Source organism: Nyctereutes procyonoides, unplaced genomic scaffold, assembly GCF_905146905.1.
Source record: "Nyctereutes procyonoides isolate TBG_1078 unplaced genomic scaffold, NYPRO_anot_genome, whole genome shotgun sequence".
In the NCBI taxonomy this organism is placed as follows: Eukaryota; Metazoa; Chordata; class Mammalia; order Carnivora; family Canidae; genus Nyctereutes; species Nyctereutes procyonoides.
Window position 1 is genome coordinate 37,294,991 of NW_026575020.1, and position 104,055 is coordinate 37,399,045.

General features: G+C 53.5%; 5 protein-coding genes across 42 annotated transcripts; 2 read left to right on the forward strand and 3 right to left on the reverse strand.

The window, feature by feature from the left end:
* Positions 1-5,498: 5,498 nt before the first annotated feature.
* On the reverse strand, positions 5,499-10,710 carry SWI5 (SWI5 homologous recombination repair protein). Its single transcript, XM_055309312.1, has 6 exons — positions 10,689-10,710; positions 10,442-10,619; positions 10,103-10,151; positions 8,270-8,391; positions 7,455-7,549; positions 5,499-5,838 (listed from the first exon to the last, which is right to left on the reverse strand). Exons 1-6 carry the CDS (start codon positions 10,708-10,710, stop codon positions 5,774-5,776), a joined length of 531 nt encoding a protein of 176 aa, XP_055165287.1. The 3' UTR covers positions 5,499-5,773.
* Positions 10,711-10,856: 146 nt separating this feature from the next.
* Positions 10,857-27,674, forward strand: GOLGA2 (golgin A2). 4 transcript variants are annotated; one of them, XM_055326848.1, is made up of 27 exons: positions 10,857-10,957; positions 12,467-12,583; positions 13,702-13,782; positions 16,854-16,970; positions 17,250-17,293; positions 17,413-17,476; positions 17,892-17,951; positions 18,132-18,212; positions 19,011-19,049; positions 19,349-19,411; positions 19,496-19,589; positions 19,688-19,794; positions 20,726-20,784; positions 21,068-21,209; positions 22,347-22,436; positions 22,555-22,662; positions 22,848-22,935; positions 23,315-23,655; positions 23,923-24,036; positions 24,877-25,101; positions 25,181-25,256; positions 25,455-25,543; positions 25,815-26,024; positions 26,098-26,200; positions 26,284-26,390; positions 26,468-26,621; positions 26,710-27,674. In XM_055326848.1, the coding sequence occupies exons 1-27, from the start codon at positions 10,910-10,912 to the stop codon at positions 26,931-26,933; spliced, it is 3,045 nt and encodes a 1,014-aa protein (XP_055182823.1). In that variant the 5' UTR covers positions 10,857-10,909; the 3' UTR covers positions 26,934-27,674. The 4 variants fall into 4 exon arrangements, with proteins under 4 accessions (XP_055182823.1, XP_055182839.1, XP_055182831.1 ...); XM_055326864.1 differs by lacking the exon at positions 18,132-18,212; XM_055326856.1 differs by lacking the exon at positions 13,702-13,782 and having other exon boundaries at positions 10,858-10,957.
* DNM1 (dynamin 1) lies at positions 13,789-74,881 on the reverse strand. Of its 32 annotated transcripts, none has more exons than XR_008664655.1 (25): positions 74,616-74,881; positions 60,321-60,394; positions 59,868-60,017; positions 59,337-59,540; positions 58,845-58,943; positions 58,594-58,754; positions 57,204-57,346; positions 56,927-57,062; positions 56,687-56,754; positions 55,455-55,593; positions 46,727-46,813; positions 43,549-43,619; positions 43,315-43,366; positions 43,098-43,109; positions 40,453-40,566; positions 36,552-36,661; positions 35,803-35,914; positions 35,348-35,359; positions 34,603-34,773; positions 33,226-33,467; positions 32,643-32,858; positions 17,041-17,141; positions 16,198-16,285; positions 15,823-15,867; positions 13,789-15,350 (listed from the first exon to the last, which is right to left on the reverse strand). XR_008664655.1 is itself a non-coding variant. In XM_055326891.1 (24 exons), exons 1-23 carry the CDS (start codon positions 74,774-74,776, stop codon positions 16,208-16,210), a joined length of 2,766 nt encoding a protein of 921 aa, XP_055182866.1. In that variant the 5' UTR covers positions 74,777-74,881; the 3' UTR covers positions 13,789-15,350; positions 16,198-16,207. The 32 variants fall into 32 exon arrangements, 21 of the variants coding, with proteins under 21 accessions (XP_055182866.1, XP_055182880.1, XP_055182858.1 ...); XR_008664622.1 differs by having other exon boundaries at positions 16,198-16,338; XR_008664620.1 differs by having other exon boundaries at positions 15,823-16,338.
* A 5,594-nt stretch (positions 74,882-80,475) lies between these two features.
* On the forward strand, positions 80,476-96,875 carry CIZ1 (CDKN1A interacting zinc finger protein 1). 4 transcript variants are annotated; one of them, XM_055326772.1, is made up of 18 exons: positions 80,476-80,571; positions 81,045-81,168; positions 81,402-81,517; positions 83,021-83,092; positions 84,870-85,099; positions 87,292-87,385; positions 87,572-87,680; positions 88,195-88,495; positions 88,580-88,763; positions 88,976-89,094; positions 89,719-89,916; positions 90,605-90,729; positions 92,627-92,714; positions 93,161-93,274; positions 93,477-93,629; positions 94,596-94,665; positions 94,871-94,992; positions 95,347-96,875. In XM_055326772.1, the coding sequence occupies exons 2-18, from the start codon at positions 81,050-81,052 to the stop codon at positions 95,560-95,562; spliced, it is 2,430 nt and encodes an 809-aa protein (XP_055182747.1). In that variant the 5' UTR covers positions 80,476-80,571; positions 81,045-81,049; the 3' UTR covers positions 95,563-96,875. The 4 variants fall into 4 exon arrangements, with proteins under 4 accessions (XP_055182747.1, XP_055182733.1, XP_055182741.1 ...); XM_055326758.1 differs by having other exon boundaries at positions 88,195-88,763; XM_055326766.1 differs by lacking the exon at positions 83,021-83,092 and having other exon boundaries at positions 88,195-88,763.
* Positions 96,689-100,176, reverse strand: BBLN (bublin coiled coil protein). The gene is made up of 2 exons (XM_055326779.1): positions 99,946-100,176; positions 96,689-97,167 (listed from the first exon to the last, which is right to left on the reverse strand). Exons 1-2 carry the CDS (start codon positions 100,022-100,024, stop codon positions 96,995-96,997), a joined length of 252 nt encoding a protein of 83 aa, XP_055182754.1. The 5' UTR covers positions 100,025-100,176; the 3' UTR covers positions 96,689-96,994.
* Between the last annotated feature and the right edge of the window lie 3,879 nt (positions 100,177-104,055).

The window sequence follows — 104,055 nt, forward strand, 5'->3', positions numbered from 1 at the left end:
ACTTTAAAGAGCACGTTTTTGGAAACTTCTCCTCTGGGTCTACTGGTTACCTGTGTTACCTTGGGAAAGTGACTTAACCTCTCTGAGTTTCATTAGCCTCATCTGGAAAATGGAAATAAGTGAATACCTCTTAGGAATCTGTGCAAACACATGCAATAGTCATGCCAAGCACAAGGGTCACTGGGAATAGAGCAAAGCTTCCTGCTCAGAGGAATTAGGAGAGAGGGGCCGAGGCTAAGGCCAAGGCCAAGGTGGTTCATTTTTGGCCACTGGCCTGGCCTCAAGAGCAGGGCTTGGGCAGATACAACTTATAAGAAGCACAGCAGAGATGTGTGGTTAAGACCTTGAGCTTAAGGGGTCAGAGATTTCTGGGTTCAAGTTCTAACTCCTCCTTTTATGAATGCATGACTTTGGGTGAGAGATTCACGGGAGGCTGGGAATCTGCTGGGGAGGCAGAACAGTATCCTGTGGGCTGGGTTCTGGGGTCCCACAGCACAGCTGCTAATTGGACCTGTGACCTGGAGCAAGCTACTCCACCCTGTGAGCTGCAGTTTGGAAATGGGGAGACTCCACCTAACGTGCTCTGTGGTTGGGAGGTGCCAATGGGATAGTGCCTGTGACATGCTTGTCTCACTGCCTGACTGCCATGTTTCGTAAAGGGTAGCTGTTACCACCATCAACCCCTTGTCTGGGGAAACCTCCAGCTTGTGACTGGTTTGAGTGTGTGGTTGTCACCTTTCACCTCATTGTCACTCCCTGTCCACCTGACACAGAGCTTTCATCACAATGCCCCCAGGGCGTCAGGGTTGGGGGCCCGTGGGCACCCTTCTCCCACCATAGTGGGGCCCTGGGCCCCTGGCCTTCCTCACCTCTTTCCCTCCCCAAAGTGTCCACTTCTGAGAAGAGCTCAAGTGGGGTGCTATTTGGTGACACTGTCTCTGTGAGGGCAGGCTGTCCAGAAGTTAACCTTTCAATCCCCAGAGATGATGGGAATGCAGGCTGTGTTGTGTTAGTGCTGTAGGTGCTGCATGATAAATATTTCCGAGTAAGGTTTACACTAGATGTGCTCAAACAACCTAGGTCTATGTCAGAGGTACCCTTGGCCGCCAAGGAGGCACACCCTGAGCAGTGGCACCTGTCACTGTCCACATCTCACAACCGGTTGGCTCCTTACCATCTGTGGTGGGAGCTGGGGTCACTCCGGCCTCCTGGAAGGGGCGCTGCCAGAGAGAACCCCACTTCTGTGTGGGGTGTGTTGAGGATCTGGTCTCTAGCCAGTGGCTCAGCAGGCCCAGACCATCCCACCAAGGCCTTCCTAGGGATTGCTTCCCCCCAACCCCCCCACCCCCAGATTTGGGAGCATCTCTGGGCAGACACTGCCCCCTTGAGGCCTCCGCCTGCCATGATACTGGGCTGAGCTGACGCCACGTAAAAAGACATGGATCCAGATGATGCTTTCCTTTCCAGGGTCGTCCTCGGTCTCTGGAGTTCTGGACAGTGTATCCTTCTCAGCCTGAGAACCTGGAATCTGCCCTAATGCCATTTGTTGCCTTCCAGAAGAAACGCAACTTGGGGCAACTGCCAGGACACAAGTACATATAGACATAAGAGGTCTTGGGACTCTAGGCTTTCTGTAATTTGTAAAGAGGCGAGGGTCCAGGGAAAAATGATTTCTAGTAACATTTAGAATTAAGGTTAAGGATAAGTTTTTTAAATTTTTCTTTTAAAAAAAGATTTTATTTATTTATTTTTTTTTTGAGAGAGAGAGAAGGAGCAGGCAGAGGGAGAGGGAGAAGCAGGGAGCCTGTTGAGCAGGGAGCCTGATGACGTGGGACTCCTTCCCAGGACCCTGAGGTCATGACCTGAGCAGAAGGCAGACACTTAACAGCCTGAGCCAGCCAGATGCCCCTGAGGATAAGTTTAGAATCAAGCAAAAATAAGTAGTAGAGAGTTAAGGGTAAAGGGGAGGAATAAAACAAAGCAAAGACAGGATTAATTACAGGAAGGTCTGGATTACTTGGCTGGACTGAGAACACAGAGAGTCAGCAGGTGGAGGTGTGGGGATGTGGGTTCTTTGGTTGAATGACCCAGTGTGATAGCATGGCTGTTGCAGAGGAAAACATGAGAAAAGAAAAAACACCAAGAATCCTTCCACATTGAATAAGCATTATTATTATTGTGGTGCATTCCCTGTTGTTTTTTCCTATGTGTCTTCTTTTATTTTTATTTTAAATTTTTTTAGGGAAGGAGAGGGAGAGAATCTTAAGCAGGATCCTCACTGGAAAGCCCAACACAGGGCTCAATCTCAGGGCTCTGAGATCATGACCTGACCTGAAATCAAGAGTCAGATTCTTAAGTGACTGAGCCACTCAGGCGCCCCTTATTTTCATTTTCCTAAAGTTTTATTTATTTAAATCATCTTTATACTCCATGTGGGGCTCAAACTCGTGACCCTGAGATCAAGATCAAGAGTTGTGTGCTGAGCTAGCCAGGTTGCCCCCTATGTGTCTTCTTTTAATGTCTTCATTGGAGTTAATGTCCTTATTGGGTTTTTTCACTTCATAAGAATTAAATCATAAACCATGTGAATTACAGAAAATAAAAACTATATCCATCTCCCTGCAAAAAAAGATCAGCCCCAAACGCAGAGCTGGGGTCCGACTGTGTCTGGGGCAGAGTCCCATCTGTACCAAGAGTCCGACTAAATAGTCAGCAAATCATCTCTAATTGCTGTCCAAGCCGACTGAGTCCTCAGCGCCCGTCCTGGGCCCGCTAAGATCCCGGCCTGGGGCCTCTGTCAATGTCATTTCCCCTGCTGGAATCCTGGCCCACATTCTTGTCTGGCTGACTCCCAGTACAAGCATGAGTGTCTCTACCCTGGGACATTCCCCCAGTGTCCCAAAATGGTTAGGTGCTGCTCACACATGCTTCTGTAACCCATAACAGCCTTTGACCAAACTATTGTCATCATTTCTTAGATCCCTGACTTCTGCTGGCAGGCGAACACTGTGTGGCAGAGACCCAGAGGCCATGGCTCGACAGCTCCTGGCACTGAGAGACTCAGCATGGACCGAGCAAGGAGAGTCAGCTGTCTGTGTGGAGAAAACTCCTGGGGGATCCCCCAACCCTGAGCCTGGCTGCTTACCTCTCCTCCTCTTCCTCCTCCACTGGAAGATGATGTTGGTTGCCCAGGAAGCTGAAAGGGAAAAGTCAGGTGAGGTGACAGCTGTGTAGGAGCTCACATGTGAGAGGCTCAGAAAGCCTGTCCCAGTCCTGCATGCATTTCCAGTTAGATCCAGCAGCCCTCTCTCATGACCTAAGAGGATGGGATCAGGGTCCCATTCAATTAGGCAAATACTGAGTATGTGTGAGGTGCAGGTGGCAAAGGTATCACTAGAGATGAATCTGACAATCTTGTCCTCAGAGGGCACCCAGTCTGGGAAGAAATCCCAAGAAGGCCTCATGGTGTAGGGTTCAGGTTGGAAGGCCAGGGTCTAGATCCAGACAGACCTGACCTCTTGTTCCCACTTGGCCACTGTGTGACTTTGACAGATTGCTTCCCCTCACTGAGTCTGTTTCCTCTTCTACAGAATGAAGATTATGAGAGAACCTATGTGGTTAGGTGGTTGTGAAAACCTTGGACATGGGCACATGGGTGGCTTAGTGGTTGAGTGTCTGTATGCCTTTGGCTCAGGTCACGCTTCTCCCTCTGCCTATTTTTCTGCCTCTGTGTGTCTCTCATGAATAAATCTTTATTTTATTTTTTTAAAATTTTTATTTATTTATTTTAATTTATGATAGTCACACACACAGAGAGGGAGGCAGAGACACAGGCAGAGGGAGAAGCAGGCTCCATGCACCGGGAGCCCGACGTGGGATTCGATCCCGGGTCTCCAGGATCGCGCCCTGGGCCAAAGGCAGGCGCCAAACCGCTGTGCCACCCAGGGATCCCATGAATAAATCTTTAAAAAAAAAAAAAAAAAAGGAAAGAAAAAAGAAAACTCGTAGACATTAGGATGCAAAAGTATAGGAAATGGTAAGAAATGCCCCCAAATGAGAATGCACTCTGGCTCTCATAGTCAACAAAGGCATACAGATACAACCAAGTATGTGACATCTGGAATGGGCCGGAGTGTGGACATGGGTCAGGCTAGCCCCTGAGGAGCACGAATGGGGCACTGGGTCCTGTGCGGCTGTCCAAGTCCTGGAAGCATGCTTCGGAGCTAGGCCCTTGGGGCTCAGATGGCAGTGAGTCCCCACCAAATATTCATATGCTCACCCTCATTTTCCGGTCCCAGCCTCCCTTAGTGGGTTTGGGCATGTGGCTAGTTCTGGACAACTGTCTGTGAGCAGGAGCGAAGGCCAAGTCAATTCAGACTTGATATGTCTTCTCCTTTTCTCTTCTCCATGCCTTGGATTCCAGCGGTGAAGCCCTACGATGCAGAGGGGCTACCAGACCCTCGTCAGACTTGCAGATTCGAGGGTTGTTTGTTGAGGCAGCTAATGCTAACTGCCACACTGCATACAGTACTACTGTTATTTCTGCTTATAGAGGCCAAGTCAGTGGCCTATGGTCACACAGCTCATAAATGGACAGAGCTGGAACCCACACCCAGGCCTGACTCACACGGCTGGTTTTTAGAAACCATGCTTACTTCACCTCATGACGGCCTGTTGTGAAGCGCTGCTATCACACCTAAGATTTTAAGATGTCCAGCAGGGACAGCCGGATGAGCAGCTGGGACAGTGAGAACGTTTTTTGTTTTTTTTTTTTTTTAATTTATGATAGTCACAGAGAGAGAGAGAGGCAGAAACACAGGCAGAGGGAGAAGCAGGCTCCATGCACCGGGAGCCCGACGTGGAATTCGATCCCGGGTCTCCAGGATCGTGCCCTGGGCCAAAGGCAGGCGCCAAACCGCTGCGCCACCCAGGGACCCCCAGTCAGAACACTTGGCTGGCTCAGTGTGAAATCCTGCCCTCTGGGTTGCACCGAGCACTTGCAGCACCAGTTTCACTTCTGCCAGTGCTGGTGGTTCAGAAGCAACACACAAGCGAGTCCCCTGCTTGGCGGAAGATTGCAGCCAAGGACTGGGGCCCTCATTGTGCAGATGGACGCACAAGGGAAGAATTCCTTCTGTGCCACTGTTTCACACTAGGCTCCTACCCGCTTGTCCCTCAATCCAGAAAGGCAGCAATGCAAACCATAAGCTTCAGAATTAGACTTATGCTTGAATCCCTGCTCTGCCATTTACTGGCTGTGTGACCGTGGGTAAGTCACTTTGCTTCTCTGAGCCTCCACCTCCCCATCTGGGGATGGGGACAGCAATACTCATTCCTCACAGGATGGACTCGGGCATTAGAGAGAACAGATATAAGGTTCTCAGCACAGTGCTTGTACATGTTGGCTTGTTATGATCCAAGGGGGGCTCTCTTTCTCCCGGGGAAAATCAGGGGGCTATCGGAGATCGGAGGAGAGGGACTCCATGTACAGATTCACATCAAGATTGCTTGTATGTTTATTTACAAACGGCAGACATACACACATGTAGATATCACCAGAACATTTCAGGAAATGTGGAGCAGGTAATAGTACTTCCACACCATGTGCCTCTTCTCCAGGCTCCCTCCTGATTCAGATTGAGCTCTCTAGAAAACGGCTTCTGAAACTTTCTCACTGGGAAGCCTGTGGGTGTGCTGGCTGGGCTCTCACTGCCTCTCATGTTCAAATCCACCTGTCCCATCGGGCTGTGGACAAAGGACTGTGAGCCTTGGTTCAGTCGTTCATTTCCAGGCCAAATTCTGGATACAACTCTTTGGTGGTGACACCTCGGATCATGGCTGAAAGAAAAGAAGGAAGAAGGGATGCACATCCTGAGGAGGAAAGGGGGAGAAGGGCCAAAGGCCTGACACCTACCCAGGACCCACTCCTGAACCTTCTTTCTGCTCCCATAGTTGGTCGAGATACCCTCCTGCTATTCTCTCCAGACTTCACAACCATGGGCCCTGCTAGGCCACCCCAAACTAGACTCACTGAACCCTTACCCCACTTCACAGAGGAGTCAAACAAAGCTCCCCTGGACTCCACACAGAGCAGCTAGAGCCACCTGCTGAAAATGTAAATTTATATTTACACTGTACCTGAGGACTGCTGAAAACCCTCAGTCTTTAGCCTGGCCCATGGGCCATGCCCTGGCCATTTGGTGATGCCATTCCTCCTCCTCCCTCAAAGACTCTTTCTTCCTCCCAAGGGAAGGGATGGCCTCCCAAGAGAAGGGTTTCCTGAGAGGCCTTCCCTGACGACCTTAGCTCATTCCTAACTGCCACCCTGTTTACACCTCAATATTATTCTCCATCTTTGTTTCTATCATAGCACTTAGCACATTTTATAATTCCTCTGCTTATGTTCCTTTACTCATTGACCACCTCCCTCCCCCCGCAATACCAAAACGTAAGTCACATGAGAACAGGGTCCTTTAAGGGTCTGGTTCATTGGAGTGCCCCATGCCGTGCAGTAGCACAGGGCAGGTGCTCAGCAAATATCGCCTGAACAAATGAGAGAAGATAGGCTGCCCTATCCTCTCTCTCCAGGTCCTGTGACCAGAAAGACAGGTCTCAAGCTGGGTTATATCTCACAAGAGCTTATGCCTTTAATCACTAGGCTACAGTCCCCTGGTCTTCCTTTCTCCTTGGGGCCTGATCATCCTCCTTTCTCTGTCTGTATCTCCTTCCTTCTGTTGTCTCCTTTCCTTCCCTGGGATCCATTTCCCCACTGGAACAGAGAAGCCCTTCCTGCCACAGACTCCTGGATGCTGACAGGCAATTCCACAAGACATGCTAAACTCCTGCAGTGACCTGGTGGACATCCTGGCCCTGCACCCTGTCCCAAAGAGTCACCAGTTGCTGAACGCTGGAGTGCCCACTGACCTCAGCCAGGTAATGGACCGAGGCTACCCATGCATTTCCTTACTTCCCAAGTGGCCTGTCCTAACCAGCACAGACACCTTTGTGTGTGTGTGTCTTGTGTCTTGGCCAAGCCCTCTGAATAGTCAGACTGTGTTCAAGGAGGAAAAAAATACTCCTTTAAGTCACAGAGTCACCCTCCTGTGACTTTCTGCCTCTGTGGCAAGTCAGCCATTTGAGGTAAGGGTGGTATCTCCATCAGTCTGAGTAGGGACCTAGAAGACCAGAAACCGTAGCCCTCAATCTAGCAGGTAGAGGAGCTCATGCTCAAAACTGCCTGGGGCTCTGAAGCAGGCTCTACGCTTAGGGGAAAAAACCCTAGGGACTCCTGTAAGAGCTGTACAGCTGCTTCGGGGCATTTGAGCAGTGGGCCAGCTGAGAAGGATGGGAAGGCTGGCAAGTTAGAGGGCCCAGGAGCAAAATCCAAACACCTGGGGAAATGGAGCCTCCTTCCCTCTGAGCCCTCGCTGGTCCTCTGGGGTCCTGCTGCTCACCTAGTTTGCCTAGCAGCATCTGGCCTATATCCTTGATGTCGTTATATTCATGGAGCTGGGAGATGTGGTCCTCCAGTTCATCCACACTGTAGCCTCTGGGGTAAGAGATGGAGAGAAAGAGAGAGAGGGGATCTTTAAGAAAGCTGAGGAGGATCCAAGGTTCAGAGACTAACAAGGCATCTATTTTTTTTTTTTTTTTAACAAGGCATCTATTTAACAAATGTTCACTAAGGGCCTACTAGGGGCCAAGACAGACTCTGCCCTCAGGAAGCCTACAGTAGGGCAGGGAATGTGCCTAGCCCCTCACTCCTGGCAAATGTCCCTATGCCCTTGGGGGGCAGCTCCCAGCCACACTGGCACTATGCAACCAAGGGCGCAGCTGAGGGATTCACTGATGGGCACATGAGTGGCTAGTCAGATCCCTTCATGTGTGAAATGCACAAAGCTTGCTCAGTCTGTGCCATGTGACTGTAGCAAGGGGCATGAGAAAATCCAGAAGTTGGGGAAGAGCCAGCTTCCCCCAGGCACAGAAAAGCCCACCTGTAGAGAATGGAGTCCCACGTGAGCGTGAGTGGGGAGCAGAGGCAGAGAGGGACTGTGAGAGTGATAATCTCTGTTCTGACAGCTTTCCACTTCCTAGTTCCCACTCCTCCCAGGCCTGACCACACCCTATCCAAGATGGATTGCTGAGAGGGGCTGGATCTAACAGCAGGGCACCATCCTGGTTTCACACTAAGCTAGCATGGCTAGGTTTCAGTTACTGGGCTCTGGTCAAAAGCTATCTCGAGTATGTTGAGGAGCCCAGTGAGACTTACTCAGATATTAACTGGGTGATCTCCTTGTCCAGCAGATCCCTCTTCTCCTTCAGTTTCTGAATGTCAAGGCGCAGAGAATCCTTGCTGGCCCCATCAGCCTGGCCAGACTTGGGAGATGGCCGCTGGGTGGCACACAAAGTCATCAGCCAGACGGACCCATTATCCACAATTCAGAACCTACAAGTTTGCCCTCAACAGCCACTCAACCTGCGTCTGCTTGGTGACAGACAGCCCCCACCCACTAATGAGATTACATTTCCCAGCTTCCCTTGGAATTAGATGTAGCCCTCTAAGTTCTGGCAAGGGGAAGTTAATCTGAAATCATGTGTGCAATATCTGGGAGTCATTCTTCCAGGGAGAGGGTATGCTTTTCTCTGGCCTTCCTTCCTCCTTCCTGCTGGCTAGAATGTGGATGTAATGATAGAGCTGAACAGTATCTTGGGTGATAAGGTAGAATCGAAGCTGAAAGTGTGGTGAACCTAGATAGAGGCCTGGGTCCCTGAGGACTATTTAGGTCACCATTATTGGGGGCTTTCTTTTACTCCTGTCCAAACCCAATCCTAACTAAAGGGCTCACTCTGGGCCCTAATCTGACCCTAGATAATCTACTAGGGTCATGTCTACTTCTCGGATTCTCTTCTCAAGTCTATGATGTCGCTGGGCTTATGATTATATTGGATAACAAAACCATTCTCTGGGGCTGCAGTTCATCTGCCCTCTTTGCCTCTAGAAGCCACAAGGGCCAGGGCTTGGTACACTGGCTAATCTTTAGGAAATATGTGTTGGATCTGAAGAAGAGGCCAAGGAAGACATGGTTCCTATTCTTAGGGCACGGGTTGTTAATCAGTGAGTTGACAGTGAATAAGCCCTATCTGCTAGACACTGGCAAAAGCTCCAGGAATTCAACGATGGACAAGACATCAAGCCTGGCCCCTGCCTTCTGGGAACGCATATAAAACACCCAGTAATTATGGTTTTCCTCCAGATATCTTCATTTAAAATTCTACTCACACTTCATCAGGAAGGCCCTCGCTGACCACTCCGTCTAAAATGGTCACTCCTCACTGGCTTACTATTCTTTTGTCCTGATATTTTAAAACCTCTATCACCACCTGACATATACATTTCATTGATAATATGTTGTTGGCCTCATGCCACTGGAGTATGAACTCCATGAGGGCAGGGACTGTGTTTTGTTCACTGTGCCCCAACAGTGCCTGGCACATGGTAGGCACTCAATAAAAAGGTGTCCAGTGAATGAATGAGTGACAAATAATTAATCAACTAACAACAAGTCTGAAAAATGCTTTTTAGGTGAAGTACAGTGTGCTAAGGGAGTGTCTAATTGAGCAACTGGACCGAGTCAGAAGTGGGGGTGAGTGAGGCTCCTCTGGGGGATCTCAACCTGAAAGGATGAGCGGGCATCACCTTGCTAAAAAGCTGCAAGGAAAGTATGCCAGAAGCGCACAGTGTATTCAAATGGCAAAGGCAGGAGAGCGCTCCCGCCTCTGGGGGAAGGAGAGTGGTTTTTTGTGTGGGGTGGAATGGGTGAGGGAGGAGATTATGGTGCTCTCGAGCAAGGAGGAGAGACAGAGCCCACTGGGGGCCTGGGGTACCACAGGCAAAGGCCAGGACACTGCTTCTTCTTTGAATCTTGGTGGGCAGGAGGAAAAGAAGGCAGAAGGACTGAGAAATGACCCGGAGTTCCTCAGCAGAACAAGATGTGCTGGGGGAAGACTTGAAGGGGGCTGGGGATGGAGAGGAGGGCTGGGAGCAGCACTGACTTAACACTGCGGAGGGAGAGAAAGGGGTGGGGGTCACAGGCATACTCACAGGGGACTGGAAGGCCCCGCGGCAACTTTGGGAAAGTCCTGGTTGAGTCCTGGAGAGGAATCCGAAGATAAAAGGCTGATTGAACCTAGAGTCAGTCCGCTCTGAGAGGAAAGGGTTACGTGGGGGTGTGGGAGGTAAGGAGTTGGGAAGGGGCAGATATGGTCCGAGATGAGGGCAGGGATCCTCAATGATGGGGCGCCTCTGAGACAGGGAGTGTGGGGGGCTAGATGGGGGTCTCTGGAAGTGATCTCTGGGACCAGTCTGAGGCACGGCGATGGGGAGTCAGGAAAGGGACTGGGAAGGGATGCGCTTTCGCCCTGCTATCCGCTCCTCGCCCACCTCCGGAGCCCTGGGGTCCGGGGCCCCCGCCTCGGGGGAGTATGCAGTGCGGAAGAGTCCAGGGCGGGGCGGGAGAGCGGCCCCTCAGGCCCACCAGGTCCTCGGAATCTTCTGACGGAGACGCCGACTGTTGGGTGGCTAGATGCGCGCGCACCCGGCAAAACCAGGCCCCGCCCCCCTCCCCGAGGTGGGCGGGGACAGAGGCTGCGCGCGCAGCTTTCATTGTTACTCCACCTGCTCGCCTAACCACGCCACCTGACCACGCCCATTCCCCCGTTCATCTTTCTCACCAGCCAATAGAATTGGAGCATTGAGGCCACGCCCACCAGCTGCTACCTAGAAACTCCAGGGTCCCTCCTTTTCTGGCTCAGTCGCACGCCGGCGCGGTGACTACCGGAAGTGATTCCGCAGTGGTTGCCGGGATCGCGGTGATGTGGCCCCCCCCCCCTTACCCCTCCCCGTCCCGGGATGTCGGAAGAAACCCGACAGAGCAAATTGGCTGCGGCCAAGAAAAAGGTAAAACGTGCCGGGTCGCGGCTCCCTGACCCAGCCAAAGGCCCCTCGGACGGCCGGGCCGTGGCCAGAATCTTTGCTGCCCCTGAGGCACACGGGGCTAGCCCCGAGACGCCCCTTGGCGCCCCCCACCCCAAGTCGTCTCAGCCAGTCCCGCCCCCCGGCAGCCCAGCCCCCGCCCTCGCCCGCCGCCCCCGGGTGACTTTGGGCTGGTGACTCCCCGGGCTCCCTGCTCCAGGTTTGGCCCTAGCCTTCTGCCACCCAGAAGCGGAGGACCTGGGCTCTCCAGGCCGGTCCCGGTGTCCAGGGACCTCGGTCCCAGCCCTGCTTTCCCCTCCCCCACCGCGGAGCGGCGACTCGGGCGTTGGTAGGGAGGAGGGGAATGTAGTTAAGTCACAATCCCCCTCGGAACTGTCATTAGCGCCCGGAGCCCCGGTGTTTGGTCTTACTACCCAGTCTTCCAATGTTTTCATGCCCTTTCCGGTTTCTCCGGTCGCGGCGCAAATTTCCAGCTTGAAGGGGATTGGGGACTATGGGTCCTAGGTGGGAGAGGTTTCAGGAGCCCTTACTCTAGACTGTACCCCATCCTTAAACATTGACTACACCAGTGATCATGGAACATTGTTAACACCTTGGTGACAATGGGGAGAGTGTGTTTTCTTTGGTATGGTTTCCATTTAGGTTTCTACTGTCCAGAAAGACTTTCACATATTAAATCTGAATTCTCTACTTCACATTTTAATTCCTTATGATTCTGGACCAGAATCCCCCCCCACCCCGCCTCCTCCCCTCCCCCATCAATTAGTGCTCTTTGGAGTGAGATCTGCTTATCCTCTGTGGAACTGATCTCTGGAACCTGAACTTCATAGGTGGGAATCTTCCCCAAATCATCATCTCAGCATGGAGTGTTCTGAGGGCCACAGGATAATATGGAACTGAAGCATCAATTGTGCTTGATTCATTTGAGAAAGAAAAATCCTTTTATAGTAATGTACTAGGGATGACATTTGTGTAGATTTGTAAGATTATGATAGACTTCTCTCTGAAATGGTGCTTGGATTGTCCTCTTTCTGTTAGATTTCCACATTCACTAGGTGTGTGCCTTTACTGCCTTCTGCCATCAGGATACGTTGATATAAAAGTTTGATAAATACCAATGTGCAGCTTTAACAGATTTGGAGGAAAGGACTCTAAAGTCAGATTACTCAGATGTTATTTTTCCCACTTTTTCCACCTCCACCTCTGGTTTTGCCTCTTGGCACCTGCTGATTTCATGGCATAACCCCAGAACTCGGGGTCAGAAGACTAAGTTTAAATTCCATTATTGCCTTTTCTTTTCTTAGCCATGTTATCAGTCTATTTCTGCAGTCACTGAGAATTACAACACCTTGTAGGGCTGTTCGTGGCATTAAGTCAGATGGCAAGTATGGGAGTATATTGTAAACTACAAAGTTGGACATGAATACAGGGGTTTATAGTCCTCATGAGCCCCACTGATTTTCCTTTCTGTAGTTGAGGGAGTATCAGGAGAAGAACAGCCCTGGTGTAGGAGCAAAGAAGAAAAGGAAGATTAAAAATGGCAGTAGCCCTGAGACCACCACTTCCAATGATTGTCACTCTCCTGAGGATGTGAGTACTGGCTGGCCAGGGGCAGTAGAGGGTGGTGGGTTGAGACTGTGTAGGAGATGTCAGGTACGGATTTGAATCCTACCTCTCCCTCTGCTGGGAATATGCTCCATCAATAAAGTTGGGGTAATAATGTCTTATTTAACACTGGTGACACTGGAATGAGATGGTTGATTTTTTTTTGTTTCTTTTAAGGGTTTATTTATTTGAGAGATAGCAGGGGGAGGGCCAAAGGAAGAGGGAGAGAGAATCCTCAAGCAGACTCCCTGCTGAGCACGGAGCCTGATGTCTGGCTGGATCCCATGACTCTGAGATCATGACCTGAGCCGGAAGAACTCAGGAGTCGGACACTTAACCAACTGAGCTGTCCAGATGCCCCATTGATGTTGTTTTTATATTAATCCCTTAGGGCCTGGTGTGGGATAAGCATTCAGTCAAGGGTAGTCCTATTTGACCTATTGACCTGGTGACTTTCCTCATCCTGGCTTCAGGAGGAAGCCAGGCAGTGAGAATAGCCATATGCCATCACACTGTCCCTATAGGAAGCACCAAAAGAGGCCCAGGGTGTAGCAAGGAGACCAAGCATTTGGGTTAGGTGACAGTGAATTTTGAGTCCATCTTTGCCACCAGTTTGCTGGGCGACCTCAGAAAAATCACTTCCTCCCCTGGGCCCAGTTTCCTCTTCTGTAAGATGATATTGTTGGAGCAGATCAGTGTCTTTCAGACTTCTAGCTGGAGCTCCCTTTGTTCAAGCGAACCCTCCATGGTAGTCTGGTTTTTAAAATGGAGATGCAAGCCTGTCAGATTTGTCCCCAGCATCCCGGGTCTGAGGAGAGGGTCTGATGAATGTATTAAAATAACACCTGCATTGGGCTGGTGACCGCGTTCTCGGTCTCGTTCAGGGGACTTTTCCATCTGGGTACATTGATTTCTGCCTCCGGCACGGCAGCAGGTGGCTGTTTGGGAAGGCAGCACAGGCCATGGATTTGTTGCCCTCTCTCTTCTCCAGCATTTCATCTTCCTGAACCCACTTCTTCCTTCCCTGACTCTCTCACCTCTCTCTAAGCCACTCTTCTCTCTCTCTCCCCTTGCCCTTGTTTCTCCCTTCTCGCCTCCTGTAGATTCAGGATATTCTGAAGGTGCTGGTGTCCGACCTTAACCGCTCCAATGGGGTAGCGCTCCCCCCATTGGACAAGTGGAAGGTGAGGCAGTGCCGAACCCCCTCTCTGGCTTGCTCTCTCCCAGCTGTGCATGCCCCAAGGCTTCTCTGGTTTGGGGGAATACTTTGCCTCTGGCTTATTTTATGTTGCTGTCATTAACCCTCAGCCTGTTCATGTCTGCTTTTTTTTTCACCTGCTTGGTTGATTGGGTTTTTTTCCTTCCCCCACATCTTTTATCATTTTGAAGAAGATGTGAGACACATCTTGAAGTTTAAAGGTAACTTGGGAAAGCTTCCAGAGCAGGTGTGTGGGATTTGGCTTTTTCTAGACTTGGGTATGAATACCCAGTGGCGCGTCAGATTTGGATTAAATAAAAGCAAACCTTCATACTTGCCCTTTGGGCACCTGTCCCCCAAAAGATGAATAGACTGCATAGCAGTTTGTCCTTTTTTTGAATTGGATTAGTTCATTTTGGTTGGAGAGTAGGTAGTGTAGGGTTAAGACAAAGGGAGTGTGTGTTATAGTTACAAGGACTGAGGTTATTTTTTCAGAGGAATTAACTGGAAAGCATGTGAAGTTAACCAAACATGAGTGACCAGGACATCCCGCCCTGCCCCTATTCTCAAAAATCAGTTCAACACTGGGCTGTGTATTCAATGGGTCCTTGCTAGGAGAGGCAGTTGGCTAGGTGCTCAAGAAAAAGAGGTAAACCAGGTTGAATGCATACTTAGGGAGGCAGAGACCCTGCTGCAAGAAGCAAGGTAAGATGTGGCAACATTCCAGGTGCTTAACTGAGGGTAAGGTTGGTTCTAAAAGAACTTAAGACTGATGGGAAGATTAGAGGCGGGTAGCATTCATCCATATGGAGAGTGGGGGAAGGGGAATCCCAGGCAGCCGGAGGGTGGAATGCAGGTAACAGTCTGCATTATGAGCTCACAGAGTATCTCCCAGAAAGGCAGGGAGCCTGGGTGGGTTCTCTGGACATGACATTGGTACTTCCTCCTGGGACACTGGCCAGGCCAGGGGCGTAGGGCTGAAACGCAGCCACGTCCAGTAAGAGATGGGCATGGAGAGAGAGCAGGGGACAGAGCCCTGGGTGCTGGTGTTAGAGGCTTTCACTCCCAGGGACTGCTCACGCCTGGGTAGTCGGGTCTGTCTAGGTGCTGTGACTCATCGTGTGGGCTCAGAGGAGCTGCTGAGAGGCACAGGGAGGAGGGGAGCCTAGGCCTAGGGCAGTCCTGAAGCTCGTATTTGCACTGAGTTCTAGGATTCTGTGCCCGCTGCCCGCATCCCTCTATTGTCCTGGAAAGGAAAACCCAGATTACTCTTGTGGGGTTTTTTTTTAATTTATTTATTCATGATAGAGAGAGAGAGAGAGGCAGAGACATAGGCAGAGGGAGAAGCAGGCTCCATGCAGGGAGCCCGATGTGGGACTCGATCCGGGACTCCAGGTTCATGCCCTGGGTGGAAGGTGGCACTAAACTGCTGAGCCACCCAGGGATCCCAACTCTTGTGGTTTTTAGATCCAATCTTCTATCAGTGATTGTTTCCCACTTAAGTTTTCTGTCCCGGCAATGCTGGCTTGTGGTTGCAGGATCCTGGACACAGAGCTGATAGCATTTCCAGAAGTGGGGAATCATGAAAAAAATAATAAAATATTAACAGTACATTTGGAGGATTGGCGAGTGATTTTTTTAAATACCCCCATACTTTTGCTGTAAGACCTAAAATTGTGAAATAACTTGGTTGATCACAAAATTCGTTATATAGATATATATATTTAAATCCTCAGGTAATCACTTTTTTCTTTTCTGAACGTCATTGTATCTAGTGCTAGGGATCCAGGGGGATCCCAAGATGCCAGGAGGCACCCAGAGCTTGCAGGGCCCAGGGCTGGAAGTGCCCTACCTCCCCCAAAGTCTCATGCCTCAGCCAGCTGCTGAGCCTCTGCTCTTATCTAGGATTCTGTTGAACAGGTTGTCAAGACAACGCCAGGTTCCAGGGTCAAAGGTCACAGCATGGACAGTAAACATGCAAATTGCTCAGATTCATCCTCAGCTCCCTGGGCTCTGCCGCACTTACTCTGAGGAGGGCAGCAGATGCATCCAGAAAGCAGCCAGCCCTGGGCTGAGAGAGAGACAGACAGACAGACACACGTGTGGCCTCTTCCTCCCGCTCCTGGCCTCGTGCTCCCTAGTGCTCCCCTCTTCAAACTTGAGCTTATCAGCCATCTTCCCCATCTCTCCACTTATCTTTACTCATCATCAGACATTAGATCTGTAGAGCCAGGTGCTTGGACTGAGTGTGTCAGACCTGAGCCTGGATGGAGGCTGGGTAGGGCCCTCGTCAAGCAAGTGGGTTCAGGTGGGGAAGAGGGAGCAGTTTCTCTGTGGCTCCTTGTGTCCCGTTCCAGGATCGTTCTCCAGGATACCAAGAGTCAGAGGGCAGGCATCTTACCTCTGGTTTCTCAGTTTGGTTCCTGGTTGGTAGGTGTTTTGGAGCTAGGAGGTTGGGGTGGGTGTAGTAGCCATGTTTTTCTTTTCACCTGCAGGAGTAGGGTGAGGCTTCTAGTTGGGTAACTTCCTTCCCAGGAAAGGCCTGAATTGAACAAATACAGCCAGGAGTAGGAAGGAGGAGGGGGGAAGGGAAAAGAGAGCAGAGAGGAAGGAGGCAAAGAGTGGAACTGACCACATCTCCTTCAGTACCACCACCCTCTGCCTGGCAGGGGCCCAGGGGGGTGTCACCCTGGCATTCCAGAAGAACAGGGCCTGCCTTCTCCCTGACTGGGCACCCTGTCTTCCACCTGCTGTGGCTGCCACAGGTCAGAGCATGGTACTGTCTCTTGCTGAGCTCTACGGAGAACAAGGCCCTCATGTGTTCATGAGGGAGGTCTTGCAGACCTTGCTTTGAGCTTTGGCCATCCAGAAGGCTGCAGGCGGCCCTCGGCTTGGGTGAGTCATAGCCGCACTCCAGAGTGGCTCCCAGCATGTGTGACTGTCACTCTGACCACAGCAATGCCTGTCCTGCCTGCTCTGCATCCCTGCGTCCATGGCAGCAAGGCACCTTCTTACCTGCATGGCCCCTAACCCCCTGCCTGCTCTGTTCTGTGACAGGCGCCCAAAGACCGCGCCGCTCCTGCTGCACCAACTGTTGATGACACCGTGTCACCTGGCGGTGTCCCTTCCCCCTGTGCTAGTCTCCCTCGTGTCACCAGCATGACATCAAATCAGGTTTGTGCCTCCTCCCCCTTTGCCGCCCCCACTGTATGTTCACCCCCTCCTCTTCCTCAGAGGACTGTACCTGCTTTGGGTCCTCTTCCCCATTCTTCAGGTAGCTTGGTTCCTAGAGCAGAGTGCCCTTCTGGAGGACTGAGGTGGGGGAAGCCAAGACCAGGTCTTTCCCTGAAGTTTGGGAAGTTGGCAGGTTATCAGAATGAGCTTGCCTCCCCCTGCCCCTGGGTGGTCTTACCAGCAATTGAGTGACCACCTCATGTGTTTCTTCCTGAACAGAACCATGATGCAGAAAATGGTCCTATCCTCATAGATGAAAGCAAGTGAGTATCTCCTATGAGGGCAGTGGTCCCTGGGCCCAGGCGTTGGGGCAGGCCTCTGCCTGAGACCCCCTCTTTCCCACTGGGCCTCCTGAACCCCTGACTTTCATGTTCATCCCCAGATGTCTGTCCTCTACCGAGAGCCTGCGACAGCTTTCTCAGCAGCTCAATGGTCTTGTGTCCGAGGTACCCCAGAACTTGAAACCCAACGTGGGGGGGAAATGGGGAGGGAGAATATGACAGAAAGAAATTGAGGCAGAGATTTCCCAAGAGGGAGGGAAGAGCTCAGGAGCAGCCAGCTCACTGGGTAATGTTTGCCTGACTCCTCTCCCCTTTGAAGTCTTCCCTTTGAAGCTCCCCCAGGTAAAGGGGTCCGACCTTGAGGCTGCTTACATCATTTGACCTCTCTGCAGAAACTGCATAATGAGAGCTGCCCAGGAGGGGATGGATGAGGGGGCGCTAAGAACCAGGAGGAGTGGCACAAAGGAGGGGTTAGTTAGGCAGAAAAGTTTGCAGCTGATGGGCAGGATGAGGAGTCAGAGGGCTTAGGTACTGGGGCGGGCAGAGCGCGCCTCCATGTGAGCCCTTTCGTGTTTCCTAGTCTTCATCCTACATCAATGGGGAGGGCCTGGCATCTTCTGCTAACATAAAGGATCTAGAGGTAAGTGGCACTAGACCATGGTCCTGAGACCCTGCAGGCCAGCCCCCACCTCCTCCCACAGCGGGGGCTGGGTGCCCCGCTGCCAGCCCAGACAGCCCCCAACCCTAATGACTGCTCTCTCTACCTCTCCCCAACCCTCGTCCAACTCCTCCTCCTCCTCCTCCTCTGCATGCGCCTCAGAGCCGGTACCAAGAGCTATCACTAGCCCTGGACTCCAGCAATCTAACAAACAAACAACTCAGTAGCAAGATAGAGGAATTGGTAAGAGTCCAGTGGGGTCCCCTGATTCCACACTGCCAATCTGGGGCTCCAGTTTTTCCCTGGGGCTCTGAAGAAAGGGGCTGGGGGACCCTGGTGCTAAGGGAGAATGGGGTGTCGGGGGGTTTGAGTCTCAGGTGGAGGGACCCCAGAGCATGCGGCATGGCTCTCTGTGGCTGCCCTCTTTGCCTCCTTCTGTTCTCCAGACACCCCTGCTTGAGTCCTCTCCAAACTTGCCCCAGGGCTGTAGCCTCTGGAGGAAGCACTGGCTTGGCTGGTGTGCTCCTGCCCTTACCCAACCCCTAATTTGCTCCATCTTTGAACTTGGATGAGTCACCTTTCCTCTCTGGGCTTCAGTCTCCTGAGGAGGTAGAATTAGAGGTGTCCAAGGTCCCCTTTTAGCTCAGAGAATCTGGTCCTTCTCATTCCTATATCCCTGCTATTAAGAACAGAACCTGGCCTGTGGGTACTTAGGCCCAGGGTGTTCAGTAAATACTTGTTGAATGAAAGCATCCTTCCGAATCACAAGCTACCAGAAGGGTAGTCTCTTGCTTCTCAACTCCTGTTTCTGGAGGTTTATCCCTGTCCTTTCACAAGGACTCTCATCTGTGCAGCTGTGAGCAAAACTACCCAAGACCCAAAGTCTTTTCTTGGGAGCTTGAGGAGACTCCATCAGTTCATGTCCACATGAAGTTTCCCCTTTGAAACCCATTCCTGGCCCCTGCCCATCCCTCAGTCTTGGTGTGCAGAGGGCAGTGAAAGGGAATAGACCGAGTTACCTCTCTTTGGCTCTCCCCACAGAAACAACAGAACCAGGAAACTCTGGATCAACTGGAAAAAGTAACACGATATCTTTTGTCTGCTGATTATGTGGCAGAGGGGTTTGGGGAGGATTCAGATGTAGAGGCCCATTCTCGTCTTGGTCTGCTCCCAGCCTGGAGGAATAAAAGGCCCCCTTGTGTCCCCCACCCCTTCCCTACCCCTGCCCTCCTCCCACTACCTGCCACCACCCCCCCCCCCAGTCTGGCCACATTGTTGGGCCTATCCTGCTCCACTGATGGCATATTTTGGGATCACGTCCTTTGCTGTTTCATCTCTGCCCCCTCCCAGTCAGGGATGTTGTGTCCTCCTTCCTGCAGGAGAAGAAGGAGTTTGAACAGAAGCTTGCAAAGGAGCAGGGGTCTCTAAGGGAGCAGCTGCAGGTGTGTGGAGCTGGGATCTCCCTCCTCCCCCAGGAAATGCTTCCTTCCCCTCTCTTCAGCGCCCCTTTACCTTCTTTCCCAAAGGTTCACATTCAGACCATAGGGATTCTGGTGTCTGAGAAGACCGAATTACAGACAGCCCTGGTCCACACACAGCAGGCAGCCAGGCAGAAAGCAGGTGGGAGTCTAGACATCCTCCCACCCCATAGCCTGGCACATTGGCAGGCCTTTGGTGGGATTCCTTCCTGGGCTCCTCTTTGAACTCTGTCATTCCAGGAGAGTCTGAAGATCTTGCTAGTCGCCTGCAGTCTTCCCGCCAGCGTGTCAGTGAGCTGGAGCGCACATTGTCTGCTGTCTCCACACAGCAGAAGCAGGTGGACAGGGTGAGCCCAGCATCTGACCCACCTGGCTGGAGGTGCAGCTTCCCTGACAGGGGAAGGGGAAAGGTCCCTTCCACACAGTGGAGTGTTTCCTGCCCACAAGGCAGCACGGGCTGTTTCTTGCTGCTTTAAGGTTTTGAGGTGGTTAGAAGCAACCAGGGCTGAGCTGACTGTCTTGGGGGACTTAGCAGTGGTGGGGGCTGCTTTCTGGACTGAGCACTGAATGTAGAGTCCAGACCCTGAGAGACAGCCCTGCCCCCCTCAATGGCTGTGGGCCTTGGCTGAGTACAGAACAGTCTTTTTCGTATGTTACCATTTGTATAGGAAGGGAAGTATGTGTGTAATATAAGGTGTGTGAAAGGAATTATAAAAACCCAGGGAGAGGAACAGATCACCTCTGTACAGTCTGAGTGGTGGGCTGTATGAACAGATCATTCAAAAGGACAGAGGATCACAATGCAAATTTAATTCCACTCCTTATCCCTGCTTCCCCAACCCAGGGAGAAAATGTAGGCAAAGAATCAGACGGACTGGATGTTTAATTCTAGCTTTCTGATGGGGATTTTAGGCAAACGACTGAATCTGTGATATTCTGTGTTGTTCACCTGTAAAAACAGACACAATCGTGCCTACCCAATGTGGTGGTCGCAAGGCTTGAATGTGATTGTTAGCATGGCAGCTGCTGACATGCTCTGTGAAGGGTCAGGAGTGTTCTGACGCTACTAGTAGTTGATAGCAGTGCCACTGTCTGGGTCTCTGCTGGCCAGCTCTGAATCTCTCCCACCCTTACCGAGTTCTAGTCCACGGCACATGACAACTTGGGCTTGGACATGGCTTTGAACAAAGTGTCAAGTGTGGCTAGGGTGGGTGAAGAAGTGTGGCTGCATCTTCTGCTGCCCAGCCCATGCCTGACCCTGCCTTTCTGTGTCTGCAGCACAACAAGGACTTAACCAAAGAGCGAGACACCCTCAAGCTGGAGTTATATAAGAACAAGTAGGACGGCAGGGCTGGCAAGTGGGAGGGCTACAGGGGAATGGGGGCACCGCATACGGCTTAGAACATGCACAGAGCCGGACTCCAGGCCCAGCTGTGCCACCAGCACAGGCTGTGGCCTTGGGCCACACGGGTCTTCTCTCTGGCCTGCTTGTTGGGCTTCATGTTCCCCGGGGGCCCCTTCCGACTGTTCTGTGGCCCCGTGGCAAGTGTGGTGGGTTGATCACCAGAGTACTCCTTTCTGTTCTGTACTCATACCTACCTTTGCTCCCTCTGGCCATAGCAAAAACAATGAGGACCTGAAGCAGCAGAACTCAGAACTGGAGGAGAAGCTTCAGGTGATGGTGAGAGAGAAGGCAGCCATGCAGCTCGGGATGGAGGAGCTGCAAAAGAAGCTGGAGATGTCGGAGCTCCTGCTGCAGCAGGTGAGGCCAAAGCCCCAGGGAGTCTGGGTCCCATCTGTCTGGGGCCATGGTCTCCCGGGATTGTCATGGCCAGCCTCTAGCCAGAAGCTGGAAGATTTGGGTCCTTGTTTTGGCCCTGCTATAGAATCCTGCTGCAGATGTTGATCAAAATCTACAAATCGGGGCCCTGTGCAGATCTGTGGACTCAGAATCTCAGGGATGGGGCTTTTAAAATTTTTGTTTTTTAAAGCATCCTGGTTGCAAACCATTGTTCTATAGTTGACAGTCACAAGGCTAGCCCATGAGTCCCCATCTGCTTCCTCTTGGAGGTGGGGCCACCAGGTCATCAGGGTGCCTGGGCCAAAGAGCTCCCCTCCTCAGTGTTTATTCACACAGCGATAATCTGCCTTCAGGTCACTTCCTTCAGTGGGGTTCTTCCCTCCCAATCAACACAGGAAAAATTTCATCTCTTTCCTGAGACAGACCTTTAGATACTCGGAGGGGGTGTGTTTGTAGATTCCTTGGCCCTCCCTCAGGTTTTCCCAAGCTCCACAGCCCCAACTGTTTCTCACATGGTCTGTCACCCTCCTGACGGCTTTTTTCCTGCATGGGACCAATTGGTTAAGGCTCCTCTTATGGTCAGTCCCCCCAGAGTGAAACATGAGTCTCCAAATTTGGTCTGTCCTGGGCAGCAGATAGGGCTCTCTACCCATCTCCCTCATCATCTCCCCATCCATTCAGCAGGTGTTGACTGAACATGGCCTCCGCCCGTTCCTAGGCTGGGTCGTCTAACAAATGGCCTGGTAGAGAGAGGAAGTGAGGGCTTGAGGTTGCTCTGAAGTTAATGGACACCCGCACTCTGGGACCTGACCACCCCATTTCTGGGACCGGGGCCAGTTTGTAGCCACCCTCACTATAGCCAGTAAAGAACCTGGAAGAATACACACCAGGTTGGCGGGACTGGGAGCTAGAAGAGCACTTACAATGAGTATTTAGTTAACAGAAAGCCTGTGGACCCAATACTAACGTAACGTAAAGATAGAGATCTGTATCAATGCCAAATTGTACGTTATCCCAGCTCAGATCCTTTGGGGTGGGGTGCATTACTGCAACAACCTGGGCTCCCCACATCTAACCTTCTCCTTTTCCATTCTCCAGTTTTCTAGTCAATCCAAAAGCCCTGACAGCAGCCAGGAGTTACACCAGGCCCTGGAAGAGCGGACACAGCTGGAGGCCCACGTTGGGGAGGTGAGGCCTTGCAGAGCAACACCCTTGCACGTTGGGGTGTGGAAGGATGGCCCTAGGTGCTTAGAAGCTGGTTAGGCCCAGCAGCAGCCCCTGCTAACATCTGTGCCCCTTTTTGTAGCTGAGAGATTTACTAAAGCAACTGCAGCTGGAGAGAGACCAGTATGCAGAGACTCTGAAGGAGGAGAATGCCATTTGGCAGCAGAAGATGCAGCAGATGTCTGAACAGGTGAGATGTGACCTTCAGCGCCCCCACCTTAGGCTGCTTGATCTTTCTGGGCATCAGTAAAAGGGGAATCCTATCACTTGGTGTGCAGCCAGAGGTGGCTGTGCAATTTTTATAGGTGGGAATAGAGAGGGCAGTGGTCTTACTTCCCCCCACCCATGTACCCATCCCCCCTGTGCTTTGGGCAGATGCACAGATTGAGGGAAGAGAAGGAGCACAGCATGAGTCAGGTGCAGGAGTTGGAGGCCAACTTGGCTGAACTGAAGAACCAGATAGGTAAGCTGAGGCAGGAGGATCTGGGAGCAGGATTGGTGCCAGAGGGCTGGTGAGGATGCCTTCAAATGCCCTAAGGATGTGGGTGGATGGAAGGGACTGTGGCCCATGGAAAGAGGTCCGTACTAGGAGTTGGCCAGGTTGGGCAGTGTGCCCGCTGGCAACCACTCCGAATTGTCCTGGGCATAAAAATATTAAAAACTCTTTTTGAAAGTGTCTTGAAAGAGTGCATATCCCCTGAGGTTGAGGGATTGTGAGCCAGGAAGCCAAGGTTTGGGGCGAGGAGGCCCAGTTAGGAGCTGTGGATCAAGAAGAGAGCTTTTTTGAAGGCACAGAGGTGAGAGGCCCTTAGCGTGTGTCCCCCTCCCCCTGCTCCCCACAGTGGTGCCCCCAGCCCAGGAGCCCCCAGCCAGGCCCTTGGAGGAGGAGCAGCAGCGGCTGCACGCCGAGACTGAACAACTACAGAAGGAGCTGGAGAGCCTGGCCGAGCAGGTGCAGGCCCAGGTGAAAGACAACGAAGGTTTGAGTCGCCTGAACCGGGAGCAGGAGCAGCGGCTGCTGGAGCTGGAGCGGGCAGCCGAGTGCTGGGGGGAGCATGCAGAGGAACGCAAGCAGATTCTGGAGAGCATGCAGAGTGATCGCACCACCATCAGCCGTGCGCTCTCCCAGAACCGCGAGCTCAAGGAGCAGCTGGTTGAGCTGCAGAACGGCTTCGTCAAGCTGGTGTGTAGCCCTTCTCCTGGCCAAGTCTTTTGGTGCTGGGCAAGACAGTTAACCCCTCTGGGCCTTTGTCTCCCCACGTGTAAAATGGGGGAAGGGTGTATGCACCCCATGTGAAAATGGTGCCCTTGAAGGCACCCTGTGAGCCGGAGAGCCCTGCTGAGATGAGTGGGGCAGAGGTGGTGAGGACACCTGCCTCCACTCTTCCCTGCACTGTGGGAGGTAGACTCCATGTTGTGGGGTGGCCACTGACTCCTCTTCTCTCTCCAGTCCAACGAGAACATGGAGATTACTACCGCACTGCAGTCGGAGCAGCATGTCAAGAAGGAGCTGGCTAAGAAGCTGGGCCAGCTGCAAGAGAAGCTGGGAGAGCTAAAGGAAATGGTAACTTACCCCCTACACCAGCTGAGGAAGCCTGGAGGACAAACCTACCTGCTCGGAGGGTGGGAGGTTGCCCAGGATGGTGCAGCTCCAGCCTGTGGGGGACACCTGACTCCAGAGTCCTTCCAAGCCTGCCTGTGGTGCAGGCCCCTTGTCACTCCCAGCTGTCTGACTCTACAGAGTGGGTATCCCTGGGCTGAAGGTCCTCGTCCTGGCTAGAGAGCTCAGGCCCCTAACAAGAGGTCAAGAGATGGTGCACCTCGGGTGGCTTCTCAGATTCAGCCCCGGATGCTACCCCCCAGCTCCACCAGTCACTAGTCACTTCTCATCTCTCAGCCTCAGGTGTCCTCAGAGAGATTAGCATTTTGCTCACAGAGGTGTCGAGGATTATAATTTTTTTAAGATTTTACTTATTCATGAGAGACACACAGAGAGAGAGAGGCAGAGACACAGGCAGAGGGAGAAGCAGGCTCCATGCAGGAAGTTCGATGTGGGACTCGATCCTGAGTCTCCAGGATCAGGCCCCGGGCTGAAGGGGCCGCTAAACCACTGAGCCACCTGGGCTGCCCAGGTGTCGAGAATTAAATGAGAAGCATGCCTGTAGTGTGAGGCATTCAGGGCGCACTCAGATGTCCATGGGTGCACTTTGCTTTTTGACTAAAGTGAAAATAGAAGGGGGTCATGAGGCATGAGGCAGGGTAAGGGAAGTGTAGGTCCCTGGATATGGGGGCAGTCACTGAAGTCCTAGAGCGAAGAAGCCAGGGGCCTGGGCGGGCCGGCCGCAGAGCCTACCCCTTTCCTCTCAGCATGGGTGCCAGCCTTAGTCCTTGGGTCTTCCCACAGGTGGAGCTGAAGAGCCAGGAGGCTCAGAATCTCCAGCAGCAGCGGGACCAGTACATGAGCCACCTGCAGCAGTATATGGCCGCCTACCAGCAGGTGGCTTCCGACAAGGAGCTGCTGCACAAGCAGGTGCTGCTGCAGACTCAGCTCATGGACCGGCTGCAGCATGAGGAAGTTCAGGGCAAGGTGGCGGCCGAGAAAGCCCTCCAAGAGTTACAGGAGACCCAGGTGAAGGGAGTTCGAGTACTGGGCCCCGAGGGGAGGGCCTGCTACCCGCGTCCCTTCTCACTCTTTCCTGGCCCCTTAGGGACGCCTGGAATCTGCCACCCAGCAGAACCAGCAGCTCCAGGCCCAGCTGAGCCTCATGGCTATGCCTGGGGAAGGTGAGTAGGAGAGTGTCCAGGGGGAAGAGGACAGAGCCCGAGGAGGAGGGGTGACTTTGAGCAGCACAGAATCAAGTGTGACGGGACCTGTAGGACAGTGAATTCTTCTCTGGGGATGCACTGGCCCCAAGCTTTGTTCCCTGGCCCGCTTTACCTCCCCTGTTGGGTTGTCTGAGGACCCTCCATCTGCCCTGACAGGAGATGGATTGGACAGTGAGGAGAAGGAAGAGGAGGCTGCCCAGCCAAAGCTGAGCATGCCAGAGAACCTGGAGAGCCGAGAGGCCGTGGTGAGCAGACCCCCGCTGCCCCTTCCTTGTCCCACCTTCCCGCTTCCCTCTGTGGTAACCCCCTCCCAGGGGCACCCTCCTTTCTTCTTGGTTCCCTCCCTCAACCTCTCTCAACCCTCAAACCCATGGGACCCAGCGGTCAGCCTCAGCACCATCCTTGAAGCGCAGGTGTGCCCACCAAGGCCGGGAGAGGAGGAGCTTCTCTCTGCCTCCCTGCCACCTGGTCACCCTGAGTATCCACCACAAGAGCACACACATGTCTCACCTGCAGGTGGCATTTTTTAACTCGGCCTTAGCCAGTGCTGAGGAGGAGCAGGCACGGCTGCGCGGGCAGCTGAAGAAGCAGAAGCTGCGCTGCCAGCGTCTGGCTCACCTGGTGGCCCCAGGCCAGCAGGTGCAGGAGGAGGCCGCAGCCCCCAGTGGTGACAGTGTGCCTGGGGAGACCCACCAGGCCCTCCAGGTGGCCATGGACAAGCTGCAGGTGAGCCAATCGCTGGCCAGCCCTGGAAGGGTGGGGCCACCAGGGCGGGCTGACCCTGCTGCTCTGGCCACAGGGCCGCTTCCTGGAGCTCATGCAGGAGAAAGTGGAGCTGAAGGAGCGGGTGGAGGAGCTGGAGCATTGCTGCATCCAGCTTTCTGGAGAGACAGACACTATTGGTGAGTGGGAGGGCCAGCACCCGGGGGTGGGGGGAGCCCTGTGATGGGTCCAAGAGCCTGAGCGGCAGCCCGTGTACCCACAGGAGAATACATCGCCCTGTACCAGAATCAGAGGGCAGTGCTGAAGGAACGGCACCGGGAGAAGGAGGAGTACATTAGCCGTCTGGCTCAAGACAAAGAAAACATGAAGGTAGGGGCCCTGAGCGTCGCTGGGAGTGGTACAGGGCAGGGGTGGAACTCGGGGGTGCTCAGCACCTCTCCTTCCAGATGAAGCTGCTGGAGCTACAGAAACTGGTGCTATGCCTAGTGAGCGAGCGCAATGAACGGCAGGGCAAGCTCCTGGCAACTGCCCAGGACCCCGCAGCAGAGCCTGCTACAGCACCCCCAGCCCAAGAGCTTGGTGCTGCCAATGGCCAGGGTGGTGAGTAGAGCCCTCAGGGTGGGTGGGGCGGGGAGAGCTCGCACAGCACTCAGAACCCTGTTTCTCTCTCTCTCCCTGACCCACAAAGATCTTCGAGAGGTGAGCCTGGCTGACAATGATAATGTGGCACCTCCTCAGGGAGAGGCCCTACCAGGCCACAGTGCCCCTGAGAACCCCACTGCACAGCAGATCATGCAGCTTCTGCAGGAGATGCAGAATCCCCAGCCATACCCAGGTTTAAGCAAGAATCCCTGCGTCCCCTTCTTCTACCGGGCTGATGACAATGACGAGGTGAAGATCCTGGTGATCTAAGAGCCTGACACCAGCAAGCAAAACCTGGAGAAGTGGGGCCGGGGGCTCTGCTCCCACCCTGTCCCTGCCACCCTATCATTCCTTCCCAATTACTCTTTTATCCCTGAACTAGCAAGATAAGACCCCTGAGAGGGGTGTGAAAAGCCTCCTAATGGGGGGAAACAAACAGGTGCAGACCTCTTGCCACCTTGGCAAGGGCTGTGTCTTTTTCTGGACTACTCATCGTTCCAGAAAAACAAAGAGCCAGAGGCTCAATAAAAACATAATTTAGAGGGCTCCCTTTCTTGGGGGGCAGGGGCTCCCTGGTGGCCTCCTCACCCCCACCAAGCAGTCCTTCAGAGGGGCTCAGGCATCCTCTATTCAGAGGCACTTTGGGGAACAAGTGCTCCCCCTGTCCAGCTCAATGACTGGGCAGCACTCTCCCAGGCCTTAGGACAGTTGGGGCTAACCCAGGCCAGGCAAAGGCATAAGCTGGTGGGGGGAGGGGGCTCCCTCCCCAGTGTATATAATGTACCTGTGTAACATTTTGTATATTCTGGGGATAGGGCAGCCCCCTGTATCATAGCAGAGGTTGGAACTGGCAAATGGGGAGGAAGTTCTATTAAATATTTGGGGATGAGGAAACTTATTTATTGATAGCATAGGACAGAGGAAGGAGGCGGGGACGGGGTTCCGCCCAGGTGACTCACAACTTCTGTTTGCTTTTTATTTCGGAATAAATGGATTTAGCCATACTGTTTAGCCTTGTGTGTGCCTGTTTCCAGTCACTGGCCCCTAGGTCCTGGGGTCTGCACTGTGGGCATTGAACAGGGAGCAGATCCTGCCAGCAGAGGGCAGACTTCTGGATTGTGCAAAGCCCCAGTGTCTCTGAGCCTGCCTAGCAAACAGAGCTGTTGGAGATGGTCCAGGCCTGTCACCCCGATGCTGCTTGGGGAAGCCTGGGGGATCCCAGGGCCCCTGCCATGCATGGGACTCTAAGGAGCACTCCTGTCTTAATGGTCCAGAGGCTCAGCCTGATCTAATCCTGGGTTGGGGAAAGCAGGGTCCTCGCACCAAGAGTGCTGCCTTCCAGTTCAGGCACTTTGCCCTCTCATCACCCTGGCCCTCTGGTGGCCTGTTGTCCTTCCCCTGCACAGTGCATGCCAGGGGCCCCCAATCCTCCCTCTGGCCTGAGTTGGTGCCCCTGCCCCCTAGTGGGCAGAGCAGGCTTCCCAGAAAGATAACCCATGAACCCGTAGGTGCTTTCCCAGTAGGTCCTGGAAAGGACAGGACCTCTCTTCACCACTCATCCCAACACCCTAGCAATGGTGGGGCCCTTCCCCACCGGTTCATCCCAAGGTTGAAGCCTTCCCCTTCCCCTGAACTCCACAAAAACACAAGCCAGCAGAGGACAGTCTCCCATCGTCCAGAAATGGGTTTTATTCTCAGCCAAGAGACAGCAAGACTGGTGGCAGAGGACCACACAGCTGCCAGTACAGCGCCCCCCTGTGCTTGAGCGGGGGAGGGACGGAAGAGTGGCCATCCACAGGCCGGGCATGACAGGGAGGCTCATTGGAGGTGGCACACTTTGGAGAGGGGGATGTCAGGGCGACAGTGTTCCCCTGTAGTTGGACCACAAGACTCCTCAAGGACAGCGTGGTGATTGGTTCCCAACACTAGAGGCGAGGCTGTGGCAGCCATATATGTATGTGTGTGTGTGTGTGTGTATTTATAGTTATTTATAGAATGGGATAGGAGCAATACCACAGAGGGGCACAAGTTTTCACCAATATCACGCCTGGATGTGTCAGCTCACCACTACAACAGACTAAGTCACAGATGAAGGGGGAGGCTTTGGGGCTGGGGAGCCACTGTCAAGTCACAGAACAGCCGTCCAGGCAGGCTTGGAAAGGGAGGTCTCCGAGGAATAGAGGGATCTGGTTAGAGGTCGAAGGGGGGCCTGGGGCTCTCAGGACGGGACGGACTTGCCTGACCCGATCGGCTGGCAGTTGGAGAGAAAGCAAAAAGAGAACGGAGAGAAGGAGGAAGAGAACTGGTAAGGCAAGGGCAGCCAAGCCCGGTGGGGTAAGAGGGGAGGGCAGGGGGCGAAAACAAAGCTGAGGGTGTGGGCAAGGGTTCTGGAATGGAGGAGAGAGAAAGGGAAGGTAGGAGGAACTGGAGGTGGGTGGGGGCCACAGCTTCCCAGGGGTCTTGGATGGAGGCCGGGGCGGCCCTCCCTCTGCCACGCACGCCGGTCTCTCATACACCACCAGGCAGTGCACCCACAGCTCCAGGCACATGCTCGGCCCCTCTGCCTTCCCTCTTTTCTGGCCCCCATGTCTTCCAGTGTACTGGCCCAGGACCACCCCTAGTCTCAGAATGTGGGTCCTGATGCCCCATGCCACAGCCACCAGTCCTCGTGGAGAGAGACAGGAGAAAGAACAGAGTTTGAACCAGGAGGGCAAAGCTAAAAGGATGGCTGGAGGGGGCACCTGGAGGCCCCTCTGGGTGGGCAGAAAGCCCGGAGTCCTCAGAAGGGACCCTGGGGAGGCAGGGAGGTCAGGAAAGCCGGATGCCAGCGGCCACAGACTTATAAGTCTAAGAGGGGAGCCTCAGCTGGCCGGGGGACCACAGGTCGCGTAGGTGAGGCTGGGCCCTTCCTGCTGGGGAAAAGCAGAAGAGCGAGAGTCAGCGGCAGGGACAGAGTGGCAGGTGGGTTGCTGGGCACATGTGCGGCCCAACCAGGGTGGGACTCAGAAAAGCTGACTTGCCTAGATCGGTGGACACTGTCGTCCCCTTGGCTGAAAAGTGTAGGTCACCCCAGGAGCACCAGGCCTAGGCCCGGGAGCCTGAGGGTTGGCTTACGGTGCTTCATCTGGGACAGAGGACACTGTTGTTTGTAGTGCCGTCACAAGCATGACCATACCAAGGAGGGAGAGGAACAGGCTGCATGATCCTACCTCACCCCTACACTGTGGACAGGGCCCTCCAGCTTTCAGAAATCAGCAAACCAGAGCCTTTGCCCCAAATTGCTGCTCAACTGCTGGCACCATAGAGGAGGTGGGGCTGTGACCTCCTCTGCCCTATCATGGCCTCGGTTCCCAGAGCTCCTGAGCTGGGAGCTGGCTGCCCTGCCCCGACAGCTTGGCTCAGGTTGGACAATGAGTGTGGCACCCCCAGGACAAAGTTCCAAGCCTGGCTGGCTGAGTTCAGCCCCACGCACAACCCCCTCCAAGGTTCCTGCCTCTACACCATAAACCATGAGCCCTCTGTCCTCTCTGATGGCTCCAGAGAGCACCTGTGTCTGCCAGCTCGGGCGCGGAGCCTGTCCCAAGAGCTCCCCAGGCTCAGTCTTGAGCAGTGGCACTGAGTCCCGAGGCTCGCTGAGAGGGAGGTGAGAGAGCCAGCTGGCAGCGAGGACAGAAAGAGGAAAGAATAAGTCTGGAGCTGCAGAAGGGAGAGAGAGGGGAGCCTGGCTCTGAGGTCCCAGGTGTGCCCCCCAGTGTGGAGCTGGTGCAGCGGCGGGGGTGGGGGCAGACACACTGTTCATGCAGCAGGCAGAGAGGCATGTATGCACCTACCGTGGCTGACGCTCCTCAGGGGTCACTGATAGTGATTCTGAAAGACAGCACGAAATCAACATGGCAGTTCACACGCACAGACAGGGCAGGCCTGGGGGGTGGGGGTCACACACACGCACACGCCCGGGCGTGCACACACATGCTGGGAGGCCCCACGGCCCCGCATGCACACGCTGACACACATGCCCACAGACAACACGCATACACCTCCCCCACCTCCCACTGCCCAGCACCCTCACTGGCTGGCACGTGCAGCACGGATCCGGGGCATGCAGCCACTCGGCACATTGAAGCACACGCGTGGGCTGAGTCACGACACAGAAGCTCGCCCATACACAGGAGGCATTTGCACCAGCTCCCTGCACATTCGTGCCTGGAGTCCTCAGAGGGCCACCTGCAATGCTCCATAAGGGACAGGACTTGCTTTCTCAGGGTCCAGCTGTCATTTCTCTGCCCGAGAACCTTCCATGGCTCCCTAGTCCCCATAGCATTGAGTCCCAAGAATTTTTAAGGTTCTGCAGCCTGCCCCCACTGTATCCACGGCAACCTTTTCTTATTCTTCCTCATTCTATCTGCACTCTTCTCTGGCCAGCGGCTCTCCTCAATGCATCCCAAGCTAAACCTTTGCCCTCATTGCTGCTCCATACCGACGCCCCTGACTCCTCATCACCTGAGTCTTATCTCAATCAGCCCCCAGACCTCCCCTAGGTCAATCTGTCTTGAAGCATCCCAGACTGTTCTCTTCCCCGAGGCAAGGCGGTGACTTGCCAAGCATTTCCTGTATGTTAGTGAGACTGGAGTTAGAGCAGGTGCCAAATCTTCCTCTTCCCATATGTCACACCTGGGCATGTCAAATACCCTTAAGAATCTCGACTCACAAGAGAAGTTAGCAAAGTGCTCCTACAGCCACATCTGCAGTTTGTGGCTACAGTCTGAACTGTAGAACTGCAGACAGTTCTACAGTCACTGTCTCCCTTGATCCTCACACCAACCCTGGGAGAAAGGCAGAATGTTAAATATCATGTGGTAGAAGGGAAACTAAGGCCCTGGAAGAGAAAGTGACTTGCCGAAAGCCCAGGGTGAACCAGAACATCTGGACTCCTATCCAGCGCTCTCGACCAACTACCATGCTGCCTGCTTTACCCCATCTGCTTTGGTCATCAGATCACCATGGAAGCAAGTCCCATCTCTGCTTCATTTGGGGTCCATGGAGGCTAGACCCAAGAAGGCGAGGCCCTACCCTCCAGGCATGTGGAAACACAAGTGGTTGCTACTGATCTGATGTGCTTCTCCTCAAAGAATGTGGCCACTGGAAACAGGGATCAGAATGAGCTTCCTTGAAAAATGGTCATGAGTCAAGAAGGCAAATCCAAGGGACGATGTGGAATCCTTTAACTTGGAAATCTCCGGGAAAATGGGGCAGCCTTCACCCACTCCTGCCTCCATACCCACCATGTTGGTTCAGGCCAGGTTGGGCCAGAGGCAGGGCAAAAGAAGAAAGCCATTAGACTGCCCCATGGCTCCCAGTCCCCTTTCCCAGCTGTTCCATGTCCTAGCCCATGCCTGGATGCCATTCTTACACTCACACTTGTGTGCACGCCCACACACACATCACACACCTTGCTGGTCAGTCACAGCCTGGCCTCTGTTCCTGTGGGCCAGAGGCCAGACGCCCCCTGGGACAGCTCAGAGAGTCAGGACTCAGAGCAGCCCTGAGTGTAAGTGAAAAAATTCCACATCTGGAGAGGATCTGGGTTCAGATCTCCAGACCTGAGGTAGGTCACCAGGGACTGGGAGAGAGAAGTTGAGGGCAGAATGGAGAACGGAAGAGAGGGAGGAGTGCGAGGAGAAAGGAGGAATGCAACGGGTGGAGGAGAGAAGTGAAAAGGGAGGGAAGCGCCATGCAAGTGCTAGAAAGAAGGGGGCAGGAGGGATGAGTCCCATGGCCCCCTCCCCAGAAACGACCACCTCCGGGACTCAGCGCTCCCTGGGGGGCCAGGCTCCGCCAGCCCTCGGCCACACCTCCCGTGGCTCCAGCGTCCACGTCCACGTCCTAGCGCCCTGGATGGAGAGGGCCGGCTCTGGCCCTCCCTTCCTCCCGGCTACGCCCGCCCGGTGGTCTCTCCCGCCGCATTCAGCCCCTACTCACCTGGGGACCCCGGGCGGGGCGCGGTTGGGGCGCGAGGGCACCTGGGGGGGAGGACCGAAGGGGTCAGGGGAAGCCCCCGGCCTGGAGGGCACGGGGGGCGCCCCCCCCAGGGCGGACCCAGCAGGCGGAGGCCCAGGAGCAGGGCCCCGCGACCCGGGCCGGGCTGGGGGCACGGCGGGGGCTCGGCGCTGCGGCGTGGGGCTGGACGTGGGTGACCTGCGGACGAGAGGGCGCGGAAAGCAAGGAGGGAAGAGATGAGTAGCTCCGCCCTATCCTGAGGCCCCGCCCCAGCCCAGCGCCGGCCACGCCCATGCGCGGAAGCCCCGCCTCGCCGCGCCCTACTTGTTCCCGGAGGTTAAGCCCCGCCTCTGGCGGCTCCGAAGTTCCAGCTCCACCCAGCCCCGCAGCCAGCGCTTCACGGCAAGCCCCGCCCCGCGTCAAGCCCCGCCCATCTCTAAGCCCCGCCCCCTGCTCCAGGTGGGAGCCGTTCCGGTGACGCGGGCGCGCCACTGCCCGGTCCCGGCCCACCTCCCGCGGGCCCCGGGTTGGGGGGCTTTGGGGCCGTGGGGGCCGGCCCTGGTACCTGCGTCCGGCCGGTACGCTCTGCACCTGCAGCCAGGAGTCGTCCACGGGCGGGGGCATGGGCGTGCTGACAGTGGTCGTGTTGATATCGCCGATGATGCTGAGCGCCTCCTTCAGTGCGTGGTACATGCGCAGCATCTCGTCGCGCCGTTGCGCCTGCTCCGCCGACTCCTCCATCAGTGTGTTCTGGTCCCCGCACGAGTACAGGTTGGCGAGCAGCTCCGAGAAGATGAATTCCTTCGTCTGCGGGCGCGCCAAGAGAGGAGGGGCTAGGACCTGACGCCTGTACCAGTCTGGCCGCCTTGGGGGACTGTGCGCTGGACTGGGAGCTCGGTGGTCCTGGCTTTGCCACTCCTCTGAACTCAGAGATCTCCCCCGCTTTCCCGTCTCCATGCTTGCCCTTTCCTCAGATGGTCCAGAGGGGGAAAGTGACCTGTCCAAGGTCATAGATATGGACGAGATCGGGCACGTTCAGGGTGGTATGGCCGTAGACTCCAAGGTCATAGATATGGGAGGGCACTCAGGGCCCACCATGCAACCAGCACACCTAGTTATTCAGCTTTGTTTCAGCCTCAGTTTCCTCATCTGTAAAATGGGATAGTTATAACCCTTTCCAAGGACTTACACAATCCACGGGGCCAAAATAAGGTAGATGACATTTTAAAAATCCCCAAGCCCTTGAGTAGCAGATGTAAATACATGCCTGGACTGGGTGAAATCTGAGTCTCTATGTGTAGGTGGTGGGCTCCTTTATGCTCTACAGGTGCTACCTGGCGCAGGCCCTGGGATATTCATGGGGAGGCACTGAGGTTTTTACACCATAGGTCTGTGTCTCACTTATTCGTTATTTAAATATATGTTGAGCACCTACTCCTACTATGTGCCAGGCACTGTGCTGCTCTGCACTTTATATTCCCTTAATTCTCAACTCTATTATTATCCATATTTTTACATAGAGGGAAACAGAGGATCAGGAAGGGTAGTTTACTGAAAGTCAAACAGAATTTGTGGCAAAGCCAGGATTGAAATACAGTTCTAATTCTCTAGGGGCCATGCTTTTTCACTAAGCCATGGGTGGTAGTGGTTCTGCAGGACGCACATTTCAAAACATGGTCAGGGAGTTCTCAAAAGGTGTGATTCCTAGTCCCTTTTGGGAAACATTTAAGCATGTTTGGAACAACTTGGGTATGTGAATCAAAATACAAAATAGTATATAAAGCTCACATTATATTTCTTTTTGGACAGCTCTAGTGTGGACCTATACCTACCTCTCTAGACCTGATCCCAAGGGACTGGTCTGTGCCTCCCCCAGGCCAACCTGGCCACTCCCTCCCTGGTCCCAAAAGAGCACCCACTGGCCGCGAAGTGTTGCACCCACATTGTTGATCATGAGATGCATGATGGTCTTCGGCATGAGGTCACGCACGGTCTTGTTCACGATGGCCATGTATGAGTCTACCAGGTTCCGGATGGTCTCCACCTGCCGCTCTAGCTGTGGGTCCATGGAGTGCATGAAGCTGTCTGAGCCATTCTCCTCTGTTTCGCTGGCCTGCCGTTGAGAATAGAGGGCATCAGAGTGGCTGGGCCCTCGTAGCCAGGTTCCAGCCACTCCCAGGGTCTCAGCCCCTTGAAGGGTGCCTGGAGAACTGAGTACAGAGAGCAAAGGGCCTGAACACACAGACACTGGCTCCTCCAAACGTTCTGTGTCTGCACTCTGCCCACCCCAGTGTCTCTAAGGCACCCAAACCCTTTTTCAGCCTTATCTCCGCTCTCAACTTGGTGCCTAGAATTTGCCTCAGTCTCCCAGTCTCTCAATTAGCAAAGACCTTTCCAAGGCCCCTTCCTGATTCTAAAATTCTTTTTTTTTTCTTGTTAAAAAGATTTTATTTATTCATGAGAAAGACAGAGAGAGGTAGAGACCTAGGCAGTGGGAGAAGCAGGTTCCCTGGGGGTAGTCTGATGTGGGACTCGATCCCGGGACTCTGGGATCACACCCTGAGCCTAAGGCCGATGCTCAACCACTGGGCCACCCAGGTCCACCCCCTTCCTGATTCTAAAGACCTGGCCAGAGCTGCTGCCAGGCTGGAGACACCTGGCAGAAGGTGAGAGAGGGGCACACTCACTTTCTCCTTGTCCTGGGAGGCCCACACCAAAGCCATAGAGGCCGCGACACCAGCATTGCCACCACCGCCGCCGCCGCCACCAGCAAGCACAGCCAAAGCAGACACACACACAGAAAGGAAAAGATGAGTGAACCCAGGGCACTTGACCCCAACCCTAAGGCAACTGTAGACATCACCACAGTGAAGGAGAGAAGGAAAATGAAGGTAGCCACAAAACCCCCTGAACTATTCTACGAAGAGAATGAAGGAATTGCCATCTGTGGTCGAGGAGGCTCACAAAAAACTGGCTTTGGAGGACAGGAGGAAGGCTTAACTCTGATCCCACCCTAGTACAGGTAAGGGGGAGGATCTGTGCTATTTCTGAGCCCTGATGACATGACTTGGCATCGCTGAGGATAGTGATTCAGGGCCCCCTATTAGAAGTAACTTGCCCCCCTCCCTGCCCTTCCACTCACCCCAACGCGTTCAGGATATACGCCAGCCCGCAGGAAAGAGGCCTTCCAGCTATCCACCTCCTCTTGCGTCTCACAGGCCAGTTCCAGCTGCCGATAATCCTTGTAGACATTCCTGCAAGGTGGGGAAGGCGGCGAGGGGAGAAGGCTCGGAGACCCACTCACCCAGGTGATTAAGGTCATGCACAGATTGGGGACATCACACCTGAGGCCCAGTCCTGGCTTCCTCATTTCCCAGCTGTGTGACCCTGGGCATGTCCCCTCACCTCCCAAGCTTGTTTCCTTGCCTGGAAGATGGATTAATAAAAACAATTCCTGCCTCCCTGGGTCATTGTAAGGATTCAGTGAAATAAATGGTAAAATGCTCTATTAAAAAGATACTAAAAAGGAGAAGGGGGACTGAGATCTCATACGAGGGGCATCCCTGACTGTGCAGCCTCCATTGGCTCCCTCCTTGGCTCTCTGGGGACCTCCCTGATGGCAGCTGTACTGAACCCTCGGTCAGCCCTGGCTTGAGAGGTGAGAGGCCTGGTACTGTCACCAACCCTGCTGGACACTGAGCAACAAGGGGATCCGGCCTGATGGGCCCTTTGTCCCCCATGCTTAGCAGGGTGTCTTAGGCAGAGCAGGCGCTTACCAAGTGATTGACTGAATATTTGTCAAAGGAATGACTCTCGCTGTGGGGCTTGGAGCAGGTCCCTCTCCTTTCTGCTCAGGAAAGGTGGTTTGGGGCTTGCAGTCTGGGGACCCACCTCTGCTCAGTGTTAAAGAGGGCAAAGATGTGCTTGCTTGACATGAAACCTTTCTCCACGTCCCGTAGCTTCAGATTGTCCACGGAGAGCATGTATTTCTTCTCTTTCTCCTGTGGATAGAGGTGGGAGCGATGGGTGAGGTCGGTGCCATGCTTCATATCCTAAGACTGTTCCATGCGGAGGTTTGGGGCAGTGGGGGAGCAGGGCTCTGGAGCCCCAGGGCGGCCCTGGGCTTCTGGGCACCCGTGACCCCTGCACAGCATAGGTGCTGTCTGAAGAAAGCCTGGCCACGGAGCCCTGGACCTGCTGAGCACCTCTGGTTCCCAGTGGCTTTCAAGCCATTCCCACCACCTCTGCATACATGCCAGAGCCCAAGAGGGCAGGGTGGCGAGACGGAAGGTGGATCCTACTCCCCCCCAAGCAAGCCCTGGATGCTGTCCAGGCCAGCCCTAGCCAGGGACCCCTCACTCAAGCTTCTCTCGCCCCCGGCCTGGCCAATGGGACCTGCTTTAGCTAAGTTGCTGATTTCATTTCCTGACTATAGAGACAAGAAGGGGGGCCACCAGCACCAGCAGCTTCAAAGGGCTGGCTCAGCCCACACCCTCTCCTCGCCCCACCCCCCAGGCGCCCATGTGTTAGCAATCAGGCGCACAGCACAAGCCTGGAGATGGTATGTCTCTGTGTGCAGCATGTGTGTAGTTGTGTGTGTAAACACATGCCAGCTGGAGCACGTACCATATCACCACTGTGATGTGAGCCCACGTGTCTGTGTTGCGTAGGTGCGTGTGTGGGCATGTGTGTGCCTGAGGAGGTGCCTAGCATGGCCATGTGTTTGTGTGAGCAGGCCTGTGTGTCAAGGCGGATGTGTGCACAGTTTCATAGATGTATGTGGCAGCTGTAAATATCTGTGTTTGTATGGAGTGTGCCTGTGGGGAACACTGTGGGCTTGCATGTTCATGTGCATATGGTTTGCTGAATAGGTTGAATGCGTTTGGTTTATTTGTAGTCATCTGGGAGGAGTAATATGTATCTGTGGATGGGCATGTGGGTGCCCGGCCTCCGTGCACACTAATGTGTGCCTGCTGTGGGCCGACATTTGTCTGTAGCTGTCCAAGGGAGGCTCGGGGGTTCTGCTGAGAAGGTACTCCAGGAGGGGGCTCTGGGAGGAGGAACCCCTGGTACCCCACATGCCCACACCACAGGACCCATGCCGTGGTCGGGGAATGTCTGTGTGGATCTCAGGGACTCAGGGCTTGGGCATGAGCCTCATCCAGGATCTCAGGTCGGGGATGGATTTAGGGGGACCCTGCTCCCCAGTCCTGGCACCATCCTGCCCACCTCCTTCTGCCCTCCACACCCGCCTGGCCCGTCCAGCCACATAAAGCCTTCTTTATGCCAGGCGGGTGGCCGGGAGCCCCAGAGGGCGGCTGGGGGAGGAGAGAAGGAAGTTGCACACGCGGCCAGGGAACATCTGGAAGCGTTCGAGGGAGGCCCCGCCACCACCCGCCCTGTGCTCTGGGGTTGGACTCTAGGTAGGAGCGGCCTCCTCCCCCCACCCCTCCCTTCCTGCCGGCCGGCCCCCTCCCCAGGCCCCTCCTTCCCAGCCACAGCTCCCGCTCACCCCTGCCACGTCAAAGGAGGCAGAAGGGGAGTCGGGAGCAGAGAGGGGACCACGGGCTGGCTGGGCTGGGGCTGGGGGCCTTGGGTCTCCAGGAGATGGGGCCGAAGCTCTCACCCGACGGACAGACACAGCTGCCTGGAAGGACCAGAGGACACCTCCACTCCGTCTACCCAGTGTTTAGACTATCTGTTCAGGACTCCCAAATTGTACAGTAGTCTGCACATTGGTTAGGCTGGGCTGGGTTAGACCCTCGGCGCCGCCGCTGGAGAGCTGGACTGACCCCCACCCGCCATCCCAGAACCGGAACCCGGAGATGGGGCAGGGGGCTGCTGGGGGGTGCAGGGGGTGCTGGGAGGAGGTGTAGAGGGAGGGGGGCACCGTGCTGTGAGACGGGATGGGGATGCTGATGGGTGGCAGAGGGAGACCCAGAAGATGGGGGGTTCAATGAGGACTACGGATATGGGGAGCCGCCTGTCTGCCCAGAGGGCCGCCCATGTCCCAAAGACTAGAGGGCTGGCAGCTGGGGAGAGAAGGGGACAGATCATCCTCCCTGCAGCCCAGACCACCTCCATGTCCGCAAGCTGTTCTAGTGCAAAAATCCACTCACATGCAACACACACACACATACGCACTCAATTCGACATGCACACCTCCACCACTCAGGCACATACATTCCCACACCCAAACTAATATCACACATTCATGCCGCAAGCACACTTGCACATCTCAAGGCCACAAGCTTGGGCACACATACATACCCTCACAACGGAACACGAGCTCTCTCCCATCCTTACATCCCAAGCACACGCATGTTCTCAGATGCTCCACATGCACACTCTCCCTCCTCCAGCCCATTTGCTACATAAAGCTTCACTTACACACCGAGAAAGGGCACACATGGTCTTCCCCCAACCACACCTAGATGCTTATAGCCCAAACACTCTCCTGCACCACCACCCCTCCCGCCACACATAACATCCATCAGCCTCACACACCCCACCCCCCAGCACTTACTACCCACCCCTACTGCACCCCACACATGCTCAGCACAGTTCCCACACACAACCCAACTCAAATGTACATACAAAGCTCAGAAAGACCCCACCACTCAAGGACAGGGTCCCTCTTGGATACTTTCTCCCACAGGGCAGCCCTCAGCCCCAGGTCACACTGTCCCCTGGCCCAACATATAAGGAGCCCCAACTTAAGAGCATCAGGAGTCCTAGGGCCAGTAATCAGTGCCCCCAGCCCATGAGGGGGTCTAGGCAGCCTGCCTGAGCGACAGAGCAGGAAGCGACACCCCCCGCCACGTCACGCCACCTCACACTCCAACCCTTCCAGGGGCCCCATGCTCAGGGAGAGGCCAGGGTTGGGGTAATGAGGTCCAGATGGCTTGGCGCCCCCGCCAGTGACGACGGAAGGCCCAGCCCAAGATGAGGAGGAGGGGGCCTTGCCCAGGGCGACTTGGAGGAGGCAGGGATCAAGGAGGGAGCTCAGAGACCAAAATCACAGCTCCCACCCCAGCCCCACTTCCCCACTGAGAGCTCCCTCTCCTCCGAAAGCTTCCTCAGGAAGAAGGTCCCCTCCCCCACTGGGTGGCCAGCTGGAGTTCATTACCACAAGTCTCCCCCCCAAAGCCCCAAGCCCTCCCTGTTCTCTCTGGTCACCTCTGGAATCCAGATGTGGAAGCCAAATAGACTCATTTTTAAAGGAGACCAGCAGCAAGGGAGGGAGGTGGCAGGCATTCTGTGAGCCCATGTGGGCAGGGAGGGGTTTTGTGTGGAGCCTCTGCAGGGCCCCATCACTCCTGGCCCCTTGGCCTGGAGGCCCTCAGGGCATCTCTCTTGTGCCCGTGGGGTCTGGGGGACTGGGGTGCAGGGGTTAATAGGGTGTCTGGCAGCTGGACATATGTGTGTGTCATAGGTCTGTGGGGGCCACAAGGGAGGCGGCACACCCCAGAGCAGGAAAACAGGAAGGCCACAGGGCTGGCGGGGTCAGGGAGGGGCACCCAGCACCCCTGCCTACCCTCCCCAGGGCACTTGGCCCCAAACTCCCTGATCCTGCCAAGGCACCTTCTCTTTCCCGCCTAGATGAGCTCTCAGGATTGTCTGCCTCTGATCCTTGCGGGCCACCTCTATTCAAGGGGCTTTAATGGGATTTAAAAAAAAAAAAAAACTTTGTTTGTTGGGTGGCCCAATCTACTCCAAGCCCTTGGAGTAGTGTCTGAGCCTGAATCTGGCCCCAGCCAAACCCTTTGATGAGCAGTGGCCCTTTACTCACCTCGTCATCCTTGTACCAGGACAGATTCTCAGCGGTCAGGACAAACCAGTACTCCTTGGAGCCCCCCTTCATGATGCCAATATTGTTGATGGTCAGCCAGCCCTTCCGGATGACCTGGAGGGTGAGAGGGCAGGAGGTCAGTGGGGAGAGGCCAGGACTCCCCCTGGAGGATGGGGTAGGCAAAGAGAAACACTCAAAAGCCCACCCCTCCTCCAGCTCTTGGAAGCCTGGCTGGGCAGGGAGGGTGTGGGCCAGACCTGCCCTGTTTTGAACCACAAGTAACAGACTGGAGACAGAGGAAGGCATAGGTCAGCTCAGGATAGAGAGCCTTCTGAGAGTCAGAGCCATCTGAGTAGGGGACTGGTAGCCTTGGTAGGGGATGAGCTCCCCACCGCTAAAAGTATGCAAGTAGAGTGTAGGGGGCCAACTGGGCAATGTCTTTTCAGCTTAAGATCCACTTAATTCTAAGACTTGTTTCTGATCTCAATGACTATATAAGTGCCGCTGCTGTCTCTGCCTAGAAAGCACTTCCCTCCTGTTGGCCTGCCGAATTCCTCCATACCCTCTGGGTATCAGCTCAAAAGTCACATTCTCAGGCAGGCACTCCCTCACCCCCAGTATAAGTCAGGACCCTCATTGTCATCTTACTGTCTTTTACAGCTCCCTTAAGTCTTTTCCTATGACAATGACTGAGGTTTCAAGATTGTGTGTCATGTGTATGTCTGTGTGTGTCTATGTGTGAGAGAGAAAGAGCGAGAGAGAGTGAGTGATTATCTGTTGATGTCAGACTGCCTTGCTAAATTATGAACTCTTTTGCCTGCTCACTGGTATATCCCAGTGCCTTGCAGTGTGCCTGGCAATCAGTAAGTGATCAATAAATGTTTGTGGCATGAAAACATGAATGGTTCTGAGGGTCTTTGGCCTCAGGCCCTGAATGGGAGCAGGGTGGTAGGGCTTGGGAACAGGGTGAAAGGCTGAGCATGAATTGAACAGGCCCTTCCTCCCTGGGGACCCCAGAGAAATAGGCAAAGATCTGTTTTCCAGCAGGAAGCAGCTGTCCCCAAGACCATCCTGAGCCATCACCACACACAAGGCCTGTAGATTCTACTCCAAGGGCAAGGCCACTAACTAGACCCTGGGGGTGGGCCAAACTGAGGAGGAGGGAACTCTCTCTTCTCCTTCCCCTAGCCCTGACCTCCCTGGCTTCTCTAAGCATCCAGAGAAGAGCCGAGGAGCCTGGGGATGGCAGGAAAGCCTGCTTCTGAGGCCTCCTGGAACCCTCCTCGACCCTCTGGCTTCCCCAGGAACCTTGCAGAGAACCCAAGTGACATAGTAGATCAGTAGCTGAGTAGCTACCTTAGCCATTAACAGAAACAAGGTAGCCAGGTGCTCTGTGGTGCCTCTCCTACCCTGTCCAGGTCCGATAAGGACCTTAGTGTCTTGTCACTATCTTTGGAACTGAGTCCAAATGCCATGCCCTGGCACTCCCTACCCCTCATGAGCAGACCTTGTCACTCTACTCCCTGCTCTGACCTGCAGGCTTTGTCCTCCCTTGGCCACCCCCAGCTCTGCTAAACCCCCTTGCAGAGCTCCTGCACCAGAAACCTCCTGCCCCTCCAACTCCCATCCTGCTGGGGCTTGATGGCAGGCTCAGGTGTCCAGGGGTCAGGGCCAGAATCTGACTCCTGTCTGGCAGCCTGTGCAGTGTAGGCACCACCGAGTGTTTGCTGAACTCAGATATTACACTCATTGATGCCTTAGTTCTACTGAGCACCTACTCTATGCCAGGCACTAGGCTGTAGGGCTGAAGACTTGCTGATGGACAAGAGAGACCCAACCCTTCCCCTCATGGGGTTTGAGAGGGAAATAGGTATGAACCCAATAATCACACAAACACCTAGATTGTCATAAAGAAACTATGGCCTCTGGAAGATTCCAGACCATGGCTTGTGTGTACAGGTGGGGGTAAAAAATGGTGTTTCAGCAGAAATCTGAAGGACAGAATGGGCAAGGAGGGACTTGTCTCTTGACATTCATTTATCTCTTTACTCAACTCTCCAGTAGAGATGGCTATCTTAAAAACATATTTCTCTTCCATCCATCCATCCATGCATGCATCCATCCATCCAACAGATATTTTTTTTAAAGCAAATCTGTTTTTTTTTTTTTATGGTAGTCACAGAGAGAGAGAGAGAGAGAGAGAGGCAGAGACACAGGCAGAGGGAGAAGCAGGCTCCATGCACCGGGAGCCCGACGTGGGACTCGATCCCGGGTCTCCAGGATCGCGCCCTGGGCCAAAGGCAGGCGCCAAACCGCAGCGCCACCCAGGGATCCCTATCCAACAGATATTTGAGGAGCACCCACTGAGTGCCAGGCCCGTCAGCCATTTGTGCCCACCCAGCCCAAATGGTCTACCTCTGACTGAAGTAGAAGCTTAGCTCATGCGCACTAATGGACAGGTTGATGGGACTCTGAATGGCCAGGCCTTGCCTCTGGACTGAGAGCATGTGTGGGCACCCATGTGCTGGTATGTACAAGCAGCTCAAGCCAAAGAGTGCCCTTTTGCCCCCTGGGCATGCCCACTACTAATGGGTCCCCTCCTCCCCTTCGCTATACAAGCCAAGAGCCCCAGTCCTGGTACTCACCAGAATCTCATCCTGCAAAGAGGTAACCATAGCAACCACGAGAAGCATCGGGAGAGAGGAGAGAGGGTTACTGAGGCAGAGTGGGAGGCTTGTGGCTGGCAGCTGATAGGATCCCTGGCCCCTGTGAGACCCTTCCCCTCGGGGGAGGGGGCTCCCAGAGCTTGGCGTCCATCCGGCACCCTCCATCCCTCCGGCTGGGGCACTGGGGTTCACTCACCTGGTTCCCTGAAGCCTTCTTCTTGTTCATCTGGTTGCTCCTCTGCTGAGCACTAAGAAGAGAAGGAAGAGTCTCAGAACTTCTCCTCTCAAGAGGCCTAGCTTCAATGCCACTGCTCAGTGGGCACCAGACCCAGAGGGTTAACCCAACAGGCCTGGGTCCTACACACACACACACACACACACACACACACACACACAAGAGGTGTCACTTCTTAGCCTAGGGAGCACTCACTTGGCAAAGCCTATGAAGTCCTCATGATTGGTATTCATGTACGCCAGCTCAATATCGATGAGGAGCATAACCTTTGAGGATACGCAGGTCAACAGGCAAGTGGAAAAAACATGACAGGGTTTTAAAAATGCATGAAAGGCTGGAAGAAACATACTTATAGCAAATATAGAACCCATAATATATCAATCAATGCATCAGTAATAGTACCCATAATAAATAAAGAATTCCTATGAGTAAATAAATGAAAGGCAGACACAAAAACACAAATCAAAATAGCCAAAGAACATGAATGGGTAATTCATAGAGGTAATACATGTAATCAGTAAGTCTATGTAAAAGAATGCTCACCCTCATAACTAAAGAATGAGACCTTTTTATAACCTATCAAATTAATAATAAATATTGGTAATGTGGGCATTGTGGAAGATGGATTCTCATATACTGTTGGTGGAAGTACAAGTTAGGATCACCTTCTTGGAAGGTAATTTGGCAATATTGAACAATATTAAAATGCACATATTCACATCTAGAGATAGGTACATAGACTCACAAAGTGAGCAAAGATATATGTATATCAGGGTGTTCAGTGTGGTGTAGTTTGTAAAGGAGAAAAATTTTCAAGAAGCCAATGACCATCAGAAGGTGAAATAAATTATTGGATCCTCTGAACAATAAAGCTCTCTATAGCTGTTCAAAAGAATGAGGACAATTTCTAGGTTCTGGCATTGGAAAATCCCAGGATGAGTGATGGGATTTGTAACTGAGTTCTGACCAGAGTGACGTGCCTGACGCACACTGCTGAGTTTCGACCCAAGCGCCACTGCTTTCTATAAGAAACCTGTGCTCACTAAGTCTCCAGTTCATCAGATGAAGTGGTCTGCCTCCTGGAGTGGTGAAGACACAATGAAATGAGGCAGATCACATGTCTGACATGTAATGGGCACTCAACAGATGTTAGCTACTACAATTATCTTTAGAGGAAAAAGAGAAGACACACAACAGGACTGCAGTTACTGAAGATTAAGATGGAATCTGGAATGTGTATATGCGTAGGGGGAAAATGCCTTGGGGCACCTGGGTGGTTCAGTGGGTTAAGCATCTGCCTTCGGCTCAGGTCATGATCCCAGGGTCCTGGGACTGAACCCTCTCATCAAACTCCCTGCTCAGTGGGGAGTCTGCTTGTCCCTCTCCCTCTGCCCTCCCCCCAACTTGTGCTCTCTCTCACTCTCTGTCTCAAATAAATAGATAAGATCTCTCTTTTTTTAAAAAAGATTTTACTTATTTTTGAGAGAGATTGTGAGCAAGGCTGAAGATTTTATTAAGTATTTATCACTTTTGTAATTAAAGAGATCAGTGAGGATTCAAAACTTACAACAAAGATGTGAATGACTGGGGCGGCAGCACCGTGGTGGAGAAAGGGCGTGTGAGGATGGAGGCTAGGAATTGGAAGCCAGAAGCAGGTATAGATAGAAAGGTGACAGAGAGTTGGACAAATAAGGAGGACTCGCCCATGAGCCTCATGAGGGCCAGGAAGGGGCCTGCTCATCTCTGCTCCTCCCAGCTCAGGGGTGGCATTGAGTGACTATGTTTGTGATTGAATGAATGAATATCTGATAAACTATTGAAATGAAATGAAAGCATATACAGGCAATAGAATAGTGTTCAGGTATTCCTTAGAAAGGAAGGGAATTCAGAAGGGGCACCTACGACCCAATGTTCATAGCAGCAATGTCCACAGTAGCCAAACCACGGAAAAAGCCCAGATGTCCACTGACAGACGAATGGATAAATAAGATGTGGCATAGGGCAGCCCCAGTGGCGCAGCAGTTTAGCGCCGCCTGTAGCCCAGGGCGTGATCCTGGAGACCCTGGATCGAGTCCCGCATCGGGCTTCCTGAATGGAGCCCACTTCTCCCTCTGCCTGTGTCTCTGCCTCTCTCTCTCTCTCTCTGAATGAATAAATAAATAAATCTTAAAAAAAAGTTTTAAAAAATAGTATGTGATATATATATATATATATGATGAATATTATGATGGAATATTACTCAGCCACCAAAAAACCGAAACCTTGACACTTGTAATGACATAGATGGAACTAGAGGGTATTATTCTAAGTGAAATAAGTCGATCAGAGAAAGACAATGATCACGTGATTTCACTTGTGTGGAATTTAAGAAACAAAACAGAGGAGCATAGGTCAAGGGAGGGAAATATAAAACAAGACAAAATCAGAGAGGGAGACAAACCATAAGAGACTCTTAATCATAGGAAACAAATTGAGGGTAGCTGGAGGAGGGTAGCGGGATGGTGTAACTGGGTGATGGGCATTAAGGAGGGCACATGACGTACTAAGCATTGGAACTGATGAATCACTGACCTCTACCTCTGAAACCAATAATACGCTATATGTTAATTAATTGAGGTTAAATTTTTTTTTTTTTAAAGAAGTGAATTGGGATCCCTGGGTGGCGCAGCGGTTTGGCGCCAGCCTTTGGCCCAGGGCGTGATCCTGGAGACCCGGGATAGAATCCCACGTCAGGCTCCCTGCATGGAGCCTGCTTCTCCCTCTGCCTATGTCTCTGCCTCTCTCTCTCTCTCTCTCTCTCTCTCTCTCTCTCTCTCTCTCTCTCTGTGACTATCATAAATAAATAAAAAAAATAAAAAATAAAGAAGTGAATTCTGACACCTGGCATAGATGGACCTTGAGAAAATTATGCTAAGTGTTTTTTTTTTATGCTAAGTGTTATAAGCCAGACGCAAAAAGACCATGGTTATAGGATTCCACTTAGACGAGGTTCCTAGAGTTGTTAAATTCGTAGGAACACAAAGTAGAATGGTGGTTGCCAGGGGCTGGGGGAAGGCAGGGGCTGGAGAGTCACTGTTTAATGGCACAGAGCTTCATCTGAGGAATATTAAAAGGTTCTGGAGACAACAGATGGGGGGGATGACGGATGGGGATGACGGTGGCACAACAGTGTGAATATGCTTTATACCACTGACCCGCTCATTGAGAGGTGGTCAAGGTGGTATGTTTTACATTGTACATATTTTCCCACAGTAAAAAAAGAGAGAGAAGCAGAGAGTGTGAGACCAGAAAGTGTGAGGGAGACAGAGACAGAAGAGGCAAAATGGGAAGGAGAGGGAGGAGGGCCCAGGGGCAGCAGGGGCTGTGGACTCACCTGCTCCTTGGTGCGACCCTCACGCTCCCGGATGTGGGTGGTCACGATGCGCTCCATCTCCTCCCGAAGCCGGGGGTACTGCTGCAGCTGGGGAGGGGCGGGAGGGGAGAGAGCCACGTACACAGGGGGCACTGGCGGGGAGCTCCTCCACCCCACCAGAATCCGGGGATCCAGGGGCGTGGGGTGGGAGGCACACACAGAAGGCCCGGGATGAGGGGAAGAGAGGCCTGGGGTCCCCAGGAAGCTGAAGGCACCAAGCCACGGCCACCCTCTCCCCCAAGTGTGGGTTCCAAATGACAACTCGAGGGTCTTTCCGGTTCTAGACCCTCGTCCCTGGCCTACTTGGGCAGCTTTGAGGGGAGGGCAGTGAGTTCCCATGGGCAGAAGTGCCACGGGGCTTGGCCTCCTATTTCACCTTGGTAGTGGCCTCTTGGAAACAGACTATTCGACTGAGGCCTCTGTTTGGGGGCCCGTCAGCCCCCAAAGCTTTCACTGACCCCAGAGCTATGCCTTGTCCTCCCAAAGGCTCGGAGGGACAGTCAGGTGGGGAATCAGGCAGAGAACAGCCTTGAGATTCCTATCCAGGAAGAATCCGGGGAGGGCAGGGCCCGAGGTGCCAGTTGGCCTCCTGAGTCAGGCTGGGGACAGGCAATGGTCCTTGTCAGAGCTGAGGGAGGGGGCAGGGGGAAGCCAGCGGGCACATACAGGACATGCAGGAGCCACAGGCAAGCATGCGAGGGCACAGGGCAGGAGGCATGCGGAGTGGGGTGCCAGCAGCATGAGCAGTACCCCGCGGGGGCCTGGCTGGACCCCGGGCCCTCTTGGTAGAATCCACGCGATTTTGCCTCCCTTTGCATGCCCCGGCCTGGCACCATCATCCCCAGCAACATCTGCCCAGCCAACCTGTCTCTACCCCGCTCCTTGGGAGTAGGAGCTCACCGGTACCCACGTCCCTCCAATTTTTATCAACTGAGGCCCAAGGGGAAGTTACTCTAAAACCTCCTCTCTCTGTGAACTCTGCCCTCAGCTCAATGGGATTCTGGACAAATCTCACAATGCTTCATTCTCCTGCAGGACTGTTGGATGCCACCTCCTCCAGAAAGTCTACCCTAACTACCCCAAGAACTGGGTTAGGGGCCTCTCTATGCCCCCCCCCACACCCAACAACTGGATTGTCATTGCCCTGAGGGCAGGAGCAGAGCCAGGCACATGCCTGGAGCTCAGAGAGGGCAGGTTGAAGGAATGAGAGAATGAATGAAGGATGGATGTCTTTGCCTTCCTCTTCAGGGTGAGTGGACATCAGCCTTTCTGGTTCATGAACAGGCTCCTCTTCAGGGAGGGGGCCTCATTGAGCTGATGATGGGGAGTCCACTCACAGGAGTCTTGCTGGGCTGCCCTCACCACTTGGTGGTGGTCACATGGGACCCAGGTCGGGCAAATCTTGAACCAGTCCCATCCCTCTTCCCATGCCTGGGTGGGGCCCCTCAGGTAACTCTCCCTATGCAGGAAGAGACCTGGAGGTTAGTGTGCCTGGGTCACAGGTGGTGATCCTGAGGGCAAGATGGAGGCCAAGGAGATGGGGCGGGGGCGGGGGGGGCGGGGGGAGAGGCAGCAGGATGGGGAGGAAAGTGGTGCCCTGGATGCCCAGGAGAGGTAGATGTGAGAGATGGCTCATCTTCCCCCTCCATCCCTGACCATCCCATGGCTATGCCAAGGTGTGGCTGACGTGGCCAAGCAAAGAGGATCTGGAGGAGAGATAACCCGAGACCAGGCCTTCAGAACAAACACTAGCCAGACGGTCTGGCGGACTCGCTGCCCCATGAGGCCTAAGGAGGGGCTCCCACTCCTTAGTTGCCAACTTGGGGCAGAGATTCAGGACTGAGTCACTTCCTCTGAGGTGGTCCCAAGTGCTTCCTCCCAGGGCAGGGCTGTGGCAGGGGGGTGGAGGGGTGGGGAGAGGTGGGCAAAGAGGGAACAGGGAGCAATTTGCCAATGAGCATGACCAATTCTCCCACTAACCGCCTGTATGTTACATGTGTCAAGTTTTCCACGTGTCACACATGACAGGGCAGCCTCAGCCTCTTTGAGAAGTTCTGTTCCCTTTGAGCATCTTTTTCCATTCTGGCTGTCTCTGAGCATTTCCAGGACTTTTAGCCAGTTTTTAAAATGGAACATTTCTCTCCCAGTCCTTGGCTGAGCGGGGCAGTCAGCTCGGAGCCTGTGAGTTAGTGGCCAAGGATGCGGGCCTGGGCTTGTTTCAAAGCCAGCCCCTGCCCTGCTGACTCTCCTTAGGAAAGTGACTGCCAGCTTCTGCGAGCCTCGGTTTCTCCGTGTGTGAAATGGGGCAGTAACAGCACCTTCCCTCTTAGGGTTGTCAGGAAGATTGAGCAGCACATCCCATGGGCGTCATTAAACTCCAGATTTCATCCAGAGAGGAAAGTTGTAATCCCAGCAGGCCTGGGAAAAGTTAGAATTGACTATTTAGAAGCTTCCGGCAGGGGTACCTTACTAAATTTAGACTTGGGAAAGAAAAAAATAAAGAAGATGGGTGGATTTTTGTCATGTAAAGAAAAAATAATAATTACTGTTCATTAAATAAATCAAAAGGCAACATTATTTAAAAAATAATTTATAAGCTTTCCTTTTTGTTAATTAAGATTCCTGCTGACAAAATCTACAGACTCACTGTAAGGCTAAAATTTGCAAAGCAGGGCAGCCCAGGTGGCTCAGCGGTTTAGCGCCCCCTTCATCCCAGAGCGTGATCCTGGAGACCCGGGATTGAGTCCCACGTCAGGCTCCCTGCATGGAAGCCTGCTTCTCCCTCTGCCTGTGTCTGTTCCTCTGTCTCTCTCTGTGTCTCTCATGAATAAATAAATAAAATCTTAAAATTAAAATAAAATAAAATTTGCAAAGTAGAAATGGAAAAATTCCTATTTTCATTGCCCTCTTTTAAAAGAATGGTTAGCAATTTGGTGGCTATGACTTTGGGATTTTGTTAAATATATATATTATTTCTTCCCCCCAAATACTATATTGTCTTCTGAAACCTGCTTTTTTCAACAGTACATTGTGGAGGGACATGTGAATGGAAATAAATATACCTTGCCCTTTTAATGGCTATAGTCTGCCATTGACTGCATGATATTTTACATAATCGATTCCCTCTTGATGGATATCTGGGGTTATTTCCAAAATTTCACCATTTACTATAATTACTGCTTTCCTTTGGAATGCAATTCAGTAGAGTGTTTCACAGGTTTTAAATGTTTTTATCTAGTAATCAGTTTTCTAGGAATCTATCCCAAGGGGAAAAAATCCTAAAGAAAGAAAAATAGACATTTATATAGGAAAAGAGGTTCAGGGGCACCTGGCTGGCTCAGTTGGTTAAGCGTGTGACTCTCAATCTCGGATTATGAGTTAAAGGCCCATGTTGTTCGTAGAGATTACTTAAAAAAAAAAAAGAGGGGGATCCCTGGGTGGCTCAGTGGTTTAGTGCCACCTTCGGCCCAGAGTGTGATCCTGGAGTCCTAGGATCGAGTCCCACACCGGGCTCCCTGCATGGAGCTGGCTTCTTCCTCTGCCGGAGTCTCAGCCTCTCTCTCTCTCTGTCTTTCATGAATAAATAAATAAAATCTTAAAAAAAAAAAAAGATGTTCATTGCCAAATTATTTATAATATTGAAAAAACTGGAGACAATTTAAATATTCACCAATCGGGGTGCCTGGGTGGCACAGTGGTTTAAGTGTTGGACTCTTGGATTTGGCTCAGGTCCTGATCTCAGGGTTGTGAGATTGAGCCCTGCATCAGGCTCCACGCTGAGCTTGGAGTCTGTGTGAGATCCTTTCTCTCTCTCTCTGCCCCTCCTGCTCATGCTCTCTCTTTCTAAAATAAATAAATAAATCATTTTAAAAAATAAAGGGGCGTCTGGGTGGCTCAGTTCGTTAAGCATCTACCTTCGGCTCAGGTCATGACCCCAGAGACCTGGGATGGACAGGCTTTGTGAGGAGCCTGCTTCTCCCTCTCCTTTTGCCTGCCACTCCCCCTGTTTGTGCTCTCTTTCTCTCTGTCAAATAAATACAATCTTTTAAAAAATAAATAAAATAAAAAGTAAATGTTCACCAATAGAAAAGCTGTTATGTAAACCATGATAAATCTGTTTAGTAGAATATTATGCAATCACTAAAATAGATTTATGTAGACTATGTAATATACCCCACCAAAACATGTGTTACTAAAAGAAAAAGCAGGATACTAGTATATTCACAGTGTGACTACCTAACAGAGTAAATAAATCTATGTGTAGAAAAAAAAATTGGAGGGGGTGTCTGGGTGGCTCAGTTAGTTAAACATCCAACTCGTGATTTCGGCTCAGGTCATGGTTTCTGGGTCACAGATCTAGCCCTGTGTCAGGCTCCACACTCAGCAGGGAGTCTGTTTGGGATTTTCTCTCTCCCTTTCCCTCTGCCCTCTACTCCCTCAAAATAAAGAAATAAATCTTTAAAAAAAAATTGGAGGACAAATTGGTAAAAACTTTTTGGAGGGCAATCTTGGGGAAGTAGGGAAGTTACCAAAATTGTGAATGCTCATTTCCACTGACTGGCCATTCTCTGTCTAGGAATTTGCCCTAAAGAAACCACAGGATACGTACTATAAATACATCTGTAAGGATGTTCACTGCAGCACTATTTGTAGAAGAAAAAAAGTTTGAAACAATCAAAATGTCAATAGGATCTTGAATATATAGATACCACCTTTATACAGTGGAATACGATTCAGCGGTTCAAGGGTGGATCTTCCTGTAGTTATGTACAAGGACTCCATGACACATTGCTTGGTAAAAAAGAGTTCTGGAATCAATGAGTATAGTATGATCCTATTTAGGTTAAAATTGCTGTATATTTGTAATTAGTTAGAAAGTTAGTAGTCCTTATCTTTAGGGTTGTACAATTATAGGGACTTGCTTTCTCTGTGCTATTTGAGTATTTTTATGACAATCATGTATGATCAGAACAAAATCAATACTGATAATTTCATTTTTTAAAAAGGAGTGTCGAGGTAGCCCTGGTGGTGCAGCGGTTTAGCGCCGCCTGCAGCCCGGGGTGTGATCCTGGAGACCCGGAATCGAGTCCCACATCAGGCTTCCTACATGGAGCCTGCTTCTCGCTCTGCCTGTGTCTCTGCCTCTCTCTCTCTCTCTGAATGAATAAATAAATCTTTAAAAAAATAAGAAAATAAATAAAAAGGAGTGTGCTTGCAAGACACATACCAAAATCTCGATAGTGGCTCCCTGGAAAGGGAGGGTTGTTGCCTTCTTTTTAAGCTTTGGCATTTACTAAATTTTAAAAATCGAGACTGTGAGGCAGTCCGGGTGGCTCAGCAGTTTGGTGCCGTATTCAGCCCAGGGTGTGATCCTGGAGTCCTGGGATGGAGTCCCACATCAGGCTCCCTGCATGGAGTCTGCTTCTCCCTCTGCCTGTGTCTCTGCCTCTCTCTCTGTATGTCTCTCATGAATAAATAAATAAAATCTTAAAATAAATAAATAAATAAAATGGAGACTATGTATATGTATATATATGTACACAGAGTTTTATAATGAAAAGCTAAAATTTAAATAAATTTAATTGTAGATTTGTAAAGAGATTTGAGGCAGCTTCAAATAAATTCAGTAGGGGTGTCTGAGTGGCTCAGTCGATATAGCACCTGCCTTCAGCTCAGGTCATGATCCCAGGAAAGTGGGATCGAGCCCTGCATCAGCCTCCCTGCTCAGGAGGGAGTCTGTTTCTTTCTCTCTCCGTGTCTCTCCAACCCTGCTCGTGCTCTCTCTCTCTCTCAAATAAATAAAATCTTAAAAAAATAAAAATAAACTCAGTAATTTTTAAAGTTTAACAAAAGTAAGATTGTGTTGCTTAGTATTCACAGTGCAGTAGGACCATGACTCAGATGTCACGATAAATACTATGCAGTGGGGAGTCCAGCCCAGATCTTATTCCACCTGGAAAAGGCATGGAGTGGATGCTAATTTACTTACTGTCCACATTAGGCATAAAAGTGGGCAAAATGAGACAGGATAACGAAAGGGGTGCACGTGACTCACGAAACCCGTGAAACTAATTAAACATGAAGTTGAGGCAGAAGTGCCCCCACCTCCCAGCATAGGGAGCTTTTTCAAGTATAAGCAAGGCTGGGCTCTTCCTGAGATTCTGATTCAGCTTGCTGGACAGGGGCATCTGAATCCTAGGAAGGCTCCCCAAGCCAACTGATTCTCCTGCACTCCCCTGGGAAGAACTGCCTTCAGAAGATCTGGCTAAAAATCCTCACAATGCCCAAAAGTAGACAAATAGGAAGAAGGCATTTAAAAGTTCACAGACCCAAAAGAGGCTGATCCTGTTAAATGCATATGGATTACTATAAAGTGAGTAATCCAATATGCTTTTAGGCAAATTGGTTTTGAGGAACTGGGATAGCTTCCCCCCCACCCCAGGAGGCCTGGATCTCAGATCTATTCCCTCGGCTTCCCTAAATCTGAATCCTGCTCCTCTCTTCTCTTCTGAGACTCAGTTTATTCATCTGTAAAATGGGATTAACACTACCCACTTTTTAGGATTGTTGGGGAGGCTTAAGTCAGATAACAAGGATGAGCACTGAGCTTAGTGCTTGGCACCTAATAGGTGTTCAATCAACATCAGCCATCCCCTTCTCATCACTGTCATTCTTGTCGGTGAAAAGGATTCTTGGGTTGGAGCAAAGTCTTGTAGCGGAGCTGGGAGCCTAAAAGGATGGTAAGTATAAGCAGACTGAGGGTTTTAAGCTATCATGAAAACTAAGGGCCCGGAATCACCCGGCCAGCACAGGCGTCTGGGTCCCCGTGGGCAGCCGAGAGGCTGCCTGGCCTGCTCAGCAGATGGTTCTGCCCACGGGAGTCCATGGCCAGAAGGAAGGGACGGCTAGGCCCAGCCCCGCCCTGGCGGCCCTCATACCTTTTCGCTACACTTTCTGATGGTGGCCGTGAGCTCACTGACTACCATATCCACACACTTGATACTGGGCTCTTTGAGCTTCTGCACCTGCTTTTTCACTGTGGCTTCAAAAGCGAGGTCAGGTGTGAAGAGGCCCGTCCTGCACCCAGGGAGAAGGAGGGGATGGGAGGAGGAGCAGCCATGGGCAGGTGGGGAGAAGGAGGGGAGTGAAAGCCAAGCAGAGCCAGGATTCAGGAGTGGAGGATGGCACGGGCATGGGGGAAGAGAGAGAGACACCGACACAGAGAAAGAGAGAGAACAGAAGACAATGTGAGTGTGGAACCGGCCCTCCCTACCACCACCCAGGGTCGGCACCTCCCAGGTGCTGCCAAATATCCCCCAGGGCTCTGTGGGTATGGGGCAGGGGGCTTCTGAGGGACAAAGCCTCTGCTCCATACAAGGCCACTTACTGAGTTCAGATTGTCTCCCCAGGGCTTGCCCCCCAGCCCCTCCTCAGCTACACTGAGCCGGCCCTCTCTGTCTTTTCCAATGCTGTCTTTGTCACAGCCTTGGGTCCTCCTAAGGGGCTGACCCAGGCCAGGACCCCACTCACCCATTCTCTTCAATTCAAGGTTTGCCAGCACCTTCTCCATCCACTTCATCCTGACTCCAAAGCCTAGCACAATTCCCTATCTCCGCCAGGATTACTGCACCCAGCTGCCCAGGCTATGCACTGCACAACTCCAGGGACTCCATTTGCATAGACCGTGGTGCAGATGATGCCTCCTGGAGTTGCTGTGTAGCTGCCTGACCTCCACTCTCCAGCTCCCTGTTCTACTCCTGCCCTCTTTCTCCTCAAGGGGCATCCTTTGCCTCTCCTCCAAATGGTCTGGAGGAACTCAGCTGGGAAAGACAGAAAAAGAGAAAAGGAAAGACAGAAAGAGTGGAGGTGGTGGTAGAGAGGGGCCAGGGCAGCAGTGGGGAGAGGAAAGGGAGGGAGGCTGAGGGCGGAATCAAACAAATACTAGATTTGGAGTCCAAAGCCTTGGCTTCAAGTAACAGCTCTGCCACCTGCTAGCTCATATGACCTTGGACAAGTCACTCAATTGCCTAAGCCTCAGTTTCCCTCTTGTGGCCTGGGTGCCATCCTCCCTGGCCTGCCCTCCTTGGGTGGTTCTTGTGAGGCTCAGATGACAGAACAGATGGAAGAGGACTCTGTCCCTGGAAGGTTGGATATGGATGGAAGGGAAGGGAAGGGTCTTGAGTGAGAGTCCTAAGTGAGGCTGAGGTGAGAATGGAGAGGATGAAAGACAGTGGGGAGTCAGGGTGCCTGCTAGACCTGGGTCCTCTGCACCCCTCTAGCCATCCAGACCCCCAGAGCAGCACCCAAGAAGGCCCTGTATCTCACCTCTCTGCAGGGCCAAAGTGTTCCCTCCCTGGAACCTCCAAAGAGGACTCCCAAAGCTGGAAGGGGGCTCAGGGCCCCTCAAGGCCTATCCTCCCTGAGCTGGAGGAGCTCTTAGTGGGCTCTCAGGACATCCATCATCACACTTGTCTTATCAATGTCTAATCCCTTGTGCCTGGGGGCCAGGGGGTGGGTAAAGCCCCTTCAGAGAGGCCCCCTGTCTGGGTCTGGGGTGGCCTGCCTCCCCCACCCCGCTGAGGTCTGTACATGCTACCGAGGAGGCAGTGGGGGGTGTGGGGAAAGAGCGCCTGGCAGCAGTGCAGGATGGGGACAGAGGTGGGAGGGCTGGCCCGGGCCACCGGGTTACCTTCTTGGTGCACTGTCTAACCGTGCTGATTAGCTCCGAGATAACCATGTCCACACACTTGAGACACGGTTCTCGGATCTTCTTCACCTGCTTTTTCACAATGGTCTCAAAAGCCATGTCTGGGGTAAAGAGCCCCGTTCTGAACGCCCGGAGCGGGAGAAGGGCACAGTGTCACAGGCCAGCTCCTACCAGGAGTGCTAGGCCAGGGCCCACCCGACCCCCTGATTTCTCCTTGGGGTCCTCCCACTATTACCCCTCTCTGGGCTTCAAGTGTCCTCATCTGTAAAATGGGCAGGATGGATTCTAATGGAGGACATTGAATTGACGCTCTTTGGGGCAAGGCAAGGTCTGCTTATAAATGTCCTGCTTCCTCTGAAGATTCTGTTCACACAAAAGGTTCTCTGGCCAGAAATGGTACGAAAACTGCCAAACTGGGTTCTCTTTAAGAGACTCTCTGGGAATAAAACATTTTATTTTAAGACTAAGAGAGAAGTTTTTTTTCTGTGTCATGGCCAATACAGTTATCAGTTTGTAAATTCCATGCCAAACCTTGGAATTGAATCTGTATAAAAGCAGGGACATTTTGGTCTTGTTCACTCCCTGGCACATAGCAGGTGCTTTAAATGTTCTTGTTACATGAACAATGTAGATCTGGGTCCTTGAAGGGGGCTAAGCTTTTGTCTTTTTTCCAATCCCTCTTCCTGTTTCAAAGGCCATGGGGTTGGCTGGAAGGAGGGAGGTGGTGTGGAGTGAGGCCCACTTTGGCCTAATGAGACTATGGGAGGGTCTGGAAGGTTGAAAACCCTGTTTCATCATAAAAAGACACAGGCCAATGCCTACATGCTCCATCCCAGGCCCTCCCCAGTGGTTTTGGCAGCTTTGCGTAGCTACCTGGATAGGACTGGAGGAAACTGTCTCATCCTGAGGATGGGCAGGGGGCCCAAGCCCAGAGGCTTCCCCAGCCTCCTATGTCACCTATGTCCTGGGCTCTGCCCAGCTGGTCCAGCCTCCAGGCCCTGCTCCCAGGGACAGCAAAGGAGGACAGCAAGCCTCTCATCCACCTCCCCCAGCTCGGGCTTGTCTGAGCTGGGAGCCAGAAAGGGTGGAGAGGATGGGGGACCAGGGCTCTTGGTCCTTCCTGAGGGCGGCTCACTTTATCACTCCCTGTGCCTTGGCATGAGACCCCCTCTGCCTTCCAGGGCTCAGCCCCTTTCCCCGGTCCCAATACGTGCCTAATGCCATGGATATTCTTGATGGCGTAGCTGATCTCTCTCCGGAGCTCCTTCTCATCAAACTCCATCTGTGCAGGAGAGCAAGAGGCAGCTGGTCAGGCCTTCCTGCTCCCTAGAAGGCCAAGACAGAGGCCCCACTCCCTATCAGCACCAGGTCAGCAAAGGTTCACGTGGAAGTCCTGGAGGGCAGGGTGGGTAGTCCTAAGCTCCCCCACTCTGCCCCTGGGGAGACTGTCCTACCTTGACTAGCTCAAAGGGGAAGCGCTCATGGAAGATCCGGTTGATGCGGGCTCCCCCTGACAGTTCATAGGTGTCAATCTGGTCCCCGGAGCCCTCAATGCGCTTCTCAAAGTCCACAGCAAACTGCTGGACCATCCTGGGGGATGGAGAGAGTGGGATGGCGTGAGGGGGCTGCAGCAGCCTTTTGCAGGGAGCCCTGGGTGGAGGGAGCCCTGAGAGAGCCTGGTGCAGAGGGGCAGCTCAGTGCTGGGGTGTCAGGAGTTGGGGCGGGCCTCACTGCAGCAGGGCCTTGGTCTTGCGTGCTGGGTCATCAGGTCGGAAGTTCTTGTACTCCTCCACCTCCTTCTCAATGGACAGTAGCTGGCTCTGCAGCCTGTTCCGGAGCCCCGGCAGTGTGTCCCGGATGTGGTTGGTCAGTTGCTGAGGGGGAAGGGGAGGCGGATGAGACAGGGGTTAAAGCCATGGTCACAAATGGAGATGCCCACAGGGCCAAGCAGAGGCCGGAGTGCCATGGGACCTGCGGATGTGGTGAGATTGAGAGATGTAGAAGGCAGCCACGATCCAGCCCACCAGGATCGAGGAGGAGAGCTGCCAAGGCCAGGGCTTGGAATACAGTAGGTGTATTAACTGAATTTGTGAGTGAACAACACAATTTTCTTTTTCTTTCTTTCTTTCTTTCTTTCTTTCTTTCTTTCTTTCTTTCTTTCTTTTCTTTCTCTTTCTTTCTTTCTTTCTTTTTCTTTCTTCCTTTGTTTTTTAAAGATTTTATTTTTACATAACCTCTACCCCCAATGTGGTGCTCAAACTTATAACCCTGAGATCAAAAGTGTATGCTTTACTGACAGAGCCTGCCAGGTGCCCCACGCAATTTTCAATAGAAACCAGAAGTCTAGATTTTTATTTGAAATTACCGGATTTTTGACTAATGGACTATTTTTAGACACCATGAGGGCCAAATAAAATGTGTCTGGGGCAAGGATGGCCAAAGGGCAACCCTCTGAGTTTAGACCTCTGGTACGGTAATTCTCAAGTTCTGGGGCTCACTCTGGCTAGTTCCTCGTACACAGTATCTCCCTGAAGTTGCACAATGATCTTATGAAGCAGGGTCTTATCACCAACATCACCATTTTACAGATGCAAAAATAGAGGTTCAGAGAGCTGGTGTGTCAGGTCTGTGGCTTCCAGAGTCCCCGGTTCTGCCCCTACACCACACTGCCTTCCCCACTGCTTCTCTTCCATCATCACACACACATACACACATGGCTCAGTTCTGAAAGCCCCATTCCAGATGGAGAAACATCTTAGGGAAGCCCCTGGGATTGCCTGTTCCTGTCTCCAGATGAGCCTCTCCCCACTTCAGAAGGAAGCAAGGCCTTCAGCCAAGTACACTCTAATAATGGCTCCCAAACCCAAGTCCTTGTCAGTGCAAGGTCTGGATCCTCACTCCATTCTGAGGGGCTACTGGACTCCCTTCCTAGGCCCCTGTCAGGGAAAAGTCAGTGAAGCTCTGCTGCTACCTTGCTGTGGGGCTTGCGGGCAAGTTGCTTTGTGTTCTGGGTCTCTGTTCACCTGCATGATGAGGACACTAACCTCTGTTGGTCAACTTCACAAAACACATTTAAATATACCTGTCCCCGTGCTGCTTTTCCCAGGCCTGAGTTCCTTACCTGGTTGAGGACCTTCTGTAGGTAGGGTGTGCCCATGCGGTCCGCCAAGTGGCGGTAGGATGGGTGGGAGAGAAAGAACTTGCGTTCAGCGGCCAAGGCAGCTGAGATGTCCTTCTTGCCATCAATGTCCTTCTGGCTTCGGTTTACCACCCCTATGTAGCCTGTGGAAGGGGGTCGAAGTCAGGGGCAACCAGCCTTGCACAGGGTGGGGTGAAGAAGGGCAGGTGGAGTGGGTCGGAGAGCCTGCCTACCTCTGCGCAGGGGAAGGAGCTTATTCTCCAGCACATCTCGGGCATCTGTGCCCTCATCCATCAGATCTAGCTTGGTGATGACCCCGATGGTGCGCTGACCTAGGGGACAGCAGGAGAGGGTCACCTACATGCTCTCCTCACAATGGAGACCACATGCACTCCACCTGCTTCCCACATCTCCCTACCCACACCCTCCCTCACCCACTACCTGCCTCTGCTCTCCAGCCTCATTTAAAGAATTTTTTTAATTCCTGGGAGACACACAGAGAGGCAGAGGCATAGGCAGAGGGAGAAGCAAGCTCCCTGAGGGGAGCCTGATGTGGACTCAATTCAGGGGCCCTGGGATCACGACCTGAACCAAAGGCAGACACTCAACCACTGAGCCACTAGAGTGCCCCTCTCCCACCTCATTTATTCTTCCCAGAGGGGCTCCTCCTGGAGCTGAGAATAGAGTCCCAGGGCCTTGTACTTCTGCTGTCCTTAGGAACCTACCCTGGGGGTCCACCTCCTTGGCAACCTTGAGAGCATCAGAGTTGGCCAGGTCGGAGTTGGCGGGGGACACAGCCAGGATGAGGCAGTTCTCTTTGGTGACGAACTGCATAAGCATGTCCCGGATCTGGAACTCGATGTCAGGAGGTTGGTCCCCCACTGGGACCTTGGTCATTCCGGGTAGGTCCACCAGTGTCAGATTCAGGACTGGACAGGGTGGCGAGAGGGCGGGCTCAAGGCGAGGGGCGTGGCCGTGGGGCGGACGGATTAGGGTACGGGGCCGTTTAGAGAGGATCCGCTTGGGAGCGTGGCGGCAGGTGCACGGGATTAGGAAAACGCGGGACGAAAGCGGCGCGGGGGGGGGGGTGGTGCGGGGCCGGGTAGGGCATTAGAGGCGTAGCCAGAGGTGGGCGGAGTCGTGGCGGGGTGGAGCTTGGGGACGGAAGGGCCGGGGGATGGGGGGGCGGGGGTCGCCGTGGGGGCGGATCTAAGACAGGGAGCCCGAAGGCCTGGGGCGGGGACACGACTCCTCACCCTGAGGCGAGTAGACGCGGAGGTTGATGGGCACCGGCGAGATGCCCTTGTTGGTGCCAGTGACCCGGTCGGTCTCAGCCTCGATCTCCAGGCGTACCTCCTCGAAGTCAGTGAATTTCTTCCCCTTGCAGTGCAGGAATTCGGCATATTCTGTCCCAGAAGGGGACGTGGGGAAGAACGGGGGAGGGTAAGCATTGTAACCCCAACCCACCTAGGTCCCATCTTCCCCTGGAAATAGACCCACACACACCCCGAAACACTGCCTTCTCCCCACTCGCTCCCCACAACAACGCCGTGTCTTCCTTATGCATTTTATCCCCACTGTCCAGGTGGGGAATCAGTGCCAAAGTCATAGAAGCAAGCAAGTTCAGCAGCTAGGCCAGACCTCTCCTTGGGGATAGGGTGGGGACGCTGGAGAGGCCGGGTCGGAGTGCTGGTCCAGAGAGCGCATACCTGTGGTGGCATTGACCAGCTGCAGGACCAGGGGCCGTCGGGTGACAATGCCTGACCCTCGGGGCAGGAAGTCCCTGCAATGAGTTGGGAGTGAGAGTAGCAATGAGTCAAGGCCTGAATGGGCTCCCTCTGTCCTGGGGGGACACATCCTGCCACTGGGAGCTCCAACTCTCTCCCAAAGTGCCCACCACACCTTAGTTCAAGAGTTTCATGTCACTCAGGAGAGATGGCAGCTGAGAAAAATGGACAAGACCTCCCCCAGATACCCTGGGTCACAGATTTATGCATAGGAGCTGCCAGGAGACCAGACCAGTAACCCCCAGATCTCTCTCAGGTATGCCCTGTGTTGTCAACCAACAAGAAGTCCCTCTGCCAACCAAGTCACGCCATTCAACTGTGGCACGGAGTGCCCCACATGCCCAAGTGGCCAGTGGCCACAGAGTGGATCTTTTTTTTTTTTAATTTTTATTTCTTTATGATAGTCACAGAGAGAGAGAGAGAGAGAGAGGCAGAGGGAGAAGCAGGCTCCATGCACTGGGAGCCCGACGTGGGATTCGATCCCAGGTCTAAAGGCAGGCGCTAAACCGCTGCACCACCCAGGGATCCCCCACAGAGTGGATCTTAAGGAAACAGAGCAGCACCTTTTCCCCTTCCTTCCTCTGTGGGGGAAGGGCAGCATCTCACTTCCCCTTGGGGGAGGGCCCATCTGGCTGGGGTTGAGGATGAGGGGGGATGGGGGAAGGAGGAGGCAAGGAAAAGAATTCATGCTTAAGTGCCTATTGCACGCCAGGCTCTTTGTGGCCAATATCTCATGAACTCCACACAATAACCTAGTGAGGTAGGTGCTATTATTCCCATTTTGCAGAAGACATTGAGGCTCAGAGGTATTCAGACTCCGGATGCAGATCTGTTTGACTCTGCTGTGAGAGCTCCTTGTGCTTCAATGCCTTGCAGACCCATTCTTTGAAGGATGGGATCTGAGGGGTCTCCGAGTCACTGCCCCAGACCTGATGTCTATACCCCAGATATCTGCTGGTGCCAGTGTCAACCTCAGCCGTCCTTTCGGCTAGCTCTTGTGGGTGCTGATTCTCATCCTGTCAGCTCTTCTCATATCCACTCCCACCCTCGGCCCCACCCAGGCCAGTGCAAGCATGGGGGCAGAGGTCTCTTCAGGGACCAGACTGTCAGAACTGCAGTCATGGGATCCCCAGGACACAGGAAAAGGCGGAGCAGGTTACAGCCTGAGGGATCCAGTTGGCCACCGAATTCACGGAGAGGCACATGGAGGCCTAAGAAGGGGAAAGGACACATTCAAGCTCCTACAGGACTTGGACAGAGCTCGAGAAGAAACCAGGTCTCCTACCCCCAGCCTAGAGCCTGACCTGAGCCACATAGTTTCCTGCACCCCCACCCCCACCCCCACTCCCCACTCCCTGGCCCCGGAAGGTCCCAGGAACAACAGAATAGGCCCAGGCTGCTGGGTTCCAGGCCTCCTCTAGGGCCCTGGGGAGACTTCTTCCTGCCCTGCTGTTCCTCTGGGGGAGATTAGAGGCTAATAGGGCGGAGCCAGCCACTTCAATGGGGAAGGAGAAGGATGACATATCCTGCAGTTATTCATCATTTCCAGGTGCTAGGCAAGCACTTTTCATTTTTGCAAGACTGAGCCTCAGAAGGGTGGGGCCAGTGTCTTTCTGCGCACCATGGTGTCCCATTGTCTGGCCCAAGGCTTAGCACACAAGGGGCACTTAATAAATGCTGACTGAATCCCCTGGTCCTCAATGCTCAATAACAGTGCTCAATAAAGAAATTATCCTGTTACAGATGAAGTAACTGAGGCTCCGCGATGAAGTGACTCATCCAAGGTCACCCGGATGGGAGTGTCAGAGCTTGGATTCAAATCCAAGGGTCTGGGATCCCTGGGTGGCGCAGCGGTTTGGCGCCTGCCTTTGGCCCAGGGCACGATCCTGGAGACCAGGGATCAAATCCCACGTCGGGCTCCCAGTGCATGGAGCCTGCTTCTCCCTCTGCCTGTGTCTCTGCCTCTCTCTCTCTCTCTCTCTCTCTCTCTCTCTCTGTGTGTGTGTGTGTGACTATCATAAATTAAAAAAAATAAAAATAAAATAAAACAAATCCAAGGGTCTGTTGGACCCCAAAGCCTGGGAAGTTCCCTGTCAAACTCAGCTCCTCCTTCAACCCAAAACACCAGACTTGGCTTTTTATGTAATTCAATTACATTCAGTCTAGGACATATTTGGGAGCAGCTGCTCTGTGCCAGGCCCTGTGCTGGGCCCTGGGGATGTGAGATGATGAGTCAGACAGCTCCCTACCCAGAGGAGGAGCTCACAGTGTGGTGGGAGAGACAGACAAGTAAACAGATAATGCAATGCAGTGTGACATGTGTTGGAACGGAGATGCACCAGGCAGCACAGAGAAGGAGGGGATTAACAGGGCCGTGGGGGGTGGGGAGGTGTTCTTGTCTCTCCCATCCATTACTCCTTTGGGGAGTGACCCTCTAGTATTTGGGAACCCCCAGGGCTGTGGAAATAGGACATCTGTCCTCACAGAGGCTGGGCTGGCTTGGGGGCCCGGGGTCCACCCTTTCCCCCACCAGCTTCTCACCCAGCAATACCATGGCAACAGCAGTTGCCATGGAAACTACAGGAGGGGCTGGGAAGGATAGGACTCCCCACAGAAAGCCCCCTACGCAGAGACATGGACCTTCCCTGGAGCTTTTCCCTGACAGGCCTCCCCTGCACAGATGGGCCCACTCGGCCCTGGCAGACCTGCAGGTTGGAGGTCAATGAGGTGCTGCATGGAGAGGTACAGGGAGCCCAGGGCCCAGCTGGAGGGGTGGTCAAGGGTCTGGGCCAGGCTTCACCAAGTCACTGCCTCCCCAGGGTTACTTAAAGGACAAGCAGCTTATGAGAAGCAGAGATTAGAGGGGCAGGGCTATGTGTGGGAGTAGAGCCCCTCCTCAGACCAGGAGCTCTTGGGGCCAGGGTGTAGATGGGGGTGGCAAGGTGGGGAGAGGCCCCACCTCTGTCATGGCCCAGGTTCTCAGAGTGAGACCCTCATGTAGCCTGCAAGGACAGCTTATTAAACTGTGTGTTACTCAGATATGCTGGGTGAGGATCTAGTGGGGCTGGGGTGGGAGAGAGGGAATATGGATTTTAATAGTCATTTTTGGGGGCGCCTGGGTGGCTCAATGGTTGAGCGTCTGCCTTTGGCTCAGGTTGTGATCTTGAGGTCCTGGGATCTAGTCCCGCATCAGGCTCTCCTCAGGGAGCCTGCTTCTCTCTCTGCCTGTGTCTCTGCTTCTCTCTGTGTGTCTCTCATGAATAAATAAATAAAATATTTAAAAATAAATAAATAAACAGTTATTTTCATGTTTGCTTTCAAGTTTAGTGGTCAGGAGCCAATGCCAGGCAGAGGCCCTGGTTTCGAATCCTGCCTTGGCCATTCTGCGATCTGGACAAGGCTCTTTACTCTCTGTGCCTCAAAACCTTCAGCCTCTAAACCAGCATCATAGAAACTGGGCATCATCTGCTACCACACGTGGGCTGCAAGGTCCATGGAAGCTCTTCATGCAAAGGGCTTAGGCCGGGCCTGCTACATAGAGGGTGCTCAGCAGCCCCAGGGGGCTGCCCAGGGGCCACCTGTTCTCAACCCCCTCTCTAGGAGAGTTCCCAAATTTCAGCAAGGAATGCAAGATCCCACAGAGCCCTCTGGCCACCTCCTCCAAGCACTGACTGGGGTCTCAGGATTCTGACCACAGAATGTTAGGTGCAAATGCATGTTAGGTGCAAATGCAAATATTAGATGCCTGCTGAGGAGGAGAAGCTTTCAGAGACCATGTCATCCCTCTACCATTGTCTAGAGGAGGTGGGGGATGGAGGCTCAGAGAGGCACCAGGAGCTGTGACAGAAGAAGTGGCTGAAAGGGGACCAGGGACTCACACCCTGGGCAGGCAGCAAAGAGTACTAGCTGGTTCACACGTCTAGACTGAGGTCCTTGCTCCCTGCTGGCTTCCCATGCTCACCACAGGCCAGGCAAGGAGTAGGTGCTCAGGTAACCCTCACAGGAGCAAGCATAGCTGAACAGTTCATGGCTCCTGCCCTCCACCTGGACCCACGGTCCCCGGCACTCTGTTATAGTGGGGGTTAGGGCCTGATCTGGCCTCCAGCCAGTGCCACCCTATACCTCCCACCCGGCTCCTGTGTAGGCTGAGGGAGGACAGAGAAAAGTGTGCTGGGCCCACCAGCCCTGGGAGCCATGTGGGAGGGGTGCATGGTGGCATGCCAGCTCTCCCTACTCATTCTGGACAGATGGTGGTATCCCGAAGAAGCTTTGCCTTGCCATCTGCAGAGGCACCTTCAAACCTGAAGCACAGGGAGGGTGAAGTAAACACCTCTGAGGACCTCCAGGCACCACATGCTTCCTGTGTGAATTGGCACTGTCACACCCAGAGGGGTCTGGAGGAAAGACATCAGAGGTCCGAGGAGACCCTCCTCTACTCCACTCTAAGACCTGAGATCTGGGGCCAGAACTCAGGGACGCTGCTTTCCAGGTCCTGTTGAATACAAACTACACCAGAAAGCAGCATGCTCTGGCTAATGCGTACCCAGCGGCCGTCTTCCTCCCAGGTCTCCTCTTTCCCAGGCTCTGATGTCACACACGCCCAGTGTTGAATATCAGAGCTGCCACGTAGGAGCTGTGTGGCTCTGAACAAGTGACCATACCTCTCTGAGCCTCAGTTTCCACATCGGTAAAATGAGTTGCTGTGAGGCTCATCTAACTTGATGCCCGAAGAAATGGTAGCTATTATGATTGCAAATAATATGACTTACTGAGTAAGCTGAGGACCCAGGCTGGGCTCCCACCAAATGTGCAGCAGGGAGGGAGCTGGAAGGTGGGTCTCCTGGGGGCCGGCCGGAAGAGTGGGCTGGTGGGCCAGGACATTTCCAGCCAAATCTTGCCCCTGAAAGCGGAAGGCAAGGGGGGAGGCCGGGAGGCTGGGAGGTGCCCTCTGAAGCACGGAGCTGGAGTGGAGGCCAAGGAGGGGGTGGGCCAATAAATACAGTTGGGAGGAGGTGAGGGTGACTTCAAGCAACAAGTCTCTCTCTGTTCCTGCTGCCCCAGGAGGCCCCAGGCATCATGCAGCCCGTGAATTTCCAGCTAAGGTCTGAACATTTCAGGGCAGTCCTGGCCTGGTTTCCCCCAATGCTCTGATGCCCTGAGAGCAGGGACTGGGCTGGTCCTGTTTACCAGTGTCCTCTGGAGTCAGCAGGGCAGGTAGCTGGCACTCGGGGCAACCCTGCTGGCCTAAAAGAGTGTTACCCAATGTCATAGAGCAAGTTGGCCACGGGGTAGGATGGGCACCCAGGGTTCTGGACTCTGAGTGCAAACTCTCTCCTCAGCAACTGTTTTCCCTAATAAAGAAAAGCTATTGGGACACCTGGGTGGCTCTGTGGTTGAGCGTCTGCCTTTGGCTCAGGTCATGATCCTGGGGTCCAGGGATCGAGTCCTGCATCAGATTCCCCACAGGGAGCCTGCTTCTCCCTCTGCCAGTGTCTCTGCCTCTCTCTCTCTCTCTCTGTGTCTCTCATGAGTAAATGAATAAAATCCTAAAAAAAAAAAAGCTATGATTTTTCCTCCCTCCTTATCCTTCCCTCCTTTCTTCCTTTTTTCCCTCCCTCCCTTGCCAGTGTTGATGACTTTATATTTTCAAGATGGAAATGGATGTCTCTTTTGCCTCTGACTTATAAAAAATCATATGTTCTCCCTTTGAAAACATATTCAGAAAATACACAAAATGTTTAAAAAATAAAAAGCAATCATCATCCCAACACCTGGGGACCACCCTTGTAAACATTTTATTATTTACAATAATGACCACGGCAAACACAGAGGGCTCACTGACTGCTAGTCAGAGGCTCTGCCGGGTACTTGAAAATCTGCATCATGACAAGGCTTCTTTCTGGGGTGAGGGAAGTGTTTTAAAATTAGACTGTGATGGTGGTTGCACAACTCTGTAAATATACTAAAAATCATTGAGTTGTGTACTAAAAACAGGTGAATTTTACGGCATGTAAATTATACCTCGATAAAGCCTGTTTAAGAAATCTGCAACCTAAAAAAAAAAAATTAAAAAATTAAAAAATTAAAAAAAAAAGAAAAAGAAATCTGCAACCTGGGGCACCCGGGCATCCTGGTTGAGTGTCTGTCTGCCTTTGGCTCAGGTCATGATCCTGGGGTCCTGGGATCGAGTCCCACATCGGGCTTCTCGTAGGGAGCCTGCTTCTCCCTCTGCCTGCATCTCTGCCCCCGCCCCCCTCCCCCGTCTCTCAGGAATAAATAAAATCTTTAAAAAAAAGAAAGAAATCTGCATCGTCTTTTTTTTTTAAGATTTTATTTTTTAAGTAACCTCTCCACCCAAGGTGGGGCTTGAACTCATGACCTCAAGATCAAGAGTCACATGCTCCACTGACTGAGCCTGCCAGGTCCCTCCCCGCATCCTCTTGATTGATACTCACATGGCCATGTGAGGCAGATATGATGAGAGATGAGGCCAAAGCCCCCTCACATGTACACACACACAAGGGGCTCCAGTCTACACTGTAGTGGCTCTGTTTGCCTAATAGCTCATCAAGGGCATTTCCCAAGTCATTCAATACTGAGCTACATCTGGATCCTTATTTATTACCACCAGTAGCTCAATGCAAGAGTATCTCAGCTCCATCACTAAATTATTTCCCTGCTCAGAGCCTCAGTTTCCTCATTAGTGAAATGGGACACAGTCCAACAGCTCCTTCCCAGGGCTGCTGAAGGAACGAATGCCCTAAGAACCTGGCTGTGGAAGGACCTAACAGGGTGCCCATTGGTGGTACCATGAGCCACCTGAGCACTCCTGTGCCAGGTGCCTTGTGTGTGCTAGTGAGCATTGCGTTCCTTCAAATTTGGGACTCAGGGATCCCTGGGTGGTGCAGCGGTTTGGCGCCTGCCTTTGGCCCAGGGCATGATCCTGGAGACCCGGGATCGAATTCCATATCGGGGGATCCCTGGGTGGCGCAGCGGTTTAGCGCCTGCCTTTGGCCCAGGGCGCGATCCTGGAGACCTGGGATCGAATCCCACGTCAGGCTCCTGGTGCATGGAGCCTGCTTCTCCCTCTGCCTGTGTCTCTGCCTCTCTCTCTCTCTCTCTCTCTCTCTCTCTCTCTGTGACTATCATAAATAAATAAAAATTAAAAAAAAAAAAAGAATTCCATATCGGGCTCCCGGTGCATGGAGCCTGCTTCTCCCTCTGCCTGTGTCTCTGCCTCTCTCTCTCTCTCTCTCTATCATAAATAAATTTTTTAAAAAATTAAAAAAAATTGGGACTCAGGTCAGAGGTGAATGTGCATTCACCTGCTGAGATATTTCTCCCCATCCTGCCTAGTGGCCTCACTTCCTCATACTCAGACCAGATGTATCTGACAGGAGTGATAAAAGAGGAGGCATTAATAAACAGCTAAAACGTTCATAGGAACCGTGGTTGGGGCTGCTGTCTGCTGAGAACCCTCAACCTAAGGGGGTTCTCTCTTAGAACCACCTCTCTCTTCCTCTGCAGCCCCTCATCCTGGGAGAAAACTGAACCCCAGCCCCTACACTGAGGGTCAGGTCGGCATCCTGAAGGAAGTATTGACCGATATGAGACTCAGAGGATGAGCTGGTGAAGGAGGAAGATGAGGGCATGGTGAAGATGAGGACAGCATATGCCAGGAGAGTGAGGAGGGGCATTTTTTCCATGCATGGGGAGGAAGACACAGAGGGAAGGCTGGTCCCAGAGCCTTTGGCTAGGACAGTGGGAAGATGCCAGTTAGGAGACTGCCTTGAACACCTTCCAAGGCCAACAGTCCTTTTTCCTGGTGCCTAGCAGCTGTTCCAAGTTGTTAGAACCACTGTCCCCACACAGCTCTTGTTCCTTAGCCAGATTTCAGTCCAGGGAGGGGTAAGAGTCCAGAGCGACAACCAAGGAGAGCAGAGGGGTGTGATATATACGCACATGGGTGGGGATGAAGAGAGCAGACACTGACATGGAGGCAGGGGACTGGTACATGTTCCTGTCCTGCCTCTGATTCCATTGCTGCAGGACTTCAGACAGATCCCTACCCTCTCTGAGCCATCTTGCCATGTGGAAACCAGGAATGATAGTCTGCTCCTCCAACTAACAGGTCATTGGTTCCAGGAAAATAATCAGCACTGCCCTCGGACATGGGGACTCAGGGCCCCTGCCCCATGTTTAAGAGGTCCTTCTTTGGATCTCCAGAGCAAGGGGTCCAGTTATAAGGGTCAGTGCCCCGCTGGAGCCTATGCACCCCTCCTAAGCCACACTGAGTGCTCTGGAATTCCCTCTTGGACTCAAGCCCTCCTCTGGGGTCTGCCCCGCCAAGGTCAGGGAGATCCTTTCTGGCACCCTGGATGGAGCTCAGATGAGAGGGTCCGGTGTCTGCATGTGAGCCCAGGGGGCCCCTTGTGGTTACAGGACACACTAAAAAGAGACAGAGTCAGCCTGAGGGGATGGGTTCCACATCCCGTCACAGAACTCCGAGGAGTCTGAAATTCTCCATGCAAACCCAGTCTGCCAGGTTGTTATGAAAGCATCATGTTTGTCAAGGTGGGAGGGCCGAATGCATTGTGTTCAGCGATCCCCTAGCTTGATTTATAACTGGAATATCCAGACATATGGCTCGTGGGCCTCCATTTCTGCTCTTATTTCATACCTGATAACACTGTGCCCTAGATGGGTCCCCTCCAGGCCGCCCCCCACCCCCCCACCAACCACCCCCCCTCGCATCCCCTCCCCTGAGGTTCTGACCCTGTGACCTCAGCTAAGGTCGGGGCGGGGGTGGGGGGGTGGGGGGGTAGAAACTCGATTCTATTGGAGCCTGGATCAGATGCTGTCTGCCAGAGTCACCTTTCATTCCCGACTCCTTGGGGCCACTGGATGGGGTGGGGGTTTGGTGAAGATGTTCTCCAGCCTGGGTTGAGCGCAGGAGCCTAGCTGTAGATGTGTGTTGGGCATGTGGCAGGTCCTGCTCTGAGCACAGGGTGGCTGCCTGGCAGTGAGTTGGCTCCTGGGTGCGGGTGGCGGCTGAGGGGCCACCTGTGCCTCCCGACCTTCCTGGTCTTACTGGGGCCTCTGCTCCTCACTCGGTGACACTGCCCTTTGTCTGGGTTCTCAAACCCATCGGGCTCTTTTCCTTCTTGAGCCTTTGCTCAGACAGGACCCTCCACCTGGAATATGTTCACTCCTTTGCTTGACTGGGTCCCTTTTTTGCTCAGGTCCAGTCTCCAATGCTACCTCCTCAGGGGGCCTTCTCTGGCCTCAGTGATGATGCTGCTCTTCAATAGAAGGCTCCCCCGTGCCCTTCTTCAACTACATGACAAAAGAGCCCTTTGTGTGATTTAGTGTCTGTCTGTCTTGCTCAGCTGTGAGCTCCCTGAGAGCAGAGATCAGTCCTGCTTGCTCACAGCTGTATCTGCAGCGCCTGGCACCTTGCACACCAGGCAAATGTCCCTCCTCTCTGCCTTCTCCCGTCATTGAGTTTCAACCTGCAATGTCTTAGATAGCCCTTAATCCTCCTTGGCCTCAGTCTCCAAATCTGGGAATTGCAACCACTAAGATGTGTCCCAAAGTGTTCAGAGGATGAGGCGAGCTTAGTAATGGGGAGTGGGCTGTCCCCTACTGGAGGGCCTGGGTTTGAGCATAAGAGGGGTTCTCAGAGGCAGAGACTGGCACCAGGGCTGTGCTGGGAGGAGAACATAGAGGAAGTGGTGAGGAGGTTGGCAGGAGGCAGGAAGCCTGAGCAGGGGTAGGCAGAGTCACTAGGGAAACCCAAAACCTTGCCTCTCAGGCCGCCCCTTGGGCTCTGGGCAGAGGCCTCCTGCCCCTGCTGGCACCCCAGCCGGCCTCCTAGCCTGTCCCTCTGTGTAAGCAGAACAGAACTGGCATGCCATCTATGCTAGGCCTTACCTGGAGTGTTTTGTGGGTGTTATCTCAACACTCAGCACAATCCCATGAGAGAGGTGCTATTATAACCCCCATTTTATAGATGAGGAACTAGGAGCTGAGCAGGGTTTAAGAAACACGCCCAAGGTCATTTGGCTTGTAAGTGGCAGAGCTGAGCTACAAACCCAGGTCCAATTCCAGAGCTCGAGCTCTCACCCCCTCTGCTGAATCCCCACTGGCTTTCGCCTCCCCAGGAGTCAAGCAGGCAGAGAGGGCAGGTGCTATGCATTTGTCAGCCTACCTGGCACCAGAGTGAGGGGAGGGGAGTGGAGGCTGAGAGCCTGTCCCAGGGCAACTTATTCTTGGTTCTGGACAGGTGTCGCAAGGAGGGGGCATGTAGCCAGGGGCAGACAAAGGATGGCCTAGGGCAGCAGGCACCTGCTCACAAAATGCTAGGGTGACCTGGGACCCTGCACACACTCCTCTGTCTACACTTACTCTGAGATGATCTCATCTACTCCCATGGGTATAAATCCCACCTCTATGTGATGGATGACTTCCAAACTTACACTTCCAGCCTGCCTTCCCCTGAGCTTCCAGCTTGCATCACCACACTGCCCACCTTACACTTCAGACTCAACATGCTCAGAATCCACCTCCTGAGCCTACCCCCGCCCCCCACACCTGCTCCTCTTGTCCTCCAATAATGGCACCAACACCCACCCAGAATCAAAGACACTGGCGTCATCCTAGAGTCCTCTCTCCCCACCCTGCACATACCATCTACCGGCAAGTCTTGTGGGACTTTCCTCCAAAATATACCTTGAACTCCACTGTTCTTCTCCCCCTCTATGTGGAAGTCATGGCCCAGCCACCCCCCCATCAGCTGGCACCTGCTCCCTGGGGCAGCTTCCTCACCTGCCCCCCCACCCAAGTTCACACGTGCTGGAATCAGCTCAAGTCCCTCCACTACTTCAGAGCTTCCGGCATTAAGGAAAGGAAATCCAGCTCCTCTTCAGAGCCCAAGGGCCTTCTAGATCCAATCCCTGCCTACCTCTCTGATGCCATATTGCCCTGGTGTACCAAACACCAGCCACAGTGGCTCCTTTCTGTTCTTTGTTACTGTCCCCAGGGCCTTTGCATTCACTGTTCCCCCAGCCTAGAATACTTCTCAGTCCCATGGCTTCTCATCTCAGATGCTACCTTCTCCTAGAAAGGGACCTCCTTTCTTTCTGACCTCCCTGTGCAAAGCAGGCCTTCTCCCTCTCAGAGGACTGGCCACATTCCCTCGTTGTCATCTTCATATATGTGCTCCTGTGTTTACTATTTCAGTCTCCTCCTCTGGAATGCAAAGCTATTGTCTTTTCTACCCTAGAATCTCTAGTGCTGTGACACTGTCGACAATCCACAGATGTCTGAAGGACTAAATGAATTAACCTCAGTTTCCTGTTCTGTAAAAGGGGGATGAAGAAGTAGTATTGAACCAGACAAGTCCTAGCAAGTCCGGCAGCTGCTGTGCCACTTCCACTGCAGAGCTGACACCAGGGCCGCCTGGGGGTGCCCAGGAGCCATGCTGGCCTGGGGCAGCCTCTGCTACCTCTGGTTTATTTTCCACTTCCTCTCCATGGGGGGTTGGCTCCTGGGAAGCCCCAGGAGGCAGAGCAGCTGTTTCCATGCTCACCGGTCTGGGGACCCAGCCCTAGGCAGAGAGGTCAGGAGCCTATGAGGGAGCAGTGGGGCTGGTGAGGGGCACTACTGAATTCCCTCCTAGGGCCCCAGCCATGGCCTCCTCACTAACTTTCATGAGGATCAAATAATGCTTTCCCACCCATCCCTCCACCTCAGGCCAAGTCCTCCTCACTGGCCCTGGGCCCACGCCTGGACACCTCTCACATTCTCCAGCAGAGCCACTGTCAGAGGGCCCCGAGGCACAAGGAACGAGAGGACCCGGGCCTCTGGGGGCACAGTCCACATCTTGCTCCACTCACCAGACTAACAGGGGCCCAGGCTAGCTGTGGCTGGGGCTGGCCTGCTGTGTTGTCTACTTACTGGTACCTCTCTCGACTGGACAAGGAAACTCCAGGAAGACAGGGGCCAGATCTGCACTGGCACACATAGGGCCCCAAGCCTAAATGACCATCCACAGCTCCCTTCCACATGTTTACAAAGGGGCGTTTACACCCATGAACTCCTTAGAGCCCCATGCCACCCTCTCAGGAAGGTAGGGCAGCAAGGGTCAGCGTTCCCATCCCACAGATTTGGAGGATGGCGGCACATGCACCTGTGTGTTCCTGTGCCCAGCTCAGGGCCTGGCTCTCATGGGCTCTCAAGATTGGGTTAGGAACCTGGGCTTTGGAATCGAATAGATGTTGTCCTTCCTGGGTAAGGGGACATCTAACCTCAGGGGTTTCTCTCCTCAGCTGCAGGATGGGCATCATAGCACCTGCCTCAGGGGCTGCTGTGAGCCACCAGACAGAGAATGGTGTAGGGCGCATGAGAAGGAGAAGGGCTCAGCAGAGGGGGGCTGAGGTCACCTGCCCCCTCCCTGACCCTATGCCTCCTGCCCAGAGCACACAGCCTGGAAAAAGCAGGTATTCAACACATGTTCAATGGATCAAAGGTAGGAATAAGATTTCTACACTGTCAAGTGCTGCATTTCCATGGGTGCCTTTTAAAACACTAGGGCCTCTGGGCTTTTCTGTCTCCAGAGGCCCCCACCCTACCCCCTCCCCCTGACTGCTGGGCCACAGGGAAGGGTCCCATCTGTGTATCTCTTGCCTGTTTATCTCTGCAGCTCTGGGGGTCACGTGAGCAGGAGAGGGGCTCTGTGGGAGCCCGTCCCCAAGAGACAAACGGCCTCCCCCGCTGCTGATCAGTTGGGCCCAGCCACCCCCACGGTGGCTTTCCAACATCCCCCAGATACGCCACTCTTGTCTTGTCGGAACCCTTCCCTCCAGCCCCAGGGTTGGCACTGGGCTTCCCAGGTCATTTGAGGGGCAGGAACAACCATCCAGTGCAACTCTCCTTCCTAGAGGTGGACACACAGGCTCAGAGAGGACAAGTGATTCACCTGAGGCTTCACAGCAGAACCTGGCTTGGGTCCAGAGTGCTCCCCTCCGAGGCAGGGGCCTCTGCTTCCCTCCCTCACCTGCCAGTTGCTTCCTTAGCGGAGAAGGTCACGGGGAGAAAGCTAGGATTTCTGAAGAAGGTGAGGGAGGGAGATGCCAGAGTGGAGAGGCCAGTGTCACTGCCTCCTCCCTGTCTGCCCAACCCCCTCCCCGGAGAGTGCCTCCTCTTCTTCTCCGGCACCGGCACCGAAAGGCCATCCTTGCCTCCATTTTCTCTGGGGATCCCGGGAGGGGAGGGTCACGACCCCACCTGCCCCCCTAAACCCAGGACCTTTTGTCTCTGCGGTTGCCCCCTGCTCCTTGCCACCTGGCCCTCCCAGCGCCCTGTAGGATCAGAGGCAGGAGGGGGATTAGGTTGTGCAAATGGCTCCCCCCTCCCCGCCATCCTGCTTCCCGGTCTTAGTCATCTCTGCCCTCTGCCGCCTTCTCCCTCCATTACGATCCCTCTGCCAGGCCCGGGGGCGTGCGACGGCTGCAGGGGCCCCCCACCCGGGGCGGCGGCGGAGCCAGGGGCCGGCGGCGCGCAGGAGGAGCAGAAGCGGTCCCGCCGCCACCCCCCTCCTGGTCCTGCAGCACCCCAGCCCCCCTCCCCTCGGCCGCCGCGCTGCGCACGGATGGCGGCGGGAGCTGCAGAGGTGTGTGCGAGGGGGGAGGCTGTGCCTGGTCCTCGATGCCCGGGGACTGTGTCCTCTCCCAGGGACACAGCTAGGGAGGGGGGCCCTAGCCACGGCCCAGGGATCCTCCTGCGGGAGGGAGCTGTCTTCCGTGGAGCCCCGGGCTGGGGAGCACTGCCCTTGGTGCTGCCCGCTCCGGGGGACGCGGGTGCCGAAGGGAGGCGCTGAGTAATGCAGGCCCCCTCGGTGCCTATACTGGGGGGGGGGGGACCCTTTGGCAGTGTCTCTCCGCGGAGCGCCGTCTTCCCTAAAGGATGTGGCGGAGGAGGGGGGCGTGATACCGTGGCCGGTGGCTTGACGACGTCTGCGGACAAGCGGGGGGCGCTGCCGCCGCTAAGGGGCTCTCGGGGCTGGGGGGGCGCCCTCCGTCTGGCTGGAGGAGGGGGGCGCGCGGTCCGCGGGGGCAGCGCCAAGGGCTGCGAGGTCGCGGCGCCGTCGGGGCTGGGGGCGGAGGCCCGGGGACCCGGGCGGGGGGCAGTTCGCGCTCCGGGGCGCGCCGCTCCTACCTGCCTACGAAATTCTCGAGCACCGAGCTCTTGCCGGCGCTCTGGCCGCCCACCACCGCGATCTGCGGTAGGTCGAGGTCCGCGTTCTGGCCGATAGCAGAGAAGGCGTCCTGCAGCCGGTTGACTAGCGGGATGAGATCCTCCATGCCGCGGTTGCCCATGGCTGCGGCGGGCCCCGCGGGCTGCGATCCGGCCGCGGCTCCGGCTCCCGGCTCCGGTTCCCGGCTCCGGCTCCTCTGCTGCAGCCGCGCGCTCCGAGTGCCTGCGCGCGGACCCCCCCCCCCCGCCCCTCCAGGAGCCGAGCGGAGCTCTGCGCCCGACTACCGCCAGAGGGCGCCCTCAGCGCTGCAGGCTGGCTGCCGTGCGCAGGTGCCGCCTGTGGCATTATGGGGATTGTAGTTTTCTCCGCTTGCGGCTTTTGGGGCGCTTGAGCCGTGTCTGGGGAGCTCTGATGCTGCACCGTAGCTATCATTCTTGGAAATGAGCAAGGTCTCGCCCCTAGTACCAGGCCTCTTGGATAATGGTCATGGCTGTCTCACTCCATCTTAAGATGAGGAAACTGAGGTTTGGAGAGAGATGGGTCTCCTTCAAGGTCACAGTCTCCGGACCTGGAGTTCCACTCTGCCTCACTGCCTTCTACTCTAGGTAGAATTCATGGCGGCATGCCCCTTCCCACCATTAGGCCTCAGTTTCCTCGTTTCTAGAAGGAGACAGAACATTAATTCAACAAATATTTATTGAGCACCTACTCTAAGCCAGTCCCTGTTGTAGGCAGAGGAGTTACAGTAGTGACCAAGACTGACAATGTCTCTACCCTCAGATCTCACATTGGGTGGGTGGAGACAGACAGGAAATGAAAAACAGGTAAACGAAAGAGTAAAAATGAAAATAGTGTACACTAACAGTGATGGAAGAAGTAAACAGGGTGTGAAGAGAGGTACTTATGTAGGTGCAAAACGTCCACTTAGCCTGGGAGGAGTTGGGGTGGTTCTCTGAGGAGGTGATATTTGAGAAGAGACCTACATGATGAGAAGGAGCCAGGCCTGACCCTTGGAAGGCCTTCTTGGGAGAGTTGGGACTTCTTGTCCTAGAGTGTCAGTCTTTGTCCCAATCCATCAGGATAGTGGTAAAACTGGGACTCAAATCCAGGACTCTAATAGCCCTACCCTGTGTATCCCTTTCACATGGAGAGGCCGTGGGCCCCAGCCCTAGCCATCCACCTTTGATTTAGAGGAACCTAATTTGGACTGCCCACAAGGAGTCTAGGAAAGAAAAGCCAGCCTATCCTGTGCTGTTAGGCATCAGCAGGTCACCCTGCTGTGAATCTAGGGGGTGGGGAAGCATTGCTGGGAGAGCAGTGGCCTGGCAAACAGAGATTGCATTCACTCACCTGTTTAATGCATATTAACTGAGCCAGGCACTATGCTAGAGCCCAGAGCAGTGAGCAAAATGGACAAAGTCCTTTCCCATATGTGGCTTATACCCCTATGTGGAAAAAGAAACAAAGCACCAATAACCCAATAGATATGACTCTGTCAGATGGTGATGGGTGCTTTGGAAAGCAAGAAAGCTTAAGAAGGCTAAGCGGGCAGGGGGGTGGGTGGATAGTGCTGTTCTTTGTTTAGAGTGGTGAGAGTAGGATTCTGGTAAAAATGTGAGCAGAGATCTGAAGGAAGTGACCCATGTGGACATCTGGGGGTGGGGGGATTTTCCAGACAGGCAGAGGAGAATGAGCAGGTCCTGTCCTAGGAGGGATTTAGTCAAGCTAGGTGATCCAGGTCCCTACCCATCTCTGAGCCTCAGTTATCTAATCTGGCTAATGGGGATAATGAAAGATTAGAATCCCTGTGAGGGGCCTGGCCCTGGCTTGGTGCTCACCGGAATTTGATTAAACCAACTGATTGAGCCTGCTTCTCCCTCTGCCTGTGTCTCTGCCTCTCTCTCTCTCTGTCTCTATGAATAAATAAATAAAATCTTTAAAAAATAAATAAATAAACCAACTGAAGGATCCCTGGGTGGCGCAGTAGTTTAGCGCCTGCCTTTGGCCCGGGGCGCGATCCTGGAGACCCGGGATCGAGTCCCACATCGGGCTCCCGGTGCATGGAGCCTGCTTCTCCCTCTGCCTGTGTCTCTGCCTCTCCTCTCTCTCTCTCTCTCCTCTCTCTGTGACTATCATAAATAAATAAAAAATAAAAATAAAAAAAATTTAAAAAAATAAAAAATAAAAAAATAAACCAACTGATTGAGCCTTCCAGGCAGCTGGAGTATTAGCTACACACAACGCCCATCCTGAGCAGCTGCTTAGGGCCAGGCCCTTTATTATGCTCTGAGAACCAGAGAGGGCAGAGATGAAGCCTGGTGTGGAGCCATTAATTTGGGGAAGGGGTGCAGTTTGCCGATGTCTGCCCAGAAGGGTGCCATCACGGCTCGTTGTTTTTCCTAGTTACAGTAGTGAAACTTACTGTAAAAGTCAGACTTTACACTGTGTTTGAAAGCTTCTGGTTATCCTCCCACCCACAGATAACCCAGATATTTATAGCTTATACGGTGTTTATTCTCTGGATTTTCCTATATATATATTCATTTTGTTTCATCTTGTTTTTATAGAATGGGATCATACTATAGGTCTGGTACTGCTTATCACTGATGCCAGAACAGCAGCTTGGACATCACCTGGAGTTTGTCAGAAACATGGAATCTCGGGCCCTGCTCACGGTCTGCTGGATCACAAACCTGCACTTAACCAAGAGCCCCAGGAGATTCCTATGCACATCAAAGTTGAAGGAGCTCTTATATATATTATTATATAAAACTTGAGATGTGGTGGGAGTTGGGGGAGGGGTTTAACAAAGTCATTCTACAATTTACCTGGAAAAAAATTTTTACACAATTGGGAATTGGCAAGAAATTTTTTGTAAAGCTGATAATGGTGGGAGCTTGTGCTATCAGGCATTAAAATACATTCCCAAACTGTAATAGTCACACCAAGTGGTAGGTTGCATCATGGGAAGGGATGGGTAGATTCCTGGAGCAGAAACAGGTCTGAATGCAGATCTACGTGAGTATGAGAGTTTATTACATGAAAAAGGTGCCACTCAGATTAGAGGCAAGAAAGAGGCCTCCAGGTGATGCTACAGCCTCAGATTTCATTTCAAATCCAAAGAGATGGTGCCTCTCTTCTCCCTCTGAACATAGTCCACTGGGGGGCTTTGCCAGCAAGGGATTGGTTAAAAGCAATTAGCATGAGGCTAGCCCTGAACAGTATCCCCCAAGGAGTTACCAGCCATTGTCTTGTCTGGTCTTCAAGGAGTCAACACAAAGTCTTATACATTTTTTAAAATGTTCAACTCCCTCCCCATGAAAACGTCATCTAAACCGATACCATAAATTAGAAAAAAGGAAAGAAAATGAACCTCCTCCATGAGCCCACTACACACGTATATTTATTTTTTCCAGAATTAGGATCATGGGCAGCCCAGGTGGCTCAGTGGTTTAGTGCCGCCTTCAGCCCAGGACGTGATCCTGGAGACCCAGGATCGGTCCCACATTAGGCTCCCTGCATGGTGCCTGCTTCTCCCTCTCCCTCTGCCTGTGTCTCTGCCTCTCTCTCTCCTTCTGTGTCTCTCATGAATAAATAAAAAATAAAATATTTAAAAAACAAAAAACAAAATTAGGATCATAATTATGTATGCAATTTTGTAACTTGCTGATTTCACTTCACATCATATTGTGGGTGTTTACATAGTCTTTGAAAGCATAATTCTTGATGGCTGTGTGCTACTCCATAAGAGGCAAACACCATGATTTCCTTAGCTGTTCTCCTAAAGTTGATTACTTTCCAGATAGCTATTATAAATAATGGTCCCATGAATGACGTGCTGGCTTTAAAAAGTCTCCTGATTCTTTTCTTGGGCAAGTTTCCTACAAGAGGGGTTGCCAGGTCAAAGGGCAGAGCACATTCAAGAGGTTTGTTTTGTTTTGTTTTGTTTTTTAAGATTTTATTTATTTATTCATGAGAGACACACACACACACAGAGAGAGAGAGAGAGAGAGAGAGAGAGAGAGGCAGAGACATAGGCAGAGGGAGAAGCAGGCTCCTTGCCGGGAGCCCCATGCAGGACTCTATCCTAGGACCCCAGGATCACACCCTTAGCCAAAGGCAGACACTCAACCACTGAGCCACCTAGGTGTCCCTCAAGAGTCTTGATAGAGCATTTACAGATTGCTTTTCAGAAAGATGAACTAATATAGAATCACCAGCATGAGCATTATTTTTAGTGTTTTTTTTTTACTTCAGCAATTTGAATGCAGATCTACGTTACACATTACACAGCGCTATGCATTATGTAATATTATCCTCACACCCACCCAGGGAGGGAGCATTCATTGTATAGAGGAAGAAACCGGCTCAGAGAGGACTCCTGCCTGCATCTGGGTGGCCCAGCCAGAAAGTAGTGGAGTCGGGATTCAACTTCTGCTAGCACTGGGACCAAGGTGTCAGTGGGCTTGGATCTTGGCTCCGTCTTGGTTCTCACCAGAGTGAGTTTTCTATTTTTCTGTTTTTTAAAAAAGATATTATTTATTCATGAGAGACATAGAGAGAAGCAGAGACACAGGCAGAGGAAGAGTCCAGTACCCCGGGATCATGACCTGAGCCAAAGGCAGACGTTCAACCACTGAGTCACCCTAGGCGCCCCCAGCGTGAGTTTTCTAATCCCGGGAGATGGGCTGTTGTCATAGACTTTGCTAGCGCTCCCTGCCCTTCAGGGATAAAGCCCAAGGCCAGGCCTTCAAAGCTCCCACGGTCCAGCCTGCCCTTCCACCCAAGGGCACCACATCCTGATGACTCCGGCCCCTGCCTCGTGCTGTGGCCACGCTGAGCCACTTTCGAGCCACTAAATCCAGGCGGAATTAGGCATCTGTGCCGCTGCCGCCCGGAGCTCGGAGCTGCAGTGGAGCGGGTCCCGAACTTCAGCGCAGCGCTTGTCACACGACTGCAGGGATTGGTTGACACTCCCCTCCGCGGCAGAGCGCGCAGGGCGGCCTCCAATCTGCGAGCCTCTAGCGCCACTGCGCGCTGCGGCCGCGCACAATCTGCGCTTAATGCAGAAGGAGCTGATTGCCCCGGGCTGTTAAATTTATGGACCGGTTTAGGTAACAGAAAAAGGGAAAGGGATTGCTACTTAGTAACCGCGGGTTGTTAGGCTCAGGTGGGGGCCAAGGACGGGGACGCCAAGATGAGCGGCCGAGGGGTAATTAGAGTCTTTGAGGGCCGGATAATTTCAGGGTCAGGATGAACGCAGTCTTCACCTTGCACTCAGCCCTCCTCACCCCCTCCCGAGTCAACTCGAAGAAGCACCTTGGGACGGACCTCCCCACCCCCTTCCGCCCGCGGTGCCCGTCACCCTCTCGCCGGGTCAGTCCTCGAACGTGCAGCGGCCGCCTGCACGGCCCCTCCCACCCCAGCCCCGCGCGAGGCCTCCGGATCGCGGGACAGTGGCAGCCGCGGGGAGGTCGATTGGGGTCGGTCCTTCTCGAAGTTGCCCGCGATGTCCCCGCCAGCCGACAGACCCCTCCGGGAGAGAGACGGACCTCGGGCTCGGAGCCGCCGGTTCCAGGGGCGGAGGACGCGGGGCGGAGGGTCTGCGCTGCCTAGGGCCCCCTCTCAGCCCACGGTCGCGCCCGCCGCAGCCGAGGCGCCGGGTAAGCGGGGGCGTCCCCGCAGCCGGACCCGAGCGCAGGGCGGCGGGCGGCGGGCGGCGCCGGGTCCTCCGCTCCTCCAGAGGGCGCTGCGGCGGCCGGGTCCGCGGGGCGTTCTAAGTGGCCGAGCCCCCAGTGGGGGCGGGGCGATTGCGGCGGGGGTTCGGGGAAGCGAGGTCCGCGGGCCCCGCGCGCCTGGTGGACGCGTGCAAGGCTCAGAGGCCGGCTGGCTGGAGGCTGCGGGCGTCGCGGGCAGGTGGGGTAACCGGATTTGACGTGGGTTGCTGGCTGGATCTGCAGAGGAAGGGGTTAGCGGAGTGGGGGGCGGAAGCCTGCCTCCCACTTTGTTCAGAGGCCAAAGCGAAAGATTGGGGTTCTGTTATTGACGCAAAATAGGCACGAGGGAGGGGTGTGGTGTGGAGAGGGGCTGGCATAGTGATGGCGCGAGAAAGGCTGGGGGTGGGGGGAGGTGCATTTGGGTCTGACGCCCCTGGAAGGACCGAGCCAGGGGAGTAGAGATGGTGGGCCAGGTTGGGAGGGACTTTTGGCAAGATTTGCGGAGAGTGGCGGGAGGAGGGGTATTGAAAGCATGAGGGTGCAAATGCTGCAGGCTCTTGGCAGGACTGGGGTGTGACCGTGAAGCTCAGCGGGCAGGTGTTTGAAGGCCATGGGTGGGCCTGGATGGGCACAGAGGCAGGTGTCGTGGCTTACCCCATGTCCTTCCTTCAGCCACCATGTTCAACCAGCAGCAGCAGCTCCAGCAGCTCCAGCAGCAGCAACTCCTGCAGCTCCAGCAGCTGCTCCAACAATCTCCACCGCAAGCCCCGCTGCCCATGGCCGCAGCCGTCAGCCGGTGAGTTACCCTCCCGAGGGCGGGGGCGGTTTCAGCCCTGTCACTCAGGCCCCTGGCGTGGAGACCCCGTCCCAGCCCTTTCTCCCAGGGACATCCCTGTTTTTCAGTCTTGAAAGCCATTAATTCTTACCTTAAGAGGTTCCTCTGCAGTAGAGAGGGGCTGAGAATGGAGGTGAAGGAAGGGGGGGGTCTGACTCTCCCAAAGCCCTCTGATACCCTCTCCCAACACACAGGGGGCTTCCCCAGCAGCAGACACAGCAGCAGCTTCTGAATCTCCAAGGTGCCAACTCTGCCTCCCTCCTCAACGGGTCTTTGCTACAGAGAGCTTTGCTTTTGCAGCAGTTGCAAGGTAGGCCTCTCTGACTTCTTAGTGGCGTGGCCTAGCATCCCCATTTGCACTAAATCTCACCAAGTCCACACACCAACTCTGAGAGGGAGCTACTCTTGGCGTCCTAGTTTGCAGACAAGGATTCTGAGGCTCCAGGAAGTGGAGTCCCAAAGTTGTCTCAGCTGGACACAGGTCTGATTGTAGAGGTGTGCCCTTGGCCACAGTGCTGGCTCTGCAGGCAACACTCATCATAGCTCGTTCTCATTCAGATTAGATGAGATGATGGATGAAAAGATCTCTTCGGACCACCCTCCGCCACATCCCATGTGACAGATACGGAAGCCGAGGTCCAGAGCTGGGTCTGGACCAAGTCCTTGCCCTGGGTCACTCAGCTATATGAAGGCCTGAGCCTTCTGACCCTGCATCTCTGAGTAGGTGCCTCTAGCCCTGTGTATTAAGCTTGTGTCCTTGTCTGTTTCCCTACGTGGAGAGCAGCTTCTCAGCTCTTCCTTCAAAGATGCTGTTCCAGATACTTATGGCTCATGTGCAGACCCAGCCCTTCCCAAGTGGTAGCTGTGGCTTGCTGCGTGGTTCTTCTGGGCAGTACACTGTCCTGAGACCTTTACAAACACAATTCCTTGACTCTGCTGATAACCCTGGGGGTAGCTGAGAGACACACTCATGATCCCATTTTATAATGAAAAAAATTGAGGCTCAGAGAAGAATCATGTATTCACAGTCACACAGGGATTAGGTGTGGATTAGAAAGAGAGTTAGAGCCCAGGTCTGGCTACAGAGCTGTGTTCTTACATACTAGCCTGTCCTGCCATCCAGCAGAATACACTGCCAAGTCAGAAGATGCAATGGCTGTCACTCTTAGGCCTGCCATATGGGCGTGGAAGGTCCTGGAGTTTATTTACAAATGATCAATGGATAGGTGGAGAGAGAAAACCACACTCAGGGACCCACAATATATACATATGTATTTCCCCCTTTTTGTTTCCCATTTTAAAAGTCACACTTTTCAAAGAAAAGTGAAAGCAAAAAAACTTTTTTAAGAGAATAAGGAAACCCACATTGTTATAGACTTCCCTCCTAGAGGAAAAAACAACAACACTTGTCAGGGTTTTGGTGCATTTTCTCCATTTTTTTCTAGGCTCAAAGTTAGGAATTTGTATATGATTGTGGTTGGTTATTGACATGTAAGTGAAAGGCTGAATCTTACTTCTTTTTCATGGAATAGAATGGCATGATCATTTACCAGATGATTTGAGCATCTCTGTAAAAGTTATTTTTTAACGGCTGTTTGTATTCTACTGGAGGGCAAGCGCTCATGTACCAAAACTCAGCTGCTTCCTTTTTCTTTATTTTCTTTTTCTTTTTTCTCCGTTTTAAATAACATGGGGATGAATATCCTGTTTGAGACTATTTCCTTAGAATGTATTCCCAAAAGTAGAATAGCTGGGTTGGGGGAATGGATGTTTTATGGCTCTTGATAAGTATTGCCAACTTGCTTTCCCAAAGGACTGGACCAGTTTGCAATGCCACCAGCCACGTATGACAGTGCCGGTCTCACCATGCCCACGGCAACACTGGGTATTATATACTTTTTTATATATATACATGTATATACATATGATTTACTAACTTGGTTGGCAAAAAAAGCTGTATCATTAATGTTTTAGTTTACATTTCTTGGAGTGCTAGTTCAGTTTTTTTGTCTGTTAAACATTCGTATTTCTTTTTGTGACTCGTCCATGTCCTTTGTCCATTTTTCTTTTAGATCTTTTAGATCTTTTAGATCTCTTGATCTTTTTAAAGAGCCGGTTGGCATTCTCTCTGCACATATATGTACATGTATTTGTTTTAAGTTAATATTAATTGAACACTTACCGTATACCAGGCACACTTGTATATCTCCTTGAATCCTCATAAAATAGTGAGTCAAGTGCTATTATTATCCCATTGTACAGATGAAGAAACTGAGACTAAGAAGGAGAAATTGATTTGCTCACAGAGCTTTGGTTATAGAACCTGAACTAGCTGTTAGAGCTCCTCTGATCCATGTCCTCAACCCCTGTGCTTCCTGTCCCAGCTTTGGGGCAAAGATTTGAACTGTCTTTTATGGCTCAAATACTTCCTGAGCAGTGGGCCTCGGAGCTAGATGAGGTGCCTGCCCTTATAGGAGTTCCCACTGTGGTTGGGTGGTGGGCAGTGGGAAACAGACAAGGAAAAAATTGTGCAGCTAGTCCTAGAACAGCTGGGGCCTCTGGAGACACAGAGAGGATCTGAGAAGGCCTCTCAGATGATAAACACCTGAAGGGAGATCTGAAGGATGACCAGGAGATAGTGGGGGGCAGAATAGCTGGGGCAGAAGGAACAGCATATGCAAAGGCCTGGAGGCAGGAAGAAATGAGGCTTGTTGAGGGATGCACAGAAGCATATAGCTGGAGTGTAGTGGATGCATGTGTGGGGAGACGGGCAAGAAAGGAAGCCTGGGAGGAGGGCAGGGCCAGACCCTGCACGGTGAGGAATGGGCTCCTTTCCAAGCAGCAGGGAGCTATGGAAGGATTTAGGCAGGTGGAGAGGGGTGGAGGCAGAATGAGCAGAGACCCTGGGCAAGCTGCACCTCTGCTTTGTGCCTGTTTTGTTATTGGTAGAGACATAATACCTATGGTATGCTGATGGTAGCTGGGTCGAATGACTGAGGTTGTGCGTGGGAAATGCTTAGCAAGTGCCTGGTTCCCAGTAGATTTTTTTTTTTAAGATTTATTTATTTATTCATGAGAGACACAGAGAGAAAGGCAGAGACATAGGCAGAGGGAGAAGCAGGCTCTTCGCAGGAACCTGATGTGGGACTCAATCCCGGACCCCGGGGTCATGACCTGAGCCAAAGGCAGCCGCCCAACTGCTGAACCATCCCAGCAGTAGATTTTTGATGAGGGTGGGGGTGAAGGGGGATGGGAGAGTATCTTCTTATTCCAGGGACCAGTCAGTCAACTCGCTGGTTCTCCCTATGGGTACTGTGCTGGGTCTTTCACATATCTTAAGGTGTACCCTAAAGCATACCTCAGAGGGTGAGTGAGGTTGCAGGGGAGGCTGACCAGGGAGGCATCTGGAGAGGGAAAAGCAGTGTCCCTCTCCTCCTCAGCTGGAGAGAAAACCAGCCCTAAAGTCCCCTCACCGCCAGTGCCTAAGGTGGGAGTGGGCCTCTGGTGCTCATCTCTCTTCTCTGGCTGTTGTCGTGTGGGAAATGTCCCTGTCAAAGTCATCTGTGTTGTTTCCATGATGCTTTGGGGCACTGACACCTGACCCTGGCCTCTACCATGTGAACCCCATTGTAATCCCTCTTCTCCCCTCTTCCTGCCCACAGGTAACCTCCGTGGCTACGGCCTGGCAACCCCAACCCTGACGGCCCCCAGCCTCACACCCCCTCAGCTGACCACCCCAAATCTACAGCAGTTTTTTCCCCAGGCAACTCGGCAATCCTTGCTGGGTCCCCCTCCTGTCGGGGTCCCCATGAACCCCTCCCAGATCAACCTTTCAGGGCGGACTCCCCAGAAACAGGCCCGCACTCCCTCATCCACTACTCCCAATCGCAAGGTAAGTGGCAGTGGGGTACAGAGGATGGGGATGGGGTAGGAGGTCATACCTGTGTATCAGCCCAGTTCTACCCACGTGGCTCACACTGGCCTTTAGGCAGGTCACATCCCTTTTTGTCCTCAGTTTCCCCATCTGTAAAAAGAGGGGGGTAAATTGACCTTGTCTAGTGTTTCCCAAATTTCAAATATTCTTGCATTGACTTTTGCCATGTCCAGATACCACAATAGTACCACCAGTACTATTTTTTACCGAATATTTCTGTCTTTGTAAACACCTGGAGATAAAAACGACACCGGACACTATATTAGTTTTAGGTGTCCTGTGATGGTTCTCTGTAAATCCACGCTGCCCTGTAGAAAGAGAATATGAGCCATATACGGAATTTAAATGTCTCTCTCTAGCCATCATATCAACAAAGTAAAAAGAAACTGAAGAAACTGGTGAAATCAATTTTACTAACAGATTTTAGTTAACTCAATATGTAAAAAATATATATGTATTATCATTTCAACTTTTATTCAATATTTTAAAAAATGGCCGGGGCATTTTACATTCCTTTTTCTTTTGTAGCAAGTCTTCAAAATCTGATATCTCAATTTGGCTTGCTACGTTTGGAGAACTCAAAAGCCTGAGCCACCTAGCTTTAAACGAATTAGGTTCTTGTCGGTTACATTTATTTCACAAAGAAACATTATGTTACTACCTGAAATGTTAAAAAAAAAAAAAAGTCTAAATTAATTGCTGTAGGTGGAAGTAAAAGAAAGGTAATTGGGTAAAACAATGTTACAAAACCCTAAACTCTACATGTTGCCATCCTAAGGTTCTAGAGCTGCACCCCTAGCTCCTTGTGCCTTGCCCAGTGTTGGTGTGGGTGTGTGGGTATGTGAAAGGTGCCTCTCTCTGTCATAAGCTGAGAGAAGCGAGATTTGCCTGGGGATAACTTCCTTTCAGGGACTGTCCTGTGCCCGAGTGTCCTGACAGCTCCTCACACACAGCACACTCCTGAGAGCATTCTGGGCAAGGCTGGTGCCCCCCTTCTCGGGTTCTAAGGCCAGCTCACACCTGGAGGTGAGGCATTTCCCTCCAGAGAGGGGTCCCGGCCTCCAGCCTGCCAGTTGGGCCTGTCTTCACATATTCTTCTTGTCTAGTGCTCCTGCCACTCATTTGACATCTGTGTAAACTGAGGGTCAGGGAGTGGTGTCGAGACAGACACCACTGGGCTGCACTGCTGTTGAGACAGACCCAGTCCCCAGGCCTCCTAACTTATAGGCCAGCAGTGCCCCTGTCATGCAGGGTGAGAGCCAGGTCGTTTCTGAAGGGCATGGAGTGCTGATGTGATGCCCGTTTCCACTGGGAGCAGGTTCCTTCAGCTTAGGGAGCAGGGGCTAATTGGAGCCCAGGACCAACCGGAGTTGTGCATTTATTTAACAAACATCTCTAAGTCCTGTAGGGACTTCTGTTGTGGATGGTGCATCTAGCCTGACCCTTCACGGAGTCTTAGGCTGAGGAGGGTAGTGACAATGGCGAGACATTAATGCAAATAATGTTCCTACCAATTATTTAAGAGTGGAATATTCCATAAAGAGGAAGCCCAAATTCCTTTGGGAACCTGTATTCTGGGGTCAGGAGGGCTTCTTGCAAGAAGTGCCTTTGAGGCTCTGGGTGAAGGCCTGGGATGGGAAGAGGCCTAGGATTTGGGGGAACCAGAGAGAAGACCAGTGTGGATACCGAGAGGGTGAAGGGGAGAGTGAGGAGGTGGCTTGGGGTGGGGGCGGGGGGACAGAGGTCCAATTGGATGGTGGGTGGGGGAGGTGGCTTTGGGCTTGGGTGAGGAAGGAGTACTCTAGAGTCAGAGGAGTCATAGGAGGATTTTAGCCTGAAAGACAAAAGACATGATCAGGTTTGCATTTTAGATGGATTCTTCTGGCTGCTTCATGGAGAAGTCACTTGGGGAGTCAGGAGGGGCCCTCTGTGTCCCCCAAATCTGGGTTAACAGCCACGCAGCTGGATGGACCCGCCTAGACAGGATTCCTGGGGTGCTTAGGATCATCTCTGGGCAGTTCTGGGCCCACAGAGTCCCCAGGCTCCTTCATCCCCTAGGAGACTGTCATAGCTACTCTTGGGCCAAGGTATACTTAAGGTTATGCTTAACTGGGCAGCAGATGTCAAAACTAGTTTCTGAAAGGAAGCAGGATTCTTATTCTCAGACAATGCCTGCGGAAGATGAGTCAGACCCCCCAGAGGGGTCTGAGGAAGCTGTCGCGCCCCAAGCAGACACACCAGAAGGTAAGACAGGGAGGCTGCTGGCCCTTTGGAGAGGATACAGGTTGGGGCATGTGGGTGCAGGGTCGGTGATGGAGGCAGACCTGGGAGGCAGGGCCCTTGGGGGGAGGGGGAGCCCAGGCCCCATCTCTCGGAGCTAGTTTGTACTCTTCATGACATTGGCAGTCACTCATCTGCCCTCCATTCCAGACCAGGATTCCCCACCCTGCCCAGATGGCATTGCTAAGGAGAAACACACTGTAGCACCTGCTCCCGAGTCTTGTGAGGCATCTGAGCCACCAGCTAAGAGGTCAAAGAGGTAAGTAAACCATGCTGAAAACCCACCCAGGGCCCAGGTGCCTCCTACTCTCATTCTTGCAAAGGCTGGGGGTGGGTGTAGGTCAGGACCCTTCACGGAGCTGGAGTAAGGAAAGGGCCTTGATGTCTGGCTTGAAGGAAGGTCAGACCCAATTCTGCATCTCACTGGAGTCTCCAACCGGAGAGTCTCCAATGTTTTCTCTGGCACTGAGCCACCTGGAGGCAGGCTAGGTGGGCGGGTCAGAAAGGTGAACATGTGTATCTGGGAACTCAGAATGGGCAGAGGATGGGAGACTTTACAGGGCCTTGGATACATATTAGCAGATGTGGGAGGTGGTGTGTGAGTGATCCCCCCAACTTATTTAGGTACACTGGGGCTGGCAGAGCTGCGGGGGCTTGCCCCAATGCCCAGCTTGTACGTGCTAAAACTAGGACGGAACTGGGTCTTGACCCTTTTTGAGGGGCCCCTGGGGCCAATGGGGAGATACTGGAAGATATCTTTGGATCCTTCCTAGCTCAGAGTTGCCCACGGAGAAGGGGATTCCGGGGCAGCCGCAGGCCCGCACCACAGCCCCGAAGCAGACACAGACACCCGAGCTGCTGCCTGAGCCGCCAGAAGCCCGAGTTCTGCCACGATTCCAGCCCCGGGTTCTGCAGATCCAGGCCCAGGTGCAGCCGCAGACGCAGACGCCGCCACAGGTGCCTCCCGTGGACATGCCAGTGCAGCGCCTCCTGCAGAAGCAGGTGCAGACACAGACCTCTCCAGACCATGTGGGGCCGCAGCAGGTGCTGAAGGAGGCAGAGCCGCAAAAACAGGTGCAGCCACAGGCACATTCCCAGCCCCTGGTGCAGAAGCAGCCACAGCTGCAGAAGCAGGCACAGACGCAGACGTATCCTCAGGTCCAGCCGCCGGAGCAGCCACTGAGACAACCTCCAGGGCAGCTGCCAGTGCAGGCACCTGACCCCACTGAGGGACAGCCTCAGGCCCCGCTACAGGTGTCAGTACCAGCATTGGAGCAAGCCCCGGTGCCGGTTCATTCCACAGAGCTGGAGACGCCTCCTGATAAGGGAGATAGTGGAGCTGGTCAGTGAACACTGGTTCCCGGTTGCCTGGGGATGGGACAGCTCTGCCAAGACCCTTCGATCCTCCCCCTGGTGCTGTCCAGTCCTGACCAGGGTTCGGGGCTGTTCCCACCAAAGGCTTCAGGATCCTGGCTGTGGGGAGAGGAGGTGGCTATCAGGCCCACCCAGGTCCCTCTGGGCCCTGGTGGGAGATGGACCCATCTTTCATTTCAGGCCTGGAGGAGGCCTCGCCAGAGCCAGAGGGCGCCCAGGGCAGCATGGAGAGTCAGGACGAGTTGACCAGTGGCCTGGATGTGGGAGAATGTGAAAAAAGGGCAAGAGAGATGCTAGGGGTGGGTAGACATGCTCCTGGGGCTGCATGGGTACCGTGGGGCCCAGTGGTGGGACGGCCTTCCCGCCCCCACCCCTAGGCCCCCTTGTGTGCCCCACCCCCACCCCCACCACTGGGGCCCGTGGGCAGAGCAGACTGGGTTTGACCATTGCTGTGTTGCCTTCACACACCTTTGCTCTGAAGAATCAGAGGTGCTTTTGGTGACATGTCCCTTCCAACCTGTTCATCCCCAGACTATAGCCTTGGTCCCCTCCCGAGGTAAAGTGTTCTGGGGTAAAGCACAGAGCAAAAGCCTGTGCATGCAGTTCAGGTTCCAGCTCTATCTCATAGTGCAACTGTGGTCAAACTCACCCCCTTCTTTGTACCTCGGTTTCTCCATCTGTCACGGGAGGATGGGATGGGGTGGACTTTACAGTTGGGTGGGCTTAGACTTGAGTCCTGGCTGTAGTACACCCTAGCTCTGTGAGCCTGGGCAGTCAGCTACCAGCTCGGCACCTCAGTTTCCCCATCTGCGAAGGGGGCTGTTGGGAGGGTCTGGTGAGATGCTGCTTCCGGATGCTTGGCGCCTGGGCTGGCCGACCATAGGTACCAGCTGGTGGTAGCTCTGCCCCTGCCTCTGCTGCAGGTGTGGGGTGCCGGAGGCTCCCTGAAGGTCACCATCCTGCAGAGCAGTGACAGCCGGGCCTTCAGCACTGTCCCCCTCACACCCGTGCCTCGCGCTGGCGAATCCACATCTGCCACCCCTGCCACTGCCAGCACACCCTCTAAGCAGACCCTCCAGTTCTTCTGCTACCTCTGTAAGGCCAACTGTAGCAGTCAGCAGGTACTGCCGGCCAGGTCCCGGGAAGGGGAGTCCAGTGGGCAGAGTGGGGGTATCTACAGGGTGTGCCCGGGCCTGGCTGCCGTGCCTTAGTGGCCCTGAGGGCCCTGTGAGCACCATTCATGAAAGCCATGCATCTGTTCTGAAAACATTTCCTGGCTAGCCAAGAAGTTAGGATCTTAGAGTCCAGCAGACAGGTCTAATTCAGCCCTGACTAGGTGTGTAGAAGCCAGATGGTGAGTTCCACTCCTTATGCCTCTGTTTCCTCATGCATCAGATGAAGAAACAATTAGAACCCACCTTGCTGGGAGGTTCTGACGATTCAGTGACTTGACATTGAAATCACGAGCCCCTAGGCCCAGTCCAGAGCGAGTGTAGCCTTACCAACAGCGTTATACTCCTAATATTATGACCATTTGCTGTTGCTGCCTGTGTCATCCTGAGCATAGCCGTGGGGTCTGGAGGTCATGTCCCTGTCCCTGAGGAGCCCACACAGTGTCCAGGAGGAGCAGCAGAAGCTCTGGCTGCTGTGTGCTCACTCAGTGCCTCCACTTGCCATCCTCCTCTGGCCCCCAGAGGGCTGTAAGAAGCATGGCATCAGCGGCAGTGGGGTGACCATGAAGCTGCAGGCCTGTCCTCTGGGCCCTGTGCTCGCCCACTGTTCTGGGGCTCACTCTTCATCCCGCTGCAGGAGTTCCAGGACCACATGTCGGGAGCCCAGCACCAGCAGCGGCTCGGGGAGATCCAGCACATGAGCCAAGCCTGCCTCCTGTCCCTGCTGCCCGTGCCCCGGGATGTCCTGGAGAGAGAGGATGAGTGAGTGGGGGGATCTCTGAGGCATTGTACTTGGGGGTAGACAGTCTCATGCTCCAGGCAAAAGCTGAAAGGGGCCCTGAGTCCAACATCTGCAAGGTCTGCCTTTGGGTTAAGTGTTGCTTTCTGCCAGAGGCCTCTTTACACCATTAACTGTTTATATCTTTGGACCTCAGTTTTCCTCATCTGTAAAACGGCTTGGTGAAGGGTGCAGTGCAAGAATTCATGAACTAGATAGTTTTTTAAGGTTCCATCGAGGCAGGAACAGGGTGACTACCTACATGGAAAGGAAGCGGTTTGTGGCACAGACCCCTACTTCCCTGGCATATGTGTTAACTCCAATCAGGGGGCTGGATCTTATGGCCTGATATTACAGCTACCCTGTATTTCCCCCTTTCATTGTCATAGGGGCTTCATTGATCCTATTTATGAGCCCTCCTGGAGTCCAGGACTAGCTCTTGGGCTAGGGGTGCTGATGGAAGCTGGAAGACCTTTCACCAGCAGTCACAGGTGCCTTCAGGGAGGGGAGAAGCAGGTTGGCACTGCCTTGGGCTGTGCTGGGGGGCATGGGCTCCATCTTACAGGATAGCTGCCCCTCAGCATCAGGTCTCCTAATTGTTCTAGAGAATATAGAAACAGCTTTGATGTGCAATCTCCCAATTTTAGAATGCTAGCAGCTAGTTTGGAATCAGAATGAAGCAGAGCCTAGGGAGGCTGAATCAAACCCCTTCATGGGGCTGGACAGGCCTGGAGGCAGTGGGGTGGGGACTCTGCCTGCGTGCTCACAGAGCGTCACAGCTTGGAGCTCCCTGCTTGCAGGGCCTGGGTGGCCTGGGTAACGGAGTGCTCCCTCCAGAGGCAGCAGTGTCTCTCTTAGGTGGTTCTCACTTGGAGAAGAACTTTGTGACATGGTGGTATAGCATGTTCTTGAGCTTTAAACCTTCCCCTGCTCAAGGACCTAGGAATTACACTTAGGTGAAGAGATCATAAATACAGAAGAAAGATGACTCCCAAGGATGTTCCTTACAGAGTAACATTATGATAAAAAATTTTAATTGGATGCTGTCTAAAATCTCCATACCTGTAGGATTAGTTAGATCAGGCTTGTCTGCTTGATGGAACAGCTCACAAATAGGGCAATACGAGGGAGTTCATGAGACTATGGAAGCTCAGTTGTGCAAAGACGGATCTTGTGACAAAAGAAAAGTCGAAGAATGTAGCCCATCCTGCGAACAGGCTTTAGGTGTAGGACATTCACTGAACCGTCTCCTGATGACGTCTTCCTATGAAGCCTGACTGGGGCCCCTGAGGCCACACAGAACATGGCAGTCCTTCAGATAAGCTTCCTTCATGCAACGCAGTCAGAAGCTCTGGGCGGATGCCGTGCCCAGCCCAGGGCTCTAGGATAGAGTCCTGGCCTCCCAGAGCTCATCACAGTCCAGTGGGGGCAGGGATGGGATCGGGTCCTCCCTGTCCATTGTAGCAAATGCTGTGGTGGTGGCCCCTTAGGGCACCAGAGGGGGGTAGGGGATGTGGGGGATAGGAGAGGGTAGGTCCAGGGCAGGGCAGGAACAGCTCCAGGAATGACCAGGCGTCTACATTGAAGGATAAAGAGGACTTTCCAAGGCCAGGTATGCTCAGTGCTGTTACTGTCCTGCTGGCCTCCTGGTATCCCAAATGCTTCCAAAAATCTTTTCGCCTGCTAGCCTTCTTTGGTTATTATTCTGGTGTAAGCATTCTTCCAGATGCATCTCTGAACCATTCAACAATGAGTTTCTAAAAAAAACATCCCATTGGCATTGTACTGTATTACACTTATGGAGCATCTTGGGAGAGCGGCTTGTTGTTTTCCCAACAAGAGCAGTGTCACACTATACTTGTTTTGATTGTCACCATTCAGAGAGCCCCCGCCAAGGCGCTGGTGTAACACCTGCCAGGTCTACTACATGGGAGACCTGATCCAGCACCGCAGGACACAGGACCACAAGGTATGAGGGCTGGCAAGCTGCGAGGGTGCCCACAGGGGCTGTCTCCCAGCCCACGGTTGGGAGGGGTGCAGTAAATGGCCGGCTTTGTCTCTGCAAGGCTATCAGTCCTAAGCATGGCTTCTCAGGGCTTCAGTGTCTCCATCTGTCCAATCAGGCAAGGTACCATCTCACCCTGCCAGTCAGCCACAGGGCTCATGGGTGTCCTCCTTGGCAGCCACTCTCTCTCCCTGCCCTATGTCCGTCCTCTGTTGCCATCTGCCATCCCATCTCATAGCCCAAGGGGTGGGCGGGGGGAGTGCGTGCCCACATTCTGGTAAAGGAGTGGAGCACAGCCAGCTGATTACAAATGTGGTGGCCAGTAGGTGGGATATGAGGTGTCAGGGCACAGCTGGGATGCACCTGGGGACACCACCTGCCACCCACTTGGCCTGCCCTCCTTTCCACAGATTGCCAAGCAGTCCCTGAGACCTTTCTGCACTGTTTGCAACCGCTATTTCAAGACCCCCCGCAAGTTTGTGGAGCACGTGAAGTCCCAGGGACACAAGGACAAAGCCAAGGAGGTAACCCAACCAGCTCCCTTGGAGGACATAGGCCTAGAGAGGCACAGAGCCTTGGCCAAGGCCACACAGTGAATTGAGGTTTATCCCAGCTTATACTCCATGTCTAGAGGGATTGGGACTCTCAGGGGTGTGGTAGAGGTGGGTGGGGTGGCACCTCAGCTGCCCAAAGCTGACCTGAGCCCTGGCCCACTCCCCTGGGCAGCTGAAGATGCTCGAGAAGGAGATAGCCGGTCAAGATGAGGACCACTTCATCACAGTGGATGCCGTGGGCTGCTTTGAGGGTGATGAAGAGGAGGAGGAGGAGGAGGAGGAGGATGAAGAAGAGATCGAGGTTGAGGAGGAATTCTGCAAGCAGGTGCTTGGGGGCAGAAGGGGTGTGGGAGGCAGACTGGAGGCTGGACTCCCAGCTCAGAGGGACCTCACCCCATCTCTCTGGGGTCAGGGGGCATAGTGCTAGCATTTGTAGGCACAAATGCATGACATGATTTAGTATGAATAGGATTGTATCCCTTATGACCAGGTGTAAATGCACATCATGAGGATGGCGGGACGGGCAGCAACATGTGAGAGCCTCGAAGCCTGGCTGAAATTTTGATGTCAAGGAAGGGAAAGGGCTTCTTAGTCCAATAAGGGCATGGGGGTAGCTATGTGGGGTACACAGGAACAGTCAGTGCCAGATGAGGATGATGAAGATAGTAGCAGTCAACACTTTTTTTTTTTTTAAGATTTTATTTTTTTATTAGAGACACACACAGAGAGAGCAAGAGAGGCAGAGACACAGGCAGAGGGAGAAGCAGGCGCCATGCAGGGAGCCCGACGTGGGACTCCATCCCGGGTCTCCAGGATCACGCCCAGGGCTGAAGGCAGCACTTAACGGCTAAGCCACTGGGGCTGCTCTAGTCAACACCTTTTGAGCATTTGTTATACACCAGGAGTGTACCAAGCACTTTCCTGGTTGAATCTCACCAACTTGGGTGCCAGGATGTGACTCCAAAGCCTGTGCTCATAACGTCCCAGCTCTACTGCCTCCGATGAGCGAGGAGCTGGAGGAGCTTGGATTCTTTTTGTTTAAGAAATGAAAAGCAGCTGCTCTGAGCCAGGCACTGTGCTAGCTGTGGGGATATGTGGCGATCAAGCCCCTGCCCTCCTGGGGCTTGCCCGTTGCAGTCCAGAGTGGTGAGGGGCAGCCAAAGGGGCCATTGTGGATGGGCTGTGGGTGGTGGGGTGCAAGGGTGGCCTTCAGCCCCAAGCAGGCCCCACCTGCGTCTGGGAGGAGTTTGGGGGAATCTTAGAACCAAGGCCCACACTTGTGTATTTTCAGGTGAGGTCCAGAGATATATCCATAGAGGAGTGGAAAGGCTCAGAGACCTATAACCCAAACACCGCATACGGTAAGACCCTAGCCCTGACCCCACCTGCAGAAGCGGAGGTCCTCAGGCCCAGCCCCCAGGGCCCAGCCACAGCATCGTGGCCGGGCAGCCTCTCCCCTTATCCTCTTCTCTCCTACCTGGAGGCCGAGTGAGCAAATGGGCTCCTAGAGAGAGTGGGATGCCAGGTTGGCATGGGGATGGGTGCACAAACTCTGCAACCCCACAGGCGTGGACTTCCTGGTGCCCGTAATGGGGTACGTTTGCCGCATCTGCCACAAGTTCTACCACAGCAACTCGGGAGCACAGCTCTCCCACTGCAAGTCCTTGGCCCACTTCGAGAACCTGCAGGTGAGCTGGGCCTCCTGCCCCACTCACCTACCCTAGCTGATGAGTGCAGCCAGCAGCCAGCACCCCCAACCCCCCACCCTCGTGCCTAGCCTCAGCCCATGGGCACACCCCCCAACAAGAGGGCCTCCCCACAGAGGGAATCTGAGCAGGGGTGGGGCCCAGCCCTTTCTGCTATTGTTCTGCGGACGCTGAGGGCCAGGCCCCAGGAGGCTGAGTGTATCACAAGGGCACACACACATAGAGGTCACATGGCATGCCCAATGCAGTCTCAGTCAAGCCGGGGAGGCAGCTGCCAGCAGGGAGTGTTACCAGGTGGGGAGGAAGCCCTGCCTCATCTGCACCTTCTGTGTCCAGAAATACAAGAAGGCCAAGAACCCCAGCCCTACCAGCAGGCCCGTGAGCCGCCGGTGTGCGATCAACGCCCGGAACGCTTTGACTGCTCTGTTCACTTCTGGTGGCCGTGCACCCAGCCAGCCCTGCAGCCAGGATACAGCTAAAACCCCCAGCAAGGTGACAGCCCAACCCCCTTCTCCCCCACTTCCCCGGCGCTCAACCCGCCTCAAAACCTGATAGAGGGCATGCCTCCTGCCCACCCTGTTTGGGTCTAGGTCTGCTATGCTTTTTAGAGTCTGTGTGGAAATTCTGATGTGGTTGGTGTTTTTACTGAAAATCAAATAAAAGAAGGTAGTTTGGCCACATAATGCCCACCAGCCCTTCTGTCTGGGTTGACGGCGGGAGGGAGTACCGCAGCCAGCTCTCAGCCAGCACCCACCCTCTTTAGGCATGGTGTGGTGGCTGAGCTGGAAGGCCATAGGCCGGCTCCCTAAGCAGGGCCTCTGAGGTCACAAGGTACTCTCTCACAGCCTGTTTCCCTCTTAATTGGGTGATCAGGGCTAGGAAAACACCTTTACCTTCAACCAGATCTCATTTAATTCTCACAGGGACCCTAGGGAGCAGGTCTTATTATGATCCCCAAATTATAGGTGGAGAAACTGAGGCCTAGTAAGGTCAAGTAACTTACTTGCTGGAGGCCATATATCTGGTGAGTGACCAGGATTTGCCCTAGGCCAGACCTCTGGGCCCCTCCGCTGGCCTCTCTCCATTTGGACCCCATGGAAGCTGAAAGGCAGGAGTGGGGGGCCTCCCTGACCTCTGGTTCTGAGTCTGTGGTTCAATAGCAGGGGCCCGCCCTTCTTGTCAGGCAACCCAAAGAAGAATCAGCAGCAAATGGGGCCCAGGAGGAGTTGGTTCTTTGGTTCTGGTATTTCCCCATCTGAAAAAACCCTTAGAGGTAGACAACCTGACCAACCCTGTTATTGGCCAACTAGGAGGACTGAGGCCAGGAGCAAGAGGATGATGCCCAAGGTTACACAGCATGAATAGGTATTGGCTGTCTTAAAGAAAAAAGGCCCTAGGACCCAGAGAAGCTGAGTGTATCTACAGGGTCACATAGCACGTCCGATGCTCGTGGCTGGGCTGGGCAATCACCTGCTGTCCAGGATGGCACCGGGTGCAGAGGAAGCCCTGCCTCACCTTTTTCTTGTGTGTACAGAAATACAAGAAGGCTGAGAACCCCTACCCTATCAGCAGGCCCATGACTGCCAGCACATGATCAGTGCCTAGAATGCCCCCACTGCCCTATTCCCCTCTGGTGGCCAGTGGGGTCCTCAGTCCAGGATACAGAGGAGAGGCACAGTGGTGTTGGAGACCCGTTTAATGTGGACGCTCAAGGCCTGGGCAGAGTGAAGAGTGCCCCAGAATTGGGCAGGCAGGCAAGGTGGGTGGGTCGAGGGCCCACACCTGACCCCGGGAGGGGATGTCGGATGTTGGGGGCTGGCCCAGGCATGCCAAGGGGAGTACCAGAAGGGTGTCCAAGGCAGGCAGACCCACTGGGGGACCTGTAGGCCAGCCCCTGAGCAGGTGTTGAAGCCAGGTGGTGAGTGCCTAGGCCAGAGCCTAGCCCAGGGAGGCAGGGTTGGAGCTGGCTGGGAGTTCCCAAAACCTAAGGACTGGCATCAGGAGGGGCCTCCCCAAGCTGCTGCTGGAACTCAAGGCGTGTCTGCCGGTTGGACTCAAGCAGCTCTTGGAGGCGGGCATGGAGGTGGTCATTCTTCTCCTCTAGGTGGTCTAGACAGGAGTTGATCTGGTCCAGCATGGAGTTGATGGCAGCATATTCTGGAAGGAAAGGAAAAGAGAGCCAAGGTCCCATGTCTCCTCAGGGTTCACAGATACCCTCCCCCACACTGTTCCCCAGTGAGACAAAAGGGCTTTGGCCAAGTCTGTACTCCTTTCTGACCCTCTGTGTCACCATCTGGAAAATGGGTGGAAAAAAGAAAAAGAAAAAGAAAGAAAGAAAATGGGTGGATACCGCAAGTGAAAGGCTTTGGAGAAATAATACCTTGTTTCTAGGATTAGGGTAGTCAGGGGGAGGTCAGCCAGGCAGTATCCTACCAGGAAAGTCCTGCCAGGTGCCTAGTCTCCTCTCTACTTCCTTCATCAGCTGCCTAGAGGCCAGAGCCCACCTCTGTCCTCCTGCAGGCCCTACTCTCCAGCTCCTCTGAAGCTCCCCCTGCCCTGAGGAAAAAGCACCACCTAGATTCCCAGGCCCCACCCCCTCCAGCCCCACCTTCCACTCCCTTTCCTTTCTTGTCACCCACCTCTGCCCACCTCTGGTTCCTTGAACATGCTGTTGCCTCTGCCTGCAATGTGTTCTTCCTTCCCCTCTCATCCTTCTAGTCTCAGCGTGGATGCTGCCACAGGGAGCTTTCCCAATGCCCCAGATGGGATCCCCTTCTAGTCCCGATCCCCTTGCCCTCCACACACCTCCACAACCTCTGGCTTGTCTGATGTGAGTGTGTGCTGCCGTGTCTCCCCCACCAGACTACAGAGCTCAAGAGACGGGGAATGTTCTTGTGTTCACTGCTCTCCCCGATGCCCTCACTGTCACATAAGCACTAGTTGAATGAATGGATAGATGCATGGATGAGTGAATGAAGCCTCTGACTTTCTAGCCTTTCTGCATTTGCTCACCTGTCTCTGCCACTCAGAATGCCTCAACCACAACAGCTATTCAAGGACCAGCTCAAAAACGCCTCCTCTTCTAAGAAGCCTTCCCTGGTCTCCACCAGAAACCATCACTCCCTCCTCCATGGCCACTCCTGACCTGCCTCTCAGCAGCACAGTGTCCCTTAGGATCCAAGGTCTGGGCCCGTGCCCACTGCGGACCCAGTTCTGAGCCAGCCCATGACTCAGATATACTCAGCTGCCAGTCTGGGACAAAGGGGAAGTGGCTGGCAGTGTTTGGAAAAAGTCAGGGCTGGAGGAGTGTATCTGGGATATGCGTGCAAGTGTGTCTGCATTCTGGGGAAGAGCACCACCGCCCAGAGCTGGCACACCTCTCCAAGGACAGTCTTAGCAAGTCCCTGCTGGATATTAGAGTCCAACCCCCTTGTGGTACAGATGGGAACAGAGGCCCAAGAAGGAAGGGACCCACCCAGGATCCTCCAGCTGGTTGGTGGCATAGCCAAGATTCAGAAGGAGCAGGGGCACTTGGGTTTTGGTCCCAGCCTCTGCTCCACCCCAGCAAGTTACTGGATCTTTTGGGAAGGCAATGAGGCCTGGGATGTTGTAAGGATTCCAGTATATTAAGAACTCAGACAGGGTCTGGCCACAGCAAGTACTTTTAGTAAATGGTCATTACTACCAACACTCACATTCTGTGTGCAGAATGGGGGAGGCGGGTGGTGTCTCCACACCACTGGGGCCAGGCTTTATCTGTGCCAAGGGCACTTTCCAGTGCTAAGCCTTTGCCTTCTGCCTGGGACGCCACCTCCCCACTGCACTAAGTCCTGTGAATCTGCCAGCATCCCCTCAGTGTGACACGTGAGCGGCTTTTCCCGATTGCTCCCACTGCAGGCTTACTTACACACATCTGGCTGCTGTTCACCTGAAGTGCCCAGGGCAAACCAGCCAGCCTGCCACTTACCTCCCTGTGGAAGGTCCTCTACCTCTTTATTAAAAGCAGACCCCGGGTGATCAAAGTGTTCTGAAACAATTGTGATAGATGCACAACTCTGAATATCCTAAAACCCACTGACGTGTACAATTTAAATGGATAAATTGTATAGTATGTGAATTATAGCTCAATAAAGCAGTTACCCAAACAAAACAAAAAGCGGACTCCATACTTATCTCACGTTTACTAAGTCCTGCTCTCCCACTTGAGAAACCAATCTTTATTTTACTAAAGAGAATAATAACCACTCACCAAAGAACATTTGTATGCTTCGAACCTATTAACTATTTTCCATTTGTTTTTTTCTTCATTTAATCCTGACACATTGCAACGCAGGAGATACTACTCATTATTCCTGTTTTACAGATGGGGAAACTGAGGCTTCCCAAGGTGAAAAACAGCTGATGGTTCTCCCTCCACCACCATTCCCACCCGCCCCCACCCCCCCACCGCAGTGCCGCGCAGGCAACAGGCTGCGCTGTAAGCAGGTCACAGGCGCCAAGGCTCCGGGTCGCACCAGCCAAGGTGGCTGGGGAAGCTGACTCAGCAGGGCGGGTTCGCCCACCCAGGCAGCCCCTCCTGCTAAGCCAAGACGGCCCACCCGCCCCACCCCCTCAGGAGCCTCCGTGTGCTCACGGACTACAGGGAGTGGCTGGAGCAACTGTCTAAAGGGCGAGTGAACCTGAAGTGGCCTCAGTTTCCCCGACTGTAAAACGGGGCGGGTTGCCCGCAGTTCTTCAATGCTGCGGTTTCCAGGGACCCACTCACGGGTGCTCGCCCTGAACCCCCGGGCCGGCGCCTGCAGCCGCAACCCACCCAGGGGCGAGGGGAGAGAGGCTCCTGCGGTCCCCTCCAAGCCCCCAGCCTGGCCCCGGCCCCCATTCCCAGGAGGGCAACCCTGGGAAAGCAAAGGTCGCTTCGGCAGTCCCCCGGGTCACCTGCTTCCCCGAAGCCGTCGTCCTCGCCTTCCGCGCCCGCCTCCACCGGCAAGCCCAGGTCCCCGTTGGGGCCCGACATTGCGGGCTCGGGCGCCGCGAGGGCCGCGCGACGACGGAACGCGGCGACAGGCCCGCGGACAGCCGGCGCCGGGCGGAAGGTGCAGGCGCGGGATGGAACGCGGCGCCGGAAGAGCGGCAGCGCCGGCGGAGCGCGGCAGGGCGGCCGGGGCCCCGCCCCGAAGGCCGGAACCGCACGGCGCGAGCCCCGCCCCGCCCCGCCCCGCCCCGCCCCGCCGCCAGAGCTCCGCCCCCGGCAGCGGTCAGACCGCGCCCCCACGCCCCAGGGCCCGCCCACTCCCTGCCTCACAGGCGCGCTCTGCCCCCGAGCCCCGCCCCTCTCCCGGCCGCGGGGCGGGGCCATCCCGGACTGCCCGCCCCGAAGCTTCGGCCTGGACGCCTGGGCTCGCCGCTGCGGCCCGCGAACCCCGCAGAAGCGCAGGGCAGCCCGGCGCCTCCTCTCCGCGGGTCCTGCAGCTGGGGACCTGCGAGTCGGCGGGCCGGCGCCTCCACGTGGCTTTGGAAGAGAAAAATCTGTAAAATTTTTCTTTCTTAGAAATATATTTATTTCCTAGTTCTGGGCAGCCCGGGTGGCTCAGGGGTTTAGTGCTGCCGTCAGCCCAGGGCGTGGTCCTGGAGACCCGGAATCGAGTCCCGCATCCGGCTCCCTGCGTCGAGCCTGCTTCTCCCTCTGCCTGTGTCTCTGCCTCTCTCTCTCTCTCTGTCTCTCTGTGTCTCTCATGAATAAGCAAATAAAAACTTAAAAAAAAAAAAGAAAAAGAAATTTATTTCCTAGTTCTGTAGAAATGGTTGTATTAGATGTTCTCTATCATTTAATAATATACTTGTGGACTAAAAGATAGAAGTGCTGTATAAAATCAGCCAATTATGTTACACTAGCATATCTGCCTTTATTGTGTTTGTCATTAGTCTGAATAGAAAGGCCTTTAAAATTGATTTTTTTTTTTTTTTAGAAAGCATTTGAATGCATTTTGTTTGGTATTGTATTTATTCAATAAAGTGATTAGTGCTAAGTGTGAACTGAGACGCATGGCTTTGGAAGACTTAGGTTCACGGCCTCAGTGAGAGTCATAGTCTGTGTTGGCACAGAGACGTGCGTGGCTTCAGGATAAGGCTGGCCCAGCTGCCATCACCCTCCACCCCTTTTGCCAGCTGAGAAAGGGAGGCCTGCCCAGAGTCACCCACCAAGCCACTTTCACTCCTGAGCTGGACCCAGAGGTATCATCCTGGCCAGGGGCCCAGCTGAGTCAGGCTCACTCATGGGACTCCTGTAGCTGCCCACAGGCCCCATGGCTACAGCAGTCGTTGCTGGTCTCACACTGGTGGTTTCTGTGGTCAGGACATCCTTAGGATAGGGATCAGACTTGGGTATGTCCCCAACCGCTTGGCATTCCATCTGTCACCCCTACCTTGGCCGGGCACCAGCTATCAGCTGTTGGGTGCCAGGGTCACTGCATTCCATTGTGGCACAGCCCTGGCGGCCCAGGAGCCCAAGCCCACAATGTCCGGCCCCAGTGGGGACCTGAGTATATGTCCCAAATGATGACAACAGGGAAGGATCCTCTGTGTCCTAAGGAAGGTGGAAGTGAGATGAAGTCCACAGCCTACAGTCAGAGCCACCAGTGACTTGCATACTGGCAGCCCTACCTTCTCCCCCCCACCCCGGAACCAGGTGGGTGAGTGGAGGTGAGGCCCACATTGAACCAGTGAGCAGGATTGAGAAAGAGGTCTGGGCATCTGCCTTTGGCTGATGGGTTGGAGGCCTTCCTTAAGACCACAGCATTTCACCAACCAAGAGAGCAAAGCGCGGTGTGTCCTGACTGGCACAGAAACACCTGTATCCTCATGTGGCACGCAGGTCTGCAGAGACAGGACAGAAATACAGGTCATCTATGTGGACGTGCTGACATAATCCAAACACATTTATCCCTTTAAGTATGAGACATCCAAACAAAAACTGAGGCACGTGGTTTTCTCCTAACTGTGAAATCACATGTGGGATCACAGGACCTGACTCTGTATCTAAACCAGGGGACAAACTTGCAGACTCCAGGGCAAGGGGATGGGCAAACAAACCCTCAGAAAGTCACGTCGTTTTTCAGAAACATGCCTAGGCATGCACAGATACGCATACCACAGGGACACAGCAGATAGATGCGAATGCTCATGCACAGAGCCTGCACAGGGATGCATGATGCACACATCCACCTGTCCGAGTGCCCAGCTGCCCTCAGGCATGCTCCTAGTTGGTTAAATGCTATGGTCCCAAGGAGGGCCTCTCCCTCTGGTCACCTCGCTCCCTCACTCAGGACCCATAAGCCAAACCACAGGACAAAACAGCCACCTACTCCATCCAGCCCTGATGGGGGAAGAGAGTATGCCTTGCTGCTACCCTTGTTCACCTGTCTCCCCATCTCATTAGCCTTGCCATGATTCCCTCTCCAAATCTAATGTAGTAGTCTGCCCCCAAAGATATCTGGATCCTAATCCTTGGAATCTGGGAACAGTACCTTATTTGGAAAAAAAAAAAAGAGCCTGTACAGATGTGATTACATGAAGTATTTTGAGATGAGGAGATTACCCTGGATTATCCAGGTGGGCCCTAAATGCAACCATAAGCGTCCCAGTAAAGAGGGAGGCCAAGGGAAATTTGACTACAAACAAGAAATAAGGCCATGTGAGGACCTCAGCAGAGAGAGATATTTGGAGATACCATGCTGCTATCTTTGAAGAAGGAAGAAAGAACCCCAGGGCAATGATGAGGATTCTCCCCAAGAACCTCTGGAGAAAGCACAACCCTGCTGACACATTGATTTTAGCTATGGAAGTGATTTCAGACCTCTGGCCTCCAGAACTATAAAAGAATAAATGTATATTGTCATAAGATGCCAGTGTGTGATAATTTATTATAGCAGCAATAGGAAACTAATAAAACCCAGTGACCCCAGGAAGAAACACAAAGCCCATTTGTCTCCTAAGAGTTTGATCCTGGAAGACCCAGCACACCCAGGTGGTGCCAGGTAGCTGCATGGCTTGGGCCAAGGCAAAGAAACTGTCTCTGTTTCCCGAAGTGGAGCTCAAGCACCAGGCATGCTGGGGACAGCTCCCACTCCCTTTGCCAGCTAGTGGTGCTCTAGCCAATAGTCCCTTGGGTGCCCTTCTCAGTGGGGGCCTTTCTGGGGTTGGGTAGAGCCTCCATCCTTCCTCCCTCAGCCCACACTGCAGCAAACTGGTCTCTTCCGGGAACCTGACCCCCAACCTTCTTCTTCTTTTCTTCTTCTTCTTTTTCTTTTTCTTCTTCTCCTTCTCCTTCTTTTTTAAAAGATTTTACTTATTTATTTGACAAAGCATGAAAGCACAAGCAGGGGGAGCAGCAGGCAGAGGGTGAGGGAGAAGCAGGCTCCCTTTGGAGCAGGGAGCACAATATGGAGCTCAATCTCAGGACCCTGGGATCATGAGCCAAAAGCAGATGCTTAGTGGACGGAGCCACCCGGGTGCCCCCTGACCCAGACTTCTAATTGGTAGGCCTGGATCTCAGGCCTATCCTGCCCCCTCAGGGCTGAGGATAGGACAGCTAGAGCTCCAGTATCCCCCTACTACCCCATCCTCCCCCACACTCCCAAGCCTGCCCAAGGGTAAGTGTGCAAGCTGAGGGGTGGATAAGCCTGGGTTTCTTTGGAACCTCAACCCTCCGGCCCCTGACCTTGCAAGGGGAGAAGAGGCCAGGAGGGAGTTTCAAATGTGTGGTGTTGTATGATGCAGTTCAAGTAGTGTGATGCAGACACAGAGGGGTGGACAGGGGCTGGTCAGGCTCCAGATACAGGCCCAGCCAAGTGGTGGGTATAGGCCTAGAACCCTCAAGTCTTCTGGATTCTGGATTCCTGGCAGCATATTCTCTTCCTTGCCTCCCCTGTCCCTGTCCCTGGTGATCCAGAGGTCATCACAGAGGAGAGATGTAGGTGAGGGATAGCACTCAGAATGGGATCAGCATGGACACTACCACCCACCAGTGGGCCCACATGGGGCTGGCAG

Bases quoted from the DNA above. Each gene is read 5' to 3' on its own strand.
- SWI5 (XM_055309312.1), bottom strand. From the start codon at position 10,710: ATGGGCGTGGTCAGGTGGCGTG. The intron at 10,152-10,441 runs GTGGGCGAGGAG...ATTCCTCTCCAG, and splicing joins CGGACCCCAGGGCTCCGGAG to GACTCAACCAGGACTTTCCC. The intron at 7,550-8,269 runs GTAAGTCTCACT...CTCTTACCCCAG, and splicing joins ATCACCCAGTTAATATCTGA to AGGCTACAGTGTGGATGAAC.
- GOLGA2 (XM_055326848.1), top strand. From the start codon at position 10,910: ATGTCGGAAGAAACCCGACAGAGCAAATTGGCTGCGGCCAAGAAAAAG. The intron at 19,050-19,348 runs GTAACACGATAT...TCCTTCCTGCAG, and splicing joins CTCTGGATCAACTGGAAAAA to GAGAAGAAGGAGTTTGAACA. The intron at 22,663-22,847 runs GTGAGATGTGAC...TGCTTTGGGCAG, and splicing joins TGCAGCAGATGTCTGAACAG to ATGCACAGATTGAGGGAAGA.
- DNM1 (XM_055326891.1), bottom strand. From the start codon at position 74,776: ATGGGCAACCGCGGCATGGAGGATCTCATCCCGCTAGTCAACCGGCTG. The intron at 58,755-58,844 runs GTAGGCAGGCTC...CCCCTTCCACAG, and splicing joins GCTCCTTCCCCTGCGCAGAG to GCTACATAGGGGTGGTAAAC. The intron at 33,468-34,602 runs GTGGGTGCAACA...GCGCGCCCGCAG, and splicing joins TGCATCTCATGATCAACAAT to ACGAAGGAATTCATCTTCTC.
- CIZ1 (XM_055326758.1), top strand. From the start codon at position 81,050: ATGTTCAACCAGCAGCAGCAGCTCCAGCAGCTCCAGCAGCAGCAACTC. The intron at 81,518-83,020 runs GTAGGCCTCTCT...GCTTTCCCAAAG, and splicing joins GCTTTTGCAGCAGTTGCAAG to GACTGGACCAGTTTGCAATG. The intron at 89,917-90,604 runs GTACTGCCGGCC...ATCCCGCTGCAG, and splicing joins CCAACTGTAGCAGTCAGCAG to GAGTTCCAGGACCACATGTC.
- BBLN (XM_055326779.1), bottom strand. From the start codon at position 100,024: ATGTCGGGCCCCAACGGGGACCTGGGCTTGCCGGTGGAGGCGGGCGCG. The intron at 97,168-99,945 runs GTGACCCGGGGG...CTTTCCTTCCAG, and splicing joins CGACGGCTTCGGGGAAGCAG to AATATGCTGCCATCAACTCC.